The sequence below is a fragment of the Lepidochelys kempii genome, chromosome 2 (assembly GCF_965140285.1).
Source record: "Lepidochelys kempii isolate rLepKem1 chromosome 2, rLepKem1.hap1, whole genome shotgun sequence".
Taxonomy (NCBI): Eukaryota; Metazoa; Chordata; order Testudines; family Cheloniidae; genus Lepidochelys; species Lepidochelys kempii.
In genome coordinates, this window is record NC_136381.1 from 8,973,991 (window position 1) to 9,117,442 (window position 143,452).

General features: G+C 48.8%; 1 protein-coding gene across 5 annotated transcripts; it reads left to right on the forward strand.

Moving 5' to 3' along the window:
* The first annotated feature begins 3,361 nt into the window (after window positions 1-3,361).
* On the forward strand, window positions 3,362-80,737 carry LOC140906317 (uncharacterized). 5 transcript variants are annotated; one of them, XM_073330010.2, is made up of 29 exons: window positions 3,617-3,682; window positions 5,248-5,501; window positions 6,270-6,371; window positions 17,079-17,177; window positions 28,493-28,606; window positions 28,831-28,935; window positions 30,536-30,634; window positions 35,678-35,779; window positions 36,825-36,926; window positions 38,382-38,480; window positions 40,019-40,219; window positions 43,606-43,707; window positions 43,800-43,898; window positions 45,755-45,883; window positions 46,977-47,105; window positions 47,829-47,945; window positions 49,149-49,247; window positions 55,145-55,345; window positions 57,407-57,505; window positions 63,395-63,601; window positions 65,774-65,875; window positions 67,003-67,101; window positions 68,068-68,214; window positions 69,525-69,632; window positions 70,401-70,598; window positions 71,006-71,212; window positions 72,625-73,990; window positions 78,083-78,235; window positions 80,386-80,737. In XM_073330010.2, exons 3-29 carry the CDS (start codon window positions 6,291-6,293, stop codon window positions 80,592-80,594), a joined length of 4,773 nt encoding a protein of 1,590 aa, XP_073186111.1. In that variant the 5' UTR covers window positions 3,617-3,682; window positions 5,248-5,501; window positions 6,270-6,290; the 3' UTR covers window positions 80,595-80,737. The 5 variants fall into 5 exon arrangements, with proteins under 5 accessions (XP_073186113.1, XP_073186109.1, XP_073186110.1 ...); XM_073330008.2 differs by lacking the exon at window positions 5,248-5,501 and having other exon boundaries at window positions 3,370-3,682; XM_073330012.2 differs by lacking the exons at window positions 5,248-5,501; window positions 78,083-78,235; window positions 80,386-80,737 and adding an exon at window positions 76,077-76,176 and having other exon boundaries at window positions 3,362-3,682.
* The last annotated feature ends 62,715 nt before the right edge of the window (window positions 80,738-143,452 follow it).

Here is a 143,452-nt window from a genome sequence, read left to right on the forward strand (position 1 = left end):
ATATCATGGAAGGTGCACTGTGCGGCCGCTCTTTATCGCCGGGAGAGAGCTCTCCCAGTGACAAACTAAAACCACCTCAAACGAGGGCAGGAGCTTCGTCACCGAGAACACGACTCCTGCCGATGAAGCTCTGTCCACACCAGCACTTTTGTCGTGAAGCGGGGGGGTCACACCCCTAAGTGACAAAAGTTTTAGCGACGAAAGTGCCTGTGTAGACGTAGGCTGTGCGTCATGGACCCAAAACAACAAAAGGATCAGCCTTAAAATCCTCCTCTATAATCACAGTCACCTGTTCTGAACATCTCTTCAAACAAAGAAATTAAACAGAGCATCCTCTTGGCTCAGCCTTCTGCTCAGGCCAAGTCTGGGCCTGAGGCCTGGCCGGCACAGTTCAATAATCAATGGTATTGTCCACGAATTCCCAGGGATGCCACCAGAGGTCACTGGAACATTTTCTTTTTTAAGGCAATTATTGTAAATCATTGTTTTCAGCGGAGGAGAACCGACTTGGGAAATCAGTGTGTGACTAAGCTCTCCTGGGGCCTGGTCAGGAAAGAAGATAGTAAAAACCCTTTGGATAGGTGTGATGTATAGAAAATCAGCAATTTGGCTCACCAATAGGAGAGAAGTAGGATCAGGATATAGACTGATGACGTAGAAATATGTGCACCAGACGTAAGACCCCACTAACCTAGTTCCTGAACTGGCTCTCTGTTTACAGGAAATTTAACCTGGCCTCCCCTGCAGGCGAGGGGCGAGACACCTCCGCATTCGGTGCGAGTGCCATTATTGGGGTGAATGTACGTAAAGCTAGCACTCCACTCCTGATCAGCCCCCTCCCATCAGTCCCGCCTTTTGGGCCAGTCTCTCTGACCTCTCCTGCTTGATCACTTGCCTTCAGACTGAACTCATGGTGTATCAGAAGCCCTCTCCTGGCTCCTGCCACTGTCTGTGACTAGAGCTGGCAGGGGAACTAAGTTTCACTTCTGCAAACTGTTTCGATGTTTTGGAAATATTTTCCTTCCCAGTCAGGATGCAAAGCCGATGCCCCAGCATCTTTCTTGGAAGTGAAATCCTGCCCCATTTCATTTCAGAAACACCAAAACTGTCCCCCAGCTATAGTTTGGTGTTTCCAAAATCAGACGCGCTTCCTGGATGCCCTCTGATGGAAAAATGTTGCATCTGAAAATTTCTGACCAACTCTGTCTGTTACTATTGGCATCCTCCCTGCCACAGGCCGGATGCCATCTGCCTGCCTTGCCAAATGTTCTCGTGGGTTTAACCCATCCCTCCCCAAATCACTTTCCCAGCACATGAAGGTCAGGTTGCTTGCCCTCAATTTCAAAGACTGCCACAGCTCTGCTCTTCTCATGGTGCCCTCTGCCCAAGACGCCAGCCTTGATCCCTAGTTTTCCCATTTCTTGCAGCTGTGTTCATCCTCCTCCTACATAAAGCATCCTCCCTGAACTGACCTGTAAGGCCACACTCCTCTCCTCCTCAAGCCCCACCTTTGCTGTGACACGTACAAGAAGCCCAGCCAGCTCATTTGGTCTGGGTTCTATCTATCTGACTCAGGTACTTAGATAGCCCTCGTCACATTAGTGTCTGAGCCCCTCCCAGTCACTGCTGTACTTGTCCTCACAATGGCCCTGTGAGGCAGGGCCGTGCCATTATCCTCATTTTATAGACCGGGAACTGAGGCACAAAGAAGCAAGTGACTTGCCTCGGGTCACACAGGAAGTCTGTTGCAAAGCAGGGGCATGTACCCCAGTCTCCCGAGTCTCCAGGCTGTGCCCTAACCATTGGGCCAGCCTTCCTCTGGGTTGAGGCTCACTGGGGGATCCCTGATATTAATTTGTTATGTATCCATTTGGATTGGGTTTTTTTCCCCTCTCTCTCTTCCCGCCTTTCTGTGTGGCCTTTCTCATCTTACACTGAGCTCTTTGGGGCAGGATCTTGTCTGTGTGGGCAGCACCTATCACCGTGGGGGTGCAGCTTGTCTGCAAAGCCCCCCTAAAGGTGTGTAGCTATAGAATGCGCTAAGGCCCATTTGGAATCTGAGTCTAATGTTCAACCCCCTCCCTTCCCGCCAATGACTCGAAAGTTCAGGATGTGGGGAGCCCAGGGGTTTGCCCAGAAATTTGGGTGAGCAGTGAAATTGGATTGGGGATGGAGGTTCAGTGCCTGACACCCTTCCGCAGTTCAAGGTGGGTTGGTTCTAGGGTTTGGGGCTGGGCCCATCTCTAGTTTAAATTAAGGTGGGAGCTGGATATGTCTCGTGAAGCTCAAGATTGATTTATTTGTTAAAGCTCACTGTGCCTGGTTTATCTGTAATGCGGCCAGAGAGCTCGTGGTGCCTCTTGACTCGTACGGAAAAATTCTTTTTGTTCTTTCCCTTCCCAGATCTCCACGTCCTTAGACCATAAGCTCCTCCAGGCAGGGACCATCCCTTGTATGTCTGGAAAGCACCTGGCACATTGTGTCCAGACAGATAACTACTAATAGATACATGCTAACTGCCCAGAACCCTGCTGCTCATCATGGCAGGTCAGACCGCAGCTCCCGTCTCACTCAGCAGGGCTCTCTGTCTGCTCCTTTGGAGGGAGGTGAAGCGGGTCTACTTGCCATAAGCAAAGAAGGGAAGTGTGAAAAAGATATTGATCGAATGCAAACCGCACTCGGCTCTTTCTGCGTGCAACGGCTGTGAACGTGGATACGCTTTTCTAACTTGTTTTACAATGGAGCTTGATACAGTGATTAAGAAGTTTGTATGATGGGGTTGCCTGACACAGGATGTCCTTTCCAGTCCTATGGCTTGAATTCCTGCCTCCCACCCTCTCCTCCCCATTGAAATTATAAGCCCTGGGAGAATCTGCTGCTGTTAGATCACGTGGGATCCTGGCAGCTTTTTCATCAAAAAATGCCCAAGAAAATGGTTGGCGGGAAATGGCTTAAAACCCTTGACTCTGAACCCAAGTGCATGTGGGCAAATTCAGCTCTTGGAGGGTGACATCTTGGGCCTGTCTCGAGCAAGAAAGGCCAAGCCGCAGCAGTAACTCTTCGAATCCGGCTCACTGTAGGATGGTGATGAGACGCAATCCTCACGAGAATGAGTTGCGTTTTTCCTACCTCAGGCCCGTGAACTTGACTGAAATAAGCTCCTGTAGGAAAATTGATAAAGGCAGCTTTTTAACGGGCAGAAAACCCAACCCCCACCTCACCCCCCTGCAGGAGGCTGATGTCAAGGTAACCGGGACACAAAGGAGGAGTTAGAAAAGTTTAACCAGAGCCTGAGCTGAAAGGTCCCTCTGATTGGAAGAGTCTGAATCAATAGAGAATAGGGGGGAAAGAAAGGGGGGGGGCAATTACCTCCTACCAAGAGAGAGCAAAAGAAAAAGAGATTGACATCAGTCGCTGCCTAAGACGCCTTCTCCCAGCACAGCCGAGGAGAGCAGAAATATGATTCCCTACAAGGAGCCGTGCAAGGACTGACCTTGAAAAGAATCTGAGTTGGGGGAAGAGAAGGAAAATGTCCGAGAACAGTTCGTCTCTCAGCCCCCCAGGATCATTCGCCTCTGGCAGCAGGGTGCTGCAGCTGGCCACCAAAGGGGAGTGGATCACCCTGGAGCAGACCCTGAGAGGCATGGACAAGGGGGACCCAGCCATCTCCCAAACTGACCAAGTAAGTAGCCAACAGCCAAGAAGCTATTTCAGCGTTGGCTTGTGGTATGACAGATACAAAAGAATAAATGATGTTATGATGATTTTGGGGGGCGGTGGGAGGCAGGGAGGAAGGGGAAGGGCTGGAGTCACCGGAGCTAATCATGGTTCTTTCCAGTGTGTAAATGGTCAAGTGCCTTGGGAGCCAGGGGTTTGGCTCTGTCTGCGTCATCTAGTATTCACCCTTGCTGGAGGCAAAGTATTCCACTAGCTGGAATAGGCGGGTAAATCCTCTCTTACCTGCATGAACTGACGACTCTGCTCCCATTCTCCTTCCTGGTTGTGGTTCACGCTGAATGGCTTCTCCTTGTTAAGAACAGGGATATTTTAGCCAGTGGTTTCACTATTATTGTGTGCATGCAGGACCGCCACTGAGATCCCGGCCCCATTGTGCTAGGCGCTGTGCAAACGCATAGTGAGGCGGTCCCTGCCTTGAAGAGTTTCCCGTCTCAATAGACATGGCAGATAAAGGAAGCATTACCGTCCCCGTTTTAGAAATGGAGAGCGCAGGTGAAGGGAGCTTAGGTGACTTGCCCGAAGTCTCACACAATGTCTGAGGGAGAGCCAGGGATTGAACTTGGATTTACTGAGCCCTAACCCAGAGCCTCAGCCACAAAACCAGCCTTCAGTATGGACAGAGGAGCAGGAATCATTTAATTGGATAGCGTTTGTGACCCGTCCCGTCCAAAGGGGGCTGTCTGTTGGAGTGCTCCACGTGTGCTGAGCAGCGCTGTCTGAGCCACCCAGCATGGAACAGTCCTGGAGTCTTGAGCCCATGCTGCTAACCAGTGCCACTAGCTGTAGAGGGCATTTAGCCATTCAGGGTCGAGAGCTTTGGGCTTGGATTCAACCTTCATCTACCAAAGTAGGCCCTGATTTTCTGTGTGTCACTGCGGGCCCTGTAACCCTGGGTGCCTCACAATGCTTTGCTCTTGTAGCTCCCAACCTGGGCCACTCACAACCAGCCTACAAGCATGCAGGTCACACCCGGAGGGCCTGTGCGCTAGACAGCCCTGGTACAGCTGTTCTGACCCCAGCAGCCTGTCTGCAGCTTCCAGCAGCCTTGGATGCTACTTGCAGGGTGACCCCAATGCAATCCCAGTCCCGAATTGCCCCCAAACCTTGTGCTCTGTAATTTCCACCCTTCTACAGGACAGTTCAGAGAAATAATTTGATTTGTTTGCTCCTCTAACCAGACACAACACCCCAGCTGGCCACATTAACTGGAGTTGACACCCATTGGAGTACAAACCCAATGCTGTTGGTTTAGATGAACAGCAAGAACAAGTTTATGAACAAAAGAAGATAGGGTTTTAAGTGAATTCAAGTATGAGAGAGAAAATTAGAAATGGTCACCAGCAACTGAAAGTGAAAGCACGCCTCTAAAAGTCTCAAACTTAATCTAGCAAGTTTTGGTTCAGGGGTTTGGCAAGATGGCCTTCGACACCTGTAGTCTGCCAGCAAGATGGTGATGGATCCTCCTCCTCTTCCAGAGGCATAACAGCACAGGTGCCTTTGTCGTTTTAGGTGAAAGAGAAAACATGGGGTTTTCTGGCCCTTTCTTTGACAGTCTGGTGAACCTTGGAGTCTTCTGAAGGTTACGCCTCAAAGTAAAGTTTATTCAAGCAGTGAGGAAAGCAACATGGAGTCTGGTGATGAAGGAGGCTCTGCGCCCTTTCTTCCCCCATTTATGTTTGCTGAAATGCAAATTATTCTGTTTCCTGCCATCTCCTCCCCCTGCTGCCTTGATGATCCCGTTTGCTACATATATGTAAATTGGGGTAAACACGCATCCCTTTGTTTATTCTAGACCTGTTTTAAAATCTTTTGCCTAGGCAGGGCTGTCTGGTTTTGAACATGTGCTAACATAGTCATACAGGGGAATTCATAACTTTACGAATAATGTTGCTCCCTACTTTTCACCACTATATTATTCCCTAGCACGTTGTTAGTTTTCAGTTGATGTCTCTCAAGGCATATTTTGTATAAAGATTATTACAGTAGTGTGCAGCGTGTGAATAAAGGGGTGCTTTGGGTCACACTGGATTGCACAGGGTTTACAGACCTAGCTTAAGAAAAGAAAAGCCCCCAGAGACACGCCTGAGGCATGCCTGAGGCAGAGTGCTCCCTCAGGAGGGAACAGGATGGCCAAGCTGTTCCAGCCCTAAAACAGCTGCAATCTAATGAAACTCCAGGCCTGGGTAAAGACAAACCCAGCAGTTCTTACAGTCCTGATTGACTCGGCTCTAATCTCAAACTGGGCCGAATAGAATCATGCTTGAGTAGTTCCATTTTCACCTCTTGGAAAGATCTCGGAAAGTGGGTTTTGAGGGTAATTGTTCATGTTTAGACAGCACAGTGTGGGCTGGGACCCTTGCTACCCGAGATCTTAGCCTTCCTCCCCATGCACCAGCATGGCAGCTGGGGTCAGGTGCTGAAGTGGTGGTTGCCTGAAAGGTGACCTTTCTAGGAAGAAATGAGCAGCAATAGTCCGTGATGACTCAGACATCTAGGGACTCAGTCAGCAATGCCTGTCTTGTCTCCTCCAGGAGTCAGGCCTGACCCCCTTCATGATCGCGGTGAGAGAGAACAGGCTGTCCATTGTCGAGAGGTTGCTGGAGCTGGGAGTGAATCTTTCAGACCAAACTAAGGTAAGAGACCACTTACTATCTTGCTGTCCATAGCCCTGATGGGAATAAGTGGAGCAAGGAGAGAGAGACTCATGTTAAAGGACTCCGTACAGTATGGAGTTATGGGCTACGTGACCACTAGGAGGGGATCTGATAATTGTTTGCTGACAGTATTCTCATTCATTGTTTGTATTACGGTACCACCAAAGTGAGGTCAAGGTTCCATCATGCTGGGCGCTGTACAAACACCTAATGAGAGACCGTCCCTGCTCAGCGAGCTGAATAGCTACATAGGCATGACAAAGGAAGAATTGCGATCCCCATTTTAGAGGTGAGGAACTGAGACATGGAGAGATGAAGTGATTTGCCCAAGGGCACACAGCGTGCTTGTGGCAGAGTTGGGATTTGAACCCATGTTATCTGAGAACCTCCCCAGTGCCTTAACAACAAGCTGAGCCTTTCATCTGACAGCATGTGAATGAAATAGACATGGAGGAGGGAGAGGAATTGTTTATGGCAAAGAGCAAGGGACTGAACCTGAGCTTAGGAAAGCGTATGAGGAATATCAGGAAATGTTTCCTAGCGTTACGGTCTATTAGACATTGGAAGAGCCTCCTAAGGAAAACTCCATGGTATGAATCATCTAGGACTGGACTGAACTGAGCAGGGAGGAGTGTTTATGATGGGAATAATCCTGTAGTAGCAGAGATGTGAGTAAGCAATAGGTCATTTTCATCTCTAAAGCCTATGGTTAAAGGAGTCTGGCAGCTTGTGCCAGCTGGAGGTCGTCTGGTCCAAGGCACTGGCCTTTATTTGTTATGTATTTGTGCACAGAAATAAACATCTGTGTACATCTATTGACATGCTGAGGAGGAGAGAAGGTAAGGGTCCATGATAAATATTGTGTGGCTCTGCAATTTGTTACTTGGGACTCCCTTCCACAGCGGTGGGGTGTCTGTGTCTTTTTTAAGCCTAGATCATGTCTGGTAATGTTTTGGGTATTTAGTTTTTCAAATGTTTTTGCGAAAGGGCTGCAGTTCACCTGCTCAGCGGGAGAGGGCGCTATGGTCTGGAAGGCTGGTGGACAAAGAAACAAAGGGCCAGACTTTCAAAGGTATTTAGGCACCTAAAGATGCGGATGGGTGGTGTGACGCTTTGGGGGTTCACCCAGACCAGTAAGGGGTTGTGTCTCCATCTGCCCTGTGACCCTGGGTGCTTCTGTGCTGGGAAGTTTCGGCTCAGGGCCCTGCCACCAGCAGCCTGCTACTAGCACAGTGACCTCACCCTGTCTTCCACCAGCCTGGTGGCTCCTTGTAGGGTGATGCCTACAGCCCTTCCAGTCTGGAGTCTCTGTCAAGCCATGCCCTCTGTATTGTCCAGCCCCTCTCACTGGGCCCTCACAGAGGCTACCCAGTTCGCTGCCTCCAAAGAGCCAGATCTCACACCAACCTGATAGTTCGGCTGTGGATGTTACCCTTCACTTTCATACATAGCACTGAGATGGGCTTGTAAGAAAGCCACCCTACTTTTATTAGCACAGAACATAGGTTGAAGGGCTCCCACAGAAGAGGGAAACAGAGAGAACAGAGAGGAAAGGTTACAAATAAAAACAACAAAATGTGCTTTCTTGTGACTCAAACTTGAATTCTAGCAAGTTGCAACCATTGCCTAAGCAGTTTCCTTATCGATCACAATCCCTAGTCCCCAAACCGGGGCACCCGACTGTCCCATGGTTGGAAGCGTGCTGTAGCCTATTGTCCCCTCAGTGATGGAGGCCGAAATGGCTTTTTGCTTCTGCTCATGTTTCCCCAAACTCATTGTTTAGTCCCTAGAGTCAGGCTGATCTGCTGTTCTTCCCTTCCCATCCCCCTGCTGACTTGTATGTTAATTGGGCTTCCATTGTTTTGATTCCATAATGCTTAATTTCCATTGGGGGCTGGCAGATAGCTGCCTTCCCTCGTCTCTGGGTGAAAACCCGTTCCTCCCATCATTTGGTCCCAGAGTTTAAAGCATAATATCAGTGAGTGTCCAGAGTTCCTCATATCACATAAATACACTCACTTCCCAATTACATTAATCACCCCTGCATCACCGGCTTTCCTAAAAGACCTTACCCGATACACTTTCATAGTACAGGAATAGTGTGTACAGTCAGTTGATTCAATTGCATATTCTTTGGGGTTCAGCCCCCCTGTTCTCCCCCTGGCGTGTCTGGACCCTGATTGTCACAGATTTTCAAAAGTGCCTAGGCATCTTCCGCTAGGCATCTGTAGGCACCCAAATAGCTTTACCACTCTGGCCCAGGCCCATTGTCATGGTAGATTTTGCCCTAGTATGTGTCCTGCTGGACACGGAGTCTGATCCCCTGTAAACGGCCTTATCAGCACACACTACCAACAGCCACTGGCCAGGGGACCAGTCTGCATGTGAGGTAACTGCAAGGCCACCCTTTCCCATCCTTCCCTACCCCGGGCCAAGAGAGAGCTTTCCTGGAAGTGCTCTTGAAATGCCTTGAGGAGCTAATCTGGACCCATGCAGGGAATGCAAACCCAGCGGCTCTCCTCAGCCCTGAAAGGGGCCCCAGAAGCGAGGTGGCCAGCCACCTGCATCAGCTGCTGACCTTCCAAGCCTCCCCACTGAGATGCCTCCTGCTGCTTGGCAAGGACTCCAAGGACTTCCGAAGAGCAGTATCCTCCAGGGCACGGCTTTCAGTGCCAGTCCCTCTCTGCAGTGGCCGGGGGAGAGGGGAGCTGCCTCCAGCAGTGCACGTTCATACCTTGCACATGATGGAGCTGCACGCGTCTGCCCAGCCCTGCAGAAACCAGGCAAAGCCGGGAGCCTCTTCTGATTCAAACGGAGTCCCATAGACCTGCTTAGTGCTTCAGTGCCCCGTACAGTTAGCGGCTGTGGAAAGGACCCGTGGGGAAGCTCAGAGTCAGTGCAGCTGGAGCAGGGACTGCAGAAATTCCATGCATTAGAAACAAAGTCGCTGGTGAGCATCTCTGCTGCCCTCCAGGAGGTGATTTTCATGAAGATTACTGCTCCTCAGCTGTCCCTGGGAGGTAGAAAGAGCTAATTAATCCCTGGCGTAGGTTGTCTCATGTGCTTGTAGACCTGGCCAAAAACGAAGAGCCCTTTGAGGTGGGCTGGCTGCTGCAGTGGGAGCATTCTGAAGCTGCAACACGTACACAAGTCGTCTGAGCTCTAAAGCAACGTTGGGAGCGGATGAAATGCCATTGCGGGAATGACCAGCCCTCTGGGTGTGCGAGGCTAAGTATTGTTAACCTTCATCTTCACACTAGAACTGAGATGCTAAGTGACTTATCCCAGGTCACAACAGGAGTTGGGACTCGAGTCTGTTCTTGTGACGTTAACGTTACTCCTCTGGAGTTATGCTGGATTGACACCACCAGTCTAACTGAGATCAGAATCTGGCCCTCAGTTTCAGAATGAGGATTAGAAACAGGTCCTGGCTCCTAGTCCTGGTCTCTCACCACTAGGTCACCCCAGAGACACCCTCCAGAGAAGCCCCAGTAAGAACAGTGCAATTCCTCCACCTGCCAAGCCCCTCTCCTTTTTGGTGTGAAGATTCCTTTGGGGATCCAAGTGAAGGCAGGGTTTTAAAGCATTTACTAGTGAGGAAGGATTTTCCCATGTGGGTTTCAATGAGAGGTTTAAAAATCTCTTTTTTAACCCTTCCTTTGTCACGATTTAAGACAATCTCCTTCAACTCAGGCTCAACTGATGAGGAGCATGGTTTGGGGTAGATCTGAGTGGCTTTGGTGGTATCTCTCTTGTACGATTATACCCCCCCTACCACCTTTGACTTTGTCCTGGGACTGGGTCTGAGATTGAAGGGTTTGGTTTGCACCAGTAGCCCATGGAAGTGAGTCTGGGAGGAGAGACCTCAAAGAATATTCCAGCCGCAATGCTTTGATTTTGCTCTTTCCTGGAGACAAACTTTTCTGAAAGTGGGTTTTCCAAGTGTTAGTTTCTTACATAAGGAATCTTGAGTCCTCACTTCACCTCTCTTTGCTGGGGGACCTGGGGAGATTTGAATGGGACTTCTGAGTGAATTTGCGTCTACTAAACTCCGCATTGTGTATGTCTGTGGATTTCACCTATGAGTGTTCCCAGAAAGAGTCATTTAAGTTCATACGCCCTAGTATTCACACTAAAAGCACTCTTGCATTCTTCCAGTCATGGAGCAGAAACAATATCATGTGACTTTGTTGCCAAGTTGCAATTGGTCAGATACAGAGTAACTTTTGAATACTTGTGCAAACATAAATTATTATTTATCTTTTATAACATGGTGCTACCTAATGACCACAACCTCAGCTAGGACCTCAGTGTGCTTGGGGCTGTACAAGCATATATAGTCAGAGCCAGTTCCTGCCCCAAGAAGCTTATAACTGAAGAGCTTGTCCACATACAGTTACACCAGATTAACTTAAGTGTGATTTTTAAAGTGAGGTGCAAAAGGTTTCCTGGGCATTCCTATAGCAGTGCAACCAGGATCAGCTGAGTTCAATGACAATCCATTAGGAACAGGTTTAAGCAAAACTGAAATACAGTGTTCTTAATCTGAAATTCCTGCAAGTTTGTGTTGACAAGACAGACAAAGGGTGGGAAGGGGAAACCGAAGTGACTTGCAGAGGAATGCCTAGCAGGTCAGTAGCAGAGTGGGGACTAGAGAATCAGAACTCCTGACTCCCAGACCAGTGCTCCATTCACTGGACTACACAGCAGCCAATAAACAAGCTCAGAAATAAAAATGTCAGAGAAATGTGAGCGCATAATAAATAGGAGTCTCCCTGCCGTGAGCTATCCCAGAGACAGAGAGACGAGGGAAATGACATGCTGTGTCTCACTCAGGCAGATCTAGCACCAGGTTTAGGAATAACGGCAAGCGTTTACCAAGCTTGATCTCTGTGTAATAATGTCACAGCCTGTTGAGCAGAGAGCAGCTAGACAAATCCCCTCTCAGCTGACATTTGTCAGTATCAGCCTGAGTGATCTTTCAAAGCTGCTCCGGCGAGAGTCCTTCATGCCTAATGACGAGCTTCTTACTGCATCAGCACGGAGCTGTCGTCGGTCAGGAAGATGCGTTGGAGGCCTTTCTTCTGCCACGAGGACCTTCAATTGGCACCACGGGCCTGGGAGCTTTTGTAGCAACAGTAAATCTTGCAGTCCAGGCTTAAGTGCTGCCTTGGAAGGAGATTTCTCTTGAGGTTTGCACAGCCTTGATGGGGAAGAGGGGCAGCGAGAGCCATTTCTTGTAGTATGCGGGAACTAAGGGAGGGCTGGTGGTAACGGGCTACAGGAGCTGTCGTCTTGGATACAGTCCAGGTCAGAAGCCTTTCTCAGTCTCTGTGAGAAACACCCCCATCCTCGTCATCATTCAGGCCTGTAACCTGGACGTCCTCTTCAGCTCTTCTCTATCTGTGGGCTTGCATCCAGGCCATGTCCAATTCCTGATGCTTCTTTCTGCATCACATCTCTAGGATCCAGCTTTTCCTCTCTGTCCACATGACGAGAGCCATTGTCTAGGCCCTCCTCATCTTACGACTCGCCTACGGCAACTTCCTCCCCTCTGGCTGTCACAAAGCTCATGAGAGACGATGGGTAGGGTGGGGACAGACCAGGCAGGGCCTTGACCCTGAGAACACGCGAATGGCTGTCGCAAAGATCCTTTTCCTGGCTTGTTGCTTTGGCCATATTACCCCTTAGCCTGTGAGGTCTACAAAACACTTGACAGTTAGGCCGCTGCTGTGCTGAGATCACTGCCCATCATGCCAGCCACTGTGGTCTCATTGTGTCCCTCATCTGTCCACCTGTCTCCACCTGTTCTTTATAGTTGTACATTTAGATTGTAAGCTCTCTTGGGTGGGGAATAGCTATCTGTTCTATGTTTGTGCAGCCCCTAGCGCAAGGGGGCGCTGGTCCTTAGGTGCGATCATAATATACATAATAAATAATAGCAGCCAACATGTTTTTACAGCCCAGAGATGTACTAGTCCTTGACCACTCACCAGGAAACAACAAAATGCAGCCAGCCCTGTGGAGTAGGAAGCAGAGGCTCACTTCAGAGCCAAGGTTCCCCTGGGCCAGCCTGAGGATCTGGGCTCCCCCTACTGAGGGCCTCGTTACTGAGCCCAGCTTTGCCAGGTCCTTAGGCAACAACCTTAGCAGCTGTACTACGGTGGGGCACTGAACCGCTACCCCTCACCAACAGCCTTAGTGCTGAAGGCCTACAGACCACAGAAGCCATGACTGGATGGACGGGCAGTACTCTCGTTGGGTACCTGGACCATATAAAGGCTCCAACAGGAAGAGGAAGCTGTCTGAGCAACGGACCATTGCCTGCTGACTAAACTGCCTCCCCTGGCCCTACCTTGTTGCCCCTGCTGACTTGCCTGACCTCCCCTTCCCAATCCACCGATCCTGCCCCTCAGACTGGGTCTTCCAGCTACTGACCGCTGTAAGGACTCTGACCATTGCCCCAGACTCCTTCTGATACCAATCAACAGCCTAACTACCCCAGCACCCACGCACACTTGACTATTGCTCTGGGCCCTTCCCCTAGCCGTCCTCGGCCACCGGGCATTACACGAGGTTATTCTTGGAGTGTCTCCCTCAGTTTCTCCTTGCTTTCCCTGCTCTCCGTTTGCTCCCTCTCTCTCTGTCACCACCTTTGCTCTCTCCCACCCAGAACCACCCAACTTCCCATTGCCCTATTCCTGACATAGAATCAGAGAAATGACAAGCTGGAAGGGACCTCAAGAAGTCATCCAGTCCAGCCTCCTGCACTGAGGCAGGACCAAGGAAACCTAGACCGTCCCCGACTGGGGTCTGTCCAACATGTTCTTAAAACCCTCCAAAGACGGGGATTCCACAGCCTCCCTTGGAAGCCTCTTCCAGAGCTGAACTCCTTTTATAGGTAGAAAGTTTTTCTTCATATTTAACCTAAATCTCCCTTGCTGTAGCCTAAGCCCATTACTTCTTGTCCTACCTTCAATGGAGAGCAACTGATCACCGTCCTCTTTATAACAGCCCTTAACGTATTTGAAGACTGTTATCAAGTCCCCCCTCACTCTTCTTTTCTCAGAGGTCAGGTTTTATAAACTTTTTATCTTTTGTGTTGCTTTCCTCTGGGCTCTCCACTTTGTCCACATCTTTCCTAAAACGTGACACCCAGAACTGGGCACCATACTCCAGCTGAGACCTTATCAGTGCAGAGTGGAGCGGGGCAGCTACGGCCGCTGTCTTACACAAGGGAAACTCCCGCTGATACATTCCTGGAGTGATAGTCACCTTTTCTGCAATTACATCACATTCTTGGCTCATGTTCAATTTGTGATCCACTGTAACCCCCGGAGCCTTTTCAAGAGTACTACCGCCCAGCCAGATACACCCTGTGCTGCAGTTCTGAAGTCGATGTTTCCTGCCTCATATAGTACTTTGCATTTGTCTAGATTGAACGTCCTGTCTCAGGGCCGGGTCCTAACCTTCCCCTGGGTCTGGGAGCAGCAACATGCAGGCAGGGCATAGCTCCTGAGGGATGGGTTTGATGGTGGGAGCAGGCAAAGGGGCTGTGGCAGAGGAGGAGGCTAGAAGAAATGTGAAGCTCCCTCAGGGAAGATGAGCTTTTTCCAGTGCATGCTGGCACGGGGGAAAAGCACAGGATGAGAGTTAATAGCCCATTTTTCTGCCATACTCTGTCTTTGAGTATATAGAAAACGCCTTCTCGTGCCTGGGATATTGCTCAGAGCACTGAACTGGGAGCCAGACCTAGGTTCTAATCCCAGTTCTGCCACTGGTCTTCTGGGCCTCCGTTTCCCCATCTGTAAATGGGGGTAATGATACTGACCTCTTTAGTATAGCGCTTTGAGATCTAGGGATGAAACGCCCTGTGTAAGAGTTAGATGATGAAGTTGTTATTCAGTGCAGATCATCCCAAGGGCCTGCGCTTGCCCTGCAAATCTAATGCAGCAAAGTTGTCCTTTCCATTGAGGAGACCTAATGGTTCCATGGTCCCTCAAGCTGAGAGAGATCCTGACATCCCTGGCACTCGTATTGCAGCTGCAATTACAAAACATTACTATATTAAGGAGAGAAGAGTCAAGCTCCAGGCAGCCAGATGGCCAGCGGAGGGACAAAACGCTTAGTACAGAGGCCTTGTCTACACTAATCCTGTAAATTGATGTCAGTTATGCTAGTTAAGGTACGTAAACTAGATAACTTAAGTTGATGTAGCTTACGTCGACTTAAAGCGGTGCCTACACCGTGCTTTGTTGACGGGAGGCGCTTTCCCATTGACACAGCCTCTGCCTCTCATTGAGGTGGATTGATTAAGTCAGTGGGAGAGACTCTCCCATCTACTTATTGCATCTTCACCAGACTTGTTGAATCGATGAAGAAGCTATAGCTCAGTGGTTTCAGCCTTGGCCTAAACCCAGGGTTGTGAGCTCAATCCTTGAGGGGGCCATTTAGGGATCCGGGGCAAAAAAATTGGGGATTGGTCCTGGTTTGAGCAGGGTGTTGGATTGGATGACCTCCTGAGGTCCCTTCCAACCCTGATATTCTGTGATTTTAGGGGGAGGGATAGCTCGGTGGTTTGAGCATTGGCCTGCTAAACCCGGGGTTGTGAGTTCAATTCTTGAGGGGGCCATTTAGGGATCTGGGGCAAAAATTGGAGGATTGGTCCTGCTTTGAGCAGGGGGTTGGACTAGATGACCTCCTGAGGTCCCTTCGAACCCTGAGATTCTATGATTTTATGATGCCACTGTATGAATCGCAGAGGCGACGATTTAGCCCATAGTGAAGACATGCCCTATGTTTGGCACACACAGGGATTGGATGGCTCCCGTGGTTTGAGGATCTAGGAGATGCTCCAGTTGGATGATGAGATCTGAAACCCTTGAGCTTATGTAGACTGTTGGCCCAGACCCTTTACTTTGTAAGTAATTTAGTGACCTTAATAAGGTATTTTAATTTAGGGGTTGGCAATGGCAAAAAATAAAAAAGACCATCATCTCAGGATGTTAGGTAGATTTGGGAGGAGGAGCATTGATTTATTTGATATTCATGCGATGATTGTCTGATGAATTTATTTTCTCTTTGATTGTTCTGTTGTGCGTTAGACAGGGAATGTTACAGGAAGTTTAGCAGTAGTTATCTGATTATGTGTTTTGTGATCGTATTAGTTATTATCTATTGGAGGTAGTTAATAAAGCCCATACATTAGAAAAGTGATTTCAAATCCATTTTCTTTAGCTAAACGACAAGGAGGAGCTATCGGACTACCTAGAATCTTGGGTAGGATAGAACAGAAGAAATCATCTTTTATACTTGCAATCTTTGTATTCATTGTTCTCATAGGCTTAAGTCAGTGAATGTTTGAGTGCATAGGCCCCAATTCAGCAAAGCACTCAAGCGTGTGCTTCAATCTCACTGCCTTCAATGGGTCTTAATGTTAAGTGATTTGCTAAATTCAGGGGTCTTGGAGGTGCTTGGGTGACGGGTGCTATAAAAGGGTGACATGTTTTTATTATTTATTTATTGCAGTGTGGAGATTTGCCTGGATGATCTTTGTTTAGCAGCTCAGTTCCTGATATAGTTTTCCACCACAGAGATTTTTCCCTCTGTTAGCTGGTTGGCCACCAGCTGATTATTTTTAGTAGCAATAGCTGTGATTGGTGATTACTAAATCATCCCATGTGGAGAGATTGTGGGTTGGATCGCCTACTTACTGGGTCTTTGCTGTTTTGTTGTGGGGGGAGGGCATTGTATTCAGGACATTGATTGGCATCAACTCTATTGGTAGAATTGCCAATTATGGAACTAATATATCTGGGAGTCTGATATCAGTGTTAACAACTGAGATGCTTGGCTGGCTAAACCACTGTAGAGAGTTCCCGGACCTGTAACGTAGGGTTTTAATGCAGTTCTAGTGATGGCTGTGAAAACTGGAAGGCTCTCAGTAAGCATGCACGGCAGGTTGCTGTTTTGTAAGCAGGGCTCAGGGCTTCAGCCTCTAGGTGGTTGAAATCTGTCCCAGGTCAGAACTGACCCAAAGTAGTTTCCATCTGCCAACGGTTTGAGCTTGGAGCTCTCTGTCTTATTCCCTGTTGAGCTGTGTCCCCACCGCACAATTTGTGATCCTCCACTGGCCCCCTAATTGTTAGAGACGTCAATACTTGTCCTCCCAGCACAGGGGTGGAGACTAAATTACCCTTCCTTCCTTAGGTACAATGTCAGGTGCTCAGATAGCACAGTGATTACTATGGCATAAATGCCTAGAGAGACAGTCAAGGTGGGTGAGGGAATATCTGTGATTGGACCAACTTCGGTTGGTGAGAGGGACCAGCTTTCAAGCTACACAGAGCTCTTCTTCAGGTCTGGGGAAGGTTTCACAGCTAAACGCAAGGTGGAACAGACTTAAGCATAAGGAGTTAACATATGTTGCAAGAGACCATTCACAGCCTGACAGATGGTCCTTCCAGGCCAGTGTTGCTGCAGGTTAGCAGAGCTGGGTAGGAAAGATGTCTCTATCCTGGGCCTTCTCCATGGCTAAACAGAGCTCTTCATTCTGGTGGGCTGCCCATCTGGTCGAGAGAGGAAACCCATCCCTGCAGGACTGAGTAGTTGAAACTGTGCTGGCTATAGCTGCTGCTGAGGTTTTGAAGGCGTGTTGCTAACTGCTCTTTCTCTGACCCCTTCCAGAATGGCCGAAATGCTTTACATGTGGCTGCTGCCCACTCGAAGGAGGAGATCATCCGACTGCTGCTGGCTGGAAAGGCAGATCCCAATGTCCCCGGAGGGGTATGTGCACATATGGGGGCATGGTAGGGGGGAGCGTCATTGCCCTTGAAGTCTCCTCTTCCGTTTCTTCAGCCGAATGGCAATTCTGAACAGGGCCGCGCCTGGGACTGGCTCTTGCCCCACTGCCACCATTCGTTTAAAAGTTGATATTGGCAAAACAAAGTACCCATGGCACGTTAGACTTGGAGTGAGTCTGCTGCATTGCTACTATGCTGATCGCTGTTAATACACTGGAACCACTTTGCCCTTCTATAGCATCTCCCACTGTGGATCCCAGAGAAGCTGTGATCCACTCTGTGAAATACATGGGGAATTCCTGCTTTAGTCCACATTCTCTTCCGTCCAGGCTTCTTCCCTACAGGGTATTCTCCAGGCTGTTTCAACTGTCCCAAGCAACGGGGTTCCTGTCACTTCCCTAGCGGGGACCATTTCACAACCAAATAGACCTCAAGATTGAGAACTTCTTGCCCACCCCTTTTTCTCCCCAGTATTCAGTCCCCTCCCATCCCCAAGCATTCAGCCGTTGCTCAGTCGGAACCCATTAGTGCTCTCCTTTCGCCCAAGGCTGGCCTGGTGGGCCGAGCATCTGTCCACCTGAATGCAGGGGAATTTTTTCCACTCCAACAAGAGGGGAAACACATCTAAGAAAAATGACTCTTGTGTGCAGGCGGCTGTTTGCATGGATGGCATTCCAGCTTCCAGATGACGTGTGCTTTCCTCCTCGATTGCGTCTGCTGTCAGCTGTGAAGGCAGGGAAATGCTTTTCTGCTCTGTTACCTTCCCTTTGGCAGCGCGGTCAGGGGTGTTCCAGATGCAGCCCAGAGATGTTCTTTTCTACCATTCCTTTGTGCACTGTGCTGTTTCCAGGCAATCATTTCGTTGGCCCCCATAAAGCTCTGTGGTACTATATACATTAAAAAAGAAACCTGTAAAATTGGCTCAGGTCTTAAACAGCCCAGGGATGTTCTGCTCAACCTCTGATTTACAAGGTCTCTCTTGCCCTGTCTCTGGGTGAGCGTGGGATGACTCAGAGAAAAATACACCTACTAGATAATAGCCAGGGCCTCTCATAGAATCATAGAATATCAGGGTTGGAAGGGACCTCAGGGGGTCATCTAGTCCAACCCCCTGCTCAAAGCAGGACCAATCCCCAATTAAATCATCCCAGCCAGGGCTTTGTCAAGCCTGACCTTAAAAACTTCTAAGGAAGGAGATTCTACCACCTCCCTAGGTAACACATTCCAGTGTTTCACCACCCTCCTAGTGAAAAAGTTTTTCCTAATATCCAACCTAAACCTCCTCCACTGCAACTTGAGACCATTACTCCTTGTCCTGTCCTCTTCTACCACTGAGAATAGTCTAGAACCATCCTCTCTGGAACCACCTCTCAGGTAGTTGAAAGCAGCCATCAAATCCCCCCTCATTCTTCTCTTCTGCAGACTAAACAATCCCAGTTCCCTCAGCCTCTCCTCATAAGTCATGTGTTCCAGACCCCTAATTATTTTTGTTGCCCTAGTACTGACTGCTGTACTGGGAATTAATCTGATATCATGGCTCTTTAAGCCCTGAGCGCAGAGGCAAGAGAACTGGCCAGCCCTCCTTCCCTCCTCTGAAGACTGCCTTTCCCTCCTCAGCACTCATTCACTCCTTCTCCCAGCCTGCTTATCTCACCCTTCTGTCTGCTCTGGCTTCCTGGTGCTTCACTTGCTGCCCCTCCTCCTAGTTGCAGACTAGGCAAAAGACACAGGAGTACATTGCAGTTACTGGGCTGGGAGGCAGTTCCAGCCGTGGGGAATGGGATTTGCCTGGGGTCTGCATGCCAGGGGTTCTGGCAATGGGGAAACAGGAAGCACGGGGAGTACGTAGAGAGAAAAAAATGCAAGTGGAAATCAAGAGGTGTACTGGGAAGACAGACTCCATGTCTCTTGGTAACTGGCCTACAGACAAAATAAACTCAAGCACCACTCCCGCATCTCCTGTCAGACCTCCCTCTGGCCCAGTTTGTGTCTCTGTATTTGCCATATCTACCTGCAGCGAGTTGAAGTGCTTTAGAATTCATGCAACCAGGAGACCTATGGGAGTTTCCATAATACATGCATAAAGCCAGACCCAATGCATGCAGAAGGGTCCCAGAGGGAGGTCAGCCAGAAGTCCCTCTCTAGCACCTGTGCTCTCCTTAAAGAGACAGAAGTTCCCCCATTTCTTCAATGGACAACAAGTCCTAACCCCAGAGCACTGAGCTATTTATCAGGCACTCTTGGCACATGCTGGCCACTGGCTATAGCTATCTCGGTGAGTGTTTTCAGTGTCCAATAGATGGAAGAACATTGTGCCAACCCCACAGTTATCAGCTTCCGTCCTTCATGAAACTCCTTCAGGAACTGCCACCAGCTGCTCTTCTACTCACTGAGATGGTGGCTGCCCGCTGACGTTTACTCTTCCATCAGTCCTGATAATCCCGATCCTCATCCAGTAGTGAACATTGACTTCAGCCACTTCTTTTCTGCCCGCTGATTTCTGAGCCATCTGCCTCGTTTCCAAGTTTCCTTTCTCTGGCCCACCTAGTCTGTCCCGCCTCTTCTCTCCTCCGTGTTACAATCCACCTGCAGCGCTCTGGCTAGTTCAGTTTTCTCCAGGAGACTGGACACTTCTGTTGGCTCTGTTCAATGGTTCCTAGTGTTCTCCCTTTCATGTTAGTCCTGTGCTTAGGGCTGTCCCTGTGGATATGTCCCAAGGTTTGTCTACTCGGCAAACTGAAGTGTGAGTGCAGCACAGGTAGATGCCCTGGCGTTAGCTTCCCCTGGGCTAGTAATAGCAGTTAAAACACAGGCCCTGGGCTTCAGCACAGGTTAGCCACTCGAATCTGTGTCTGGGGTCCCCAAAGGGCTTGTACAGCCCACGCTGGATCCCGCGTCACCCCGCTGCTAGAGTGGGTATGTCTATCCAGGGCCGGCCCTAGACCAAATGGCACCTGAGGCAAGGAGTGTCTCCGGCGCCCCTCCTCCATTTGTTAAACTTCTGAACATCTTTCAGCACCCTGAGCCCAGGCCCCCCAAGTCTGGCACCCCAGGCGGTCACCTGGGTCGTCTGCCCCTAAATCCGGCCCTGTGTCTCTCCACGCTGCTATCACACCTCAGACTGCAGAGTGGGCCTAACCCCGAGTCGATGGTAGCCTGGGTTTCACGCACCGTGGAAAGAACTATTCTCCCTTTTGAGGACTCATCGGTGGGCTGGACATGAACAAAGAGAACTTCTGAAACCTCCAGAACCCTCGTCTAGAGCTGGTTGAAACATTTTTGATGGAAGAATTTTCTGTCAGAAAATGTAATTTTGTCAAAATCTCAACTTTTCATGGGAAGGTATCAATTTCCACTATGACTGAAAAATTGGAAATGATTCATTTGAACTTTGTTCTATTTTGATAATGTCAAAACATTTTATGCAGACTTCTATATTACGTTATATTTCAATGTTACATGTATAATATTTTGTATTGTTTTGACATTATTGAGATGAAATGTTTTGATGTTTGTGAACTGAAATTTTTTTGGCATTTTTTTTTTCTTCAAAATATTTGGAATTTTGACTTTTCATCCCCATTCTGGATGATTTTTTTTTTAATGTTGGAATTTTTTGTGGGACAGAAATTCTGCTTTCCAGCCAGCTCTTCCTTTCCCAGCCCTCCCTAAGGCTTCAGATACAAACTAGGATGGATTTTGCTTTCTCTTTCCACCTTGTGGTATCCCAGCTCTGTGTAGATTATGACAGTGATTGGCTCTCTGTAAATATCTGATGCATAGATTGGATTGCTAGTGAGTCTACCACAAAGGGTAAGGACAAAGGCTGTCTCTTGGACACTGCAACACCAGACAAATAGGTTTCAAACCTCCCTCGAGCATGTGTCCTTAAAGGAATTCATAAAACAGCATAACCTGAGGGCTGAATTCTGCATCTTTCCTGGCCACACATGGATCCTTCTTTCTTATCACTCCCTTTAATTGTAAACAACAAGAGCTCTTCTCTTCCTTGGGCTCACTTGGAGGGGGAGAGTTGATACATAAGGGGAGAAGGGAGCCCATACTTTTGGTTTGTTTAGGATGCTCAGCTGGGACTCTCTGGTTGAGGCTAGAAGGCCAAGAGCCACGTTTGTTGTTCTTCTTGAAGCCCCCCTGTAACTCCCAGTGGAGCAGAGGACTTTCTTCCTGCTCTCCAGCCGACACATGGCCGACAGCCCCCTGCTCTGTTGCCTTTGCTGAACGGGAGTGAGTTCAAAGCCTACACATCCCAGCTGTCTGTGATTAGAACAGTGATTAGCTCAATAACACAGAGGGTCCCAGGATGCTTCTCTCAAGTGGGACGGGGGAGGAGGACCCAGTTCCTAACACTGGAGAGAGCGTGAGAGATACCTAGTGCCTTTTCAGGAGGGTTCCTCCCTTCTCTGTAAAGCACAAAATGAGCTGCAGCCTGCTTTGTGCAGCCTGGATCCCAGAGCTGGCCACTTGCCTGCATTCCTGAGAGAGCTCCTCTGGTTTCCTACGTGAAGTCTGTTCTTACCCTGAACCTGCATTCCCCTGCTCGGTTTTGTGAGCTTAGCCAGCCAGCGAGGATGACAATAATGAAAGGGAAACAACTTTCCTGACCTTCAGCGGTGCAGCCCGAGAGACACCAGGGGTGGACCATTGCTGAGTTATTTATTCACAGCACAGAGAGAGCTGTAGGCTGGATGGGTTACCTGGTACAGGCAGTTTGCATTAGTTCATTGATGTCTACAAGCTGTTAGGCATTCATGTGCCTTGGTGCTGGGTGCATAAAAAAAGTCAATGAACACCTCAATATAATATGCTTTTATGCCCCCTGTGTGAGTAACAGTTAGCTTATTCCTAAAATCTCGTGCTGAGCACTGTTAGCCCTGGTCAGGATGCAGATGGAGGACCTTCCCGGCACTGCAGGAAGTGGGGCTGGTGATCCAGGAGGTGCTTTTCCCTGAGCCGAGGATCCATTGTGGCATTGGGTTACTACCACTGGAGGTGGGAAGGGGGGAAATGTGACTGGGGTCTCTGCCTCTCCCTCCATTTATTTGTGACCCTTACTTTTAGGGAAGGGAGTGGGAATGAAGGAGGGGGAGATGAGCGTCCAGCCCAGCCTTGAGCCATGCCTCACTCTGCTGTGCTGGGCTACGTCCCTTACATTTACAAACAACAGCCTTGCAGAGCTCAGAGACCTGAATCCAGATCACTAAGCCTGTGGGGACCAAAAGTTGTAACCAGCTGCTGTTTGTCCTCTCACTTGTGTTAATTGACCTGGGAGGTCCATCAATCTGTCTATTCATTCGTGTGTCGCAGTGTTTTATACTGCTGCCCATCACCACAGTATCCAAGCATCTTCCATGTAAAATCCATAGCAATAGCCATGTCCCTAGTGGACTTCATGGAGGCCTTAGTCCTCTTCCAAGCTACCACCGCTGGTTCCCTTGTTGGTGCTCTTAGCAAAGACCATGGAGGCTGACCTACCTTGCCCTCCAGGCCAGGGCTGAGGTATCTTGACTTAGAGAATCTGCACAGGCTCAAACCCATGTTGTGCCTATTCTGAAGAGAGAGACCCCATCCAGGGTCACCTCCAACCCGGTGCCAGTGAGATGGGAGAAACTGAATTCCTCTTCCATTGAGTGCTGTTCACTTCAGCCCAAGGTCCTAAGTTCTTACTCTGTGGGTGCCTGGGATGGTGTCAGCAGAGGAGAGAATGGGGAAGGTGAATCCCAGGCAGCCACGATGGTTGCAGTGGGGAACACAGACACATGCATGTGTTGTGGTCATGGGCAAGGAGGGATCTCAGTGGAACACCATGTGCCATTTTGTGTAGGGCCAGGTAATCGCTGGGAGAACCCTGCTTCAACATGGTCTGTGAATAGCCCCCAGTGTGGATCTTTGTGAGTGAAGTAGGTGCTGGGTTGGTAATCCTGCCAGCTGACATCATTTATCAACAGGACAGGGGCAGCAGCAAGGCCGGCTTCCCCGGCTCTGTCCTGCCTTGATCCACGGGCAGCGTTCGAGAGCCGTTCAGGCTCATTTCCTTTCAGTGCTTGGCTCCGGCTGCCCACTGGCAGTGCCAGTTGGGACCAAGACCTTTCCCCCTCAGGGACTGAGACCAACTTTCATTTCTCATGGGCCACCGCACAGGTACCCTTCCCCCCATATCCAAATGTGTCTTTAGGGAAACAAAACTCCTCTTTCTCTTATTAACAGCGCCTTTGTCCCCGAGCTGCCCATTCAGAGGGGTAGACAACTATGCATAATGGAGCCATTGTTTGGGCAGATTTCCCATCCTACCTCAGGAGAAAGAACTCCCCTGCTGCTTTCTCCCATGTCTAGTTAATCGGGCATTGCCACTGATGTTCGGCAGCGTGGTGGCCTGTGGCAGCCCTGTGAAAAGACAGCAGGCAGGTCTGGAGCAAGGGGCTGCTGTTTGGAACCTTGTGTCCCTCGTCCCAGGGCCAGCGTCTGAGGTTAACGCCGGGCATAAGCGAAGAATGGGCTCCCGATGAACTGGGCAGTGAGTGGGAGCAGGAGTTGTGGCGGTAACAGGCGGGATTCTTCTCCCCACTCCCAGGGAGTCCTTGTATCAATACCCTGGTTCTGGAAGGGTGCCAGCAGCAGGCCTTGCTCAGCCACTTCACACCGGCAGCCTGCCCTCGCTGAGCTGAATTCAGCCGTGCTCTTTGTCCCCTGAAGGACTGAAAAGAAATGAGGGATGGATTTGGCAAGGGCTTTGTGAGGGGAAGGAGCTTAAATACCAGACAGATGCCTTCGGGCTTGTCGACACTAGAAAGTCCTATTGCTTTAACTATAGCGGTACCATTAAAGATGCACAAACACCATACCCCAGTGTGGACAGTTATATCAGTATAAAACTGCTTAGATATATAGCTGTTCCTGTACAGGAAGGGAAATCACTGTCACCTTTATACTGGTATAACCTGGTCTATACTACAGCTTTTACCTGTATAAATCTATCAGTAAGATATCACACCTCTGACCAACAGAACTATACTGGGAAAACTTGTGTGTGTAGATGAAGCCTTAGCAATCTAGCTTCGCTCTTGTTAGATAAAGACAATGAACAGAGCACTCCCTAAGGGTGCATTGTCTGACCCTTCCCAATCCCAGGTCTGAATCGAAGTGTGTTTACGGGGCACCAAATGGAGTGAGGGTTAGCAACTTGGCTTAAAGAAATCATCGGGGCAAAGCATGACTGTACCTTAAACAACATCTCAGTGTGATGTTGATCCTTGGCTGAGGTCTGGGTTTTCCTTCATTTTTCTAGCTTCTTTTCCAACAGCTGGATGGGTGGGAGGATCTGGCCTAAAGGATGCTCATCAGTGGCTTTAGTACTGCCCTCCTTATGGGCGGCAGGAGTAATGGGCCCCACTGGTCCTGCCTCCCACACCTGTAGCCTCCTCACTAAGGGCTCTGTGAGAAGCAGGTGCCAGTGGTGTGGTGCAGCACTTCCAGGGGTATTTATTGTGCCCTGGGTCCCATTGGGTTAAATCCACTGAAAAGTTTTGGAGGGCATCACCTGCTCTTGTGCTGAGCCCAGGACACTGTGTGAGAGTGAGGGGCTCACTGAGAAAGAGGCCTCCATTCAGGACTCCAGCAGAGGTCCAGGCGGCTCTTTAGTAGGGACATCTCCTCATGCAGGGGTTAAATTCTGGCCCCTTTCCATGAACAAGAGCCAGCGAGGGGAGCAGGGAAAGCAGTCCAGCATGATAAAGGGCTGTGCTGAGTGTTGGCACCTGCCAGCTGGCACATCTGAATGGTGGCTGTGAATGACAGGAGGAAGGCAGGCTACCCACACAGCGCTAATCCTGTTCTATGGAGGTCACCCCCCACTGCCTTTCTGAGCCATTGTTGTTGGGCCCTCTGCCCTTACCCCACACTTGGAGCAGCAACAAAGGGAAGTGGGGAAACAGCATTCAAATTCCCAGGGAATGCAGGGGTGCCTTTAAGATTCAATTTGAGTGTTCACCTTTGTTCCATTTAGGATATCTCCTTGGGAAATGCTAATGCATAAGGCAGGGCCCAGCAAGCCATGCCTGAGAGAGGGCTGTAGTGGTAACTGAATGAGTTAAGTGAAAAACCTTGGGCCAAGACATTTGCATGGGCATCTTCTGTCCTATTCGCTGCGAAAGCAAATGATATCACTGGGTTGCCCGCGTTCTAGCTGGCTGCATTCTGTTAGAAATGAACATGGTCTATTGCAAATGAACAGTGGCTCCATCAATGAAGTTTGCAGTGATCATTTTGAAAGAATGATGGATGAGGAGAACTCAGTGGAGGAATTAAGACATGTCCACTAAACTCTGGGGCATGATAGATTGCATTCGAGAGGAAGAGATTGCAGAGGGAGAAGGTACATGGGCCAGATAAAGTACCGGGGAGATGCAGTGTCATCAGTGGGAAGGTATCAGGTATCTTACAGGTTGGTTTAATGTTATTCTGAAGAAAGGGAAAATGCCGGATGAATGACATAAAAGCTTTGTGGTGCTTATAGTTAAACATAAAGGCAATGTTACACTGAGTGCTAATTATGGCCCAATTAAGCTGAAGTCACGTGCTATGAAAGTATGGGAGATGATTACGAAAAGTGTCTCTGTTAAATGGTTGGAATTTGGCAGGGCCAGTATGGATTCATGCTGGGAAGGAGCACGACTGATGCCACTGATGCGATGAATCCTCATGGAGAAGTTCAGTGAAAAAAAGATGGTAACTGGACATGGTCTTTGTGGACCTGGAGAAGACGCAGGCTTACGTCCCAAGGTGTCTGTGGCAGAGAGGTGTGCCAGAAGGATATGTCCATCTTCTCCAGGATACGTATGATGGAGTGACTACTGTCGTCAAAACTACCTGGGGCTCCAGTCGAGAATTTCCAGTTGATGTCGGCCTACATCCGGGTTCAGCATTGAGCCCCTTTTTGTTTGCAGTTGTCGTGGCTGTGATAAGTGAAAGTGCATGGGGAGAGTTGCCTTGGAACACACGGTTGGCTGATGATTTAGTGATCTGTGCAGTAGATCGTGAGACCCTGCAAGCTGATTTTAAACTGCAGCAACATCGTTTGGAGTGGGCTTAGAGGAACATAAATACCGAGGCTCAGTGGTTGCTGATGATGGTGCCATTTTGAGTGATGTCCGGTATTGTACTAACCTTGCCAGGTGCAAATGGCGGGAGCATGACCCCGGTTGTCTGGGACAAAAAGATGCCAATAAAGATGAAAGGTAGAGTGTCTAAAACTGTAATTCAACCCATCTTAATGTATGGGACAGAATGAGGGCCAGCCACAGGGAAGCAAATCGGTATGGTCGCCACCATGGAAATGAAGATGTTGAGGTGGTAAAGTAGTTGGACACTCCTTGGTAGGTTGTAAGGGGCCTAATGTGGGTTGCTCCAGTTGCAGACAAGTGGAGGGAGGCTAGGCTACACTGCTGTGGGCATATCTAGCAGAGAGCTGAGAGCTGTATTGGTAGGATGGCTCTTGCAATGGTTGTGGACAGAAGGTGACCAAGAGGGGGAACCAAAGACTCGGTACATGGATCAGATATCAGCGGACCTCCAAGAGATCAATCAACACAGCAGCCTGGTGTATGATGATGAGTATTGAAAGAAGGCTATAAAAGTCACCGACCTCAAACAGGGAAGTGGCAAGGAAGAAGATGACGACCGCAGGGTGGCAGCTGGGACGGCATGGGAGGTTACTTGGCACCTAGATGCAGCGGAGGGCTTTGGCACTCTGGAGATGACACAGCTCTTCTTTCCCTCCCCGTGTGGAGAGTTGGAGGTGACTCAGATTTTTGTGGACTAGGGCTTGAATTTCGAATGTCCAACTTTGACCTCAGCCGTCTGCCCCACTCCAGTATTCAACCCAGCCTTTGGTCCTGCATCCAATACCGGTGCATAAATAAAACTAGTTTAATCATGTTGCTATTTGAATTGTCACTGGTAGGCTTCAGTGTCAGTCATATCAGATGAAGGGTCGCAATTCACACCCCTCCAATTATTGCTTCATGCACATTTGCAGGCTTGGGACAGGGCACTGCATCAGCTGACACATGAAGGGTTAATTCGGAGCCCGAAGGGCTAGAAATGCGGTTGTGTTGTAACTGAAAGCTTAGATTTTGCAGCAGCGAGCCGACTTTGCGACTGCAGAAAGCCAGACGCTCTGCCTGCAGCTTGCAGAGCGGCTGTGCATGTTGGAAGCATGCTGGAGCGTGTGCTTCTCTGTATAAAGCACCTGCATCTTGTGGGTGAGACCTAACACAGAGGTCCTGCCCCCTGGCCATCAAGGGGTCCCCTTGTGCTTTGTGTAGAGTTGTTAGCTCCAGTGTCCAGCTCAAGCATGGTATTCATGCTGCCTACAACTCCCCTGTAGTTTCCACTCTGCACGTATCTTCTCTTCCCCTCCACAGCTCCAGATTGGCGATACTGGGTGGTTCCAGCCTATAGGCAGCTGTCTAGCCCATATATACTCATACACGGGCTCTGATCAGTGTTTAGAGTGCTTTGAGACCCTTTGTCTGGAAGGCACTACTCCAAAGCCCATTGGAATCAATGGGAAGATGTCGGGCTGTGTATCAGGCTCCATGTGAATCACCAATCATGTGAATCATGATCTCTGGCCTATCTCCCGAGGTTGTTGTGTGGCTTAAGCACTTTGACATCCAGGGATGCTATAGGAGGCAAAGTGGTTTTCTTACATCCAACTGCCCCTCACTACAACGCACTGTGCTACCTCACTACCCTGAGCAGGGCATGTCCGTATAGTGGTTCTACACCTCAAACAACCCAAGAAAGCCAGAGCAGTAGGGGAGGGGGAACGACTCCATATCTAGCACTCACCTCCCTCCATAGCCCAGTGCCATGCTAGGATCGTAGCCGGCCAAGCATTCTTTACAACAGTCGCTATGGATCTGAAGCCCCTTGTGAGAACACCTTAGCAGCTCCCCTGGAAAGTGGCTCTGGCTGTTCACTGTTACCCCGATGACTCATTTCCTGGTGCGGTCTCTTGCTCGGTGAGTGAATTGCTCAGCTGCACCCAAGGCAGACTGCGTAACTGGAGTGCCGTCCCTAGGGAGAGGCAGCTTTGTTCTGCAATAAGAGAGCTGCCCCTCAGCCCCTTTCAGCACCAGCATCCGTTGTTATTTCTGTGGCCCCAGAGGTGTGCGTCAGGCTTTTCAGGTGAAGAAGAGATTAAAGGAGAAATCCGCAGCCTCTGCCCCCTAAGGATGTTAGTCTAAATCTGCCCCTTGCCTTCCTTCCCCATTGCAGCCCAAGGAGCAGTTGCCACTTCATTACGCAGCCCTCCGTCCCACTGGGGCTGTCGGTGTGATGCAGATGCTGCTGAAGGCTTCTCACAAAGATGCTAGACTGAGCCAAGACCAGGTGAGCAGGGCCCTTTCCCTATATGTGACGGGGGCAGTGAATTCTTGTAACACGGGCCCAGCTTGGAGGCCAGACTTGGCACTAAATGAACGCCATGGGCTACAGGGGCAACCTGAAACATGTGTCTCCATCTCCATGCCTGAGGCCCACGTTCCCCAGGGGCGCTGCATGAAAGGCGTCACCAGCCCCGCCAAGGCTTTGGTTTCTTTCTGCCCTCTCCGCAGGACGGCCGCTCTCCTCTCTTCCTTGCCGTGGAAGCTGGGAAGCTGGGAGTCTGTAAGGAACTGCTTTCCACGCACGCCGAGGCCCAGCTGAGCGCACGGGAAAAGGTACGGGACACACGCCCACCCCACCGCTGACACCGCAGCACATCCTCCGTTGGTTTTGTGTCTTCCCCACTGCTGCATCACCAGGGGCTGGCGAGATCAAACTCTATCTAAGAGCTAGCCTGAGTCCTACCCACTCACTCCCCATATGCCCCCCTCCAGCCTTCCGATGGACACACAGAGCCTCAGCTGGTGGAAATCGATGTAGCTCCATTGACATCAATAGAGCTATGCTGATTTACACCAGCTGGTGCTTACACTCTGTCAGAGGAATTAAACCCCTCTGCAGATTTGGTGCCTGTTTGTTTCCTGCTCTTGGGCTTCCTCTGCTGGCTCTGAAGAATCCGTTAACATCTATGCTGTGGGCAGACAGGCGAGCAGACAGGGAAAATAGCTTGTGTCCATTTCAGGCCCCATTCAGGCGGGCGGAGGGGAGGGGAGGAAATTGGTGTTTGCCGAATAGAAAATGTAGGGGGTTAATAGGGAAAAAAATAAATGTTCTTTTCTACTGTGCGTTAAAACAGTACAATGAAGAGCAGAAAGAAAACCGTTCAGAAAAGTCTCCCAACATAGCACCTCCATTAGCTGCCTTGGTGTCAGAGTTACCCCAGGCCTGGCATTGTAGGCCGGGCTTGATCCGCCTGGGTAGAGCTGTGATGGGGGGATGGAAATGGAACCGCAGATGACTTGCGGTCAGGCAGGGCTGTGTGAGGGGGCCCTCTGGAGTAGCTGGAGGCGGGGGTGTTGCAAGCTAGGAATGAGGTGCATTGGTAGAGCTGCGTCTACGTGAAGCTTGCGCAATGCCTGTCCTCTTGAGTCAGAGCTGGGCCCTTCGAACGCCCAGAACAAGGTAACCCTTCAGTATTCTGCAACGGGTACTAAGCAGTCCTCCAAAGGGAAACCCTGAACATCTGTGCAGTGGTGGCAGCAGTGGCAGATGAATAGGCCTGTGCCCAGGGGCTCCAGCCAATTTGGGGGCCCCAGGAGTGCCAGAACGTGTGTACAAGGGGGGAGGGCCACCATCACTGGGACTGTGGCCCCATCCGTGCTCCTCCTCTTCCCCCCGAGGCCCCACTCTCTGGCCGGGCTGGAAGCCAGAGCTGGGCTGTGGTAAGAGCCACCCAGGGAGCTTGGGCTGCCGTTGAGATCCCCAGAACTTCCCTGGGTGGGGTGCCCGAGAGCAGGCTGCAGCCCATGGGCCCCCCCCCCAGGGCAGGTGGAGGGGGCTCCCCACAGTGGCCCAGGCTTTCTGGGCATCTCTTACCATGGCCCAGCTCTGGCTTCCAGCCTGGCCAGAGGGGAGGCCCTTGGGGGGAATTGGAGGAGCAGAGGCCAGGGCCCCAGGGGAGGTGTGGCGAGCCATATGTTCTTTGTGCCCAGGGGGCCCCAATAAATCTTAATCTGTCCCTGGGTGACGGGAGCAATGTTAGGCACAGATAGTGGGTGACTAACAACAGAAAATACAAACGACAATGCCGGTATTCAATGAGCCAGAGTAATATGTTCTACAGCTCCCGAGATATCTGTGTTATTGGGGATCAGCCGCCATTTTCTGCATGATTGAAGATTGATTGATAGGCAAAGTGATGCTGGTTCATTACAGAGATATGGCGACACTGTGCTGCATGCAAGCTGCAGGAAAAGAGATGTGGAAGTTGCCAAAATCCTTGTGGAGTATGGAGCTGGGGTGGATTGCCAGAATGTGAGTATAACATACGCAAAGCTTGGTATTGTGAGCACAAGTTTGGCCTTTGCTATCATTAGAGCTGAGCAGACAGCTGGAAAAAGTCCCCTGATAGCCGATCAGTTGTAAAAACAAATCTTGCTTCTCTCTCTTTGTGACTCCTTCGTGTTTGCTTTGTACAAATACTGGAGTGATTAGGTTTCACAAGCATGAATCCTCACAAGAAGCAAGTTTTATGCTCAGTTCCTGAATATTTGCTAAAAATGAATTTCAAACTAGGACTGGTTTTAATTACAGCTGTGAGAATAACCGATTTTTCAGTTCACAGGCCATTCTGAAAAATCGGGGGAGGAAATCGTTTTGGGTCAACCCAAAAACTATTTTAATAAAATGTTTCAGCAAATGGAAAAGACAAAACAAAAAAAGTTTGTTTCAGGTCAAACAAAACATTTCATTTGGACAAAATGGAAACATTTAGTTTCCAGTTCAACCATTTTACATTTTTTTGATTCTTTAAGAATATTAAAGGAAATTTTTAAACACAAAGTAATTTCAAACCTCAGAATGGAAATTTCATTTTGAAAATGTCTAAATTAATTATTTTAGAATATTCTTGACCGAAACAATTCAGTAAAATCAATACGAATTCACAAAATGTTTCAATGTTGCCAAATCCACATTTTTCACTGAAAAGAGGTTTCAGGCAAAAAAAATTGTTTGCCCAGCTCTAGTTGTAATATCCAAAATCTGTGTAGTATTGGTTGGTTACATAAGTCATCCAATCACAGAACAGAAAGAATGTCATGTGATTTATGTAACAAACCAACAGTGTGTGAATTTCAAAGTTTAATATTGTGAATGATTCCTATGGGGGAAGTCAAAAGATAAATTCAAGGTTGTAATCTGATAATGAAAGCTCAAGAAGTCAATCATAGAATCATAGAATATCAGGGTTGGAAGGGACCTCAGGAGGTCATCTAGTCCAACCACCCTGCTCAAAGCAGGACCAATCCCCAACTAAATCGTCCCAGCCAGGGCTTTGTCAAGCCTGACCTTAAAAATATCTAAGGAAGCAGATTCCACCACCTCCCTAGGTAACGCATTCCAACATTTCACCAACCTCCTAGTGAAAAAGTTTTTCCTACTATCCAACCTAAACCTCCCCCACTGCAACTTGAGACCATTACTCCTTGCTCTGTCATCTGCTACCACTGAGATGAAATCATTACTTATGAATTATTTGCTCAGTTCTATAGCCTACAACCTTGGATAACTGAAGACTTTGGTGAAAGATTGGTAGTCATCTAATGAAAGGTCAAGATCAAAACGATATGCTGAGTATGATATACTGAATAGTCAGTCCTCACCATACCTCCCCCCACCACATGCTGTCCAAGTTGTAATATTACATTCAATTCAAAATTATGTTCTTTGATATTTAGGTAGAAATATGTTCCAAGGCAGGGCATTCCCAAGGCTAAGTGTGCTCCAGCAACATCATCTTGGTCACTGTGCACTTCCTTTGAATTGAACACAGTCAATAATACTTTAAAATTTACCTTCCAAAAAGAAAACTGGAATAGAAAATACTATTCGGCAGTGTGGTTGCTAGATATTTCAACCTTCATGTTGCACTAGCACTAGACGGCGGTGGTTTATATATAATTCTCTGAACCCAAAGCAATCCAGAGCTATTGCGTTTGGTGGGGGGGGGGGGGTTCACAAGCTCTATGTAGCTTCACCAGTGGAGTTTAAATTCCTGAATCCAAGGCATAAGCCAAAGGTTCTTCAATTTTTTGGCCTTCTCTCCTGAGGAGCTGTTAAACAGTGAAGGCTCCTGGACTTGCAGCTTAAACTTGAGGTTTCTTAAATCAAAAGTTCCTCTACATGGAAGTATTCAGCTAGCCGAGTTTACCAGCTCATTGATACACTACATTATCCTTTAAAAATCCACTCTTTAACTGCATGCATGCTGAAAATGAATTTAATAACGATGATAGAGATCATGTGCCTACATAAAATTAGTGACGTTAAATGTTTGCAGCTTTAAATACTCAACTAATTTGCTTCACGCTTATTTTCAAGTCTCCCTGGTTATGGCTGCACTAGGAACATTGGTGCAAGTTAATTAGCAACAGAGCAGTTGCAGCATCGCTTACCAACAGTGTAGGTGTGATGCCCGCCATGTTGGCAGATATACTGGTTGGTTGAACCAGTGACCTCCGGAGTTAAAAGCCTGAGTAGCTGTAGCTTGAGCTGAAGAGGCAAGGCTCCCTAGTGGGGGCTGTAACAGACTCTTATCCTCTGGATCGGGCACACAGGGGTAGGACATGGTTTTCCCGTCCTGCAAATATTTTCGAAAGTTCAAAATTTGTCCTGTCTCGAATTGGGATGAAAAGTCAAAATCTCAAAAATGTTCATGAACCAAAAAACTTGCTTTTTTTTATTTCCATTTTGGGTTATTCAAAACACTTCATTTCAAAACATTTCAATTTTGACTTCTTTCACCTTTTTCTCCAGTCTAATTAGCTTAAACTAGAAATCAAAAAGTCGTTTTCTCTCCAAAAGTTGTTTTGAAACAGAATTTTCCATTTAGAAAAATGTCAAAATGAAACATTTCAATAACTCGGAAACATTTTTCTTGACATTTTTCCAAGTCAGGAAATTTGTTGAACCCGACCCTGTTTCACAAACAGTTTTGGTTTTGACAAATCAGCATTTTTAGATGAAAAATTCCTGACCAGCTCTCCTCAGCAGAGGGTTACATCAGCACTAAGGTAGACAGGACTCTGGAGTTTTTGACCCTGGTTTCAAAGTTGTGGGACCCCTGTTTCATATGGCTTCCAGGGTCTGTAAGCAAATGGGGATGATTGAAGAGGTGGGGTTGTTGTTCTTCCGCTGTACAATCTTTGTGTGTGTGTCTCTCTCTAGCTACGCTATGGATTGAATCCTTCTAGCACCACCATTGTGAAAAGGGTCTAACTATGGTCGTTACCAGTAGTAACAGTAGCATACAGTAACAGTATGTCAGTTTCTCATAGCGGGGCTTAGAGTCACTGAGCAGAAATGAAAGAGGTCCATCGCTCTAGTCAGGTTCACAAAAGTCAGGGATTGAGGCAGGCTCTGTGGGTAAAAGAAGCGTGTAACCAGCTGGGGGCCAATAACCTTTCCCCAAATTATTTGTTCTCTTCCTTGTCTTCTTCTCTAATAAACCCAAAGGTGCAAAAAATAAGGAAAACACCTGTTACAAAGAGCTGCGCAATCCTTTGTGAGGTCCTTTCAGGGATCCCAGAAGAAAATGGTCTCTGACAAGAAGTTTATTTTCATTAAAACTTTCAGGACCAATTTAAACAGTCAAATAAACAAAGCAGTTTTGTAGAACTGCAAGGCCAAAAGGTCCTGGGTTATTTATAAAAGTCCCTTAAGTGAATTAGGCAAAATGCCAAGATAAATCTCGTCTGCTAGCATTCCAGAACCAGGACAGACTTAGCACTAGCACTTGTCAGCTTTGTGCTGAAATATATTGAAAGGCCCATGCGGGTTCAAATCCGCCTTCTCCTTCCAGCGTCTGGCAGAGTAAGGAGGCTGGTTTTAAAAGGAACACGTTGATTCGAAGGACAGGTTCCAATGTGCAATCACACGTTTACAAATGTACTAATCAGAAATGGTTCCAACCACCAGGCGACCAACTCCCATTGATCATGGTCTCTGGTTATGTTTCTCTTTGGCAGGAATGCAAGCACCATTTTCAGTTCTATATTTTCCCCAATAGTTGGCGCTAACAACTTTCACAAGAGTTACGTGGTTCGGTGGTTCTCAACTGTTCCATGCCAGCACCCCAGGTTAGCTAAGAAAGAGAGCGGACCAAATTCGGTGATGAGTCCTGGCCACGTGCCACCTGAGGCACATGGCACATACACTAAGACAACCCCAGGTTACAGCAGAATAGTTGTGGGGACCCCCTTTTATCTAGCCATAGAGAAGGGGAGGATGGACAAGACCCACTGAGACTTGTTCACATACCTCCCCACCGAGCTGAGGACTTGTGACCTAATTAAACACACTTCATTGGGGTGGCTTCTGAATAGATGTAACTGAGCGGAGAGGTCCATGGAAGTGTATGCTGGAAGCTCTAGCATGCCTACTGCTCAAGGAGAGTCTGCTTTAGCTGGAGTGGTTGGATCTGGGCTTTTGGAGCAGAAGGCTCCAAGTTCTATCTGTAATTATGACCCAGGAAGTCCTCAGCAGAGGGTCATAGATTCTTTACATAATACAATAAAAGGAAAACAATGGAAGGAATTAATAGGAACTGGTCTCTTGTCAGTGTCACAGTGTACTGGCTTTCGGGGCATTGAGAACATGGGAAATTGCCCAAGGGAAACCATGGGAGTTGGGTTGCATGGTAGGTTGGGTTTATTCAGGGACCATCTTCTTGTTCTGTGTTTGTACAGTGTGTAGCATAATGAGGTCCTGGTCCATGACTAGGGCTCCTAGGTGCTCCAGTAATACAAATGATGAGTAATAATTCAGAGTTGATCTGTCCCTCGTTGAAAGCCTGATCCAAAGCTCGTTGAAACCAATGTGTTTTTGCATAGGCTTCAGTAGGCCTTGGGTGAGAGACCCCCGCAAGAGACTCATGTCGGGCTGAGAGATTGTCCTGCCTGAGCTGCAAATACCTCCCATTTGCTAGAAACCTGTTCTCTGTTTGCAAACTGCAGGAGCTGGGCCTACCCAGTTCTGGAGCAGTGCTGCATCTCTGTAAGCTGATCTGGCTTTGTTTAGGCCAGACCCTGCTCTCCAGACAGCAGCAGCCCCAACGCTACAGGAAGCTGCCCCCTCACTATCTCCAGGCTTGGAACAGTGACATTGGTTAACCAGGTGATGTCATTCCAGGAGGTGAAACTTTCAGGGCAGAGGAGTGATGCTTTAGTGCAACACAAGGTGGCCGTCTCAGGTACCCAAATTCTCCTGCCCAGTAGGTTGTTTGCTTGGACTAATGGCGGAGCCGCTGGGCAGCTTGGTTACACTACAGCCAGGACTTTCTAACGCTCTTTGTTTTAGGATGAAGGTCAGACTCCTCTACATGTCGCTGCGTGGGAAGGCGATGAAGCCCTGTTGAAATTCTTCCATCACTGCAAGGCCAATCCTAACGTAGCAGACAAGGTGTGTAAAAGGGGGCGGGGAGTGGGAACTGGCTGACTTAGGGACTGCTTAATGGGATCTCGAGTCCTTTTCTTCTGCACTTCAATACCAAACGGAGAGGTGTAATAGATGGGTGGGTGGATGGGTCAATACCCTCAACCAACAGAGCATACAATGTGCAGCTCTGCACCATCAGAGTAAACTGCCATTGGCTCATCCTGAGACAGAGACACGGTTACTTAGACATGCCAGAGAGCTAATTAACTCTTTACAGAGCATCCCGAGAGTCCAGTTTGAGTCATTTTGGGACAGCTAGTGGAGTGATATACCTGTGAAACTGGCGGACACTACACGATTCCTTGAGGGGCACCTTTGATTACAGGGTTTCTGGTGTTAATGGCCTGGAAGCCCTCAAACCTGCATCTGCCTCAGCAGGCAGACAGTCCAAACCAGGAACTTCCCTCCCTTCATTAAACTTCATGGTGCTGGTGAAAGTGGTTCGACCTCCTCCCTTTCCCCATCCATCCAGGCAGGCAGCAGCCCTAGGCAAGGTAAGGGAGAAAAGTCTTTCAAGGGCCCATTCCAGTCAGCCTGGGGTAACAGCCTTTCCCCTCTTCAGTAAGGATCTGTCTTTTAACTGATTCAATTCAATGAAGACAAAGAGGCCCGAGCTGTTGAATGAACTGGTTGATCATTCATGCAGTTGACTCTGCAAATGTTGCTTGGTTTAGCTGTGTTGTGGTGGTTTAAACAAACGTTTGGGTGGGCGGTAGTGCTGGTAATAGGTTGACACCCTTGGCAGGTTGAAGTCATCTAGCCAATGAGCAAGTACCCCAAGAACAGCAGCCATGCCAGCTTCCCCACAACTTCCACAGCTTCAGATCCAGGCTTACCCTGGCTATACAAAGTGTAGTAGAGGCAGGTGTTGATCTGTTCCAACTGAGGGTATGTTCCGCTTAGGTTTGCACACAGGCTCTCTCCCTCCCAAGCACACATTACACTTGCATATAAATGCCGGCAGCTCCAGTTGCTTCCCTGGAAACACTGCTCTCTTTGATGGTTGCAGATGGACAGGTCCCCCTTGCACATCGCTGCAGAAAGAGGCCACACCAATGTGGTGGAGTTGCTGACGGAGAAGTTCCACTCCAATGTGCTAGCTCGCACTAAGGTGAGTGTGTGTGGGTGTGTCTACGTTCCTCTGAGTAGCAGCTTGGCATACAGGCCAGAGAGGACCACGACTTGTACCCACTGTTTGGTTGCTGCTCACAATCTTGAGCTAGACAAAACTGGCTTGGAAATTAGGTCCTTGTTGCCTTAGCTTGGCGCCACACCCTCAGCATGTCTATTCACACACAGTGCTGGGAAATGAAGTGTATAGCCAAGGAATAGGCGAGAATTAGCCAGCTTTCTCAGTCAGGGCAGTGCAAGTGCCTTTCTTTGTCAGGGAACTGGTTTGTTCAAAGACGTTTGGGTTGTGGGCACAAAGGTCGCAAGGCTCTAACTGGAATCCACACGGAAATGTGATGTGGGGACACTTCCACTGTAATACACTGGCTGCGCATGTTGCCATATGGTGGTGGCCCATTGAGAGGATAAAAGCCCTAGTGCAGGGGTGGGCAACTTTTTTGGCCCGAGGGCCACATCTGGGTATGGAAATTGTATTGCAGGCCATGAATGCTCACAAAATTGGGGGTTCGGGTGAGGGAGGGGGTGCGGGTCCTGGCTGGGGGTGCAGGCTCTGGGGTGGGGCTGGGGATGAGGGTTTGGGGGTGCAGGACAGTGCTCCAGGCTGGGACTGAGGGGTTCAGAGGGTGGGAGGGGGTTGGGGTGCGGAGGTGGCTCAGGGATGCAGGCTCCGGGCGGCGCTTACCTCAAGCAGCTCCCAGAAGCAGCAGCATGTCCCTTCTCCAGCTCCTATGTGGAGTCTTGGCCAGGCTGCTCTGCACACTGCCCTGTCCGCAGGTGCCACCCTGCAGCTCCCATTGGCCGCGGTTCCTGGGTGCGGAGCCCCCCTGGCTGCCCCTACACATAGGTGCCAGAGTGGGGACATGCCGCTGCTTCCAGGAGCCACGCGGAGTGGGCCAAGCCCCTGTCCCCGCTCCCTGGTGGGAGCTCGAGGGCCGGATTAAAATGTCTAGAGGTCCGGATGTGGTCCCTGCGCCGTAGTTAGCCCACCCCTACCCTAGTGCCAGCTGAGGAGGATTCACTGTTGTGTAATGTGGGAGAGGCCAGTGTTTGGGCTGATTTTCTGTTCTATCCTCAACATTGCCTGTGTCCACTGTAGCTGTGATGAGCATGTTGCCTGTAGGCGCCCAGCCCTCGTTGTAATGTCAGTCACAAGCAGCACAAGTGCTGGTGCATTGTGACAGCTGCCCAGAAGGGCCCGCGCACCAGAAAGAGCCTGTTTCCGGTGCACAGGTGAAAGCAGGAGACAGCTGTGGTACAGGAATACTATACTGATGAAATTGGAGGGACAGAGGGAGATGGGGCTGGGACATTAGGAGGGGAATGGGAGGCAGGGTCCTTATCTGACCCATTCCACCTGTGGAACCTTTGCCCAGCTTCTTGCCTAGCCCAGAGATTCTTGTCATTCTTACTTGCTGCCCATCCTTGCTCCCTGCAGGACGGTAGCACCCTCATGCATGTTGCCTCTGAGCATGGGCACCCTGACACCGCTCTGGCTTTCCTGAAGAAAGGAGTCCTGCTGCACATGCCCGATAAGGTAACCCAGCAAGGAGAGTCAGGCAGGGCCAATGTCAGCTGCTAGAGCTGCTCCAAAACATCCAGCCAACACTTGGGTTCGGGGGGACAGAAAACGCCTTTTCAGCCAAAACAAAAATGTTCATGAAGAAGATGGAGTGGTGTTGTAGCATGTCGGTCCCAGGATCTTAGAGAGACAAGGCGGGTGAGGTCATAGCTTTTACTGGACCAACTTCTGCTGGGCAAAGAGACACACTTTCAAGCCACACAGAGCTCTTCTTCGGGTCCTCGTCTCTTGAATATCCTTGGACCAACAGATCCTGAAGAAGAGCTGTGTGTGGCTCGAAAGCTGGTCTCTCTCCCCAACAGAAGCTGTCCAATAAAAGACATTACCTTGTGAAAAAATGTCACGTTGTTTGAAATTTATCAAAAGATTTTTTAAAAGCTTACTTTCTCCCCTTCATTTTTTTACTGGAAAAGTAAAAATTTAGACAAGAGAGGTTTATTTCCCACCACCCTAGCAACTTATGATCTTATAAACCATCCCAGACAGTAGCATGCCTGGGACAGACACCATATATCAGATATGTGAACTGTGTGGCAGGGCTCCACTCAGCTGTCACTGATTTAATTATGTGGCATCACATAAGTCATTTTAATAACGTTCTGCCTCGGTTTTCCTATCTGTGAAATGGGGATTTCTACCTTTCTCCTAGTGAATGGTATAAGACTCACTGTTTCCAAAACACACCGAGATCCTGAGTGCTAAGATGCTGTAGGAGTCCAACTTGTTTATTAAACTGTTTCCATTAGCCATACTGCTGCCCTTTACTGCTGCATCTTTCCTTCCCAGCTGTCGTCTTAGCCTGGAGTTGCATCTGCTTTATTGAAACTGCATTTCCAGTCCCAATAAACCTTGCATAGAACACACTAATGTTGGGGAAATATATTCACCTCTGGCTGTCCACCCCCTGCCCCCCCCCCCGCAAAACAAAGTGATATTTTTGGGGAGGGGAGAAAATTTCACTGAACATTTCAAACCCAATGAAAAATGTTCACTTCTTCGTACATTTTCCATACCTTTTTCTGACAAGCTCTGGAGGCTGCCAGGTGTCTCACATGCATAAGAAGGGTGCCAGGAGCAATATTTCGGTATCACCAGGACTTGATTTATGGAACTGGCAGAAGTCTTTCTCATTTCAACACAAACTTTCATCCAAATTTCGATGACGGTTACCCCCAAATTACTTTCATAATCCCCCACACACAATTGTTTCCCCACCTAGCTTTCTATATTTCCACTTTTCTTAGCCACAAAGAGCCAGTGTAACCCCCTGATCCATGCGTGTTGTGTCCCCCATCTCATGCCTGATCCACGGTGGATGTGAGTCTGCCACAGCCCCAGCTCCACAGAGTGGCCGTACCAGCTCCTCCGGCACAAGTGATGCCCCAGCCCTCTGGCAAATCGATCCGCCCCGCACACGTTAAGGTGTCAGAGTGGATGGAGGGAGTGAGTGTTGAAAATCCAAGCGCCCGTGGAACCAATTGCCTCTCTTTCAGAATGGGGCGGTCTGCTTGCACGCGGCAGCCAAGCGCGGTCATGCTGCCGTGGTGAAGGCCCTGCTGCAAAGGGGGGCAGAGGTGGACGCTCGAACCAAAGAAAACTACACGGCCCTGCACATTGCTGCCCAGCACTGCAAGCCGCTGGTGGTACAGACTCTTCTGGGCTTTGGGGCCCGGGTCCAACTCAAGGGAGGCAAGGTAGGGGCGAAACTTGGGGTGTGACTCTTCCTTGCAGGCGGTGTAACCTTAGTTCCTGCTTTCATAATCAGTGCTTCTTTCTTACTTCCTCTGCTGTAACAATACCATCTTATTCCCAATCCCCCCGGCACCCAAGCGGGTTGTGTTTTCGATGCCCTCCCTGTATCAGAGGGGTACAGACTGCCAAGTGATCAGGATCTTTGTGGGCTCTGCTGGGATTTCATTCACTGACACAGAGCTCTGCTGCATCCAATTCTAATTTGCCCCGATTGGTTTTAAAAAACCAGAAGGCTACTCCAGGCTCCCTCTGAACCCGGTTGTAGTGTTGTTGCAAACGTACACCAGGTGGCGTCACAGCACCACCCACCAGCAGCGTTTTCTGCACCAGGGAAGAACAGCTAGCCGTGTGCCTGAACCGCGGGGACTGGCTGACATCGTCTCTCGCCAGCTGGGGTGTGAGAGCCCTGAGCACACGCAGGGAAACCCTTCCGAAACGGGACACCCTGGGATGGATTGTAGCTGGCTGGGGTGAGGGAGTTATCAGTGTGTACCCCCAATAAAGCTAATGGGACCTGTACAGACAGCTCCTCTGGGCTGGAAATATTCCTCTTTATTTGTATGATGCTGGAACAAATAGAAAGACATTGTGCAGATCCGTTAAGCACCACTTCCGTGGGACACGAGCCGCTAGCCATGCTGTAAATGCTTCTGAGGGATGGAGGTTGTTAGGGATTTATAACAAGCAGTGATGGCAAAGCCCCTAATAGCGAGATCTAAAGGCTGTGGAATATTCTCCCAAGGGAAGTGTCAGAGGCTTTGTAGCCAAGAATAAAAGACAGTAAGTATATTTAGGATATAGAGGTGAAATATACGTATTCATGAGTATTATGACCCAGGGCCTAGAGGCCTGTAAAATATTCAGTTGAGCCACACAAGGCTTAGGCCTGAAACAGGTTAGCATGACTATACTGAAAGATAACCTGGTGCCGATAAAGTGTAAGATCACAGTAAAGGATGTGTTAAGTGCCGATGTTCGGGAAACCATGCAGCAATAGACTGGAAAATATGCCACAATGTTCCAGTTAGTACTGCAGGATACCTGAAACTAACATTTTGGGGAATTCTGTAATAGCCTCTAGTTTCTATGGTAACTCATTGATGTAGATGTTACTGACAATAAGGGGGTAGCCACTGAGAAATGGGACACCCCTAAATCAGTGGAATGTGGATACGGATAAGTATGGAACCCTTATGCATATGTATGAGCCTTAGCATGTGTAAGCATGACACAGGATAAAAGGTGTTGTCAGGCCTGTGTGCTGGCGGGGATGGGGATGGGGGAAGACACACAAGGAGATGCCAGGACACAGAGCCTGCACTAGGCATAAACAGACTGAGCAATTGCTCAGGGCCCCAAGCAGCTCAACGGGGCCCCCTGCTAATTATTAGTATGTGTTGGGGGCAGAGCAAAATATTCCTGCTTAGGGCCCCCAAAGGGGTGGCACCGGCACTGCCAGGAGGACAGCCACAAATGATGATGATGATGGGAAAGATAATGACTGGCACTCCGGGGCTCTTCAGCAGGAGATGTGAGTGATCAGTCATAAGGCTAAAAAACTTTATGCCCCCGTCTATCTGCCACTGGATTTCAGTGTTTTGTGCCATTGTTTATCTGCATAACAGAATTGTTGATAACGGCCATGTAATTACTTGTGAAGTTTCTGGGTGTCACTGGCCTCCGTGTGCTCCCGGGGTGTCTCATTCTGACGATACTGGGAATAATCAACATGGGAGACATTTAGAAGTAGCCTCTGCAAAGCACTGAAGAATGTGGAAGCCTACAAGTTTGAGATGGAAGGATCTCTTGGGTCATCTAGTCCACACGTGGTGTAGGCAGCAATCCTGCAATGGCCCACACAGAGCTTTGCCATCTCTGCCAGAGCTGGGACTGATTTTTTGGTTCAGTGGCCAAACCAAAAAATCAAAAATGATTCCATCTGGTTTTGTTTTCCAGTTTTTTACCTTTTAAAATGTGTCTTTACATTCCATTGAAGTAAAATTCAAAAGGGAAAGTTGTTCTGAATTGAAAAGTTAGAACTTTTCATTTCAAAAACAACCCAATGAAACATTTCAACTTTTTCAGAAAATTTTTGTCGTTGTTGTTTTTTGCGATCAAAACAATTAAGCAAATTCAACACAAATTTGCAAAATGTTTCAGTTGACCCAAATCTACATTATTTCACTTTTAAAAAAAAAATTTATTTGAAAAATTTTGCCCAGCTCTAACCTCTGTTTTGTTGTGATTCTCTTTGGTTTAATCCCTGCAGCTCTCAGAAATCAAACTATAAAAAGCAGGCTGAAACTAGCAGCATGGTGTGCTAGCAAGGTAGCCATGGGGATCTTGTAGGTAGGGAGATGGAGCTAACCTACCTCAGTCTGATCCTCACAATGACAGAAATCCCTGGTAGTTTGAGAGCCTGTCCGATACAATAGAATTGCAATTTATTTAATAGTTATGAGGTTTTATCTTGGAAAGAAAGTGCTAACTGGGTTGGGTTCCAGATGGTGTCATAGCTTTATACATTCACCTTTGACTTCTGGATAAATGAAATCATATAAATATGACCAAAGCCACCAGATCTGGGGTTTTAGAAGGGAAAAGGGAGAGCTCCTCCTCCTACCTTGATGATGACTCTCCCACTAGTCTTGAGGGGAGGGTAAGAAAGGGTTGACTGATTATTGTGGACTGGTTTGGATTTCAACATGGCAGTCCCATGCCCTGCAATTGACTGTGAACTCTGCACCAAAACACCTCCCGAACTGATATAATGTCATGAAGTGAGAGGTCCTACCATGGTGTGGTGATGAGGCTTTAATTCTTCAGTGACATCATCACAACAAGAGCTGGATAAAAAATGAGGGGGGAGCGGAATGTGAACATTTTCTCAAAACAAAATCAAAATTCAGAAAATTTCTGCCCATGGCTCAATGACCCTGTGCCATGGGATGAGGTTTGAAGGTGGCAGCCCTAGATCAGGGGCAGGACTGGCTGTCAGGCAGAAGGTGTTCATGCCACTCATTCTGGACACTGGAGCTCAGGGAGGCTAAGAAGACTCCAGGTGTCCCGGGGAGACTGAGATTGACAATCATGGGTTCTGAGAAGTGTATGAAATATACCAGGCCTGATTCCCCCCTGCTTTGCACCCTGTGTACTAGGTGGTTGTGAAACCTACCCAATCAGAAGGCCCTCATGCTGCTCCCCCTTGCACAGGGGTAAGTGATGACCCAGGGTGCCAGACACCAAGGAGGCTCAGGTTGAGTGGATGTAATAAGAGAAGCCGAGGCTGTTCCACAGGGCTCTAAATCTTCTTCTGTGTCTCCCCCAGGCCCAGGAGACGCCTCTGCACATCGCAGCCTGCATCCACGAGGGGGAGAAGGTGGCAGAGATGCTGCTGAAGAGCGGCGCCGACGTCAATGTGGAACAAGAGGTAAAGCACGCAGCCACGTTCCTGGGGGCAAAGAGGGAGGGGCTGGATCCTGCTGGCATGTCACTCATTTCAGTGCTGCGCTCTGGCTGCAGAACGGTGAGACGGCCATGCACATCGCAGCTCGCCATGGCAACCTGAGGATGATCAAGGCCCTGATCGAGGAAGGAGGGGAGCTCACCTCACAGTCCAAGGTAGGTGGCTCCCAAGGCAGCCGAGACCCACTCGGTCTCTGCCACATGTCCCAGGAACCTTCTGTGGGAAAGACCAGGAACACAAGACTTGCCAGAGCAGATCAGACCATTGACCCACCAAGTCCCATACGTTGCCCCTTCAGGAGTAGCCAGGACCTGCGTGTGTACTGAGCACTGGTTCCAGCGCACCCCCAGCAGCTGGGACCATCCAGCCCACGGTGGGCCAGTGATGATCATTTCTTCAACCTCAGTCTTATCCCATTGGGATTTATGTCAGAACTAAAATATGTCTTAACATTAACATGCACAAAGGGTTAGACCGATCTGTCAAACAAACCCGGATTGCTCATTATTTAGCAGTTATGAGGCCAAGTAAAATAACCAGGTGATGGAGTGAGCTGTGAATACATTGGCCTGTCTCTTCTGGACAGCTGGGCTCACACAGGAATTAGGTTTTAAGTGTTTCAATGAGCTCGCCGGTCTCCCAGTCCGCTCTGTAGCCCCCCTCCGCGCAGCTGGGTCGGCCTTGTTTCGATGAGCAGTGTCTGATCTGGGGAGACCCCAGGGCTGGGTGATGGAAATGCAAAGCTGGGTGGGCAGGAAGCTTGGTGCTGCTTGCCCTGCTAGGCTCAGCTTTTGCCAGTGTCCCCGTTCGCAGGAGCATTACAATTCACCCCAAAACCAAATGCACACAACTGCCTTCTGGTTCGTGGAGAAAGCCGACCTAAAAAGGCTTGTAGCCCTTGGGTTTGTGCCCTTTTGGCTTCTCTCTGGTTAGAAAGGCAGCCTGAGAGCGTTGGGCTTTTGCTTTTTAGTGTCTGTTTTTTGCTTTAGAAATATGAGTGTTGGTGCTGCCAGTCCTTGATTTTGCTGGAAAATCTCTTCCGCGTTTCAGAGCATGTGCCACTGAACAGGTGCGGGGAGGTGGGTAGTTAACGAAGACTTCCTTTCTCCGGACTAGTAATGAGCTATTGACTAGAAAGAGCTGCTGTCAAAAACAAGCCAGAAAAGACTTTGAAATGGTCTCTTCCACTCTCGATTGCTCAACTTTACTCTCTTGACTCTTGTGGCGGGATCATTTCTGTCGCTGTCCAGTCACCATAGAGTATTGAGGGGCAGACAAAACCTGGGGAAAAAATAAAGAAGGGAACTTGGGGGACTATTCAGGATTCCTTTTTCCATCACAAAGTTTTGTGTGTGTTTTTTAAAGGGGGCATTGGCCCAATATTTTGAGTTTGTTTGTTTTTACGGGTTGCTTTTACTGTCTCACAGCTAGAAAGGCTGATGTAGCAGGGATCAATCCTGCTTAGCGCTTGGGTGTGGAGTCAATAGAAAATCCCTTGTATAGACTCAGTAACCGTGTTCATACTAATGATTGCTCAGCCCGGTGGGGGAGAGTCATAGACAATGATCCTGAAACTCAAAGGACCTTAAATTTCAGGCAGAGCCCTTGGCACTTCTGTAGCGTGCAGGACACCATCCACAGAACAACCTCTATGATACACACTCAAGCCATGTGACTCTCTGCGCTGTCAGTGGATGTCTGAAGGGAACTGAGAGCCTAAAGGAATGGGGTGGTTTATCCCCCTTTAGCCTTATTCGGGTTACAGACCTAGAAGTGCGGAGGCTGAAGAGGGAGGAGTTTAGAGGCAGGCTTGAGGGATGGTTCTCCGCATGTGGCTGGGTCAGCTGCCACCATGCCTGGCAAGGTCATTCATTTCTGGGAGGAGAGAGGGAATGAGGATGAGATGGGAGGAGATTGTTTTATATCGTGGTGGGAGATGGCGTGTGCAGTACCAGAGACAGCCCTGTAAGCGAGGCAGCCGCCCATCTGAATGCCCCTTTCCTGCCGGCAGGCTGGAGAGTGCCCTCTACACATCGCCGTGCAGCACTCACACCTGCCCGTGGTGGAGGAGATCCTCAACTACCTGGCCACGGAGAAGAGCCACGCGGAGGCCTCCGCCTGCGTCAACCAGGAAAACAAGGTGACCAGGGGGAGAGGGAGGGGCCTGTACATGAGACGGGCCCAATGTCTGGGCATGTGAAACAGAGCATGCTATGTACATGTGTGGGGGGGGGAGGGATGACATGGCATGGGAGAATGAACCCCTCCTAGCCAAGTCACAGAAACACCTCTCAAACTTGTCACCCTCTCATGGGGACAGCTGGAGGTGCTCACATTCGATCAGTAACCCACTCCTATGGCGAGGAGGAGGGCTATGTGGCAGAGTCCCTATTTGTCTGAAGGGCACCGGGTGAGAATGGCAACAAGCACCCCAGGCCCACTCCCAGCATGATAGATAAGGCCACGGGACTAGGCCGATACACTGGGCATCAACTCAATTAGCAAGTGGTATTGTAAGATGGCTTTATTTGTAGGACCCTCCACTTCCTCTGAAGGCTCCCTTCCCACCGCTACCTTCCACCGGGATGTCCAGTCCCTTCCAAGGCTGGAAGGTGTGGCACAGAAAGCTGCTTTTCAGTGGTGGTACTAGGAACCACTTCTAGGGTCTGGGTCTGCCCAAACTGCCACTTTCTGCCCAGAAATCCTCCCACCCTTTCTTGTCCCCTCTCTCCACCTCACTCTGCTCTGGGTTCCTCTCTATGGTCCTGATCCTAAGTCAATGGAAAGACTCTCACTGACATCCGTGGGCTTTGGATCAGACCCTACAACAGCGGATGGGCTGCTGTTCAATCTCCACATTCATACTGAGTTCGTTGGAAGACTTGAGGCAGAAGGGCAAACTCCTGCTGAGTTGTAGCCCCTCTATGGCGAGATCAATGACCTAGCAAGGGAAAAGGCCGTTTTTGGCTACCACTTATGAGCATGGGAGAGCCTTGAACACAGGGTAGGATAAACTGAGAGTAGCCTCCATGCAGGGGAGCTGTAGATGAATAGGGAAGAATCGGAGGAAGTTGGCCAGATTCCCTTGTTTGCAGGGCGCAGTTTCCTGTGCTTGCCCAGGCTCTGTGCTAACCCCAGGTGGTTACAGAACAGCACTGCGTGATGGCACAATCAGAGGTGGTGGGTGCGTGTGCTGTTTTGCTTGTTGTGTTTTGGCTCGTACCCTTTCGCAGGCAGGGGAGACACCCCTCCACCTGGCTGCCGCAGTGAAGAAGGACATGGTTCACTTTGAGGGGGAGGAGACCAAGATCATTGCCATGCTCATGGAGTACAATGCCGACATCTCCCGTACCACGAGAGTGGTACGTACGAGCCTGGGGCCCCTGGGGGAAAAAGGCTCAGTGGATGTATGCCATCACTGTTTTTGTTATCAGCGTATGGGCCGTCTGCCGAGCTCCTTCCAACAGACTGAACGGAACTTCAAAGTTAGCAAAGTTGGGGGCATGGGTTTTCCCAGACCTATGAAGCTGGAGTTTATTCTGTGTCCTGTTTGTCCTGAAGACTCCTGGCAGAAGGGTCGTTTACTCAGTGGGCCACATGGGGAGTTATTGGCAAAAGTGCCATTGTCCTTGTTAAAGCAGCTTATGTGCTTAGCTCTTTTGAAAACAAGCCCCCACGCAGTCACTTGGATACGCAGTCACTTGGATACAGACTTTAGAAAATAATTACAAACAAAACTGTATGTTTATGACGCACATTGATATTTCTGTGCATCTTGATGGATCCCAAAGCACTTCCCCCATTCTAGATGCACCACACCAGCAAAGCGCAGCCCCCTCTGAGGTGGAGCCCACCACCTGGAGAAACAACCAGTGCAGAGCGTGTTGCACCATAGTGGAGAGGAAAGAGTTTTGGTTAAGGACCCCAGAGCAAACCCTTCCCTTCATGGTCTATGCATAACAGGCAGGACATTTGTTTTTAAGGTGTCCCCCACTCTTGCCCGGGTGGGTGGCAAAGTTGTTCAGGCTAACTGGGTGCACGGAGAGCAGTTTCTCAGAGTCCCTTTGGTTATTTCTGTGTTGCAGTCCCTTGAGACCCCTCTGCATTACTGCGCCCGTGTGGGCAATGCGGACGTCCTGCTGGAGATGCTTAAGCACATTAGCACCAGCCAAATGCAGCAGTCCATTAACAAGCAAGCCAAGGTATTTCTGTTCTGGGCTGGGACCTCACCCCTGCATCTCTGAGGGGAGCATTTCCCCAGCAGGAGCAATCAGCAGAATAAAGTTTAGCTCAGGAGAGTTCCATTGCAATGTAAGCGAGGTGAGGGAGTTCTGCTCCACACTGAGCAAACTGTGCAAAAATCTTGACCTTGTACCCTTCATCACCTTTGACTTTGAATAGCCAGGGAAATGGTAAATAGCCAGCATGCCTTGATGCTGCTAAACTGATATGGATGCTGAAGAAAAATCCTTCCCAACTAGGCAAGTGGCAGGCTATATTCAGTTGTCAGCAGAGAGAACAATACCCACTAACCATAGATAACTGCATGGTGCCTTGACTCAACTCTTTACGCTATAGTTCCATGGGTTGGTTCTTGGGGTACCCAGAGCATTGTGTCCCCTGGTTACCCCCTGCTTGCAGCATGCCGGAGTCTGGCTTGTAAGCTCCCTGACAACACTGGCCTGTCAGCCACCCAAGCACTCTCCTCCAGGCTATGCCAGTTCTGTTTTTGCCTGGCAGGTTAACAAGAGGTGAACCCCAGTCCCTGAGTCCCCTTGGAGCATTCCCCTGTGAGACTCAGCTCCTAACACTGGCTACTCAGAAATCCCAGATCCTCTTCACGCAAAGGAGCCATGTGTTCCAGTTCACCAGTTTTACCTTTAACCACTGAAATAAAGCAGTCTCTGGTGGTGTATTGGCTTGGAAAGGTCTAGGGGGGGCAGTTGTCCCAGGGGGATGGTGATGGGTCATTTCCCCTAGGCAGGGTGGGTAGTGGTGAGGAGTCATTGCCATCTGCCGGCTCTTTGGCTGACATGGAGTGAGCTGGTGGCCTCAGTCCCTTTCTGAGGAGATGGGTGGCCACGTCACAGAGCCACCAGCACAGCAGGTGTTAACTGACAACCACCCCAGAAGAGAGGGGGGAACTTACTGAGGTACCATATCAGTGCCAGAGGTGGGTCCCTCCAGAACGCATTGGCAAGGAAGGCGTGTGCGGAAACTGGTGCTGCCATCGTCTTGTGGCTACACGGAGCTTCCGTCACTGGGGCCGCTAGTCCAGCACCTTTCACCACCACTGAATTAACAGCATTTCTGAACCTCAGAGAGTGTTGACTCTCGAGGGCTGTGACAATAGCGGGGAAGGGACAAAGAGCTAAGCAGGCCCCGTTGCTCCCTCCCTTCTCTAGAATGACTGGTCCCCGTTGCTGGTGGCAGCAGAGCGAGGACACACCGCGATAGTGAAGATCCTGCTCCAGCACCACGCTCGTGTCGATGTCTTCGATGAGGTAGGGGACAGGCGCCTCCTTGGTGTCACCACAACCCGAGTTCTCAGAGGGGCGTGGCGGTCTGAGTGCGTGCAGGGGCTGTGGGAGAAGGAGGTACGGCTGAGGTGAGCTTAAATAAGGTATTTTACACACAGTATAATACAGTTTAGCATTCTATTACATCTCCCCCTTTAAGTTGTACATTCCTACCCCTTACAATATTTACACTATCATGCCATCTCTGAAGTTTGAGAAGTATCAGTCTGTTGTGTTTCTCTGAAATGTACTGGCTTTCTAACTACACAACTCGAACCCTGTAGTTGCAATGACTAGCTGTGGTCAGTCTAGAATCCTTGAGTCGTTGTCGTCTTGTTCTTCATCCTTCATGTGTAGAGTTTGCTCTGTTGATTGATCTTTCTGAGAAACAAACTGTAGCTGTTCATGGTTTCCATTGAGCTCTCCAGTCTTGGTCTCAAGCACATATGATCTGGGTGCTCAATTATTTTTCTTCACGGCAGCTGGAGTTGTCCATCCTTTCTCTCCATCCAGTGTGACACGAACACAGTCACCAGGCTCTAGACCAGCAGTTCTGTAAACTGAATGATGTCTATTGTAAAAGTGTTCACAAGCTCTTAGAACATAAGAACATATGAATAGTCAGACCAGTGGCCCATCTAGCCCAGTGTCCTGTCTTCCAACAGTGGCCAATAGCTTGAGAGGAAATGAACAGAACAGGGCAATTATCGAGTGATCCATCCACTGTCATCCAGTCCCAGCATCTGACAGTCAGAGACTTAGAGACACCCAGAGCATGGGGTTGCATCCTTGATCATCTTGGCTAATAGCCATAGATGGACCCTATCCTCCATGAACTTATCTGATTCTTTTTTGAACCCAGTTATACTGTTGGCCTTCACAACATCCCCTGGCAACAAACTCCACAGGTTGGCTGTGTGTTGTGTGAAGAAATACTTCCTTTTGTTTGAAACCTGCTACTTATTTCCATCCGGGTGACCCCTGGTTCTTGTGTTACGTAAAGGGATAAATGACACATCCTTATTCACTTTCTCCCCACCCGTCATGACGTTATAGACCTCGGTCATATCCGCCCTTGGTTGTTTCTTTTCCAAGTTGAACAGTCCCAGTCTTTCTACTCCTTTGGAAGCTGTTTCATACCCCTTGTCAAGGTTCCTCCCCCACTCTGAACTCTAGGGTACAGATGTGGGGACCTGCATGAAAAACCTCCTAAGCTTATCTTTACCAGCTTAGGTCAAAACTTCCCTAAGGTACAAAATATTCCACCCTTTGTCCTTGGATTGGCCGCTACCACCACCAAACTAATACTGGTTACTGGGGAAGAGTTGTTTGGACGCGTCTTTCCCCCCAAAATACTTCCCAAAACCTTGCACCCCACTTCCTGGACAAGGTTTGGTAAAAAGCCTCACCAATTTGCCTAGGTGACTACAGACCCAGACCCTTGGATCTTAAGAACAATGAACAATCCTCCCAACACTTGCACCCCCCCTTTCCTGGGAAATGTTGGATAAAAAGCCTCACCAATTTGCATAGGTGACCACAGACCCAAACCCTTGGATCTGAGAACAATGAAAAAGCATTCAGTTTTCTTACAAGAAGACTTTTAATAAAAATAGAAGTAAATAGAAATAAAGAAATCCCCCCTGTAAAATCAGGATGGTAGATACCTTACAGGGTAATTAGATTAATTAGATAAATTAGATAGAGAACCCCTCTAGGCAAAATCTTAAGTTACAAAAGAGATACACAGACAGAAATAGTTATTCTATTCAGCACAGTTCCTTTCTCAGCCATTTAAAGAAATCATAATCTAACACATACCTAGCTAGATTACTTACTTAAAGTTCTAAGACTCCATTCCTGGTCTATCCCCGGCCAAGACAGAATATAGACAGACACACAGACCCTTTGTTTCTCTCCCTCCTCCCAGCTTTTGAAAGTATCTTGTCTCCTCATTGGTCATTTTGGTCAGGTGCCAGCGAGGTTACCTTTAGCTTCTTAACCCTTTACAGGTGAGAGGAGCTTTCCCCTGGTGAGGAGGGATTTCAAAGGGGTTTACCCTTCCCTTTATATTTATGACACCCCTCATCATTTTTCTTGCCTTTCTCTATACTTTTTAAAATTCTAATATATATATTTTTGAGACGGGGTCACCAGAACTGCATGCAGTATTCAATGTGGGGGCATACTATGGATTTATGTAGTGGCACCATTATATTTTCTCTGTTATTATCTATCCATTTCCTAATGGCACCTAACTTCGTTAGCTTTTTTGACTGCTGCTGCACCAAGCTGAGGAGATGTTTTCAGAGAACGATCCACAATGACCCCAAGTCTCTTTCTTGAGTGGTAACAGCTAATTCAGACCCCATTATTGTGTTGGTATAATTGGGATTTTATGTTTTCCAACGTGCATTATTTTGCATTTACCAACATTGAATTTCATCTGCTGTTTTGTTGCCCAGTCACCCATTTTTGTGAGATCCTTTTGTAAATCTTTGCAGTCAGCTTTGGACTTAACTATTTTGAGTAATTTTGTTGTCATCTGCAAATTTTGCCACCTCAATGTTCACCCCTTTTTCCAGATCATTTATGAATACATTGAACAGTACAGGTCCCAGTACAGATCCTTGGGGGACACAGCTATTTATCTCTCTCCTTTTGTTTCCTGTCTTTTAACCAGTTACTGATCCATGAGAGGACCTTCCCTCTTATCCCATGACTGTTTCCTTTTAGCCTTTTTATCTGATTTGGCTACTCTCTTCATGTCTTGCCACTTTGGAGACAGATTTTTTTCCAAAGTTGGAGCAGCAGTTCTGAGTTGTCTTCCCACCAAGAGCTGTGCTGGACTATATCCAGTAGTTCCTACTGATGTTGATCTGTAAGTCAGAAGAGCAAGGAATGGATCTTCCTGCTATAGGATTTTCTTGGCTGTCTGTACTGCTCTCTCAGCCTCTTCTTCGCCTGTGAGTAATGTGGGCTGCCAGTAATAGGATCAAAATCATATTTCATTGGGAACGACTTATGTTCTGTGCAGTGAATTGTGGTTCGTTGTCTGTCACTAGTTGTTCTGGAATACCGAAATGAGCAAAAATGAACCTCATTTTCTCAATAACTCCACAACATGTTATGTCTTCCAACTACATTATTTCTACATACCAGGAAAAATTGTCCACAACTACTAGGTAATTCACATACATCTGCAGCTAGTCTCTTCCAAGGTCTCCCTGGCAGGGATGTTCTTGTTAAAGGTTCCATGTGTTGTGTTTGGTTGTTAGTTATGCAGTGTTCACATGCAGAGACTTTATTCTTTGTCCTTGCTAATGTCCAGCCAGTCCTTTTACCGAGCATAAAGTGACTGGAGGAGCATGGGGGTATCTCTGAGGTCAAATACACATAGCTTGTTGAAAGAAAAGGAGTACTTGTGGCACCTTAGAGACTAACCAATTTATTTGAGCATGAGCTTTCGTGAGCTACAGCTCACTTCATCAGATGTTTACCGTGGAAACTGCACGGAAACAAACAAACTACTTGTTGACTTGTTCATAACCTCCACCGTCTTAGAACTCCTTTCTCCCAAGAAGCCTTTCTAGAGTAGCCCACCAAGGGGAGAAATCTAAATCTCAAACCAGTCATGAAATAAACTTTATTCAAACGCAATGAACAAGAAACATGTGAAGCAAATGCCATAGATGATTTGCTCCGCCTGGAAAAACTATGTGCCATCTTTCCCGGCCACTATCTCCTCTACCCCTTACCAGCTAGCTGTGCTTTCAGATTAGTTAGTTTGTAAGCAACATGGGGCAGGGACATGGTTTGTAACACACAGGACACCTATGATACTATATACGTATTGTGACAGGGTCAGGCCAGACGGCTACAAAAGAGTGGTCGAAGGTTGATACATTAGTTCCAGGTTAAGCAGGTCCCTTTTCCCTGGGTAAAATAACAAGGACTATTCCAGAACACTCAGGAACTTTCTAGAACTAATTAAGACAGGCAGGCTAATTAGGACACCTGTAGCCAATTGGGAAGCTGCTAGAATTAATTAAGGCTAATCAGGAAACCTGGTTTAAAAAGGCTCTCACTCCAGTTAGTGAGGTGCATGCAAGGAGCCGAGAGTGAGAGGGCATGCTGCTGGAGGACTGAGGAGTAAAAACGCTATCTGGCATCAGGAGGAAGGTCCTGTGGTGAGGATACAGGTGTTGGGAGGAGGCCATGGGGAAGTAGCCCAGGGAGTTGTAGCTGTCACACAGGTGTTACACAAAACACTATAGACAGCTGTGATCCCCAGGGCCCTGGGCTGAAACCCGGAGTAGAGGGCGGGCCCGGGTTCCCACCCATCCCCCCAACTCCCTATTGGATATAGGAGGAGTTGACTTGGACTGTGGGTCCCACCAGAGGGGAAGGTCCCTGGCCTGTCCCCCGACCCACTAGGTGGACCAGCAGAGACTGTGGTAATTGTTCTCCTTCCTTTTCCCCATGCTGGCCAGTGATGAGGTTAGCTGAGTGAATGGCAGATCTCAGCCATGAAAGTGGCCAAACTGAGGGCTACTGTGAATCTCTGAGGAGAGCAAAGTCCGCCGATAAGCGCAGGACCCACCAAGGTAGAGGAGGAACTTTGCCACAATATATAGGGATTGTTACTCTGCAGGCAAATCTCTGTTGCATATTTGGCTTCATGCTGTTCTGGCCAGAGAGGCTATTAAAACTTTCTTGGTGCAGTAAAGCTACTACAATAATTTCATGTGCTGCAGACACTACACAGTGACCACACAAACTCCCACCCCTGGATAGCGGGGACTAGAACCCATATCCTGAAGCTCCAGAAGCACAGGCCTCTAGCATTTGATCTAAAAGAAAGTTCCTTTGGCTGCTATTGGTAGTAAGTTCTATGTGCTCTCTGGGGTCCAGCCATTGGAGGGCAGTATCTATCTAAGGGCTTGTCTACGTTAGCCGCTGGATCGACGGGCAGCGATCGATCCAGCGGGGGTCAATTTATCGCGTCTAGTCTAGACACGATAAATCGACTGCCGAGCACTCTCCCATCAACTCCGGTACTCCACCAGTGCGCGAGGTGCAGGCGGAGTCAACGGGAGAGCGTCAGCCATCGACTTACTGCAGTGAGGACACCACGGTAAGTAGATCTAAGTACGTCAACTTAGATCGATTCCCCCGCCCCCAGCGTAGACTAGGCCTTAGATACGTATGTGGTTCCCATCACACTCGTATCTGAGCACATCACAACCCCCTCTGAAGTAGGGCACTGCTATTATCCCCATTTTACAGGTGGGGAACTGAGATGCAAAGGGTATGTCTACCCTGCAAAACAAACCCAGGGGAGCAAGACTCAGTCTGGATCAACTGGCTCACTCTCAGGCTAAGAATAGCAATGGAGATGTTCAGGCCCAGGCTTTGAGACCCTCCCCAGGTGTCAGCCTGAGCTCAAAGCTCTGCACTGCTATTTTTAGCTCCACAGCATGAGCCCAAATCCACTGACCCAGGCTCTGAGACTCATTGCTGTGTAGACTTATCCAGAGAGGGTAAGCAATTTGCCTAATATCACACAGGAAGTTATTAGTGGAGCAGGGTCTTGAACCAAGGTCTCCTGAGTACTAGTCTATCACCCTAACCACTGGACTATTCTTCTTATCATTCATGCCTTTACACAGACACACACAACACTTGCTTGACTGCTTTGACTATGGCCAAAAATGGTCACGCAGCAATGGTTTCATGGCAGAGTATATAAAGTGTTTGGAGCACACAGGAAGGTCCTGTGAATGGGAGGTTATTAAAATCCATGGTTCCAGTGGCCCATCTCTCTGATTTTCTGGTTCCCTGTGTAACCACAGCAGCTAGCTTTGTGGCTTTGTTTGCAGCACGGGAAAGCAGCTTTGCACCTGGCCGCAGAGAATGGCCATGACCAGATTGCAGACGTCCTGCTGTGGCACAAGGCCTTCGTCAATGCCAAGACCAAGCTGGGCCTGACACCTCTTCACCTCAGCGCTCAGAACGGCTACAACCATTTAGTCAAGCTCCTCGTGGAGACTCACCTGGCCAGCATTGATGCTATGACCCTGGTAAGGAGTGGCTTATAGGCGCAGCCAACCTGCACATGGGTAGGAGCTTGGCTACTAAGGTGGCTTTCTGAGTGGAGGCAATTGCCGATTGAAATGTCGCACAGTGAGCAACCTTCAGAGTCAGAGGGGTCGGACCAGTATGCAGACAGGGTTTAGGCTGTATCAGATTAGGTTATATTAGATTGTAGCTACTTATGCTAACCGTTACTGACTTGCTGTTCACCCTGTTCTCTGCTCCTTTATGTGGTTTATTCCCTGTTGTGTCATGCCACATGCATAGACTGTTAAGCTCTTTGGGGCATGGAGCATCTCTTTGATATGTGCGTACAGCGCCTAGCACAATGGGACACCGATCTTTGATGGAGGCCTCTAGGTGTCACCATACTATACTATTAATAAATAACAATAGTGGCAAAGAAAGTCATAAGGGACCAGCTTTCTAGGTCCAAACTCTGTGACTGGCTGAACCCAGACAAAAAACTGCCAGATGTCAGGGCACTTTTAAAAGAAAAAGACAAATTATGAAGCAGTAGAAACCCAAAGGGCTGCTAATGCTGATTCAGAAACAGACATTCTCAGTCTGACCCAAACAGGTTTTGGGTACAAAAGATGCATGAATGGACATGAAACCCTTCTGTAAGACTTACGTTGTAAGGACAAAAATAAACCCACTTGTGAGCCTCTGAGGGATTCCAGTAAAAGCTATCCTCAGAGGGGTTCAGTTAGATACTAACAGCCCAAATTCTCTCCTTGTGCCCTTTGCCGACCCTACTTCAATCAGAGCTTACATCTCATTAAGAATATTTGTTCAAGTTTTCAGCTAGTAAATAAATGGCTCCAGGCCCAGAGGTGAGGAGGCACAGAGCTATGTAAAAACAGCAAAAAGGGCCTTGATCATACCACCAGCCAAGCCTGCTTCCTTCCAAAGGACAATCACTGGAGTGCTTGGGATAAGTTTAGAACTGCAATAATGTGAACCTCCGTCAAGGCTCCCCGCAGCTACCAAAATTAAGTCTGCGAAGATGTGGTTTCTGACCCCATCCCACCCTTCACTTAACCTCCAACTGTGTCCTTTCTACCACAGCACTGTGCTGTTTATTCAGGGCTGATACATGGTGTGAAGTTCATACATGGTAAAGTCCCTTATCTGGCTGGGGGAGCAGTCCCCTGGTGCAGGCACTGTGGAAGATGGTTGTAAGGCTGCCTTCCGAGGAGGACCCCCCTTTGAAAACCCTGCTGTAGGAGGTGTGCAAGAGGCAGGTCTGGGAGCCAGAGGGATGTATCAAGGGTGGGCCCACAGTACACAGTGCCCCCACTGCTTCCCTGGGCTCTCCACCCAGCCCCCTAGCCCCCCTGGTCCCAATGCCCCCGGGTCCTGCTGCCTCTCCCACCTTTGCCCCAAGCTCCCTTCTGCAGCCTCGCACCCCAGGCCTGCCCTACTCCTTGCCTCTTGACCATGACACCCCCCTGACCACAGAGCCGCAGGCAGTCGCCCATGTCACCCACCCATAACGTCGGCCCTGGCTTGAATCTGACTGAGTTAGCACATGTTAAAGGCAGGGGGCCTTGAATACACCAGGTTCTTCAAAGGTGTTTGTTAGCACGTGCTAACATCCCTCCATTAAATCCTAGACCTCGTCTTCACTGGGGAAAGAGATGTATTGTTAGGCAACACGAGGTAACGGACACAAGGTAAATCCTAGTGGAGACAAGGCAGTGTGTAGCTTTCACATGTGTTAGCTGGTTGAGGTACAAACCCTAGGCTCCTCCAGAGCCTTCACCTCAGTTTGCTAGTGGGTGGAAGCTACAAACTGCCTTGCCTTCAGTAGGACCTTACCGCGTGTCAGTTAACACGTGGTACGAAAACACCTCTTTCGCTAGTGAAGACGCACCTTGTAGGCCTTAAAAGGCCAAAAGCAGTCTCTGCCCCAGAGCAGGCGTCCACGTGCACTCGGATACCTACAGGCCTGCCCTCTCTCCTGGTCTTGTGTTGCCTCCTTGGGGGAAGCCGGCGGGACAGCACCACGTGCTGAAGTGTGTTTGGCTTTTCTTCTGGGGCAGACCAAGCGAACCCCTCTGCACCTCGCTGCGCTGACCGGCCAGCTGGACGTGTGCACCAGCCTGCTGAGCATGAGCGCGGACGTCAATGCCACCGACATGGTAAGTGTCTCGCGCGTGGATGCCAGCACGCTGTCCTGGCCCCGCAGCAAGGCACTGCAGCCTGCACCGGGAATCGTGTTTCACGAGCTCTGTTGAAACAAGCACATATCTCGGAGCAAAACATCCTGCAGCTGCTGCCGCCAAAGACAAAATAGTTTCCTTTCTCCTTGAGCTCCTCAGGCTCTTTCTGTCTGGATAGGACCCAGTGTCTCATCATTACCCACAAGCCTTCTCTCCCCATCCCTGTTTGATTACTGTTTTCCTTTGCTGATGCCATTAAGGTAGGGGGAACCCATGCCATGGTGGCTGGGTGCTTGATGCCCCTTCACCAGTTACTGCTAGTCTGTCAGCAGAACACCAGCTCCAAAGCTCCTAGCCCCTGGGCCTAGAAATCTTTTAACTCCCCCAGATCATTACACTTTACTCTCCTATAGCTTGTGCCTTCCAAGGATTTACAGGCATTGAGTTGAGGTGGTATTATCCCCATTTGGAAGCAATGAGATGAAAGTTGTCTAAGGATTGGGATTATAGCCCATGTCTCCTGAATCTCCACTCTGTGCCGTAGTCATTAGATTGTCCTTCCTCCCCAAAGGAAGCCTCACCACTGGGCACTGCATACTGCCATCCAGCTAGCTCTCCGTAGGTGTATAAAGGGCAGGGCATCCCATGGGTTGTAACTTTCAGGAACCCTGCTCTGTTTCTAATCTATTGCTGAATTGAATTTGATCAGCTGCTTGCAACTGGTCCCTGTCAGATGGCAGAAGTACCACGTGAACCACTCTGCCACAAGAGCCACCTTCTGACTCCTCTGGGGGAGAGTGGAGTTGTTTCTGCCACTGACTCGCTTTGTGACCTTGGGCAAGTCACTTGACTGCTCTGTGCCTCAGTTTTCATAGACATTAAGTTCAGAAGGGACCATTATGATCATCTAGTCCAACCTCCTGCACAATGCAGGCCATAGAATCTCACCCACCCACTCCTGTGATAAACCTCTCACATATGTCTGAGCTACTGAAGTCCTCAAATCATGATTTAAAGACTTCAAGGAGCAGAGAATCCTCCAGCAAGTGACCCATGCCCCATGCTACAGAAGAAGGCGAAAAACCTCCAGGGCCTCTTCCAATCTGCCCTGGAGGAAAATTCCTTCCCGACCCCAAATATGGTGATCAGCTAAACCCTGAGCATGTGAGCAAGATTCACCAGCCAGATACCCAGGAAAGAATTCTCTGTAGTAACTCAGATCCCACCCCATCTAACATCCCATCACAGGCCATTGGGCCTATTTACCATGAATAGTTAAAGATCAATTAATTGCCAAAATCATGTTATCCCATCATATTATCTCCTCCATAAACTGGGGTCAGGGATCATTCAAAGGGCTCCTATGGGGCTTAATTCATTGGAGTGTGTGAGCTCCTTCAGTGGAAGATGAGCTAGAAATGCCACGGCTTGTTATTGAACTGAGGGGAGTGCTTATACCTCCCCACGCCAGATGTCACTTTTCATTGCTCACTGCTCTGCTTTGTGTCCCATGCTGCTTTTCCCCCTACATACAGATATTTTATTGCAAACATTCTGTGCTGGCTTTTACGACCGGATACTTCACTTGCTGGCCTCTTTCCATTGCTGATTCTTGTCATTCTCGCTATCAGTTCCTCCGCTAAAAATAACAATCAGGAGCATGCTGGAGGAGCTCTTTTACCTCTTGGGGAGCAGGAACGACCAGGGGGACCATGTGGAAAACAAGAGGGAAAAATAAAACGTAAAAGACAAAGGCCACCGATCGGTATAAACTGCTGTTGTTAATAGCGCCTTAGCTTAAGAGCATGTTCAATTGTTACTTTATCTTTTAAAAAGAGATTGTTTTGTCCTTCACAGAGATCTTCTTGGCATAGGGAAATTGGGGGAATTTTTGGGAGCTGATTCCAGTTCTCTGATTCAATGGCCTGGTCTGTGCCTGCCCTGGCATGAATTAGAGCAGACTGGGGGCTGCATGGGCTTACACCAATGGCACAAAGTTCTTAAGGGATCACCTGCTAGCTGAGGATGGGGGAATGGCATAGTGCTCTGCCCTGCCCTCACCTGACATGCCCACTTTGTTCCTCAGCATAACCTCTTAGCTGGCGGGGGCGGGTGATACTGGAGTGGAACTGGTTCTGCCAGCTGAGACCTCTCTCCTGCTGGAGGAATTCTGGCCAGAATTTGGAGACTGTTATCGAAAGAGGCTGGCTGGAGAGCCCTGGAGACTCAACTCCTGCGTATTGATGCAGAACTGGTACAGCAGGGTCAGCCAGCATGCACACTGCCCCATGCCACTGTGCCTTGACTGTAACCTGGAGGAACTTCCTTCATTGGGGAGAGGTTACATTGCTCTCCATGGCCCATTTTGTCCGGGAAGCCTCTGCGGAGACCCTCAAAAAAAGGCCAGTCAGCGCTAATCATATAGGAATGGTAACTGCTGATCCGCTGCTAGTCCTGAGATCCTGAGGGCCCCCACTGTGAACTACCCTGGGAGTCTGTGTGTAAGAAATATAAGAGATTATCCAACAGCAGCCCAGCTTGCAGGACACTTAGAGGGGCCTGCACTGATACTGAGCTTCGCAGCACAGCCTCGTGATGCATTGATATTACATGCGTTGCCCCTTTGGCCCAAGCAGTTAGCCAGAATTCAGGGCCTTACCTGACTGCTGCTGTTAGGATGAGAAATAATCAGGTTCATGTACACGGAAAGTCCACCAACATCCCGTTTCCCTGCATGCAGTGGAAACAAACAGCAGGCAGTTTCCTTGCTCTGAAATCCCCCAGCCTGTCTCTCCAGCAAGCTCTGTGCCCAAGAAACTCTACCTCCACTTCCTCTCAGGGCCCCACTCAGAGCTGCTTCCCGCCTCCCATAAAAACAGTCTGCAGCTGTTACCCTCCCAGATCCGGGACCGTTTTAAAACTGGAGTTTTATTAAATTTAGTATCAAAAAACAAACACGCACACTTCGACGAATCCCCAGTGCTGCTGAGTCCTCCTGGAGCACACCAAAAACTCTCCTGCTGTCATCTAGGTGGGCCCCTTTGACCTTCTCAGCAGACCTTCGATCCTTAAAGGGACAGGGTGCAGATGCACCGAACCCTGACATGCCCTGACGAGTGCTTACACGACCAATATCCTAGCCCCAGCATTCGCAACCAAAGGAAACCCCTCAGTCCACTGAGCCCAGCACCACTGTGCACCATGACATTGCCGTGCTGAGCCCCGTCACTGTGTGTTGGCGCGAAGTTGGAGGAGGCGGACACCCCATTTTAAAGAAGCAGCAGCCCCCTTGCTTAAAGTCAGGGGGAGGGGAGGTCACAAGGGGTCACAGAACCAGCAAACGATATATATTTAAGTCGACCTGGAACAAGGAAGGGTGCACATTAGGCACTGTTTTACCAAAGTTGCTGCTCCCAAATCTTGACATACCCCCCCCCCGACCCCGCACACACACACGTTTTCTTCAGACCTCTTTAAGCACTGGCCGACCCAGTTATTCCCATTAAAATCTAGCTCCAAACTCACCCAATGTCCTGGGCTATGCAGAACCCGGCCCATCTCCAGGAACGTCAGGTAGGATGCCATGCAAGGTTGGGAATAGATGCCCTGGCAAGGCTCATAAGCACTGTTAGCCACCGTCCTGCTTGGTAATTAGCAAAGGCTGGAGCGTAGCCTGTCTAGTGAAGATGCACTGATTGCAGAAACTCACACAGGTACTGTCACGGCCGTGCAGGCTTCCTTCTCCGCCTTCATGCACACACAAGGCCACCCGTGTCTCTCACTGAGCGGCCGGTGTTTTAGCTGCTTTCTAAACCCCTGCCCCTAGCCCGCCTTCACCAGCAAGTCCTGCTGTCGGCTAGCAGCCTAGAGACGGCCCACAGGGGAGTCAGGCCAGGCAGCTTCTATGGTACCGTAGTTCTATGCTGCAGGCAGTACCGGGTTTACCATAGTGCCTCTGGCTCCATGGTACCAGGCCCACACTCAGAAAGGGCCCAGGTGTCCGGACGGTGGCCCTGCCTCCCCTCCCTGCACTACCTGCGCTCTGCCCCAAGGCCCCACCCACTGCTCGCTCTCTCCTCTTCACCCCCTCCCTGCTGCCTGAACCGGGCAGACTCTCTGGGGCCACCAGGGGTCTGCCCCATTCCCCAGCACAGCTCCAGCTCTGGGCAGTCTCTGATTCCTGCCACCTGTGGGGCCCCGCACAACACCCCGGCCGAGCCACCTGTGGGCCCCCCACCACCACCACAGGGGCCGGGCCAGTCTTGGACAGGTGTGGAGGGGAATGTGTGGGGGGCTTGGCTGGGCCCCTCCAGGGAGGCAGGTGGGTCCTGCGGGAGCCTGGCACGCAGGCCCCGCTCCTGCTCTGGCCTGGCCGATTGCACCGCTTCTGAGTAGGGTTGCCAACTTTTTAATCACACAAAACCAAACACCCTAGCCCTGCCCCTTCCCCAAGACCACGCCCCCCTGCCATGCCCCTTCTCCGAGGCCCTGCCCCCCACTCATTACATTCCTCCTCCCTTGGTGGCTCACTCTCCCCAACCCTCACTCACTTTCAGTGGGCTGGGGCAGGGGGCTAAGGAAGGTTCCCTGCCTGTCCTGGCTCCGCACTGTGCCCTGGAAGCAGCCAGCAGGTCCGGCTCCTAGGCAGAGGGGCCAGGAGGCTCTGTGCGCTGCTCTTGCCTACAGGCACGGCCTCCACAGCTCCCATTCGCCAATGTTTAATATATTGTGCACAGAATTTCAAAATTTTTGAGGCACAATTCCCTCAGGAATATGGAGTGGTGTGCGACAGTGATGGTGGGACTGTGAGGAGGGTGCTTGGCAGTGAGGGGGGGAGGTCTGTGGGGGGGCGCTGGTCAGGCAGTGTGGTGTGCAGGGAGCTGTGTAGTTGTGGTGGGAGGCCAGTATGGGGGTCTCTGGGGGGGGGTGCACTGGGGATAGCGAGTCCAGGGCGGCGCTGGACATAGGGATCTGTAGGAGAGGTCTCTGGGCAAGGGGGCACTGGGCATAAAAGGGGGGCACTGTACAAAGGGGTGGTGTGCTTCAGCGTGGGCCTGCCCCTGAGGGGAAGGGGCACACTGGCAGCGCAGGGCTGGGTGGACCAGTGTGCGTCTGGTGTTTGCCGGTTTGTAAACAGTCCCCTCGCTCTGGGCGGAGCAGGGCCACCCCCGGCGCACCATGCCCCATTGCCCCTGGCCGGTCCCTCGCTCCGGGGACCAACTCCCCCATCCCCCTGCGCTGTGCCCCACTGCCCCCATGGGGCCCCACAAATATGTTCGGCGCTGGGCCCACAAAAGTTTAATCTGGCCCTGGCTGCAGGTTCACAGGTATCTTAGGGAGCAGTGTCAGGAGCCAGAGAACACAGGTAAAATTCCCCTCGTGTTTTTGATTTTGCTAATGCCAAAAGCAGAGAAGGGACTTTGTGCCCCACAGCCCCATGCCCTGCTTTGGCCGCTGAATGAATGCTGCCATCAGATGATGCAGCAGGTACACAGGATCTTGGACAAGAGTCTTGACAGGTGAAAATGCTTTTCCAATCAACCCTCACAGCTGTGTGATTGATTTTGTTTTCAGTCTCCAGCTGCCTGACCAAAAAATGGCAGCTCTACCCCCAAAAAAACATGACCCTTTAGGTACAGTCCAGGTGGCCCAGGGCTGAATTTCCAGTCTTTCTTAGAGAAGCCTTTAATTTGGGGAAATTTTTGCCCTTCAGATCTGAACTTGTGAATTTGAAAAATGTCCCCCCTTTTGCCCTGGCCTCTAACCTCTGACCAGGCCCACCCCAAAGGAATCGAGACACAACTAAGCCCTGAAGCGGTTCGCTGACAGGCTGGGGTCTCACGAAGCCTGACTCTGTTTTCCCCTCAGCAAGGACAGACACCATTGCACCTGGCTGCTGAAAATGACCATTCGGAGGTGGTTCAGTTCTTTCTGAAGCACAAGCCGGAACTGGTGACCTCTGCCAACGTGGAAGGTTCGACCTGTGCCCACATAGCTGCCTCCAAAGGCAGTGTCGCTGTGATCAAGGAGCTGCTGAAGTTCAACAAGGTGGGGGTGACCACGGCACGCAACAAGGTGAGTCCCTGCGGCGGTGTCCCCTTGCTATGGTCCTGTCCAGCTGGGCAGTGTCACACACACACAGCTGACCCGAGAGTCTAGATCTATGCCTGTTCTGGTATCCCTGAGGGATTAGGACGCTGGGAGTTAAATGTTAATGCAGGAGTGAGAGTGGAAAAGGGAGAACTCTCCACGGGCAGTCTGTGGGGTGATTGTGAAGCTGGTGCTGGACCTGTATAGAGAGAGAGGATTACACCTCCTCTCTCCTCTGTGTATGAGAGCTCAAGCAGTGCCCAGCTGGGACCCAGAGGATCATTCTCAGTGCCCCAATTACGCATGCTTAAGGCTAAGATTGTATTACAGTTATTTTTAGTAAAAGTCAGGAACAGGTCACAGGCAATAAACAAAAATTAACGGAGTCTGTGACGGGGGAGGGGGCAGGGCTAGATGGGGGGAGGAAGGGAGTCCTATGGGGAGGGGGGCCCGACAAGCCGAGCGCTCACCATGGTTGGGAGAACAGCCCCAGCTCCAGCGGCAACAGCGGGGGGGGAGAGGACATAGCCATGGGGGGCACACAGCCCCCGTTCTGGAGCTGGCCGCAGCTGTGGGACGGGGTGTGCAGCCCTGACTGCAGCCCCTGCCAAGCCCCGGAGGGGAGGCACACAGCCCTGGGAAGCCGCAAGGGGGGCACACAGACCCACCTGTAGCTCCTGCCGAGCCTGGGACACTGCAGGGCTAGGGCACGCAGCCCCCGCTGCAGCCTCCGCCAAGCCCGGGATGCTGCGGGCCTGGGGCGCGCGGCCCCAGCTGCAGCCTCTGGCGAGCCCGGGACACCGTGGGGCTGGGGTGTGCGGCCCTGGCTACAGCCCCCAGCAGAAGCCACGGGGCTGGGGCTGCAGGGTCCTGGTTCCAGCCAGCCCCAGTTGCTGAGCAGGGACACACAGTCCCATCTCCTCCTCCTCCTGAAGTCCTAGAAGTCACGGAGGTCTGTTAAAGTGACGGAATCCACGTCTGCCGTGACCTCCGTGACTAAATCCTAGCCTTACGCCTGCTGCATGGCCATGCTGTCAGAGTCTTTGCTCCACGGACAGCGGGCATCCCAGGAATAGTCATCCCAAAATATGAGATGGCAGCAAAATATGAGAACACCATTACCTTACTCACTGTGCTGCCTCCGAAACGCAGAGAGCTTGTATCCGCCAAAGAAAATGGGGGACAGCTGGCAGCTTCTGGAATAAGCTCTCCCCTAGGGCGGGTGCAAAGAGGCAGACATTGCGTTAGTTGCCTCTTCCAGCGTCACCATCCAGACACGAAGGAGGTGAATAACCCCAGTCATTGCGCACAACGTGATACTTCACCACTTTGCTTTGATAACACGGGCCTGAACCATAAATTTTGGATCCAAATCTAACCTTCCCCAAACTTCATGAGCATTGGGGCCTGGCTTTTTGGTTTGGCCCATTATGGAGATAGGAACCAGCTGGGAAGTTCAGATCCAGCATCCCCAAAAGCATAAATAGGGGAACCCCTCTGACTTCCTGCCAGCCTCCAGGAGACACGGGGGCCTACACAAGATCCTAAAGGGAATGTGTCTGTAGGTTTTAGTAAGCACGGTTTCCCCTTCCCCTGTCTGCTGGCATTGCTACAACTGTCAGCTGGTTTTCAGTAATGCATTAGTTGCATCTGCCCCCTTTTATTTATTTAGTATGTAGCTAATGTACACAGGGCTTTGCTTGCATGGGAGGGAATTTGCAGTGTGTCCTTTGCAGTGAGGTCGCCGGCAGATCTCTTTGAGCCCTGTTTGTCACGCCAAACAGGAGAGTGCTGAGACTTCAGTCACAGTTCCCAAGAACTTCCTCACTCCCCCAGTTTAAACACACCTGTCTGCCCCTCTACACTCTCTCTGTGGCCTGCACGAAGAATCGTAGGTTGCATCCTCAGGGCAAATTAGAGCTGAGAAGACCCAGGCTTGAGGCATTTGGAGGAGAAGCCTGTGAGAGAGTCCCACACCGTCCTGATGCTCTGTGCCGTTGTGGTGTTATAGGCAGGGAGCTCTGGTACCTCCCTTGGCCCTTGCCTCACAATCTTACATGCTGTGATCCCTGCAAGGCGAGCCCCACTGCCAGCTTGCTCTGAAGCTCAGACACTGCACATGGTTAGTTACCCACCCGGTCTGTCTTTGTGTTGCAGACAAACTACTCCACTCCTCTGCACCTGGCAGCTGCTGGGGGGCACCATGAGGTGGTGAAGGTCTTGCTGCAGATGGGAGCCTCGGCAGCGGATGAGGATGGTGTACGTACCAAGGGCTTGGCTGGGCGGCTCCCAGTTCAAAATGCAGATGGTGTGAACGCAACGGGTGCTGGCTGCTCTCTTTGGCCGACAGCTTGGGCCCTCTAGAGTCAAAAGCATGAGCTGCTGGGGGCTGTAACAACCCATCCTCCGTAATCAGCACAGAGGGGACTGGTAACACCCACTTGCCCCCGAGTCCAAATGCCCCTCCTTCATTTCAGGCTGCATGCTCAGAAGGGCATCTCTCTTTGGCAGGGAAAGGCGCATCTACAAAATTTACATTCACATCCTTGTGCCTCTCCTTGATGTGCGCCTCTGTGAATGGGGGCAGGGGTCTGAGCCCTTTCCCCTTTGGGAAAGGCACTAACATTTCGCTGAGATGCTGAAGTAAAAGCATCCCTATTGTTCTTTCCATCTCCCCCCATGTCCCCCAGTTTGTCTCTTGTAGACTAGTCCCAGGATGGTGCCATGCTGTGATTGTAGTGTGGTGAGTTGTTTTTTTTAATTCAGGGATGAAGGGTTAAATTTCTCTGCCCCTCGCAGCAAAAGGGTAGTGATGTTTCATTTATAAAGAACCAGCCTCCTCTTTCTTCATGACTCCTCGAACAGTTCCAGGCTAAGGTAGCTCTCCATTCGGTGGCCCGTTGTCCTGAATGCCCAGCCAGCCTGTGACACCTTGAATTATACCAGCGGTTCTAAAACTGTGGGTCGCGATCCCCTTTGAATGGGGTCAGCAGGGCTGGCTTAGACTTTCTTGGGCCCTGGGCTGAAGCCTGAGGCCCAGTGCCGAAGCCAAAGCCTAAGCCTGAGGGCTTCAGCCCTGGGTGGCGGGGATCAAGTTGGGGCAGTGGGGTGGTGGGCAGGCTCAGGTTTTGGTCCCCCTTCCTGGGATCGTGAAGTAATTTTTGTTGTCAGAAGCGGGTTGTGAAGTTTGAGAACCCCTGAATTATACCATCATATCATGGAGCTAGGCCGTGCTGGGAGTGTCAGAACCTCAAAGAATACGAGTAGACCCCAGGAGGCCTTTCAAAGGCTCTGTCCCTCACCCAGACTTTCTCCATTGCTGTGACAACACTCTGCGATTTGCACCCGGCCTTGCCTTCTGATGCTTTTTCTCTGCTCCTTATTAGGAAGGAATGACGACAATTCACCTGGCGGCCAAACATGGGCACATCAGTGTCCTGGAGGCCTTAAAGGGCAGCATCTCCTTGAGAATCACCAGCACCAAGGTGAGTGCGTGGCTGCTGGCTTTGCACAGCAGGGGCCTTGTTGCCTATGGCATGGGTGTGGCTATGTTGTGAAAACAGCCGCTGTTTGGACACAACTCAGGTGGTGTTTGTTGTAACTGGGTCAGAGGTGAGGGTCAGGACCTAGTTGCGTGTCCAGCGGAGATAGGGCCACACAGCAAAGCAGGGAAGTGCATGGGACACATAGTTATTGGTAATGGTTAGTCCCCACTGTGCTGGACACTGTGTGTACACCTAGTGAGAGACAGTCCCTGCCCCAACGATCTTGCAAAGAGCCCAGGCAGACAGAAGGTGGGAGAAAGGAAGAATTAGTATCCCCATTGTACAGATGGGAAATTGAGGCCCAGCGAGTGTGAGTCGAGGTTTCCAAAGGTGACTAGTGATTTTGAGGGCCTCCATTTTTGGATGCCCTACAGGGGCCTAATTTTCAGAGGGTGGGTGCTCAGCACTTCCACAATATCAGGCTTGTTTTAGGGCTCTCAAGTTGAGCACCCACTAATAGAGTGACCCAAAATTGTTAGTCCTTTTTGAAACTTCGGCCAATGGCAGAGAAGGGACTAGAACCCCATGCTCCTGGCACCCAGTCACATCCCTTAACACAGGCCCTGCCTTCTACTGCTTTGTCAGGAGTCGTCTTTTCCTGATGCTGCCCAGAGCCTTGCGGCATCAACTGTGGATGCCAAATGCAGAGGATGCTTCCTGAAACATGTATCCCCAAAAGCTCCTTCTCCTCTTCCAACTCTCTCATTCTTTCACCCCTTTCTTTGTTTTCGTTCCTGTCATTCTCATGTCTTCTGTGACCTCTCCCTTTTAACCTTCTTCCTTCCAGCTGTCAGGCATGTACTGTGCTTTGATCGGATGCTAAATGAGAGTGCTCTGGCTCATTTAAAAGAGCAAACTTGGTTTGTTTTCCATGAACTGTGGATGTGTTTTTCTTTCCCTTCCAAGACAGGATTTACTGCCCTTCATGTGGCAGCTCATTACGGCCAGCTGGACTTCGTCCGAGACATGCTCGCCAGGGGATTGGCCACCATGCGCAGCGAGCCTCCCAAATTCACCTCCGAAGGACAGCAGGTCAAGGAGCAAGGCAGTGAGGTAATACAGCAGCCAGCCCCAGGGAGGGATAAGGGACAAGCCGACAAATGGCATCCCGAACCCACTTGTCTATTTCCGTGGAGCCAAATAACATGGGGGCTCGTGTTACTGAGCCATTTAATTTCACTGTGTGGTAGGCCCAAGTCTTCTCCTCTGTAAACAAGCTTGGCAGAGGAGTGCTCTGCTGCAGACTGAGTCCCCCTCCTGGCTGCTGCTGCTGTATCTCAGAGCTGCCCGAGTAGTTTCCACGTCAACTGGACTCTTACTCCCTTCTGTGCTGTGGCTTTAGCCAGTGAACCTTCTTAGTTGCAGATCCTTGCACCCTGCACGCACTCCTGGGTGGCCATGCACCTCTCTTCCATGTTATTCTGGATGGACCCCAGCCCTGGGGCAGACAGGCTGGGGAGAGCCCCCCTCCCTGCCCCCAACTCCCTGCGTCATGTCACTGCACTCTGTGTAACACAGCTGCCCTGGTTCTTCTCTCCCTTGGGCCTGTGGAGCGGGGAGAAGGGTTTACCCCTGTATTCACCCTGGGAAATCTGCCTTTGCCTCTTCCAATCTCTGCTCTCCTTGGTTAGGATTTGGCTCCACAGGGAGGCTTTTCAAAGGGTCAGAAACGGGAGGCCTGGATGACAAATGGCTCCAAGGCCCTGACTGAAAGGGATGGGCTGTGCGTGGAACTTGCATGGCGTAGAGACCCTGACACTGCAGCCCTCGGTCCCACGGCACCACTTGTTCCAGAACTGGGGGGCGGGTAGATCTGATTGGAACGTTCTTGCCGAAATATGCTGTTTCGGGGAAGCTGAAACATTTTGGTTTCCACACATTTTCACCAGGAGGGTTTTGGGCTGGAGGCCAGATCGCGGGCCTGGAATTTGGGAGATCCAGATTCAAGACCCCACTCTGTCTGATTTGGTGTTACCTGGGATGAAATTCTCTGCTCGGAATCAGGCACAGCAGGGGTGGTGCCTGGGTCTCCCACAGCAGTGTCCCAGCCACCGGGCTATACAGTCTCATGAAAACCTTTGAAAGGTTTCAGAGTTGTTCCAATGCGTAACCCAGCGTGATGGTGCATGTGGGGGAGGCTTCAGCCAGGTTGCTGACTCTCCAGGGCCTCAGGGAGGGAGGAAGGTAGATCATTATGGCCCGCCTGCAGGCGTGAGTCGCAGAAAATGGGGGAACAGCTGCTCTGGCTTCTGACTTGTACGCACTGCGGGGGGAAGTGTCTGGGAACTGTATTACCCTCGCAGTATGCCCAGGAGTCTGGGGCATCAGAGGGGCCCTGCTGCCGTCTGTGTGATTTATCGCAGTCAGGATTCACGCCACTGCACCTGGCTGCCCAGTCGGGACACGAGAGCCTGGTCCGGCTGCTGCTCAACTACCCCGGCGTACAGGTGGATTGTCAGACCAGCCTGCAGGTAAGAGGCTAGCCATGCTCTGTGTGTTCTACTCACATGGGAGCCACCGTGCTCTGAGCTGGCTCAGCCCAGGAGAAGGCTGCAGCCTGTCATGGGGGCGGGCAGCTTTGATTTTGCAGCATCATATCTGGGGTAACAGGCTATCTGGGAAGCTTCCATCTCCCCCAAAGCTGACACCAGCCAAGCCCTTTTGGGCAACTTTCAGGTCCTAGCTTCTCTGAGGCCAGCACTCCGGGGGCCTCGAGTGGCCGTTCTGGCTAGCATTGTACCACCACTCTGCACTGATGTGTATGATGACAACAGAGCAAGGCCACCATGAAGCATCAGCCTCTTGGGACAGTCCAAGGCCAATTCCACGACCTAACATTTGGGCTGCTCTCCAGCTCAGGCCAGTCCAAACCATCCGGCCACGTCATGGCCAACCTTGGTTGTTTCTACATGAATTTAGTGCTACTACTGACCAGTGCCGGGTTGACAACCATAGAGACAGCCCTTCCCTCTGCAGAAGAGGCTGCTGCAATGCAAGCTTCGTCCACGTAGCCCTCAGACAGTGGACCCCAGCCCTCTGCTGGAGGGGTCACCTCTAGCTGTGGAGGGTAGTTCAGTCTCCCTGACCCTCAGCCTCTCTCCTTGCTGTAAGAGTGATGCCTCTTGTGCCAAGTCTGACAGTGTCTTTAGGTGACATTTTTAGGTCCCATTAGTGACCTTGGAGCCATCCCGTCCCTGTGCCAAATGCTGTACAATGCTAACCAGCCCACTTGTGCTTAGGGCTCCACCCCTCTCCACCTGGCGGCCCAGCATGGTCACACCGCCGTCGTTGGGCTTCTTCTGAGCAAATCCACCTCCCAGCTGCATCTTCGAGACAAGAGAGGGCGGACATGCCTCCACCTGGCTGCAGCCAATGGCCACGTTGAGATGGTGCGGGCATTGCTGGGCCAGGGAGCGGAGATCAACGTCACCGACAAGGTACAGCAGCAGCTCGCACGGTTGGTGTTAGCCTGCTGGAACAGTGAGGGGCGGTCACACTTTCTGTGCAACCTTTTCATGGAGAGTCTCGCACCAAGCCTTGATCGTGGGCCTGTGCCATGAACAATATATGATACCATAGAAGGTGCTACACAGTATCTCCAAACCCTACGTCCTGAATTCCATGGTTCCGAACAGCAGCATGGCTGTCTATTGACAAAAGCTGCCAGCCAAGTCAGCTGCCCATGGATTTCCAGTTTGCCCATCACCTGAAAGTTATGAAAGTTTCATGCAATTCTGGTTAAAGGTGATTCCATCCCCTCCTGCACCATTCCCTATTATGTGACTGCCTGATGCCTGTGGTCAATGAATGCTGCGTTTTCACTGTACGTCCTTTAATTCCACAGCAAGGCTGGGGCCCATTGCACTTTGCTGCCAAATCGGGTTTCCTGGATAGTGTCCGGCTGCTAGTGGAAAGCGGTGCCACGCCCACTCTCGAGTCCAAAGAGGGGAGGATACCTATCCAGTATGCAGCTGCTGAGAACCACCAAGAAGTAGTGAGCTTCCTGATGAAAAGGAACTCCACCACCTTGAAACTGATTGAGGACAGGAAGGTAGGGGAGACCCTGAGCCAAGATGAGGTAGGGGAGGTGACGTGGGCAAGCCCTGAGCCATATGTCCTACTCTTGTTTGCAAAATCCTACCCCCAGCACCTACATTATGCCCTTATGGTGCAATAGCATGACTAGGATCCCAGTAATCTAGGTCATTGGTCGTTATAGTTATTGGTCACATCAGTGGTAGCAATGGCTATGCGGTTCCTGGAGCTCGGAGCCATATGTTGCTGGAGACTAGAGCTAGAAAAAAATTTTCAGCCAAAACTTTTTTTTTTTTGGTGAAAAATGCAGATTTGGCAATACCAAACTGTTTCATGAATTGGTGACTCTTTCACCTAATTGTTTGGTTTTGGGGGGAGCGGATTCTGAAAATATCAAAATGTTTCGTGTTCAAAATGAAACATTTCAATTTTTCAGTTGGAAATGACTTTTTGTTTCAAAATTTCCTTCCATTTTATTTTAAAACATTCAGAAGTGTTAAAAAAAAAAGAGTCAAAATTGAAATGAAACATTTTGATTTTGTTGGAATGAAACATTTTGTTCAACCAAAATGAAAATGTTCTGGACATCTCAATGTGCAAAAATTGTCTTTTTTGGTCTGACCTGAAACTATTTGTTTTTTTAACTTTGTCAAAATTGCCAACAAACCTAAAAATCTATTATTCACCCAGCTGTAATAGAACCAGCTTGACCAGGGAGTTGATCTGGTCAGAGACACCTCTCCTCTGTTTCTAGAAGCTGAAAAAAACATCACTGAACATTAATTCTACACATCTAGCATTTATATGATGAGCCTTCTCCAGCCCCAGTGAAAATATGTGAATGTCCCTGGCATTTTGGAAATATTCCTCTCAAATTGGATTGTTTTTTTTCCACGTTGCTATTTACTAAATCCAGAGTTTAAAGGTGTGGCCTCTGAGCACAGAATTTGGAGTTCTAATCGCAGCTCAGATGATGAATCCTTTTGTGACCTTAGCAGGTCACCTGATCTGTGCCTCAGTTTCACCATATGTAAAGCGGTGGTGATAATGCTGCCCTACCCATGGATGTGTTGTGGTCAGTCAGTGTTTGTAAAGCATTATGCATTGTTGTTGTTACTTGCATTACAGTAGCACCTAGAAGTTCCTCATGCCAGGTGCTGTACACACATATAGGAAAAGATGGTCCCTGCACCGAAGAGCTTACATTGTAAATAGACAAAACAAAGAGTGGGGAAAAGACCGTATTGTTATACCCATTTTACAGAAGGCTTGAGACACCAGAGAGATTCAATGATTTGACCGAGGTTGTACAGCAAGCTTGTAGCAGAAGTGAGAATTGAATCCGATCTCCTGAGTACCATCCAATGCCTTAAGCACAAGACTATCCTTCCTCTTTGTGATATTAACTAAGGGTGTTTGTTTTTCCAGTTTATCTTTGACCTTATGGTCTGTGGGAAGCTGAACAACAACAAGGCAATTGAGGAATTTGTCCTTCACTCTTCTGCTCCCCTGGACACTGCTGTCAAGCTTTCCCGGGCCTTCAACATTGCTGCCCTGAAGGAGAAGGAACGTGCCAAAGACTTGCTAACTGCTGCCAAGTACACTGAGAGCATGGCCACTGAGCTCCTGACGCTGGCTTCTGGAGGTAGAAGTGCTGGCTACCTTCTCCGCGCAGTGGATCACAGAGGCACTACCATGCTGGACTCGCTAATTGAGTGTGAACAGAAGGACGTAGTAGCGCATCCAGCAGTGCAAAAATACCTGACAGAAGTCTGGTATGGCAGCCTGAAGTGGGCCCCATGGAAGATTGCCCTCTTGTTCGTCTGCTTCCTAGCGTGCCCCCCCATGTGGCTGGTTTTCTCCCTACCCCTGAAACATAGGTTCAATAAAATTCCTATTATGAAGTTCATGAGCCACTTGGCATCTCATATCTTCCTGCTCATCCTGTTCATCCTAACCATAGTGTATCCCCCCATTAGCCCCATCTATGAAGGTCACATGGTGCCATACTGGAACGAGTGGTTGCTCTTAGCTTGGCTGCTGGGGACACTGGTCACCGAGCTCACCCATTTTGGAGAAAGGGCTGGCCTGGCTTGGATCAGAGTGTTCGTCTTGGGCTTCTCTGCCATTGCTTTCCTTTGCCATTTGCTGGCCTTGATGTTTGCTGGCACCGATCGCTTGCACTGCCTGTTTGCCAGGAACATCTTCCTAGGGGTGGCCATGACGCTCTCCTTTGTGCAGTTCCTGGAGTTCCTCACCTTCCACCACCTCTTTGGCCCTTGGGCCGTCATAATCAGGAACCTCATGAAGGATCTCACCAGGTTCGCAGTCATCCTGGGCTTGTTTCACATAGCCTTCACCATGCAGCTGTCATCTGTCTACCAGCCAGTCTACCCTGAACCAAAGACCAACCTCTCAGCTGCTGGTGGTAACGCGACTGTGAGCACCGCTATCCAGGACCCCGTTGTCATTATGGTCACATTATTCTTCTCCGTGTTTGGCCTTGTTGACCCCGAGTCCCTGCCCTCACTCACCAGAACTCCCCAGTTCACTTTTGTCATCATCCGCTTTGTGTTTGGGGTCTACCTGATCGTGACCTTGATTGTGCTGATCAACCTGCTGATCGCCATGATGAGTGACACCTACCAGAGGATACAAGCCCAGTCTGACACAGAGTGGAAGTTTGGCAGGGCCATGCTCATTAGGGACATGACTAGGAAGTCTGGAACACCTTCCCCCTTTAACCTCTTCACAAATCTTCTCTATTACATCAAAATACTTTGCAAACACAAAGGTACAACTGCTAATTTATATGTAGATTTGTGTGTCAGAATGTTTTTATTTTGCAGTCCTGGAAATGTTCCCAAAGCCGATTGAAGAAATGAAATGAAATGGTTGAATGTCGGCAGCTGTAAGAGTTTTTAGGGAGACCTTGGAAAGTGGGAGCATGTCAGATGCCTGGATTTATTTAAGGTCCTCACCAGGGGGCAGTATGTGCTGCATCACGCACCACACTCATGGCTTCATTCTGCACTCACTTACAGTCAAGCAACTCTATTGAGGCAGAAAGTAGAACATGAGCCCATGGTTCTCTCTGTTGCTTACATTACAGACTAGAGTTGGGAGGGAACTCGATTTTTCAATATGTGGGAAATTCTGTGAGTTTGAAAAAAAATTCCATTCCAAAATGGGAACAAAAACGAAATAATTCAAAAATTTCCGGAAAACAAAATTCTGGAAAAAGAAATTCATTTCAGGTGAATCAAAGCGTTTCATTCCAATTTTGACATTTCTTACACTATAAAATAAATTTCTAAATGAAAAGTCATTTCAAAACAAAAAATGTAAGCGTTCCATTAAGCAGTGTCAGAATGGAATATTTCAACCTAAACCCAAATCCTTTTTTGTTTCTTCCCCAAAACTAAACTGCATCAAAATTGATACGCTTAGGGTGAAATATTTCACTTTCAGCAAATCGATATTTTCCAGCCGAAAAAGGTTGCATCAGAAAATTTCCAACCAGTTTATTACAGACCAAATACCCTCCATATGAACCAACAGTGGACATCTAGGCTGGAGGCCACAGAACCTCGATATTTCTGATCCAGCTCACAGTATTGTGCATAAATGTGGGCTAGTAGTGTGCAATATAGAGGTTTTGGGTACATAGGCAATGATCGCCTCCAACAAAAAGATCTTGCCAATGAAGACAGATGGCCCTCTCTGTTAGACCCAGGCAACCCCTGGTCATTTGCAAGGTGGCAAGGTGGGCAGTTAGTCCCTCAGACCTTGGTTCGCCTCTCCTCCCAAATTCACGGGTCTATCTGCTCCTCTCGCCCAGCCCAGCCCATATTATCATAGATAATGTTCTATGTGCTGACACAACTTTGCCCTCCGCCCCCAAATTTTTCTGAAATGACACCCCTGCCCTGGACATCAGCGGGCTAGACGGGTGGTAGGGTAAGTGCAGGAAGAATGTCTCCAAGTCAAATGGAAACTTACTTTCCAGGAAAGGAGGATGAAACTTGGGCCTAAGAGTTTTCTGAAGTATGTCCTCTTAAAGAGACACTGCTCCATTCCTTCTCACAGACATACAAGAGAATGGGGTAGAAGTGCCATCACATTGGGAATGTTTCAGAAAACATGGTGTAATTACAGTGGTGGGTTTTTCATATACATAGCCCTTTCCTACATGAATGTTACATGGACAGCTGCAACTCCCCCTTATCCCCAAACCAGAACCAAGCATGCATCATTTAACCAAGTAGCTAATAAACATAATAGTATTTTATTTCCCAAGTTGCTCTGGAAACAGGATATATAACTGTAATCCCAGATAAAAAGGATATCAAATTGGAGTTAAGGTTGAGCACGTGTTAGTAACTTAAGGGGAATTACAGGGAATTACAGGGGGAAAAACCAAGCATTACCGATCCAGGAAATTCAGTTAAGGTTAAATTTAAAAGAAATCCAGTCATGTTAAGGAATGCCAATGCACAGTTAAGGCACCCAGACAATGTTAACTCCACCCTGTAGTGACACGGTGGAATAACCATACAATTAGGATTAGTGCATAATAGTGTCATAGAACAAATTAAACTGATTTCTAAGGCTACATTGGACTCTTCCCCTTTTTTTCCTCATGATACCACTAGAAGGCAGAACTAAGAAACTAACAGCTATAGTAAATACAAACAAAAAAGCCTTAGAAAAAGAACATGTAGGCTGTGGATTTGTTTTGCAGTAAGAAGTTATATTGCTTGACACATTAAAATCTAAACTGGTATAGGCACTTGAAAATGAACAGTTAGAGACAATCCTGCACTGCTCCTGCAGAGGTACGTGAATAAAATGAGCTAATAAATCTTTCCCATCTCCAGTTTCTGTGGTTCTATGAGAAATGTAATCCCGGGAGACTGAGGGCCTGATCCTGAGAAGTGAAGTCAATGGACAAGACTTCACCCTAAGCAGACCTACTATAAATAGGTTTGTGTCAGGGCCGTTTACTGGCATTGGCTCTGTTCTGAGTCATTTCAGACCCTCTTGGCATTTGAAGTTGTGATTTTCCAGCGAATTATGGATTGCATTCCCTTCCATGTTTTCCCCAGTTGTCTGGTTCAGATATGTGGCTCAATGCATAGTACCTCGGGACTGGCAGAGGAACAATGTCCTACAGAGAGGAGCAAACATCTGAAGAAATATTCTGCTCAAATGAAAATCAAACTTCTTGTGTTCACTCGCTCGCTATGTTTAAATTGAGTGAGTGTACCCAGAGAGTGTATTCATGGCGGGAAAGGTGGTGTGACAACAAATGTTAAGTGAATATGAGAAAATATTTCTGGAGAGTGAATTTTGCAACCACAATTCTGTGTTACACTCATCCTGCCAGAGATCAGAAGCATTGCTGTGTGACCTATCTAAGCTAACCAGATATCAAACTGCTGCAGGCCAAGAATTATTCACCAAAACTAATTGACAAATAATATCTAATAATTTAATTCAAGAAAATCGTAAGCTGCTAGTGGGCAACTTGCAAATGGAAAAGGAGGCTAAAATCAGTGAATGTATTATTTGCTATGCATTTGTCAGCTCTTACTTCGGGGTGTTAGCACAGGGCTTGCTAAATTGGGAAAGATGTTGGACAATTTTTTTATTTTTTCATTAAAAATGGCTTTTTGTCAATCTGGAAATTTCTATAACAAATCAGAGAATCCTAGAGTATCAGGGTTGGAAGGGACCTCAGGAGGTCATCTAGTCCAACCCCCTGCTCAAAGCAAAAAACAAATTTTTTTTTGACAAAAAAAAACAAAACAGGTTCTTTTTAATGAAAAGCCAAAATCCCCCAAATTTAAAAAAATCAAGGGATTTGGTAATTGAGAACCAAAAAAATTTCAAGTCAGTCAGATGAAAATTTTCAGTAAAACCAACTATTTTTCCCTGCCTCCCTGAAATTTTTCAGTTTTTGAAAACTGTAAATGTTGAGGAGTTTTAACAAACAAAAAAGCCCAACCAACCCAAAACACTGACAAAAATTGTTTTTTCTTTAAATTTCATCCAAAACAATTTTTTTTCTGAGGGGGCATTTCCCAAAAAGCTCTGTGAAATTCACAAACTTGGGTCCCTAAAAGTGGCCTCCTAAAAATCCACATTTGGAGACCCAAATATAAGCTTCTCTTTAGGAGCCTAAATGCGTATTCATGAGCTGAACTGTTGGCACTATGGCATGCAAATGTTGTCCAATGATTACGGTAATCCTCAGGTGTTATCTGACTGTTTTTCAGGGCCAAAAATTAAAGATGCATAATGATTTTCTGTTTTGGGGTCAAGGAGAGGGGTAAACCAATCATTCTACTCCTGAGTGTTGGCGATCTTTCCAGTATGACCCAGTATGCCAACGCCGCAGCTGGGGACATACAGTGAAAAAATAAGTTGAAAATAATCAGTAATAACTATTTGGATCCAATAATTAATATTACTCAAGATAACTTGAACAACCCTCTGCCCAAATTGACCTGAGGCCCTGCCATTGCTGAGATATTTCCAATCTCATCTAAACCAAGCAGCACAGAAATCTCATTGGAGACCCTAGTCTTTGGAGATGTCCACACTCAGAAAACTCATGTAAGCCTTGAATGAATATCCAAACTTTCGGACTCTTACCTGACCCTCTGATATGTCCAAGGATTGTCTGTCACTAATTTCTAAAGATGGGAGGGGGGGTTTATTGGTATAAACCATCTGTATCTTATGCACCAGCTAGCACAATTGTGTCAAAAACAGAATAATAAGACAAGCATGGGAAAAAGTGAAGATAAATCCCCATTGTAGAGGTTAAGGTCATGTTTGTATACAATCCTATTCATCTGAGCTTCTGTGCTCCTCCAAGGTAAGCTGTGCTCCACTGAACGAAGGGACCTGATAAACGAAGAGGAAGACCTGGACAGCACTTCCGACACACGATCCATCAATATGCTGGCTCACACGTCCATGGGTTGGATTAGGGTTGCTGCCAAGAGGATGACACAAGTATCACCCGAAGGTACTGACCCTTTGCTGAGCCATACGCTGGAAATCCACAATAGACCGCCAGAAGGGGACCAAATTACATAGGGTGCCCCAGTAGGGTGCACTTCTGAGACTGAGCAAAGGAAAACATAGGATGAATGTCAGGGGAAGGGGAGTCCTAATCAGGAGAGCTATTTGATAGTGGAATGGAACGAAGACCCCATTGCTGGAGGGTACAATGCAGGGAACAATCCTCCACTGGATGATTTAGACACCCTAATGGGTCTTTTCCATCTCCTTGATTCTAAACCTTTCCCTAGGAAAGGTGAAGAGTTGATCTTTAATGTAGCTGTTGTTTTTTCTCTGTACTGCTGGGATCCTCAGACTGTGTGGTTGGGCTGTTGCCATATGTCTCACTTCTGTTATTTCTGTACAGAGTCAGTACTGTCGGTGCAAATAGCCTTTTCCTCTGCAGCTCTTGCTTTCCGGTATCCTGCAATTGCCTTCCTATATCTCTCCACCACACTGATTCTCGGTATTGGTTCTTGTAGCTGGAAGAGTGTCTCTTCCTCCCTTATCTACACATCTGAATTTTTTTGTCCCCCTTTGCTGTCCTTTGTTGTTCCACTTCCTAAGAGTATTATCCATTTTGGGAAATATCGTGGCTGAAAGGTGCTCTGCAGAATGAACTTCTGCATGTGCTACCATATCTAGGCACAACAGAGCGCACGAGGGATGGAGTCATTACTCTGCCTGTCTTTGCTTTAATGCTGTTGGTTCAGACACTTAGGAGTCAGTTTTCAAAGCAGTGGGAGGGAGGGGGGCTTCAGCCAGCGCTGGTTATGTTTTGTCTGGAGAGGCCAAACTGTACATCAGTGTAACACAACATTCCACTAACACGACTCTCCACGAAGATTCCTCCTCCCACTTCGCTGTTATCTAGCTTGCTTGGAACTTACGGTGCTGTTGGAGGCAGCTGGAAGGGAGGTTCCTTTTCGGTAGGTTAGGCCGGCCCTGTGAGTTTGAAGAGAGGAAACCAGATACTGGCAAATCGGATAAACGCAGTGGAATTCCCTGGCACAGTCAGAATGAATTCTGAGGGGCAGAAGGGGGCGCATCATTGGTGAAAGGGAGCCGCCTCCTCTTTCATTGCCTTAGCAGTAGAAGAGTAGAGGATGGGGTGGTTCCATCACTCCCTCCTGCCTCTCTCAATGTGCACTCGCCAGGAACGGGTTCAGTATGAGCGATTGCCTCCTACCTCAGCTGCAGGGCCACTCTGAGCCTGCTCAGTCACCAAGCCAGAGGTGGGATGGGACGGATTCTGCATTGCAGCAAGAGCATGCTTCACAGAGGAAGATTAGAAACTCATTTATTCTTGATTCATATTTGTTTCCTATGAGCTGCTGCCTCTGCCTCACCAGACTGGACTGAGACCAACTTAATTTGCATAGCCACTGACAGCTTTCATACAGAAGCTTTCAGTCTGATACAAGCTGGATTTGAACCCATCAACTAGTGGTGAAAGGCTCTATCTCCCTTTACCAAGCCACTGCTCCCTCAGTAGTGCACGTCTGAAGGCAGAATCTTTTCCATAAGCAATCCCATTAAATCAGATGCAATCATTGCATTAACTACAGAAAATTAATATCAAATCTATAATACAACACATCACCCAACTAACCCTAAGTAACATATTTCATTGGGTAATTTAGTAATTTATATAGGTTTCTTTCCTTAATCAGGAGAAACTAAGAGTTTAAGAACTCAGTAATCTCAGCAGCTCCAAATAATATCAGACAATATATTTTAAGACACTGCGTTTGTGAGGGTCCGTAAACAAACACGTGCAGACACCACAATTGCCAACTAATCTGCAAAGCCCCAGGCTCGAACTCCACATCTTTGCTCCAAAAGCAGACCTCCACCACCTGAACAAAATGGGAATTCCCATTACCTTTACAGCAGTATTGTGAGATAGACTCTTTTTAGTCCTCCAACCACCAGGAGGCAATATAATCACAAACACTTGAGCAGGTCTGATTTCATCCAGGAGAGGGCAATGGGGTCTGACACTTACACTGAACCAACTTCGCCTGTTAGAGGGACTCCAAAAAAAGGAGCCTTGGTGCATGGATGGGGACCTTCTCCTCTTGACTTCTTAGCCATCTCTTGTTCTCTCCTTAGGTGGGCACATTCGAAGCACTCTGCCAGCAAGGCCGCTGCACATTGAGGGGGCAATAGACTGGCACAGCGTGGCTCTCCGCTATTACTCCTTGAAAGGGCGGATGGACAGAGCACGGTTCGAGAGGGAATTGTCCATGCACCATGGGGAGAAGAGAGGTGTGCAGCCCATCCATCTGCTCATGAACGGCCAGGATGTGTGCAGGGTCTAGCCTGTTTGCACCCAGCTCCCCAGTACCAGCGATTGTCGTGACGTGGGTCTCCTTTGGGCTGCCTGAATGCAGTAGGGCGTGAACGGCGACGTGTTGTATGGCCAAACGGAATGCAATAAAGATAATTTTCTGTGTTCCCTCCATGTCCAAGTCCGTTGGCTTTTTTGTACTCATGGATCCTCCCTCTGGGGCCTGCTCCTGAGAGGTGCTGAGCATCTCCGGCAAGATACATCTGGCTGGAGCCCAGCACCGAGGGACTCAGCACTTCGGAGGATTGGAACCTAATATGGGAATTCTGTCTGGTCAGGCATGACCTCCTCCAGCACCCATAGGAGGTGCTGGTCATGCTACATGCCCTCGAGAAGGGAGTTTCCCCTGAAGGTTCGGATTTGGCTTTTGGTTTCTCCCTGTCTCAGTGGTTGAGTCGGTTTTACTGTATCTATTCCAGAGGTGGTGGAGGGAATCACTGGGCTATGGAGACAGCAATCGGACTGGCAGGACAGCTTAGGCTAGAGAAACGCTCTCCTGTGTAAAACCAGTCCTAGTTTCGCTGCCAGCTGCCGCACAGTGAAGAATTGCATTGTCCTCCCATGATGCAATGGGCTAAACTGCTTTCACACACACCCCCGGTGGGCAGAGGTGTGAGGGCTATAAATCCCCATCTCCAGCCTCGACACCTTTGCTCAGGGGTTAGGCACAGCAGCAAACCACGGTCATTCTTGAGGGCAAGGACAATTGGAGGCTAATGGCAACAGAAGAGCTAGGCCAGCTAGGAGGATGGTCCACACAACTCGGCCTTGGAAAGGGTGTAGCTCTGGCCTGCTCTCCCCTGGTGCTCCCAAAGGCATGGGACCCAAGTCAGCTTCCTGTGCAGCCGTGCTTCTCTGCAGCCTTGCTGCCACGGGGCTCTGGCTTTATGGTTGCAGTGTAGCCCAAAGAAAAGAGACAATAGTACAGTGAAGAGAAATTGAAGGTGCAGACCCCCCTCACCAAGCAGAGATGGAGACCGGCTGCCCAGGGGTTGTGCCACCTGGAACCTGCATTTCATCAAAATCCATTCAGTGACTGGGGCTTACCAGTGTGAGCAGCTACCACGGGGAGAAGTGACATGAATTTAGCTGGTAAAATAGGGGCCCTGAGGCTCGTAGGGACTACTGGTTAGCACAAGGGGGTGGGGAATCAGGACTCCTGTGCTCTGGTCCAGAATCTTGATGCTTAATCCCTGCTCTTAGGCTGGTCAGTTAATCGTTCTGTGCTTCAGTTTCCCTGTCTGTAAATGGAGATAAGAATCACACCTCCCGCATGGGAACGCTGCAGAGCGCTGATGTCCTGAGAGGGCTGGCACTTTGGGACAGACCTGCGCTCTCACTGAAATCAATGGCCAAAAATCCATTGATTTCAGCGGCAGCAGGGCTAAGCCTTATATAAGAGCAAATAAAGGTTGCGAGTTTTTGGCTTCCATAAATCTGCGTTCTTTCATTGGTGGTCTGTCTGAACAGGCTCTTTGTGAGCTAACCTCCTCTCCCATCCCCACAAGCAGCCAGGCTGCCTATCTGTGTGTGGTCGGGACAGCGCCTGCATACCACCGAGAATGGATGCTGAGGAGACGCTCAGTGTGCGAGATCGCCGTGCTGTGCAGGAGGAGGAGTTCCAATGTGCTGAAGTCTCCGGGCTGAGGCAACGCTGCGGGGGCAGCACGTGGCTTGCTCAGAACTGAGGTATTGGAAGTATTCAGGAGTTGGAGCAGAAGCAGGAAAGTGTGCTTAGGCCTGCCACCTCCCCGCAGTGCTCCTGGTGAGTATCTGGGTGTGTTGTGGGTCTGCACTTCACAGCCCGCAGGACTTCAGGAACACAGTAAGACAGCACTGCAGGGGTGCCCCAGTAGCTGGGATGGTTGAGTGGTTGAGGCACAGCAGGGGGACTCAGGAGCCCTGGGTTTAATTCCTGGCTCTGCAACAGACTTCCTCTGTGAACTTGGGCAACTCACTTACTCCCTGCATTTCCCATCAGCAGCATGGGGATAATACTGCTGCATTTAACCGACTTGTCCACATATGGTATGTGTGCACTGCAGAAAAACAACAGCCCTGTGGCAGCGCATCTCAGTGCCCGTGGCAGCAGACTCGGGCTCACGCTACGATGCCAAAAATAGCAATGCCGGTGTTTGCACTTGGGCTGGAGCCCTGTCTTTCAAACCCAGCCGCGGGGAGGGTCTCAGAGCCTGGCTCCAGCCTGAGGGGGAACATTGGCACTGCTATTTTTAGCCCCGTCGAGCAAGCCCAAGTCAGTTGAGCTGGGATCTGAGACTTGCTGCCGCAGGTTTTGTTGGGGGAGTTTTTGCAGTGTGGACGTACCCATCAAGCGGGGTGACCTGTTGCTATATACCCAGACCGCACCGAACAGGCTGAGCTGGTTCTAGGGTTGCCTGGTGTCCGGTTTTCAACTGGAAAGCTCACTCGAAAGGGGACCTGTGCACTGTCCGGTCAGCACTGCTGACTGGACCCCAAAAGTCCCGTTATCGAAGTAACCGTGATCGGCCTCTGCCACCGGGAGGGCGGGAAGAGCAGCTGCTGCTGGAGGAGGAGGGATCCTGACAGTGCAGTGCACTTGAGGAGTGGGGCCAGGCGCACTGCCCACCTTCTCAGCCTCCCAGGGCCCTGGCTTTCTCCGGCCCCTCGCTCCAGGAGACAGACACACCTCGCCATGCCCCAGTTGGACAGGCAGGCAGGCTTCATGTCAGCGCCTCCCACCAGGTCTTCAGGTGGCAGGTGAGTCCCGGGAGAGGGGGAAGTAAGTGACGAGGGCCTGTAGGGTTTGGTTATGAAAAAATGGAAAGTCGGCAACACTACCTGCTTCCCTAAGTGTTGCTATAATACAAAGCAGCAGCACCCACCCCATTATGGGGGCGCACACAACTATGATCAATGAGGAGACATTTTCATTCCAAGCCCATTTTTCTGGGGTGCTTTAACTTTCTGGGGAGAAACATTATCTTCTGAGCTGGAAGAGGGAGAACTTAGGGACGTAGAATGGGCAATGACCTCCTGGCTTATCGAGTCCATCCCCTGCTATCACAGGCTACCCCGTCATATAACCCCATTCATAAATATATCCAGCTCCACCGTCAAACTGGTTAGGTTGTTGCCCCCGCACCCATCCCCACTCCTGTTGGGAGGCTGTCACAGACCCTCTCTCCTCTGATGGTTAGAAACCGTCTTTTAATTTCCAGCCACAATTTATTCATGGCCAGCAGTAGCTGACCAATAGAAAATCCACCATCTGTTTGAAGAGCCATTCCCCTGTGATTGCTGGCAGTTGATGGAAGCATTAGTGCCCAGTTAAATCTCTATCATTAATCAAGAAGCCTCTTGAATAACTAGACGTTTGAAAGGTTAAGAAAACTGCCCTTTTTTTTTCCCACCAGAGGCTAAATTGTTTCTGAAGAGCAGCCTAGCCTCAGTGTTAACGTCTTATTTCAGGCCAGCATCCCTGCTAACGCTAGGAGCAGATAAGCTAAGCAATTCTTTGGGTATTATTCCATATAGGGTCAGGTCCTGCCACACTTAGGTTGAGCCGTATGCATTGATGCTGATTTCTGTTCTGAAAGGGGATGTGTTTAGTAACAATCCTGTTACCCTCTCATGCCACGTTTACCCCAGTGTAACACCATTATCTTGAATGGTGTCAAAATGGGCCTGCCCTCTCCCTTCCACAACACTTCCCTGTGGGGGGTTGGGGTGGAAATGGGATCAGTTGGCATTGGAGTGGCACAAATGGCACTTAGTCGGGGCCAAGGAGCCGGCCTATTTTTAATATTGGAAGACAGATGGCAATTGTACTGAAGTAACATCTGTTAATCTTTAAGATGCCACCAGACTCCTTGTTGTTTCTGTGGATGCAGACTAACACCACTGCCTCCTGATAACTGTACTGTATGTTGCCTTCCTGAAATCCTTAGGGATGAAATATCAGTGGTCTTATCATCAGTCCCTTTTTTGCTCTCTGCTACTCACTGCCATGACTCAGTCTGTGACAATACTGGTCTCAGATGGGCCAGAGGGACAGTCTGTGTCAGTCCACAATAGGCTGCAAAAGCTGCCGCCACGTGGTAAAATGCATCCTCTCCTACTCTGTCTAATCGCCAGCAGGAGTCTGTTAACAAGTAGCCAGATGATCCTGTTGTGCTCACCAAAAAGGAGCGGGTACCCTCAATAGCTCAGACATAGGTGAGAGGTTTATTGCAGGAGTGGGTGGGTGAGATTCTGTGGCCTACGTTGTGCAGGAGGTCAGACTAGATGATCATAATGGTCCCTTCTGACCTTACTATCTATGAATCTATGCCATTTTAATGTGTTTGGTTTTTTTAATGTGGTTTGTATTGTTGCCCCTTTTGCTGAGCTGCAGCAGACATTGGGTCCTTGTAGCCAGTCAGTTTCCTATTGGAGAAGAAATTGGTGATGCACCGTCAAGGTATTTCTTAGTGTGATGTTTGCTTACAACATGTGCCCAAGTCCTATTTACCTGGAATAGAGGTGGACACAAACTGCCCACGGGAGAGCGATTTCATTTAGCAGTAACCTCAGTGAAGGCACCACTACCCAGTCACCAAGAAGTTCTATGAGGGTATTGTAACAGGGCAATTTCCTGCAATATCCTTGGAAAAAACCTTATTAAATTAAGTTTCAGTATCTTTGGAGTCCATTGTATTAAAAATGCAAAGGTTATGTATTATTGTGGGATTGTATTAATGTCTCTACGGGGAGACGTGGCCAATGTAAACCTTGGGGACTGTTCTTACCATCAAAGGACTATATTGAACAATGAGACAAACAAAGTTAAGTGGGAATCTCAAGGGGAAGATGAACACAAAGGTATCCCTGTCTAGCTATGCAAAAACCCAGCCTTTTGAAGTTATACACTTAGGAGTGGGCTCTTTGTCTGCTGATTACCTGTTTTATGACCAAGCAGTACAAAGGAAAGACTGAACTATTCATGAGGGTGCTTGTTCTGAGCAAAAGCTATTATGAACTGGTAACCAGGGAAAATCCCCATGGTGGGATTTGAAGGACTGGCACCTACCGGAGCCCTTGTTGGAGTTGGGGTGATCTCTAGTAAGCTTGTTAGCATGTGTGTAGGTTCTTTTATTGCTTTTAATGTTTTCTCTCTAATGCTTTCCTCTTAAGAATAAATGTGCTTGCCGCTTTCACAGATCCAGACTAACCCAGCTACCCCTCTATGCTTGCGCAGAAAGAGCTGTGCGCTAACCTATAACTGTGGGCAACTACACTGTTCATAGCCTCTGCAAAGCACAGACGCTGGCCATGTTGGTCATCTGACTTGCAGGGAATGGTGCAGGCTTGAAAAAACCCTGGTCATCAGGGCGAGAATTGCAGGTCTCTGTCCAAGCTGGGATCTGAGAGTGAGTTCAGTCGCTGGACCATGGAGGGTAAATACAGATGCAGGTGCCCTAAACTGTGACGGGTACGTTTACATTGCGATCACAGGGTGTGGCTGCAGCTTTGTGGCCCCACTGAGGTAGCTTTAATCTAGCTCGCTTGGGTCCCAAAGCAGTAACAGAGGTGACGCGAACTAGCCAGCTGAGGGCTCCAGGTGGATTGTACAGCCGGTGCTGCCATGCATGAGCTGTTCTCGGCCTCTGTCTGCTTAACACACATGGAGCTTTTCCTGCCTCAAGCCCTCGGGCTTTTCACCAGGCTCCCTCTGGTCCAGCACTGCTCCCCCAGGGCTGCATGGTCTTGCCCGGTGAACATTAACCTTGCCTTTGTGTAGCTGCTGGATCACTCAAGGAACCCTCTCAAAGATCTGACTGCCCATCCAGACCAAGGGGAGCATTTTGACCCACGCAGTTCCCTGAACAGCTGGCTGGGTGCAGCCACTGCATGGGGTCCCACCCTCTGCGTTTAACTCGTTCTCTGCAGAGTTTCGTGCTCGGTGCTTGTGTTCCTGCGGACGCTCACCACGTATGACATCAGCACCATTGGCCATGGCTGTATTTCTGTGCACTCAAGCCTTTTACTGAACACAGTTAACTTATGAAAATAGCTTCCTTTCCCCTGACCCCCACTTGCTGCAGAGTTAAACCTCTGTGCTCATTTTATTTCAAACTGTGTAAATCACGTCAATTTGCAAACAGCCCCAAATTCAGCCCTGCTGGGTGGTATCTGCCAGCTCCTTTCCTGGGCAGCCTGATGATTTCTCCTGGCTCAAATAAGCTGGCAGAGATATTCCCCCCTTTGGAGGTCAGTAGAGGATGCTCCGAGGTTGAATCCCGCCAACAGTAAACATGCACACACGTCTCTGTGCATCTGTCAGCTTCTCACATTCACGTTAAATGTGTAACACTCCCAATCACCAGTTGCTCATCCCTGCTGCTCGTGTCCTTGGGCTTCAATGACATATAATAAAGCCACCAATTAAGGCAATACACTTCAGGAGTATAACAACCTCTGTAGTTGTTTGGGAGGTGATGACGTGCTTTATCCTGACCTAACGCAGGTCTTAGGGCCTTTCCTAGATCACAGTCTAGCACAGACACACAACAATGCAGATTGATCTAGTTAGTTTTTTTACAAGTTACCTGTCACCATGTTGTCTAAAGCCACAGCTATACCATGAATCTGGGGCGTGGGTCTAAATAGCGGTGTAGCCATGGTAGCCTGGGGAGTGGTAGCTGAGCCACGGTGAGGACATACCAACAGGTTTCAGGCGGGTTTGTATTCAGCATGGCTCGGCCATGCTTTTACTGCTGCTATCTGTGTTCCTGTGGTGATGTTACTATTCGTACACGCACTAGCTGGGTGAGAGCTGGCCTGAGTGCGTGTACTTGAGCAGGGAACTCGCACCTCGAGCTCGTAGTGTAGACGGAGCCTGAGTACAACAGGCCCAGTATGAGTTTGCTTGTGGGGCTCTGGCAAGAACCGTTTTTAAAGCCTTCATGGAAGGAATCATAGAAGTGTAGGATGGGAAGGGACCTCCATCGGTCATCTAGTCCAGGTCCCTGCACTCAAGGCAGGACAACGTAATAACAAACCACCCCTGACGGGGTGTTTGTCTAACCTGTGCTTGAAAACCTTCCAGTGACAGAGATTCTACAACCTCCCTAGGCAATTCATACCAGCGCTTAATCACGCTGACAGGAAGCTTTTCCTAATATCCAACCTAAACCTCCCTTGCTGCAATTTAAGCCCATTGCTTCTTGTCCTATCGTCAAAGGTTAACGAGAACAATTTTTCACCCTCCTTCTTGTGCCCTCTCAGTCTTCTCTTCTCCAGACTAAACAAACCCAGTTTTTTCAGTCGTTCCTCAGAGGTCATGTTTTCTAGACCTTTCATCATTATTGTTGCTCTCCTCTGGACTTTCTCCAATTTGTCCACATCTTTCCTGAAATGTGGCCTGCAGAACTGGACACAGTACTCCAGTTGAGGCCATATCAGTTTACAAGACTCCTGCTAATACAGCCCAGAATAAGGTTTGCATTTTTTGGCAACAATGTTACACTGTTGACTCATATGTGCACTTAAAAGGGATCTGAAGGATTAAATTAAAAACAGAATTGCTTTAAAGGCCCAATCCTGTATGCAAGCAAAGCTGCCACTGAAATCAGACCTGATGTGGGTAATTGTGACAGGATCCCCGGGGTACACTCTGAAACTGTGAGACTGTTATGCCCCCTTAACTCTCCAGCCTGGGATGTCCCTCACAATGTTTTGCCAGTGACAAGCCGCAAACCCCTCCAGGCGCTGTGATCACTCAGCCATCAGTATGTGGAAATGCACACCCAGCTACATTGCACCAAGGTGCTCTAAGCCACTCATGAATTATACAGAGAGACACACCAGCAAATCCCACCAGCCCATAGCCTTGCACCCCAGAAATATACCATCTTACATGGCCCAAGACTTCCTTGGACAGTGCAAGCTCATTAATTAGTTCGCCACTCCAACAAAGGGTAGTGGACATGCAATAGCTCTTGTTAACCGGAGCTGAGATTCTCCAGGCACTTCAACCAAAAACACACTGTGTTCGATAAAACAGATTTATTAACCACAGAGAGAGAGAGATTTTAAGTGGCAGGCATAGAGATCAAAGTTGGTTACATAAGAAATAAAAATCACAGTCTAAATTCTAAAGACTAAGCAAGATTTGAATCAAGCAATTTCTCACCCCCACTGGATTTTTCAGGCAGATTACAGTTCTTATTACGCAAGCGGAATTTCCTTCTCAGTCTGAGACGCATCTCCCCAGTTCAAAGTCTTTGTCTTCCAGACAAACTTCTAGATGCGGGAGGAGAGAGGCCTAGAGATGATGTCAGTGTCCCTCTTTTATACTTTCTTCTAGCTGTGACATGGGAGTTAGGTAGCCCCATTGTGATTAAGGCACTGGACGGGGATTCTGGAGAACTGGGCTCTGTCTGGCCTCATCTGCAAACTCCCTTGTGCCTTTGGGCAAGAGACACAACCTCTCCTAGCCTCAGACCCTTCTCTTCTGTTTGTATCCCTTTCTCCTGTCTTGTCTATTTGGATTGGAGGCTTCTCAGGGCAAAGACTGCCTCTCACTGTGTTTACACAATGCCTAGGGCAATGGTGCTCTGGTTTCACTCGGGGCCTCTCGGCACTATTATACACAAATAATAATCATTAGTAATGTCACTGGCTCATCCGTGGCCCTAGCATTCCCTAAAGGATGTAGACCTTGGCTGAGTTGAGTCTGATGCCGAAAGGAAAGCAGCCTCGCTGCCAGTTCTGGCAGCTGGATTCCACCACTGGCTAGTTCTGTGGCTACCCTGTTTAAATCAAGTTAACGTCTTTACAAATTCACTTTCAAACGAGCCCTCAGAGCCTGAAGTGTGAGTCCAGCGCAGCTGAAGACGCATACTGGGGCTCAGGAGTGTTTAGACAGGAGTGGGCGTGGTAAAGCTATCCAGATGCAACCCATGTGTTCTTCCAAAGCCGGGAAGGAGGTGGCGTTTGCCGGGTCCCTAGATCTCCTGCATTGCCCTGGGGTGGCTGTTTACCACTGCCCTGTAAAGGGCAGAAAGCTATCGCCCTAAGAAAACGATCTGTGTGATTTCTTTTATTCCTTGGCACCACCTTGCCTTCTGGCAGCTGCTGCTGCTGAAGAAAAATGCATAGTGCAATTCCCGGGGGTAAAGGCTGCAGTAAAAAGGATTAATGAAGGGTGCTAATGCAAACAGGATCTTAACACAGCACAACCAGGATTGTCCCTCAGCCAAAAAAACATGGAACAGGGTCCTGCCCCTGATTTTTAGCGGCAATCTGGCCCTGACTCAACTAACAAGGCATATTTATAAAGTGATCCAGATACTTGAGGTTGCCAGGTGAGTGGACAGGAATCAGCAGGGTGAATCCAGGAGAACAGAAACTTGTGTGAGGATGATCCCAAGAGCCTGAGATAGGAGCCAAATGATGTCGTCTCCAGCACTCTTTACACCCCAAAGTCCTGGGTTCTAGGAATCTACAACCACCCGTGTGTGTGTGTGAGAGAGAGAGAGAGACAAATACACGAACATACCCCACCTCCTGATTCATGATGGGCTGGCTCCTGGCTGGCCTTGGGGAAGCCAGACACCCTTCTCTCCAGCTCCTGTGTAGTCAGCTCTCCTGACTGTGCGCACACTGTGGTCTAGGCATGGGGATCCAGAAAAGCTGACTACAGTGGCAGAGCCGTCGTGCTGAGCCCTGAATTACACCAAGGTTTCCAGAGGGTCTCCGAAGGGCATTACAGATTCAGAGCAGTGATGTATGATTCCTCTCAGCCAGCACGAAGACAGACTAAGGGCCCAACGCTGCTCTCATTGACGCGAGTGTAAAGCGAGAGTAACTTTCGCTGTCGTTAATGGAGTAACACCAGAGTAAAACGCGTGGGAGGTCAGAACCGGGCCCTTGTAATTGGCTGCAGGCAAGTAATAAAAAGAAATGCAGTTGAGATCTGACAACCGTTCAATACAGCGCCTGTTCCTGCTCCCATTCATGTCTGTGGAATAACGCCTGTCGATTTCAGTGGGAGAAGGATCGGGTCAGAATGGTGTCGTAGTAATGGGTACATGTCCCATCCCCCCCATGTATCTTTTGGTACAAGACAGAGTGACTGCCACATGGATCAGGCTCCAAACTGTACTTACCCCAAAGGCAGCTCATCTTTCCCAACAACCTGGGAAGAAATGATATAAAGGCTCAAAGTCTCTGCTGGTGCAACTGCGATGATGCTGTGTCGGCAGGGGAGTTGCTCCAAAGCCAGTATGGTGCTCAGAAATCTGAGTCAAGCCACATAGAATCATAGAATATCAGGGTTGGAAGGGACCTCAGGAGGTCATCTAGTCCAACCCCCTGCTCAAAGCAGGACCAATCCCCAATTTTTGCCCCCCCGATCCCAAATGGCCCCCTCAAGGATTGAACTCACAACCCTGGGTTTAGCAGGCCAATGCTCAAACCACTGAGCTATCCCTCCCCCCATTGCAGGAAGGAACTGCGTCAACTTTCCCCACGCAGCTGGGCCACTGCTCCAGCACCCTGACCTGCAGCACTCCCGGCTTTGCCAGCCCTTGAGAGCAGAGACATGTGGTGGGGTTCTGTGATGTAGAGAGGAAGTGTTGTCCAGTGGTTAGGGCACTGGGACGAGGTGTTCGTGCCACACTTGCCCTGAAAGGGTTAGTGCAGATTGTTAAGGGGGCTAATTAACCTGACTGGCCACAGGGGAGAGGAATCAGGTGGCCAAGCAATCCCCTGACTGAGGGTGGGAGCCCAGCTGAGGAGGAAGAAGCTGGGATGGGACTATAAAGGCAGGAAATTGGCAGCAGAAAGGGCTGCTGGGAAAGTCTGCAGTCACTCCCTGGGAGAAGGGAGGTGCAGCAGGTGTGGCAAACCCGGAGGAGGGGAGTGCCAGGTGGTGGGACAGGGCTCAGGGAAAGGCAGTGAGCTTTAAGAGGGACTTCTGGCTAGAGGGTCCCTGAGCCAGAACCTGGAGCAGAAGGTGGTCCTGGGTTCCCCTGCCAGCTGCTGAGGGAGCAGCACTATGAGGCAGTGAATGGGAAGACTGCTTGAGCCTGTTTGTGGGAAGAGGCTTTCCAGCCGCAGAAGGGAAAACCATTTGGTATCCTGGCCGGAGGGCCGAGTCACCAAGAGGCAGCAGCCACTCATGGAGCTGCAGACCCAGAGAGAGAAAGGCGGAGAGAGAGCATGCAACCACAGAAAGGGGCATTGAGCTCACAAACTATTCCCCAGAGTGACCAGAAGGAGGCGCCATCCCTGCGGTGAGTGGAACACCACATCACAGGCACTAACCTAGGACCTGGGAGACGTGGGTTCAATTCCCTGCTCTAGAGAAGATTCCCTGTGTGACCTTGGGCCTCAGTCTCTGGGCTGTGAAATGGGAGCGTTAGCTGTTCCTTACCTCACAGGGGTGTTGTGAGGATAAATACTGTTATGGTTGGGGTTGGGTTGAAGCTGGTGGGTTGTAACAGTCACCCCTCATTCAGGATAAATGTAAGCCCCAATCAAGCTCCTTTATGGAACCAGATAGCTCAAACAATAGAAGCCACCACCCAAAACGCAGGTCATGCTGGGCTGGCCAGAAACTGGGCTATATGTACTCCTGAGGGCATTCTCTGCCAAAAAACTAAAATTCTGTGCACAATATTTTAAAATTCTGCAAGTTTTATTTGTCAATAAATAAATGCACAGGCTCCAGCACGGCAGTAGGGAACACAGGCCACTGGCTGCACGAAGGAGAGAAATCACCCTGCAGCCTCCTCTCCTCTCCACCCCTGGGACACGGACTCAGTGGTGAGGCTGCACCCGACCCTGACACAGCACAAGGCCTGGGCCTGCCCCAGAAACACCCTAGGACCCTGCCCCTCTGCACCAGGTGTGGGGCAGGCAGGCTCAACCAGACAGGATCCAAGTGTGGATGGGCTCAGTGTGGGGGGATCCAAGTGTGGGGTGAGAGGATTCTGTGTGAGACAATCTGGGTGCAGGCAGCTCAGTGGGAGATCTAGGTGTGGTGGGATCTGGGTGCAGAGAGACTTCTTGTGGGGGTTCCAGGTGCAGGGGCAATGGGATTCTTCAGGGGCTTCCAGGTGAAGGTGGTTGGGACTCAGCGATCTCAGGGTGGTGCAGGGGGGGGGCTCATCAGGGTGGGGGGTTGAGTACAGGGAGCTCAGTGGGAGGTGGTCTGGGTGCAGGGGCGGGGGGTCTGAAGGCAGGGAGTCTGGGTGCAGGAGGCTCCAGATGCAGGGGTTGAGGGTCAATGGGTTGGGGTTAGGGCTAGGGGGTTCTGGGTGTACGGGGTGAGGCTTGGTGGGGGTGTCTGGGTATGGGAAGTCCAGATGCACAGGGGTTAGACAGATGGGGGAGCAGTTCCCAGTACAGTGACCCCTCCCCCCCACAGCTGAGGAGCAATGAGGGCAGGAAGCAGGGGAGGATGCTGAGCTTCCTGCTGCTGGGGGAGGTTTATGAGGGTGGGTCTGACCCAGACCCAGCCACTCCATGCAGGGGAAGAGGAAGTCCCATCCTCTCCTGCCTCCAGCCCAGCTGGAACTAGCAGCTGATCTAGGCTCTGGGTAGCAGCCACTGACTGGGGTGTCCCCAGCTCTGTGGTGATTTCCCTCTCAGCCACCTGCTCCGAGTGCCCTGAAACGATGTACCTGCGCATCTAGGAAGTGGTACATGACTGCTCTTGCAGTTTCCCTTTGCTTCGCTGTCAGAAAGTCATTGTTCTGCCGGGAAGCAAAGAAATCTGCAGGGGACATGAATTCTGCACACGTGCAGTGGTGTAGAATTTCCCCAGGAGTATATGTGGCAGAGGGGTTTTGCTGGGTGTTGTCTGATGGAGTTGTGTGTGTGTGTGAAGACAGAGCCAGAAACATCTGAGAAGTAGGAAGGAAACACCAGGCACAGCCACAGAAGAACTGGCAGCATGAGCCTGAGGAAAAGTGAAGAGAGTGAGATTTTTGGGAAAAGGTCTGGCTGAAAAAGTGGCTTGGAACTGTAAGCAAAGGAACTGTCTCCTGCTGTTTGATTCCTGGAGCATTCAAGGAAACAGGACTCCGTACAGTCTCTGTAAATAAACAAGACTGCATCAAAGAAATACCTGACGCCAGCATTAACGTCTCCTCCTGCCAGAAACAGCCCCAATTTTGGCTAAGCACTTGTGTCATAAGAGGTAACAATACATTGTGATGTGCTTAGATACTATGGCAGTGGGGCCATATAAGTACCTAAGGTAGGTATGAGATGGACAGTATGTGGTGATTAGCCTTTGTGATTTCAAAATAAAAAATTCCTTCCTGGTGCCTGAGTCGTCTGTTACTTTGTGATTCAAACATGAAAATACGTTATGGGGCTCAGCTCGACATCAGGAACAAAGGCATTTGCATCACAGCAGAAAGGTCAGATAACAGGGAAAGACAATGGGAGTTTGGCACCGGATGAACATAAGTGCAGCCCGGGGTGGGGGAAGAACCGAGTGAAGTTTCACTGTCTTTGTAAATGTCTCCCCATCCAGCTCCCCGATGGAGAAGGTCAGTCACGGAGAGCCATCCACACCCTGGGGAGAAGACGCACAGCTGTCTCAATCCAAGCAAGCCCCAGATTTCAAGGTCTCAGGTATGATCAATGCCTTCTGATTCAGGGCACAGATTCTCAACCTCTCTTGGGCTATGACCCACAAAATGGCTGACAAGATCTTCCTATGTCCAGCCATCTCACAGTGGGGGGTGGGGGTTAGGTCCCAGGATGATTTCTCCACCATTTTGTGGGTGCCAGGTCAAATAGAGGTGGGGCACGGGTGGGGAGCAGGGGGCTGATTCTGCTGAGTGATTGGGCCCCTTGTTCTCCTTTGTCCCACCCATTGGCTGCTTAAATCCAAAGCTGGGGATGTACTATTCCTAGGAACAGCAAAGCCTGCTCCACAGACACTCAAAGGGCTGTTTCTCCTGCCCCAGAACTGAGCCCGGTGTGGGTGGGGAAAAGCCTGGTGAGGAGTTACTCTGGGGTCTGCGGTGTTGGAGGCAGAGCAGGGCACCAAAATCCATATTTAGGTATCTACACAAGTGCCCTGTCTTTTAGAGGTGCTGAGCACCCACCAGTATCACTGACTTGCTCGTGAGTTGTGAGCACTCAGTGCCTCTAAACATCAGGTCACTCAGGCTGAATACAGCTGCTGACTCTCAGCAGCCAGGGGCCTTACCCCCCTTGTGTTTCAGTTACAATAATACAACAACCTCCCCTCCCGCCCCCCGGCCTTAGGTCATCAGTATCTGCAAAGCATTCTGCGAGCTTCCAATGAAGAGAGCTATGAAACCACAGATAATTAGGGGGCTTAAATCCAAGGCATTTACTCTGAATCCGGCTTCTGCAAATCATCTGGCCCTCTTCAGAACCTATGAAACCAAACACCGACTACCTGAGATAGATACACCTGCTATGGTCACAGGCCCCTCGACTGAAAATGAGATTGTGTTTGAACCTCTCGGGGTCAGAATAACTAACATGGCAGTAAAGACCTGAATCTTAATGTTTCTCGTGGTGTCAGCTGGGAAAGGGGATGCCCTACTGCGAGCACAGGTGTAATGCTGACCAGCTGAACTGATGTTGATTTGAGCCTGTCCTTATCTGCATGGCTGCAAAGAGGTGTCCATTAACATGACTCCTCAAAGTCCTGTTTTAGTGTGCCCTCGCTTTCACTGAAGACTCTCTCTCTGTCAACCTGGTTCTCCACTGCCTTGCCTAGGCATTTGTGCACAGTGTGTGTACAATGCTACCCCATCAGAACAGTTGTGTGGTGTTGGTTTTTTTTTAAACCCATCTTGCATATATATACATGACAGCACAAGGTGCAGATCAGGCCTGGTACCTCAATAGGAAATATACAGTGTACAGGACCGATCCTGTACACTCTATAGACCTTTTGCATGAGGCATTCCAGTTGGCTAAGCATCCAGGCTCAGGCCCTGTGCTGATGGAACACATGACTTATGAGGAGAGGCTGAGGGAACTGGGATTGTTTAGTCTGCGGAAGAGAAGAATGAGGGGGGATTTGTTAGCTGCTTTCAACTACCTGAAAGGGGGTTCCAAAAAGGATGGATCTAGACTGTTCTCAGTGGTAGCAGATGACAGAACAAGGAGTAATGGTCTCAAGTTGCAGTGGGGGAGGTTTAGGTTGGATATTAGGAAAAACTTTTTCACTCGGAGGGTGGTGAAACACTGGAATGCGTTATCTAGGGAGGTGATGGAATCTCCTTCCTTAGAAGTTTTAAGGTCAGGCTTGACAAAGCCCTGGCTGGGAGGATTTAGTTGGGGTTGGTCCTGCTTTGAGTAGGGGGTTGGACTAGATGACCTCCTGAGGTCCCTTCCAACCCTGGTGTTCTAGGATTCCAGTACATTCACGTAGACCAGGGCACTGTGCAGCCAGGTATGCTATTTCCACATCCTAAAGGTTCTCTCTCACACATTCATCGCCCTCGAATGGCACTGCTGATGCACATTTCTCTGTTTCTTCCTCCCCCCCCCCCCAAAAAAAAAATGCATGTGGCTTCCCAGACAGCTGTGCAGTGGAGCAGAAAAGCTTGGGAAAGAAATGCTAATATGTGCCATAGAGACAAACTCATGCCACGTTTCTGAAGGTTAAATTTATATACAGTGTCTCTTTCAGTGAGAATGTCAAGTGAATAGCACGTGAAATTACTGCCCAGAAAGGGGTGGGGGGGGTTGTAAACTGTGGGAAATTTAACTGTAGATTTCTTCTCTTTGCTGATCTTGCATCTGATTCTTAAGTTTACTTCCTTGTATGTCTTGTTTCTCTTGTTCAGATATATGTCGTTGTGAATATATGCAGAGTCGCTAACTGGTGGTGAGCCCTTTTTGGCATTCTTCCAAAAGTGCTTTACAGAGCAAGTGGGCAAAATCCTGACTGCACTGAAGTCAATGGGAGTTTTGCCAGTGACTTCAGCGGAGCCAGGATTTCACCCCTGGTCCCTGCCCTACGTGAGTGGCTGAGGGGAGAGCAAACAGTAGAGAGGGCCTGGGGCGAGAGAGACGCGCTGTAGTGATCAGGTCCTGTGCTCGCTCACATTAGGAATGATGGGTACACCGTGGTGCCTCGGCTAACGTAGGTCGTAAGTAGTATTATTGCCTCGTGTCTCGCAGGTGTTGTAATAGCTGGTTTAGGGAGGGATTGAATGGCGAGAGGACGGGGTTGGCAGAGCAGAGTGCAGAAGGCATTTCCTGCATAAAGAACAGGGTGGAAAAAGACCTGGCCGTGGGGCAGGTGAGCACTAAAGCCGCGTCCACGGCAAACCCCACGTCTTGGGCTGCTGACTCCTGCTGGCTCATTTGAACTACCCCAACAGTGACATGCGGGCTTACGCAGCTGAGCAGCACCCACAGTCTACCCCCAAATATCCATGAAGAGCCTACTCTAAAGCCCATTGAACTCCCTGGGAAGCTGTCTACAGACTTCAGTGGGCTTTGGATCAGGCATTTCATTCACAGCTTCACTACAAACCTTCCCTGACACTCGCTGTGAACTGCAAAGTGCTGGTTTCTAAAATCCTCCGCTCCTGGCCATGGCTTACATTCCTACAGCGAGAACCTCTCCTGCCCGTGCAACTCCGCATGCTAGGTGAGATTTAGCATACATATTTATGAACGTGCAGCGTGCCACCTACAATCACCATTGGGCTTAACTGAGACCACATGGAGAAACAGCATTCTCCAGGAGAGAAGGAAGGGTTTCATTTAGACTTAGAAGCTGAGTCTGCCAAATCAGATCTCTTTGGGGAAAGAATTCTATGGGGGAAAGGGGGTCAGAAAGCCCAGTGGCCTGATTCTCCATTGCCTTGCACTTTGGGTAGTCATTTACTTCTGCAAAGTGGGTGTCAAAGGCTCCATGATGCAGAGGCTCCTAGGCAAAGGGTCCACTGTTCTTTTGCAAACAACTCTCACCTCAGGCCTGCCAAACTCACTACACCTAACATACATTTTACAGGATATTTATCTATACAGATTAACATATAAGGTATCTACGGAAGGCATGTAACTTGTCAGAATTCATAATTATTCTGAGAGGCATGTATGGGTGTAAGCAGAGTCAGGATGAGCTCCACCCTGACATCTGGTGGTGAGGTGTGGCAAGTTGTGGAAAAGAACTTCAGGAGCTGATCTCATTTGCATAGGCACACCCACCCCACCTAGAATGAGGCCATAGCTGCCCAAATGGTCACTTTGGCTGCTGTGGGATCCCCAGTGTCTCTGTTATTGGGGCAGGAAGAATAAATTGTTATTACCGGGATTATGGGAATCAAGGATAGTGGAACTGTACTTGGCCTTTTGTTATGATGGAGGGACTCGCCATCAACTAAGTAGCTCTCGCTAGGCAAGGGACATGGGTTCCAAAATGCTTTGAATTGAGAGAGGCTGGAGACAGTTATTAGTACCTGGGGGTGTGGGCCCCCTTGTGAGGGCCTGAAACATCAATTGCACCTCTGTCTCTCTCCGCTGTGGAATGTCAGAGCTAATTTTGGGTCTATTAAGAGTCTAGCTGCAGGTGCTGAGCGGCTTGTGGTGTGGATCAGAGTGAAGCCCTGTGGGGCAGTCAGCTTCAGATCACGTAAGGTGCCCCTTACCTCCTCCCCCCCACACATGCACATTTTAACTCAGAATGGGGAGTAACACTCTGCAGATGAACTTTGAACTTTGGGGTTGTTGGACTTTTTGGACTTTGGGTGATTTTTGGATTGCTGGACTCAAGAGACATTTGGGTTGTGGGACTCAAGAACCCGAGGGAAAGGACATGGCCCAATTTGCTGGGGTGGGTCTTTGCTCATGGTTTGGTTGATGAACTCTAATTGTGGTGTTTTCCCAATTTAATGCTGATGTCGTTTACCTCGTGTTATTAAAGATTCTCTGCTACATGAGACTCTGTGCTTGCGAGAGGGGAAGTATTGCCTCTTTGAGGCGCCCAGGGATGTGTGTAAGATTTTCCCAGGTCACTGGGTGGGGGCTCGAGCCAGTTTTCATTTGCTTTGATGAGAGGGAACCCCTGCGTACTGAACCCGACCTTTGCTGCTATCAACTCGGCCTGGCAGAAGGCTGACATGGGAAATATATAAGGAATAATGTATTTGTACTGAAACCCTGCTTTATGGATTTAGAATAAAAGTTAGTCATGGGGCTGCAGGGGAGAGGAGGAATATATCTCGATGATGGCCTATTCAAGCAGGTGGGAGTTGTCACCCTGCCCTGGTCAGTTGGTGATGTAATGCAGGGTTCGATTGTCTAGCCACGTATTTCTTACAAACCTAGAAGAGCTTCCCTGCTGTACCCGGAGTCTCTGGGAACAGCTCCCTGCAGCTTTTTCTCTGCCATGATTCACTGCTTCTCTCTCCCTGCTCTTCCATATATGGGAACCTTCAATTTCCTGTCCTGGAAAAAGCAAAAGTTTAACAGTGGCTTGTTAGCTCCATAGGTCTCCTGCACACTCCTACATGCTCCCATGCGTACACTCATACCTACATAAGCACACACTCGTGCAAGGACGTGTAATTGAATGCATGCATATATACATGCGCACGCTCACGCACGTTGTCACGTGCCCCAGGCCCTGTCTTTCTCTTTGCTCTCATTTCCAAATACACAAATGGTCCAACACACACACACTTGCACATAGATAAACGTTGTTGCAAAACACACACTCAGCAACAGAACACACGAAGCCCAGCAGACACCCTGAGCTCAGCGGCTTATATATTTTTCCTCTTAACTTTGTGGCCGATTTCTTCATTTGTCTCCCTTAATTTCACTGGAAGCCGCCTTTGTATGATGAGAAACACCCGGCTAACTCCTCCTTTCCCCTCCAACAGTAGACAGCAGTCAACTTTCTTTCTGCTCTTTATTTTTGGCAAACACCCAGTGACGCTGGTGATCTTATCAAGCATAGGGCTGAATAGAAAGTCAGACTAGATGATCCCAGAGGTCCCCTCTGGCCTTGTACTCTATGATTCTCCCCCTCAGATAAGCAGAGGAAACCCATTAATTTCAATAGTGTGCACCTGTGTACAGTAATGGAACGCACTAAGCTCTGGCCTAGCTCTGCTCCCATTCCGGTAGTTAGGCTAATGCTAAGTGCTTTGGACAATCTCATCCAGTATGTCTAGCCTCCTTGGAAATGGATGTCAGGCCACCAACAGGTGGGATTAACACTCGGGGTCTCTCTCCATCCTCCTCTGAGTGATGAACCTCTTCTGGGTCTGTGACAATCTACAGCTTTGTCCCTCCAGCCGCTGGCATGGGGATTCCAGAACTCCAGCTTCTGCAAGCCTCACTCAGCGGCTTACACCTCCAGCTGAGCTGGCATGAAAATGACATGTAAAGACACGTTAGTCCAGTACTTAGTGCCCAAGGTGGCCAGTCAAGAATCAGGGCTCCACCGTGCTAAGCACTGTAGGGACACTTATTAAAAAGACAGGCCAGGCCCCACAGATTTTACAATCTAGATTACAACAGTGCCCAAAAGGTGGATGAAATAATCCAATGGGAGGGAATAATTGAAGGACAAGGTAACAGAAGTAGGGGAAACGTGGAGGACAAGATAATGTTGGGGTTGGGGGAGGCAGAGGGAAAACTTCTGATGTCCTGAGACCATTGCCTATCATGCTGATCAATATTGTCTCATTGTACTCCACCATGTGTTGTCATTTGTCTGTAGATTGCAAGCACTTTGGGGCAAGAACTACCTTTTTGTTCTGTGTTTGTACAGCCCCTAGCACCATGGGGTCCATGACGAGGGCTCCTAGGCTCTACAGTAATACAAATAAATACTAAGAAGTAGTGGAGGACAAGGTCACAGTAAAACAAGCCTACCTTACACAGTGAGCATTAGTTATGGCTCACCACTTGTCAGTTGCCAGTGTCTTGTAGGCCTGGGGGCAGAAATGAGTGTGAAGGATGGGTTGGACTGGAGATGGGGTTCGATGGGTTTTTGTGGGGGAGCGCTTCCTTTACGTTTCTTTTAAATTTTGAATTGCTCTCAACCAATCCTGAGCTGGAACCTCATCCTTCACAGAGTAAACCGATCATGGGGAATGTCAGGCCGAGGACATTTTGCCTGCTGCTCATCATGCTGTTGAAGGTACTGGAGTATGTTGCAGACACACCTTCTCCTCACTCCTCTGTGATACACAATATTGCCTAGCTAGGACTAACAGCCATTTCCTGGGTGCAGTGTACTGAAAACTCTGTTAAAATTACAAGCTATCGCTTTAAATTCTAAGGGATTTCCTATGCCTGCTTGCAGGGTAGAGGGCTCTGAGGGAAGGCTGCAAACTGGGTCCTCAGAAGCCAGTCTGTAAAAAGAGCCAGTCTGATACAAGGTGGGGGGAGTTGGGCCTCTTGCTGCCTTAGGGAGCAGCCTGCTTTTTTTCTCTCTGGTTTTGGCTGGTGTGTATTAGGGTTCTGGATTCTAAGACATAAAGTAGTGTTACCCCCTTCCAGGAAGAGTTTTTAGATTTTGTTTCTAACTGTGTGTAGGCCATGAACGTAATACTGGGTGACCCCACTGATCTCTTCGTGGTCTCTTCCCATAGTCAACTATGGAAGCAAGAGCCTTCTCCTCTGCAGCTCCTGCTATTAGGAATGGCCTTCCTGGATCTGTCCAGCTAACTGACCCCCAGTCTGATTTAAAATCTCACATGAAAATAAACATTTGCTCCTTTGTCTTTAACTCTGACATTCCCTCCCTCTAAACTGTTATGGATTATTCATCTCCTGCAGCTGTGGTGTTTAATTCAGATTAGGAAACATGCTATACACAGTAAAATTGCGGTGAAGTCAGGATTTTTTTCCCCTGTGCTTTCTGACTTTGGAGGGTACTTTTACCATCTTCTTGCACATGGAGTTTGGGGTGGTTGTTTTGTTTCAAGCTTAGTAAAGTAAATTTTAAAAAAAGTAAATTTAAAAAAAAGTTTTAAAATACAGAAAGGAGAGAAACAGCAGAGTCACCCGCAAACTGGCCTATGCAGGAACTACCTAAGGCCCGTGTCTTGCACGCAATGACTATGGCACATAATAGCAACATGCCTTCGCTATATCACCTTCTGTGCAAGGATCTCAGTGCTTTACAAACAACAACATCTGGACAAGAGTTGGGAGGTTGGTAGAATCCCCATTTTGCAGATGGAGAAATTGAAGCATGGCACGATTAAGTGATAAATCCAAGGTCACTCCGGGAGCCTGGGAGATTTGAGGGAAGGGAGCACAGATTTCCTCTGAGTCTTGTGTTTTAACCACAGGGCCATCTTTCCACCCAGAGGGGAAAGTGTGAAAGAGAAGAACCCCGAGAGGTAGAAGAGACTGAAGAATGAAAGAGGGGATGTAGTAACTCTCTGGCTGGACAGGTTGCAAGACACTTGCCAAGGTTTCTCCTCACCTGCTGTGTATGGGAAGGATCTCGACGGGTGTCAGACTTTCCAGCTTGCCCAAAACAATTTACATTCCCCAGAATAACTCAGTAAAACGCAGGGAGAAAGAAGGGTTGGAAAAAGCTGGCCTGGCAAAAGATTCAGGAAGAGGAAACAGGAAAATCGTCCTTTACAAACATACTGGATGGGTGATGAAGATCCAACAAACCAGCCCCTGCAGGAAAGGAGGCCAACCCGCCATATTAAATTCAGTGAGTAACTTTCCGCCCCCAGTTCCCAGCACAGGTTCCCCACACCTCACAAAGGGCTCAAGACAGATTGCGAGGCAGGGAGCGGGAGGGGGGGGGCGGGGGGCAATAGGTAGGAAAGGAAAATGTGCTTCTGCAACATACCCAGCTGTTCCACCCGAAACGTCCCTTCTTGGGCTAAGCACCAAGCCTCGTTCGGTGGGGCTGGCGTGTCAGTAACTCATGTTTTGTCTGACCCCGAATGCCTTCTCCTTTCTGTTCTGTGTCTGTGTGACAACCTATGTAAGCAGGAAACAGGATTAGGTGCAGCAGTCTAACAAGTCAGGGAGATATGGGCCTGATCTTGGCAGGGGATGAGCACCCTTGCCTTCCATTCAAGCCGACAGAGGTGCTCGGCTTGTGGCAGGATCAGGCCCCTGATGAGCCGTTAATAGAATCTGCGGAAAGATGGGAAGATAAAGAACAGGCCAGGCTGACAGCAAAATTGACACTGGTGTTTTCCGATCCAAGGAGTGAAACAGGCCGAGATGAAAATTTGTCATTTTAAACTTTTTCTTCTTTGCTCAGCCGGAGAGATTTCTTCCCCTTTCCGCCTCGGGCATGTCCCTCCATGCCTCTGCTAGGAGGTTTGAGCTCAGTTAGCCCTGCATGCTTTCAAGGCGGATAAGCCAGGCACTCTGCTGGGATGCCCTGGCTGGGATGATTTAACTGGGAATTGGTCCTGCTTTGAGCAGGGGGTTGGACTAGATGACCTTCTGGGATCCCTTCCAACCCTGATATTCTATGATTCTATGATTCTGCATTCTGGGCATCCCGTCCATACCATGCCCACAGCATCCCCAGTCCTCTCCCCTCCCTCTGCATGGATCCCACCTGTCAAGAACTCACTCCCCAGGTGGGGTCCTGGAAAGGGAGGGATGATGCTGCAGAGGCAGATGACCCCTCTCCTCCAACACACACATTTCTGCATGAGATGGGGGGATACCCATGCATGGACAATCCCCTCTGAGCATGAATCTGGTGCACATGGCTGGGCCCCACGTAAAACCCTTGGGATTTGGTCCATTACCGTTATCTCTGAAACTTGGGAATGGGCTTTTTAGCCCAGAGACTGGTGGTGAATTGAAAGCTGTTAAAATGATGAGAGGTCACTTTACTTTCTCCGGAGGGTTCCTGGACCTGCTTGCAGGCTAAGGGGCTCTGTAGGGAAGCTCGTGATCTGGGTCATTCATCAGTCAGTCTGCAAAGAGCCAGCCTACAGCAAAGGGGGATTGCCCCTCCACCTTAGGGAGCAGTCTGCTTTGTCTCTCCCTGGTTTTGGTTCTTGTGTGTTAAGGTTTTGGATTTTAAGAAATGAAGTCGTGTTACATTACAACATTCCAGAAAGAGTATTTTATGTTTTGATCTAATGTCTCTGTTTGTTTGCCATGAACATAACATGACCCAGGCTATTTCATGACGCTTTCCTGCTCTTTATATTCCAAGTCGCCAGCAGATGTGTGTGACAGTGGGACGTAATGCCAGTAATCCTGAGGATGAAAGGATCTTTTTGCCTTTCACATTTTACCAGATACATAGTCCCTCTTGACTGTTTTTTTCAGATTTTTGAAAGGGGCTGTAATCACTTCATAAAATAATCACACTCCTCTGTGTATAGAGAGCTAGGGTTCCATGAGCAGCAAACTGTGCTGTTGTTTCCACATGGGATGGAGCCAAATATCCTGAATTATTCCTCAAAACATGGGTTAAAAGCAGCCTGGATTGCTCAGGGGCTTGTTGAAGGGCCAGAGAGCCTTTCAGCTCTCGGCCACCATTTCAAATGGAGCCTAGGCTGGTCCGGATTGAAAGTTGTTACCCCGCGGCTGTTCAGTGGCCTGTGAGACATAAGTGTGGTAGCCTCATTCTGGTTCCCAGGGGTCACATCTCAAGATCACCACGACTGGAAGCCTTGTGGGCAGCCGCACCTCGGAGAGCAAGCACTGAATGCGCTGTACAGAGGTGCCAACTTTCCAGTTTTCCCAAGCGTGCTCGACCCCCGCCCCGCCCCTGCTCCACCCCCACCCCGCCTCTTCCTGCCCCGTTCCGCCCCCTCCCTTAAGTGCGCCCCACCCTCGCTCCACCTCCTCCCTCTCCCCCCAGCACCTCCTGCACACCGCTGAACAGCTGATCGCTGGTGGTTGGGAGGCGCTGGGGGGGTGGGCGGGGAAGGAGCTGATCGGTGGCGCCCACTGGTGGGTGCTGAGCACCCACTATTTTTTTTCCCGTGGGTGCTCCAGCCCCGGAGCACCCACGGAGTCCGCGCCGATGCCTACGGAAATTGAACTCTCCAGCACCGAGAGGCAGGGCAGGATCCAGACGCCATTGTGTAAGAGCACGGGGGGAAGCTCGCACAGCCCCTAGCCATGCTACCTGTGTAAGGTGAATACGTGACAAACACCATGCTCTAGGCCCATTATTCCTTCTCCTTTTACTAACATTAATTCACACCGTGGTTTTTTTAAATTCAAAAGTAGCCTCCTCCAATAACAACCAGGAAGAATGAAGGGGAAACCAATCACTCTGATTAAATAATCACAGCTACCTAAGTCTCCATTCCCACTCTGGTGTGACATACCCAGCTGGGCACATTTCCCCTGTGATCGCCATCTTCACAATATTTCCCCGAAGGGGGCCATGTGGTGTCTGCCGAAAGCTAAGAACTCACTGGTTGTCATGGTTATTGCAGGAGATACGTATGGAAAATATCTGAAGCGTTGTGTAACATGTAGAATGGTGCGTTGCAAAGTTGCTGGGGGTGAAACGGGTCACTGGGGGCAGGGTGGTTCTCTGAGCTAAGGCGGTCCAGAGTGAGAACAGTTGACATCTTTCGGCCCGGCCCAGCCAAGTGTTGACAGTCTAGACAAGGTGCAGGCTTTACAAAGAAGCCCAAGAAAAAGACCAGACTATGATGGGTGAACTGAAGTTCCTGGAATGCTCTGGTTATGAAATGAGACAAAACGTCTGGAACTGTAAAATAGGAGAAAGAAGAAACAATATGAGATCCATTATGGGAGCGACACTGCCAGTGTGAACGTCTCATGCTGGACCAAGGGCTGGACAGACGGACCTTTGGGTGAGAAATACCTTGTTAGACAGGAAAGGATCATGTTAATAAGTCCAGGGCTCAAATGGCATTTTATATTTTTCTTTTATCTGTAGCCATGTTTTCGATCCTCATCCTGGCTTCTATTTGACTCTTTATCTTAAGCTCTGTCAGGTAGACATCTATTTGGTTTTACTATAGACACGACTACATGCCGTGTGCTAAGGAGGGTGTTGAACTGAGGTGAAGCTAGTGAACTGGGGGTATTGCTTCCACAGAGGCAGCGAACATATGTGCATTGCGGTGTCCAGAGTTCAAGGGAGTGGGCATTTGAGTATAATAAAGTGGGGTGTACAGACAGGTTGGCAGGACCTGCACCCCTGGGCCAGAACAGAACTCTGGGGGCTCGCAATCTCTATAGATTTATCCACAGTTCTCTGCTCTGCCCCAAAGACTCACTTAGGGAGCCTAAGGGCTGGGGTGTGCAAATTGCTAGCCTGCAGAGGGGAAGAGCGGAGCCTAAGGACCCTGGAGTGGGGTGCTTGTGTTGCCAGCAACTGACAATTTTGGGCGAGTTCCCCCATGGTGGGCACAGACAAGGATCCCCGACACTGTAAGCAGACGGTAGTAATTTACCCTGCACTCCTTGGGGAACTCCGAAAGTGTTGCAGTTGTCAAGGGACTAGCGGCTGCATTTGAAGCATGACATTTGGGGCCAGAGTCATCCCTTCATGAAACTCCAGTGGAGGCAGGGGAGTCGAGCTGACCCCAGGCTCCTCATTCAGCAATTGTTGGCCAACTCATCTTTACACTGCCCCATCGGCTCTGTGGAGATTAGACCACTTTATCTAATGTTCGCTGTCCTGCTTAGCCAGTTGGCCTTGAAGAAGCCAGCCCACTATCCTGTCACCAGCAATGCCCGGTGCCACTTGCACCCAAGAAAGGTGATGAAGACATAAGGAATAACCTGCCCACAGGGGAAATTTCCTCCTGACCCCCAAGAGTTGACTTATCCCTGAAGCCTGAGACTTTCTATCCCTGGCAAACCTCTCATGGTTTTTTTTCCCCCTCAATGTTGTTGCCTTTTTTATTCTTGCTATTGTAACCCTGGATGTTCCAAGCCCCCATTTCTAATCCTCATCCCTTCCACTCTCTGTAATGCTCATGCTCAGAGCGCTATCAGGAGAACATTGCCTTGTTTCAGACACCAGGAGATTTGACTGGTGTGGTTCAGCTAGTCCAGAGTGAGCCAAAGTGGCAGTCTCACAATGGAGGGCAATTTGATGGCATCCCCAGCCTGATTCACAGATCAAAGCCATTTGGAGATACTGGGATAAAACTGGACAGTGCTGCTAATGCTTTGGAGATTTGCCCATCGCTAGTCATCAGTTATCCCCTCTATCTCTTCTCAGTGAGCTTTTTTACCTCTTTGTGCATGAGAATTCAATCTCTAGGCTCAGGGGACCAGCAGCAAATCTCTATTTTAACCAAAATAAACTGGGCTGGCACAAATCCCCATTTTTCAAGATAGATCATGAAAATAAAGAGTTCTTTCCACCCCTCCTCTAGTCAGCATGGGTTTTGTTGGGAAAGCATCAAACACTGGCACCTTCAACACCATTGCGACCCGAGAGTATTCTCCATTTATTTCCTCATGAGAGACATTTATGTAGTTGATGGAGATTTATAGGTTGAAAACAGCTGAGATTTTCCATGGTTTAGCAGCATAAGGACAAAGAGAGCATGGGGGTTCGACGTTGTAAAACAGGACTCGGCCCATGTGAGTTAAGAACATTTGGGACTTTAAATCAATATTATTTTTCCGTGGGGTGGGGGAGACTCTGCAACCACAACAGCAGGAGGAATCCACTGTTTGGACTTTCAGGAATAACAATAAAGCCCCAGCCCTCGATAAGCTCTGTTAATGAAAAGAAAGCTTCGGTTCACATTGTATTTACAAGTTGGACTTTATTCCTGTCAAACACTAAGAAGCCAAGAAATATCAAAGTGGCTCATTTAAGCATTTTGGAAACTTGCCAAAAGGTTTCTCTCCCCCCTCCCTCCCCCGCCCTCTTAATTTGGAGTAAAAGCACCAATTACAATAATCCCATTGAAACGCCCCTCTCTGTCCTTCTGGTTATTTTAACTTTGAACACAGCACCACTCTGCAAAGCTGCTACGTTCCCACTGCCCGAGAGTTATGGGAAAAAGCTATCTTGGTCCTATTAGGAATGCGCCTTGCATCTCTCCCTTGTTGCCATGCTGCCTTTGGAGATGTCAGTGGGTTTGAACAGAGTTGCATAGCCCTGCTGAAGAATATACAGCAGACAGGGCTAAAGAGAACCTGCCAAGGGGGAAAAAATGTTCGGGTTGTGCCATGTTCTTGCTTCTTCGTGATGGATGTCAGAGGCAGGAAAGGGATTTATTCTGCCTGTTTTTTTACCTTTTGAAATTCAGATCTCATCTCACCTGGAAGATTCTATGGTCTGGTCTGCGATAGATACAGAAATTCTCCATCAATATGAACCCCAGTTGAGCAACACCTGGAAAAAAAGGGGGAGAGTGAATTAGTGGTAAGGGGCTTGGTCACTTCTCTGAGGTGAAGGAATAAGCCACCACGGTACGGCAGCAAGCCACAGGGCACAGGAACCAGAGCAAAGGGCATAGAGATTATCTCCATTGACTGGCTGGTGTCAGAGCTATGTACAGGAGTCTCAATAATGCTTGATTGTTGAACAGTTCTACTGAGGGGTAAAGACTGAGGTGGCAAAATTTGCAGATGGTACAAACCACTCAAGATAGTTAAGTCCCAGGAAGACTGCAAAGAGCTACAAAAGGATCTCTCAAAACTGGGTGACTGGGCAACAAAATGGCAGATGAAATTCAGTGTTGATAAATGTAAAGTAATGCACATTGGAAACCATAATCCCAACTATACCTATACAGTGATGGAGTCTAAATTAGCTGTTACCACTCAAGAAATAGACTTTGGAGTCATTGTGGATAGTTCTCTGAAAACATCTGCTCAGTGTGTAGCAGCAGCAGTCAAAAAAGCTAACGATATTAGGTACCATTTGGAAATGAATAGATAATAACAGAGAAAATATCAAAGTGCCACTGTATAAATCCATAGTATGCCCCCACCTTGAATACTGCATGCAGTTCTGGTGACCCCGTCTCAAAAAAGATATATTGGAACTGGAAAAGCTTCAGAAAAGGAAAAAAAAAAAAGAAAATGATTAGGGATATGGAACAGCTTCCATATGAGGAGAGATTAATAAGACTGGGACTTTTCAGTTTGGAAAAGAGACAAATAAGAGGGGATATGATTGAGATCTATAAAAATCATGACCGGTGTGGAGAAAGTAAATGAGGACGTGTTATTTGCTCCTTCTTATAACCAAGAACTAGGGGTCACCAAATGAAATGAATAGGCAGCCAGTTTAAAACAAACAAAAGGAAGTATTTCTTCACAAAACGCACAGTCAACCTGTGGAACTCCTTGCCAGAGGATGTTATGAAGGTCAAGGCTATAACAGGGTTCAAAAAAGAACTAGATAAATTCATGGAGGGTAGATCCATCAATGGCTATTAGCCAGGATGGGCAGGGATGGTGTCCCTAGCCTCTGTTTGCCAGAAGCTGGGAATGAGCGACAGGGGATGGATCACTTGATGATTCCCTGTTCTGTTCATTCCCTCTGGGGCACCTGACATTGGCCACTGTCGGAAGACAGGATACTGGGATAGAAGGACCTTTGGTCTGACCCAGTATGGCCGTTCTTATGAGCTCTATGCAGAGCTGTATGCCTCTGATCTCCAGGTGTGATCTGAATACATCTTTTAGGATGGTAGGGGTGAGTGAGGGCTAACTTGGGTTCCCCATCACAATCATGCTTTTGCATAGGAGCCTCAGTGGATGATGGAATTGTGGGCAGCGCCCAGGGAACTTTCCCTGCCCTGCTAGTCTGCCTACTCCAGTGTCTGCCTTGAAGATTCCTCCCATCACTGCCATGAATTGCTGCCACTGTGGGTATCAGGCAGGGTCTCCGAGGTCCCATGTGAGGATGGCACAACCATTCAGTGTTCACAATGGCTGCAGCCCATTGGGGTGACAGCCACAGCACACAGGGTCTTTGAGAAGATGGGCCTTTGTACCCGTGCAGCATCCTCCAGGGCTCCTACGCCCTGCACTTTGACATGTGCAAAAACTGCTTGCCGTGAAAAATACCAGAGCTCCCCGGCGTGGTGTAGCAAACCCCGGTTGTGTCCTTTCACTCACCTCCGCTGACTCTTTCTGCCTGTCAAGCAGCTGTAGCACACTTGGTTACGTCCCAGCTCATGGTGTCCATGGTCCATTCAGATTGCTTCCCAGTCGAACATCTCTGTATCTAGGCATGTTGCCGATTCAGCAGCAACCGCACATGGTGCCCACGTCAGGTGGAAGCTAAAGTGTATAAGCTCCAGCATGGGGGGATAGCTCAGTGGTTTGAGCTTTGGCCTGCTAAACCCAGGGTTGTGAGTTCAATCCTTGAGGGGGCCATTTGGGATCGGGGGCAAAAATTGGGGATTCGTCCTGCTCTGAGCAGGGGGCTGGACTAGATGACCTCCTGAGGTCCCTTCCAACCATCGTATTCTATGATTCTATGAGCATACAAGGCCCGACCTTCCTCCCACTGAAGGCAACAGCAGAAGGCCCATTGTCTTCAACAGAAGCAGAATGGGGCCACCAGGATCCTACTTCAGAATTTTCGAACACCTGGGTAGCTGATGAGAAGGGAAAGTGCAGCATCGCAGATGAAAAAGGAGAATAAATCAGAGGAAAGCTGTAACTCAGACTCCTGGTACTTAGAACTCCGATGTAGGGCTTTCTGCTCCTGCGAGACATCTTGGTTCCAGTGCTGCATCCATGGGGCGTGTGTCCTGGTGGTGTGAGCTAGGGTTCCTGGGCTACTTCCCAATGCTTGGAGTCGGCGTTAATATAAATCCAGCTGTGTTTTCTGAGTTATTTCCCTTTCCCAGACAGGAGAAGCCACCTCTGGTCAGCATCATCAGTCACTTCAATTTACAATTGTGAAAGACCTCAACACTGATGTCACGAGCACCTAAGACAAATGACTGGAGTTGCTTACTCCAAGCTCACAAGAGAGGAGCAGCATTTGGCATAGCCACTCTTGGACTTAATCTTTCTCAAGTACCCAGAACCCCATCTATTAATCAAAGTGCCTGACGCATACAAATTCAGCTGGCTACGTGATGATTGCAGTCAAACCCCTTAAATATTTCCTGTTTAAGAAGTCCTCATCTTTGAAGACATGAGCTTTTCAGGAGGGAGCTTTTCGTCAGCTACATGAGAGAGACTCTAGCTGCTTAATGCTTTTACAGGGTGGTTCAGATTAACTGGGGGCACAGCGCGGGGAGTTTATTCAAACCTGACTCACAGCAACAGAGTCAGATTTTCCTTTCAGTGGAAACTGACTCTAAGTTCGTATGCGATCAGATCTCACACTTCAGAGCACAAACAGATCATGGAATGGGATCAGAATATTTTCCCTCCATGGTAAAATAATATCTTTATGCTGACATAGCTCCTTTCACACGGGACTTTTCCAAACAGCTTTACAAGCTAGGTAATGATCGTTACTGTGTAGTCTATAAACTCTTTGGAGCAGCAGAGACATTGTCATCATACTTGTCTATGAAGCATCCTGCACATGAGCAGTACTGTATAAATAACAATGGATTAAAGTAATTAATAACACAGAAATGCAGCCACCTCTGAGGTGGAATGTGGCAGCTGTTTAATAGCGCATCACCACACTACACAATAAGACTTGAAGAATACCATCGAGTTAAAACTGCAGAGGGAATTTAAGCAAGGTGGAAGGCAGTTGTCCAGCCCAGAATTTGTCTGGGGCATTGAGGCTAACACTTCTACTCTAGTGAAAGGTGTCCTGGAGTCCATGATCAGGGTAAATGCTCAGTTTTCCATCTCATTGAAAACTTGTACCTTCAACATCATACTGCCCGCTACCATCTGGCTGGGACGTTGGCTCAATAGTGATTCAGAGGGAAGATAGCAGGGACTGAATCCCCATCTTCTCTTCCTGCAGTGCCTTGAGCAGAGCCTTGGGCAGCTGGGTGCCTTAGGGAGAGCTCACACACACTTCTTGGGTACCCAGCATTTAACCAGACATTAGAAATAAGTCTAATTCCAAGACAGAGAGCCACACCCACTTCTCCCTTTTTTCAGCCAGAGCCACTGGGAATGGGACCAGATGGTGGCCAAGCAGGGGGGAAATGGCTGGGGTGCTCTGCAAATACCAGTAGGTCAGAGCCTGTTGGCTGAGGTGGGCCTTGCGGGATCCCCTCCAACCTAAGTGAGGTTCAGGCTCAGGTGGACATTATGGAGAGTGAATTGTGCCCTCCAGGAAAATGGCTCTGCCCTGGGATCTTGCTAGCTCCACCCTGGGAGTCTATCACCTGAATTATCCCTTCACTATTAGCTGTTGCCGCAGGTGTGGAGAGGGGCCGGCCCTGAGATGTATTTTCACGTACAACAAATTCACAGGCCACGACCTCTATTTTAAAGCCATGACAAAGTGCTGAAAAGCAGCCCGGGCTGGGAGAACAAGCTCAGGATGGGAGATGGCAGATCCCTGCACTCTAATCCCAGTTCCTGCCCCTCATGTGTTGTGTGACCATGGGCAAGTCAACTCCCCTCCCTCTGCCTTGGTTTCCCCTTTGATAACATGGAGATCACGGCTGATTCGTGTGCTGAACAGGGCTGCCGTGCGGATGAATTACTTATGGTCTGATTCACCACTACCTTCAGAGCTGGTATAGCTCCCATTAGCACAGCATGTGAACTGCCTCCCAGGCTTAACGTACACACAACAGCCTTGTAAGATAGAGACATGCTACTGTCCCCACGTCACAGGTAACCCTGTAACAGGCTACACAACAAAGTAAAACCCATGGCTGGCTTGTGCCAGCTGACTAGGGCTCTGGCTGTGGAGCTGTTTCATTGTAGTATAGACTTCCAGGCTGCAGCCCGGGCTCTAGGACCCTGCAGGGTGGGAGGGTGTCTTGTTGCTGTGTAGATATACCCAGTGAGGCTATGTGATTCGCCTAAGGTCTCACACAGAAAGTCAGTGGCAGAACGGGGAATCAACCTGGCTCTCCTGAGTCTTGAGCTAGCCCCCTGCCCACTAGTGCATTGTTCCAGTTTTAGCTAGTGTAACGTGCTAGTAGGAGCATGGCCAGCAGATCGAGGGACGTGATTATTCCCCTCTATTCGGCACTGGTGAGGCCACACCTGGAATATTGTGTCCAGTTTTGGTCCCCCCACTACAGGAGGGATGTGGACAAATTGGAGAGAGTCCAGCGGAGGGCAACAAAAATGACCAGGAGGCTGGGGCACATGACTTAAGAGGAGAGGTTGAGGGAACTGGGGTTATTTAGTCTGCAGACGAGAAGAGTGAGGGGGGATTTGACAGCAGCCTTCAGTTACCTGAAGGGGGGTTCCAAAGAGGATGGAGCTCGGCTGCTGTCAGTGGTGGCAGATGACAGAACAAGGAGCAATGGTTTCAAGTTGCAGTAGGGGAGGTCTAGGTTGGATATTAGGAAACACTATTTCACTAGGAGGATGGTGAAGCACTGGAAGGGGTTACCTAGGGAGGTGGTGGAATCTCCATCTTTAGAGGTTTTTAAGGCCTGGCTTGACAAAGCCCTGGCTGGGATGATTTAGTTGGGGTTGGTCCTGCTTTGAGCAGGGGGTTGGACTGGATGACCTCCTGAGAGCTCTTCCAGCCCTCATCTTCTATGATTCTATGACATGAAGGCATTTGGACATTGGCATAAAATTGGAATAACACGGTGGCCAGGCCAGCTCTTGGCACATGTGTAGGGGCCGAGTGTGATTGCTTAAAATGAGGAAGGGAAGAAATCAATCCATTGATGCAACAATCAGTGACCCAATGTGACCTGTCTCCCTGCCCCCCCCCCGCACTTCACTCCCCCACACCACCGTGTTGCAACTCGGTGGGTTATTGGCACTTGTAGGCTCCACTGATACTGCTCCCTGGAAACTGGCCATATCGGGCTCACCTTGTTAGCTGAGCCCTTGCCTGAGCTCCTGGAGCCCGGAGAAGTCTGAATCATTCCCTTTCTTCTCAACTGCCACTGTTCTGAAATGGTTCCAGCAGCTTTCTCAACAGTTCTCCAGCAAGTGCTTGGTCGTTACCATTCCAGCCCAGCCCCAAGACAACGTATTCCAGGGCCGATCAGCGAGAGTATACCAACCATTTACATGAACCCTATAAAATATTATGTTTGTGGGGGCCTACAGTGCTGAGAAGCATCATCTTGTTTTCATTTCACATCTCGGCTGGGACGGGGCACCGAGAGAAATCCCAGAAAATGGCAGCAGCACAGTCTGAAGGCAGAAATCTGTGTACAGCTCCGTACGCTGCGCAGTGCCCACAGGAGCTGACGGGGCCTGGCCATGGCATAGCAATGCAGCTTCCTGCTCTGGAGCCCCTCTCCGCACAAAGGGTGTGCTTCACCCTTCCGTTTGTAATCCACGTTCCAAGAGGCTGGGCTGGGTTGGCTTTGCTGCCCATCTGTGGTCCCTTCTCCATCCTGGTCACCTGCGTGGGAGCCTATGTGCTGTGCCATGTTGCTGGCTCCCCATGGTTCTGTCCCAGCTGCTCTGGGAAGGCCGTTGCTGTTGCTACCAGGACCTGGCACTCTTCATGGGTTTAGGGCTGTCATTTTGGCATCCTTTGGAGAAACCTGGTGCCCTCTGCTAGCTCCCCAGCCCACTCCAGCACTGGGGAGGGGAACGGTAATTTCCACTCTGTGGGGGATGAATGTTTTCTGATTCATCTCATCTGCATCTACATGGCTTTGTACTGAATGGGATGATGAAGTGTGCTTAGGTCCATCTTTAATGACTGTCCCATTGTTTGAGAGCTCAGGACCCAAGATTCCAAGGCCAGATGATTATGAATGGTCCCTTCTGGCCTTGGGATCTATGAGCCTATGAATCTAGGGCCCTGGAGCACCATGTTGCACCAGTCCTCACTAGTGTACCAGCGGCACCACTCCTAAGCAAGCACTGTAGGCATTTCATCCACACGGGCTCTAGCACCTGGTAGGTCCCAATTAGTCTCCCTGCCTACCACCACCACACTCCTTCCACAGTAACCCAGACACCCTCCCTCTGTCCCCAGCCACCTGGAGAGCAATATCCCTCCTGAGCTGGACAGAAAGGGTCAGCAGCTGATTCTCCCAAAGCAGATTCATCACATGTGTCCTGCTGACTGACCCATCGTCACTCAGCTGAGTCGTACGGAATGACTCTCCTGGAACCTATGGAGTTATTCCGGATTTACACGGGTGTAACTGACTGAGTCCAATCTCTTGTTTTCTGTGTGTCTCTTTTCCCATGCTCTGCCCCGACTCACTTCATCTCCCTCATCATTGCTCTCCATCTTCCTCACTCTCATGTATGTAGAAAACAGGCTACTCTGATTTCTGCAAAATCAACTTAAAAATAACCTTTGAAGCTTCTATGTACAACAAAGAGCTGAGCAGGTGCATTTTAGCATCATCTGCATTCCTTTCCAGCCAGAGACATAACCAGAAGGAAACCTGTCTTGCCCTTTGGGAAGCTCAAGTGAGGGCTGTCACTGCAGAGCACGCTGAGAAGTGGTTCACTCTGTCAGGGGCTCATGCATCCTTGTTCCCTTTCCCTCCACACACACACAGCTTCCGGACCTGAAGCTAAACTTCTTTTAGGAGCCCAAAGGCCAGCTGCCTGTTTCTGAAGCTGGCATGGTTGGTAAGGAGAGAGACGTGATCTGATTTCACATCAGTCATTCACAGCGACCATACCAAAGTACCACTCTGTCCAACTGGGAATGGCACTTGAAAGTTTTCCTGACAGAAGCATTAGTGATATTGTAGACAGACAACCGTGGGGATTGTTTCACAGACTCCAGCGAGAGACTGCTGAATTGGAATTAATTTGCAAACTGGACACCATTAAATTAGGCTTGAATAAAGACTGGGAGTGGATGTGTTATTACACAAAGTAAAACTATTTCCCCTTGTTTATTTTTCCCCCTCACTGTTCCTCACACGTTCTTGTCAACTGCTGGAAATGGCCCATCTTGATTATCACTACAAAAGGTTTTTTTTTCTCTCCTGCTGGTAATAGCTCACCTTAACTGATCACTCTCATTATAGTGTGTATGATAGCACCCATTGTTTCATGTTCTCTGTGTGTGTATATATCTTCCTACTGTATTTTCCACTGCACGCATCCGACAAAGTGGGTTTTAACCGACGAAAGCTTATGCTCAAATCAATTTGTTAGTCTCTAAGGTGCCACAAGTACTCCTTTACTTTTTTGTGGGGATTGTGTATGGCTTCTGTAACGTTAAGAACCTGCAACTGCACCTTTCAGACCTGGAACACGCTGGATGCCAATTTAGGAGTTGGAAGCAGTTGCATTTGGAATTTGAAGTTAAAGTCTGCATCAAAGAATGATACGGAGCTGAATGTCGCTTGCAAATAATGGTCCTCCTTGCTCTACTAACCTCATGGTGGTGGGGAAGGTGACACTGTTCTGAGCCACTCTAGCTATAAGATACAACTGACTGACTGGATTGTGGGAGACATAAAAATGAGCACAGGGGAAATTAATCTACATGGGATGCAATCAGGCTATTCTTACAGTGGGAAAAACCTTGTCTGAACTAGGAAGTAGAGGAGAGAAGCTGGTCCATGCTTATATATTTTTCCAGACCAAAGAGATTGAGAATGACCTTGAATAAGCCTTATCAGCACTGCAGCGAACCACCAAATGGTTGGACGTTTGCCCATCACGGCTCGATATGCCTTTGCCTTAGAGAGATGCTGCCAGCCGAAGATAATTAATTACAACATCACGCTCCAGTTAGGCAGCAGCTTGTGTAGATATCAGTGTACGTGGGAGCAAAGCAACAAAGTGCCGCGGGTTTGGTGGTTGTTTTTTTGCGTCCAATGTAATTTACAAAACAGTTCTCCCAGTGATCAATAGGAACGAGCCAACAGCAGATCTGTAGTCTCTTCCTGGAACGATATGTGTCCGTTTCTAGTAAACTCCTGGAGAACGTGCTGGCCAAGCGGTTGAAGCACAGAGAAAAGCCTTATAGAGTGTAAATTTACAAGCTATAAAATATATCAACAAAGCGGCTATTTTGTAGGTGATTTACTGCCTCCCCATGAGTTCATAGATCTGCTTTATAGGCTGGGGGTGAAGATAGATGCTGGGAATCACTGATGTACAATGAGGCATTCTCAGCATCTTCCTTTCAAAGGGCTTCTTCCCTGCTGCTGGAATTACAAGGGCTTTGGTACAGCCTGGCAAAGCATGTCCCATTGATGGCCTGCCCCTTTACTGATTAAACAAGGCTGGTGGAATGATTTGAACTCCCTCTCCTGCTCTTTGGCTTTCCCTATCCAGTGCATGCGGCAGCTCTTTTACTCTGACTAGCTGTTTTAGGTGTTGGCGTTGCTCATTGGGTAGGGTTAAGGTAGTCGACAGATCTGGAGTCATAAAGGAATGGTCTTCCAGAGCATATTGGCCAGAACCCTATATAGGGGGAGAGGGAGGGGTGACTTTTTTATTGGGCACTGACCTTTAGTGGAGTAACACTAATTCCCAGTTACACTCAGGCCACTTCATACTGTGAGGCCTTAGGGTGAACACAAATTACATTTGCACCTCCCTTGAGGTCCCGGAGCAGTGAAAAGTGGACTTAGAGGAATGGAATGGCAGTGGAATCAGGCCCCAGTGGTGGCTTTGACTCAAGATGTATATTACACTTTCTGTAACAGGTGTCAAAAACACTTTGGGTCTATCTATGCTAGATGCTAAACCATTTCCACCCTAGTTGTGGGATGGCCAGGAGGAACACCATCTCATTCCCCAAGTATGGGCGCACCCTTAAAGGTCAGAATTATACACATTATTTTGGTTCTGTGGCGAGCTACAGAATTTGCTCCTCTTCCCCACTTTGATCACTCAGGGGACCTATATGATGTAGCCTCTTATACACCCTCATATCTGCTCAGGTGCTGAAGACGATAATTCTTGCTATGATGGAGCTGGTCTTTCTCATTGAGACTGTCTGGTTTAGTCGGAGATGGTCCGTGCTTCCTTGTAATTACTAGTTTTCCCTTGACAACCTCAGGCTGAGTCAGAAAAAAGCAGTCTGAGGAGGTGTGGTGGGCATGAATTCACAGTTCATGGAGATCTACTGGAAGACAAGAGTGATGGAAATAGTTTTGATTCTGGTTTTTAGGTCTGATAACACAAGGTGCTTTATAGGCTGTATTTTACCCAAATAGGCTGTACTATGCTAGCCAAGGAAAAGCCATTCCCTCTCATGCAAGCCCACGGAAAGTCTCATGATGGCTCCCATAACCAGGTCTCTATGCCTTCTATGCGTGTCATTAAAGCCCCTGTCTAACAGCCATGGAAGTCAATGGCAAAAGTACCACCAACATCAATGAGCGCAGGATTAGGCCTGAAAAATTTACTTCTCCAGTTACATCGTTCACATTGACAGTGTTTACATTCCTGCTCCTCAGCAAGGTGAGATTTATACTGGCCACGCTCTGCCACAAAGCAATGGACCCTTACCTCACTCGGTTTGCCTGAATAAAGCCCCACCTACTCCTCTGAGGACTCCATCACTTCACATGAAACAAACATGCTCTTTTCTTTTCAAACAATGCATCTCCTTCCAGCTGCAAAGCATCGGCGTTCAGGTCACCCTGCAAGCTACCTAGTTAGGTGAGTGACAGCAAGATACCTTTTAATGAGTATAACATTGGAGAGGCCTTGGGCCTGAGTTAATGGAAACATCTGGGAACTTGTTTTCTGCTGTACCAGGTTGAGAGTACTGTGAATTCCCACCTTGGGTTGAGAAAAGGAGGAGAAGATAGAAAAGGCAAAGAAGCTTTGAGCAGAAAGGTCATGGAAGTAAAGTAGAGACAAGCTCATGTTTACACACAGCACTAGCGTGAACCTTAGGCTTGCGCTTCTCCAGCCCTTACTCATCTGAACAGTCCTTGTCTACAGCCCCAGCTTGAGCAAAGTAATTAAATCCCATTGACTTCGAAGGGGCTATTCACATATCTAATTAAGCATGAGCTTAAGTGCCTTGTTGAACTGGGGCCCATGTGAGCTGGCCCATGGACTAATGGAGAGCCCTTAAAACTGCTTGGCTTTGGTGCAGTACAAACGTGGGGGAATTTTTTTAAAATTGTAGCTGGCATGAAAGAGGTGAAGGGATGGGGAAATGTAGCAATAATACTGGAAATAGGCCTGAGGTTTTATAGCACAGAGCTCCCAGAAATAGCTCCAAAATGGGATCCTTTAAAAAAAAATGCTTTATTGGTGTAATTAAGGTGATGTCGCAGGGCTCTGTTTGCCAAGACAAGCAAAGAAGAGAAAGTGTGAGAGAACTAGAGATGGAAATATGGAGAGATGCATGATGCTTGATCAGACCTGGCCCAGCAATCCATGAAGTGTACTGTCACTGCCTGACCTTACATACCTATGACTAAAGGTGCATAGGTCTAAAGGCCAGTCATATTTCCAAGGCCAGAAGGGACCAATGGGATGATCTAGTCTGACCTCCTGTACTACAGAGGCCGTAGAACTTCCCCAAAACAATTCCCATGGCAGATCCTTTAGAAAAACATCCAATCTTGATTTTAAAATTGCCAGTGTTGGAGAATCCGCCATGAGTTCTTCCAGTGGTTAATTACCCTCACTGTTAAAAATGTATGCCTTATTTACAATCTGAATTTGTCTAGCTTTGACTTCCAGCCATTAGATCGTGTTATACTTTTCTCTGCTTGACTGAAGAGCCATTTATCATATATTTGTTCCCCAGGTAGGTACTTATAGACTATAATTGACTCCCACTGGATAAAAAGCCTAGCTTAAAACAGGCTCAGTGGTCTTTGGATCTGGTCTTGAATTAGTTGCCAAGTTTGGATAAGAGAGGGCTGTTGCTTATTCACAGTAAAGAAATTAAAGGTGGCTGCTGACTTCCCTTAATTTTGTAGGCAGACTGTTAGGGCTCGATTCTCCACTGCCCTGCACCTTGTGTTATCACTTACACCTCTGAAAATAAGTCACCAATACTTCCCCCTCAGTTGTCCAGCAAGGGCCACCCACTCTCAGGTTTTCATCTCCCTTGGCCATTGCCTTTCTTGGGTGGAGCCCTGCATCTGACTCATTTCTGACTAGGGTAACCAGATGTCCCGATTTTGGGGTATTTTTCTTATATAAGCTCCTATTATCCTCCACCTGCTGTCCTGATTTTTCACATTTACTGTCTGACCGGGGTATTTCCAGGCTCCACCATTCCCTGCTTTCACTGTGTTATTCCCAGTCCAGACAGGCTGCGCAACCGGCCTGCTTGCTTTCTCGTGAGAGTCGGTTAACAACGTGACTGCCAGCAGTTACAGAGTTACCACACGGCTCTCTTGACTCAAGCCCATTTTATTCGGAAGGTGAAAGCACCACAGAGAAAACATATCAAAACCACCCCAAGAACCTACACACATGCTACTAAGCATCCCTGAGATCACCCCAAGCCTGCCTTGGGCTCTGGCAGGAACAGTCCTTCAACACCCCAGCCAAGGGTTTCCTTGTGGTTTCAAGGGCATCACAGCTTCAGCTCAGAACAAGTACACAGTCTTGTGGGGCCTCAGTAGGTCCAGTCTATTTATCCAAAACTCTTGTCTTTGCCTGTTGGTCCCCGGAAAATGCAGCTTGAACTAGTATATGCGAACCTCTCCAGGGGTGTGGTCTCAAAAGGCTGATAATGGAGGAAGCATCCCCCTCCTCACAGAAGATTTACACACAATTGCACAGCTACACATACCCAATTGCATTTTAAAAACAATGAACCCAAAAGGTATTCAACCTCATTCAATAAGGTTTACATTTATTTTAACTCCATAAGGTTTGTCCAGGATATTGTCAGTCTGTCACAAGTTATACCTATGGAAAATGGGGCACAGTGTTACTGTCGATGTACCTAAGTGCCGATATCTGACTTGGTAGCCTTTTACGCCTACCCCTCACTGCCTTTGCACAGGATTGGTTCCATTAGGGGCAAAGCATCAGAGAATCAAATCCATAAGGTAGATGTGGCCACCTAGGGAAAGCCACACAAATGCTCAAAACATAACATTAGTTTCAAGTTCATATAAACTGGAAGCAAGGATAATCCCAGAACAACTCATCGGGGCCAAAACAGCATTACACATAATTTCCATCCATTATGAGATCTACAATCAACTGCTTACCTTACGGATAGGTCCAGGCTCTGAGATCTAAGATCAAGTGTAAGTAGTCTCTCAGCCTAGCAAAGGATGTGATCAAGTGTCTTGATGTTTTTGGTCTTTTGGCCCCAAAATGAAAACCTTGTCTGTATCTCTTGGACCATGAAGTACAAACATTCTAAGTTATATCTGTTCTTATCAGTTTAATATCTGATATGTCCTTAATTTAACAAACTACTTTTAAAAAGTAAAGGGAAAAAACACATTAAACAACAAAGAAATAAAGGGATGTGTAGTAATTACACCATGAGTATGTTCAGGGAGTCCGTCTGCTCTTCACCTAGTACAGCTGGGTGGATAGTGTCAAAATGTCTTCACAAGCAGATTGCCTCACAGTTGGATTCCTCCACACTTGTAAGTGTTTCGTTCTTTTTCACTGAGAATCTTGGGGTCCCCGTAGCTAAAGAACCACAGTAACCACCAGGTACTCAAACTCTCCTTCTCTCTTGTAGCATCTGTGACACAAACAAGCTGCTTTTCAAATTTTTTAACAAGGTTAAAGGCGTGAAATAGGAGCTGATCTCCCATCAGAGAGGAAAGATGGTCTAATGGCTAGGGCACTGCATTGGGCAACCTGGGTTCAATTTCCTATGTGCCTTGGGCAAATCGCTGAGTGCCTTCATTACCCATCTGTAAGATGGGGAAAATAGCACTTCCCTACCTCACAGGGGTGTTGTGAGAACAAATACATTAAAGATTTTGAGGTGCTCAGATACTTCAGGGGGCCTTAATAGTATGTTAGTAAGCTAGATAGATAGTACTCAGATAATAGGAGGCTGTAGAGGTGCGGGACTCACCCCTGCAGCGCCTCACGCTGGTCGTCCAGGGAATTAGCATTCCAGCCTCCAGAGCGCCCTCTGCAGGCCGGTGTCCCGCTTGTCACTGGGCCCAAGTCCCTCCTGGACCCCGGTGCCCCCTTTCACACCGGGGTGCTGCCACCTGCAGTACCCCTCACAGATCTGGGTCTCCCCTCCCTGGGGAACCCCCAACCTTCTACCCCCACCTCGCCTCGGTCTATGGCCACTGCCAGTCATCACCTGTTCCCTGGGGCCGACTGCAGCGTAAGTACCACTCATCATAGGCAAGGGGGGTTTGGACCAGCTGCCTCCGCCTACCCATGGGCTGCCCCCTGCAACCTCGGTACCTATCTTAGGCCGTCTGCCAGGCCTGTAGCCTGGGGTTTGTCCAGTCTGGAGCCTCCCAGCTCCTCTGGCCTTCCCCAGCCTGCTTCACCTTAGGTACCCAGGTGTGCTCCCCAGCAGCCAGGCCCATCTCCCTCTACAGCTAGAGGAGACTCTGTCTGCTCCTGGCCCACTGCCCTCTTATAAGGGCCAGCTGAGCCCTGACTGGGGTGTGGCCACAGCTGAGTCTGCTTCCGCAACCAGCCTGGCAGCTTCCTGCCCCCAGCCACAGCCCTCTCCTGGGCTGTTTTAAGCCCTTTAAGGCCGGAGCGGGTGACCACCCTGCTACAGGGGCCTTAGGAGTATGTTAACAATCTAGATAGATCTAAACTGTCTCTTTCTATCTCTGCCTAGGTTCATCCACCACCGTGGTACCTTAGTGCCTGATGACAATATCAGCGTAACTCCTGGAAAGGAAGATGATGTAAATGAAAATTCTACTGCAGAGGATGCCACCTTGGGTGCTCAGGAAGAATCAGCGGAAGATCACATCCCAGTGCCCTTCCTTAGAGGTGCCTTCACCCAGTGTAAGTGCAGACCTCCTAGGAGACTCAGTGTTTTTGTCTGATTTCACCACCCTCAGGTGATAAATGGCTCTGTTCGCTGACATTGAAGTTTGCTTGCCTGGCTGTGAGGGGATCTGAGGTGAAGATGGACTGAGGCTCTTAGAGGGACATGCTCTGCTCTGCTCTCACTCTTCACTCTTGTTTCTTTAATCTAAAGTCAGACTGGTGGAGTGAAAGTGCCGCATTTTGCAGCTTGTCTACGGAGATCATAACAGAGATGAGACTCCTTTCTTCATGGGGATCTTGGGAGATGTGTGATCCCTGACTCCCTCTGCTTTGTGCCACTCTGCAGTGCAAGGCAGCTGGAAATTCAGCTTAACCGGCTACCTACCAATTCCTCTTTCACAAGAAGATCCCCCGGTAGCATAAAGCCAGTGTAGCCGGATGACATCCCCTCAGCTTCCAGACCATGGGGCATGCTTGGAGCAAAAAGGGCCTAGTCAGACAGCCACTGCATTTCGGCTATTCGCAGCTGCCAGAATTGTCCCTTTAGGCCATGGGACATAAGTCAAAGAAGCCTGAAGGCAGGGACCCAACTAGTCCCCAGAATACCCTAGAATCTGGGGTCTACAAAGTTAGCATTCAGCTTCAAAGAGAGACAGAAAAAAGCCCCAGACACTGCAGCTCAGATGCATCTCAGAGTCTGGGCACTTTGATACCCTCCAATTGTGAGTTCTCCCAGGACAACCCTGTGAGCTCTCTGCAAAGCTGTGAAAGGCCCTTGGGGATGGCAAGGACTCCTGCTGGGGAAATGGAGCGTCAACGCTGTGTCTGGGACTCCTACCCAGGGCACTATCACTCCGGCTGGGGAGGGGTGGGTTACCAAACATTCTACGGCTATAACGTTGCTGAGATGTTTTTTCTGATGTCGCTGGTCTGACTTTAGAGCCTTAACTCCGCCCTCTGAGCTCAGGCTTTCGCCCACTGCTATTAGAATCCTCTAAATGTTGCTGTCGGTCACCGAGCAGGGCAGCTGCAGGGCCATTCCTTGTATAGAAAATATGCCGAACTTCATCCTTTCCTTGATGCATTCCATCTCTTTGTGTTTCGTGGCATAAACCTCAAATATTCAAGTTTCTTATTCACTGCCAAAAATGCTGTTACAGCAGCTTTAGATTTCAAAGACAGTTTTATTCCTGTTTCAGAGTGACCTTTGGATGAGTTTTTAGAGTTGGGGAAAAAAAATAGATCCTTTCCCTTTACATGCGCCAGTATTCAAAGCTCCTGAAATGGAGCCTGCAATGGTAGAACAGCATTTCTAAGAATAAATATAGACCTTTCCGGGGTCTGCATTTCTGTGAGCCCCTGCCTTCCCGGAACGATGAGAAATCACTGGTTAGAGCAACGACACCAGGCATTTTAGAAGCTTTATTATAATTAATAATGAGTGCGAGCGGAGATGGAAGTCTGGCTTGCTCGGATGCTGGAGTGGGACTCGACAGATTTGGGTTCAAGTCCTGGCTGTGCCATTCACCTGCCAGGTGACCTTAGGGTTTCACGTCTCTGCATCATCTTTGTTCAGATGGTAAATTCTCTGGGGCAGAAACTGTTTCTCACTATGCATTTGCACAGCACCTGATCTCTCTCGAGTGGGGCCCTGATCTCTTTTGAGACCTCTCAGTAGCTCTGTAATACTTACAATAAGCCGTACTTAGCTTTGGGCTAGTGCCCATCACCATGACGCAGGAGTGCCTTTCAGGCTAATTATATTAGCATAGCAAAGTCCACAGTGGACTTCATGGAGTCATACAGTGGCTGGAGCGGCTAGGCCCTTGACAGATATAGACTAAATTAGGTGCCTGCTCCAGATACAATACAATAAAAGGGTCTTCTACTTCCATGATCCCACACTATCGAGCTTACCTCTTACTAGGGTTTTCAGTGGGGATACAACCAGTAGTAAGCCCTGGTTAATTAAGGGTAACCAATTGCTTGACTACACTCTTGCTTTGATATTAAAAGTATTCAGGAGATCAAACAGCCAAGCTGAGTCAGTTTATGAGGCAAGGATAAAGCAGTGGACGAAAGGAGACATATGTGCCACCCTTTTGGGAAGCCATCTAACTGCCTTCACCTTACACAGTAGGTCTGCTTTGAAAATATGCATCTAAGACTACTTGCATTTCTAGCCCAGTTGTTTACAAGGTAGAGAGTGTCAGGCAGCAGGGTGTTCAGCAAAGCCAGGCTTCAGGCACCCTAACGAGCACAGCTGGCCTGTAGTAGGCTGCCTAATTGGCTACACCGCCGGCTTGATTGGAAGAGTGAGCACACCAGTTCTTAAGCCCAGCAGCAGCTACAGATCAGTGGTTGCTCCGAGTGTTTGCCTGTGGCTGTGATCATGTCTGTGCCTGCTTGCTGCAGCTTAACTCCTACCTTGCCTCCTTCCAGATAACCCAGTTCTGAGCCTCGACTCTGATTCCTGACTCCAGCTCTGACCCTTGGTTCTGGCATCCGGCCTCTGCTTCTGGCTCTGGGCTTTGACTCCTGGCCACTGATGCCTGCTCTGACCACTAGGCATGACCGGTCACTGACCACGAGGAGTCTATACGTCACGCAAGATTCAACCCCTCCACTATGTACCAGTTTCTCTTCTTGTTTCCTGTCCTGTGCCTTCCTTATCTTTGCTTTGGACATCACATTCCAGGTGCCAGTGGGCCATGAAAGCACCCCCAACTGCTCTAGGCCAACCATTCATCCATCTTGTTCCTGACAGAGTTTTGTAATTGCCTGTGCCAAGAGCCAGGTTTACCTGTTGCAAAGTGTTACGGGATGGCACGAGTGAACAGCATGCTGGGAAAAGCATAACACAATTCATAGTTATAGAACGTAGCATAACTACACAGCATTGACATCTGATCTAAAATAACACACCGCAATGTGGTGTGTAATGTGTCATATTCATCACATATGTCTTGGCGAAGACTCTCCACTCAGTGTAATTGCTGTAACTCCTGCTCCAGGGGTCACTGCAGGTGGGATACAAACACAGCGGCTGGTGATAATTTCACATATTATTTGTACTGTTGTAGAGCCCAAGGGCTCCAGTCACGCAACAAAAAGACCGCCCATGCCCCAAAGAGCTTGCAGTCTTCGTAACTTTACCGTTATGTTGTAGGTTCCATTCCAGCTTCATCGTACCAGAGTCCGTAAGGGTATGTCTACACTGCATACTAAGCCCAGGCTCTGACTCAGGCTTGAGCCCAAGCCCCCTTTCCATCCACACACAAAGCAGTCTGACTTGGGTCAGCAAGCACTCAGGACCCAGATCCTAGGACCCTGCCAGGGCGTAGGGTCAGTGTTCAAGTTCCGATATGACTCCGGTCCAAGCCCCATCATGGACACTGCTCAAGCCACAGACCCAAGTCACAAGGTCTGCATAGGGCAATGTGGGCATGGTAGCACAGTTGTGAGACCTGGGTCCAGCAATTGTAAACCCAGGTTCACAATGCAGTGTGGTTGCTAAGCACAGGTTTGGAAATACCGAGTCCACAAGCTTGGAGGCCCCAGACCAGGGCTTAGTGTGCAGTGTAGCCAGACTCAGTGTTTGCAGGATCATGCCTGAAAAGAAATCTAACATTGTTTGGGGGCATAATGTCATAACATATACTTGAGTCCCTGAAAATTAATGTCCAAGCAGAACAACCTGGATCTATTCACAAGCAGAAAGAAGTGCTAAATTCGCCACACTGAACAATTCAACCAGCTTTAATCATAATTCTTAGCACTCGCCCGGTGCTCCCAGCTTCTGCATGTAGATCTCAAAGCTCTCCACAAATGTTAATCCGTTATACTGCGTGTATGCACATTGTATACACAGCTATCTTGTGCATACACACACGTCCTGTACACATAGTGTATGTGCATACCATATTGCAAAACACACACACACGCACAGTCACACTGCACAAACATATACACGACATGGGCAGATATTCTGGGGTAGTGTCTGCTGCTCCCACTGACTTTAAAAAGATTGGCTGAGTGCTGAACCCTTTTGAAAGTCCGGCCACTTATTTGGGTCCTTAAATATAGACTTAGGGTCCTAACTGTAGGCACACGTTTTTTAAAAATTGGCCTGCCCGTGCATGCCCACATATCCTGCACATGCACCAGACCTGATTTTTCTACTGCCAGGCATAGGCGCTTACAGCAGTGGGGGTAAAACACAACCAGATCGGAATGGGAGCATTTTACACTCGTAGTGGTGTCGATAAGGAGCAACTCCTCTGGGTGGTGGAACACCAGTGTAGAACTGGGGTGAGAGTAGAATCCAGCTTTGAATGACCATCCATAAAAGTCTGCACCGCTCTATATGCGGTGTTCATCTTTGTTCAATACACACACCCTTGGATATTACACTTGCCCACACACCATCCCACAGCTGCCTGGTTCCCTCCTAAAGACAGTTATAAAACTAGCCCACTTACTCCTCTTTCTCCCCCCCCCCCCCCCGCCTAAAATGGCCTGTTACCAAAATGAGCCGGGGATGCTAGAAAAAGGCACTGACGTCAATGTAAAAGTAAACCAAAGAGGTCTGGTTCCTGTATTACTCTGCAGGGCTCCGCGCTGGGGAGTAACTGCACTGTCATTCGATTCGAGGATCTGGGAGCAGCCTTCAAGACCCGCAGCTGATCTTTCTCAGTCAAACTGTGTAAGTACTGTGCTCTCCTCTGCACTGACCTCCCTGAGCAGACAGTCGGTCTGATGTTCCCTCAGGGAGTTTTAGCAATTGCAGTTTAGAAATGAAGCATGTTCGGTCCTGGCGGTTGGTTTATACATGTGTTGGAGGGCATTTGTTAAATGTACGGGAGAGGCAGCAGAATACAAGTAGCAATGGTCCTTAAATTACAGAAAGTCTCAGTCATTGATGGCTTTCTAGACAGCAGGGTCATTCTGGAGTTTAACAGTCAAGTATCTGGTTCAAAAATGTCAATATCATTCTTCAGTTTAGCAAGGGAAAAATCCAGTGTTTTCCATGTTGTTCAATTATATCAGAACTGATCTGTATATAGAAATAAACACGTTATTTATATCTGTCTGCTATATGTGCGTGTGTGTCAATACTTACACACCCGCACAAGCACAGGTGTATATACAAACATCCTGTGGATAGATGTCTGTTAGCATTTGGTATAATATATATAGCTTTACTTGATAGAAGATACCCGTAGATTGTACATGTGTGTATATATAAATCCAGAACTAGGAGTAATGAGTTTAAATTAAGATAATGAAAACTGAGTCTGAAATCTATCAGGATGAATGAACTTCCTAGTGATGGAAGCAGTTGGGGTGTGGGAAGGTCTCCCCAGGGTAGAAGCCCCATCACCTGAGACATTCAGAAGCGGACTGGTGAAAGCACTGGGAAATGTACTATCAGGACCAATCCTGGTCTAGTTGTGGGATGGGTTGAATGGCCTCGTAGGTCTCCGCAATGTCTATGATTTGGCTTTTCTGTATCGGTGCACACCCAGTGTGCTCACAGCATAGTTAGTGGGTGGGTGTGTTTAATTGAAAACTCAGTTATCTTTTGGCTCACTTCACACAATGGTGTTAGCAATCAATGCAAGGCACCTTTTCTTTAAACATTTCTTAAAGGCAGACTCCCATTTCTTTCCTTAGCTAAAATCTGGTATCTTCCTGGAGCTATAGCTGCATTATTAAAGCAACAAAACCTGCTGTATCAGAAAGCGAAGACAGGATGGCAATGTGTATATGAAATGTGGCATCCCTACTTATATACTAAAGGCAGAGTCCCTGATGAAAACCCAGGTGCAAACACCCTGGTTTCTGGGTTTAGATCTAAACTTTGTGCCTTGGGCTCATCGCTAATAAACACATAGCTGTGCAGGACGAGACGGCAGCCATGCACCAATCACGTTTGCAACCGGTCACGTGAAAAATCTGTCCCCTCCAACACTACCCTCTGTGCAACGGTACTGACATAAGGGGGTCACACCGGGAATAAGTGAGGGGAAAAGCGCTGGCCGTAGTCTGGTCAACTTTTAAAATGAGAATGTTTTAAACTTCTTCTGCCAGAAAATAAACCCCTCAGCCAATCCAGGAGAAAAACCAGAGAGACAAATTGCCCCCAAGTCCCAGCACAATGTTAACACCTAATCCTTCAAGTGAGTCTCAGGGACTCATTGATATGAAGGTCCGAAGGGACCATTATGATCGTCTAGTCTGACCTCCTGCACAATGCAGGCTACGGAATCTCACACACCCACTCCTGCGATAAACCTCTCACCTATGTCTAAGATCCCACTGACTCCACCAACTTTTGCTTTGGTCCATTTCTGCCACTTGACCGCCTCCATCTCAGCTGGAAAGCCAGGTGTAACACTGACAGACCCCAGTTGTTGGCAGGAGGGAGATCGAACCTGGGACCTCTGGAGCTTAGTGTGCATGAGCTAAAAGCGATATGGTTGTTAGCTAAGGCTGTGGAGCAGACTCAGTCTCTCTCTCTGGGTGGTCTCGGTCCCACTAGATGGGACAGAACACCACACCGAGGCGGGGTGTGGGTTACGCAGGCACTCGCTTTGTATAAAATAACCCGTCCGTAAGCTCTTCAGACACATACTGAGCCACAGTCTACCTTCCACTCTGCAGAGTGTAATGGAACCAAAAGCCCCCAGAAAGCCTTCAGTCACTGAGGGGGCAGGAGGAGGCAGAGGGATGAGACCGCTCACAGCTGCCCTCTGCAGCACGCTCTCCTTGTGTCAAGGCTGAGTTCCACGCAAAACTCCACCTGGGAGTTGCAGTGGGTCAGACCAGCAATAACACCCCCGATGTGATTGCAGCACCACATACACGTAAAGAAGGGCCACGGCGACAACGCCGCTCCCCACAGCGTGCACTTCAGCACCGCTGTTCTCTAAAATCCCATTGCAGTCAATGGCGGGTGTGGGGCGAGGTCTGGTACGCTGATCAGCACGGCAGCGGCATTCTACCTGCAGCTCCATCTAACAGTCAGCAGCTGTATCCCCTGTCCAGAGGGAAGAACAAATATCGTGGCCCGAGTGGGCAGAAATGAATAGTGATTCTGAGCGTCTCAGTGTTTAGGTGCCCAGCTGGAAGGGGCCTGGTTTTTAGATGGTGGATGCTCAGCGCTTGCTGAAAATCCGAGGTGACTCATGTAGTGCACCCAAAATCTCTGAGCACTTTTGAAAATTTAGGCCAGTGATTCTGCATTCTTTTAGCTCGCTTACAAAACTTGAAAAGACACGTTATTTTTATACATTGTTTGCTCCATGGAGTATTATAAGGCGTTGTTGTAAATGCCGAGGTGTTTACCAGTTTACTACGCAATTCTCCATGTGGGTGAACATCCTGTGACATTTCTACAGACGTTTCTTACAAATGTCCTCCTCCAAAGGCCCCTTTGCAAATATTTTAAGGACCTGCCCCCCCCCCTTCTCCCTCCATATACTTTAGTTTTCCCTGTGAGTTTTAGCGGCAGCTCTTTATCACTTCTAGCAGGGCCACAATGAATCGGCCAGTGGGTTAGGGACTCCAGGCCACACAGCAAATCCTATTGACTCTCCTTGTAGGTAGGGGAGGGACTTCTGATCCAGTTGGCCATAGAGAATGGAGGCAGAAGCTGGATGGGATCTGGCAAGGTCCAGAAATGGAAGAGATTGGGTTGAGGTCAGGGGCCAAAGACAGAAGTGGGAGAGGTGAGGCCAGAAGGGGAGGAGCCAGAAGACAAGGAATCATAGGCCAGAAGGGGCTAGGTTTAGCTAGGCACTGACATCAATGGGTGTGATGTCACCAGATGAGGTGGTGCCCCTTAGCTACATGATATCTGTTCCATCTCCTATCTGTGCATCAATCCCAAGGAGACGTTTACTGTGGTATACGAATGCTGCCAAGATCCATTCTTTTTTATTCACTGCTTGTTTATTTAGATCTATAAAAGCCTCGCTACGTGCCCATTCCATCAGTTAGAAATACGCGACCCAAAGGGCTGCTCCTCGCACGTTGACAGATATCTATTTACCAGCAAACATGATGGGGGCAATAAAATAAAGCCTGAGGATAAACCTCAGCCCGCCTTGTCCATAAAGACTGGTGACAAGGTGGGCTTGGCAGCATGTCCCCGAGGTTAAAAGATCTGGGCTCTGGCAGTGTGCCCGAAGCCAAATCCCACGCATAGAGCATGCCCGACAGGGAGCTTCCCAGCCATTTGCACACTGATGTTGCTAGCCTCTGCAATGGATGTGCTGCGAGGGACAGAGAAAGGAAGTTTAAGTGATACACTGAGTGAATGATCAACAAATGGTTTTGTTTGGTGCATGGTTCCAGATCTAAGTCATCATGAGGGAATTAAGCTTTGATCTGCCAGCTAACATTGATGAGCATCGATCTTAAGTGTCAATGAATCATTCTAAGAACCGTGTGGGATGTTTGCTGAAAATCTCCATTTTATCCAGCAGCAAAATGGCAGTGAAACCAAACTGGTCTTAAAGTACGAGGCTGTGTTTCTCCTGTGTCGTCATTAGTCATCCAGGCCCTAAGCTCACCATGAACTCTGTGTGAGTGGAGCTCTGCACCCCTGCTCACTGTGAGATTCCCTAGCCCAAGCACGGAGCAGCCGAGTGGGTATTGGTGTGGCTCGGGGAGCTGTTCATGGGGTAAGAGGGCATTTATTCATTCACCTTTCATTCAGAAAGATCTCAAAGGTCATCCCAAAACTACACTCAAGGCACAACAGTGATGTACTAAAGCAGGTTACCTGCATGCAACAGGAGGAAAATTATGGCCAAAGACACCAGGGCAAACAGCTTCTCATATGAAAAGTATGGCAGCTCTCTAATGGCCATGCACAGAAGACAGGATCTTGGTATTTAAAATATTCTGTAAAAGACCCGACCCCTCCTCCCCCCCAGACACACACAGAGAGAGCTCAGTTTGGACTTTCATCTTTCTGGGATTCAGTCCTGCAGCTCTAGGAAACCTACAAACCCCAGCCTTGCTGCTCTGAGCGCTATGGCTGTGCCATCCCCTACATCCGGATTAAGAGACTCCTTTGCCTCGAGATCACCTATTTGAATCCAGCTAAGGGGTCTGGCTAGAAGCAGACTGCTGGGGTGGGGGGAGCTGCTGCTATCGCTACCCAGGGCTGTACCTGTTCTGTTGATACAGAGAGAACTTCAGTCTCCCAGAGGCTTCAGTCTGGCACTTTCCCTGGTCATTCATATTGCATGAGCCTGCCACGGAATGAGTATCTGAGATCACTCCAGGCTGCTGAGCGGTATTACACAGGCTCCAGTGCTCAATCATGCCTGTAAATCAGCTGTAGTGAGAAGGACACGGTAGCTCAGCAAATGTGCTTTGAAAAATGAAACACCCTGTTTTGCAGGTGTCAGACTCAAGGATCTGGGCTCCTTTTACCAAATATAAAGACAAAGGTCTCGTGGCTGCAGACGTGTGACAGACACAACACAGGTTTCAGAGTAACAGCCGTGTTAGTCTGTATTCGCAAAAAGAAAAGGAGTACTTGTGGCACCTTAGAGACTAACCAATTTATTTGAGCATGAGCTTTCGTGAGCTACAGCTCACTTCATCGGATGCATACCGTGGAAACTGCAGCAGACTTCATATATACACAGAGAATGTGAAACAATACCTCCTCCCACCCCACTGTCCTGCTGGTAATAGCTTATCTAAAGTGATCATCAGGTGGGCCATTTCCAGAACAAATCCAGGTTTTCTCACCCTCCACCCCCCCACACAAATTCACTCTCCTGCTGGTGATAGCCCATCCAAAGTGACAACTCTTTACACAATGTGCATGACAATCAAGTTGGGCTATTTCCTGCAACAATCCAGGTTTTCTCACATCCCCCCACCCCCATACACACACAAACTCACTCTCCTGCTGGTAATAGCTCATCCAAACTGACCACTCTCCAAGTTTAAATCCAAGTTAAACCAAAACATCTTGGGGGGGGGGGTAGGAAAAAACAAGAGGACACAGGCTAGCTTGCAAGGTTTAACTTGGATTTAAACTTGGAGAGTGGTCAGTTTGGATGAGCTATGACCAGCAGGAGAGTGAGTTTGTGTGTGTATGGGGGTGGGGGGGATGTGAGAAAACCTGGATTTGTGCAGGAAATAGCCCACCTGATGATCACTTTAGATAAGCTATTACCAGCAGGACAGTGGGGTGGGAGGAGGTATTGTTTCATATTCTCTGTGTATATATGAAGTCTGCTGCAGTTTCCACAGTATGCATCCGATGAAGTGAGCTGTAGCTCACGAAAGCTTATGCTCAAATAAATTGGTTAGTCTCTAAGGTGCCACAAGTCCTCCTTTTCTTTAGACACAACACAGGGGTTCGTGCTGGCTGTAGAAAGTGTGTTAGCTGCAGAGGAAGCTGTCACTGTTTTGGTTTATCATACAGCACTGCTTGGCATCTGCCAGCAGTTTCCACACACAGATGAAACGTGGTATTATCTGCATTTTACAGATGGGGAAACTGAGACTCAGAGAGGCAAAATGACTGGCCCAAGGTCACACAGTGAGTCAATGGTAGAGCTGAAAACTAGAACCCATTCCAACTGACTCCTCTGCTCCTGTCCCTGAGCCACCAAGCCCACTACCTTCCCTATCAATCACTTACTACCTTGACACACAGCTGGGGTAGAGCGGTGGGTGGGAGGGGAAGAGAAATTAAGTGATATCAGTGAGTTAATGGACCAGCTTTCAATTTTGGAATATTTGAGTTCAAATGCTGGCTTAGGTCACAGGCACATGAGAGGTTGATTGTCCCGTCCTATTCTCCATTAATACTTAAATCGCCCAATTGGCAGCCTCTTCTCAGAAGGGACTCAGGATGGAAATACTAGTTGTTACTGGAGGTCAGAACAAAGATTCACTAGCACGGGTGTAAGAGGAAGCTTGCACAATCCTTGTCTGTGTCTGGTCTGGTTCATACTGCTGCTATGAGTCCCTCACTTTCATGAGTATTAGATGTACTGAGAAAAAGCCAGCTACTAATGCCCCAGCCATGATAAATCCCTTTGGTATGATTACACACCTAAGAATATGCATGATCATTTTAAAAGCATTGATTTATTAAATGCACTTGAGGCGGTTTAGTCACTGGTCCTTGCCCAAGAGAGGTTAACAGTAGATGATGATTTACAATATTGGGACTGATCTATACTTGGCTACGATGAGATGGCAAAATTTTAAAATAAAAAATGTGTAGTTTATTTGTCCTGGAAAAGGAAAGGAGACAAGAGGAAGCACAATCTATTTTAAGAATCCTTGTGTGATCCGAAAGATTTTTGCAAAGGAGGAACCAAATTTGTCCAAATGAGAAACTTGTCAACCTGAGGGCATCACCTAAGTTGCATTATAGTAAAAGGAGTGAATTGCAGCTGCAAAACTGCTTAGGTAAAAGTGGAGCAATGCATGCTAGGACCTGTAGTTTCTGCAGGCTGTACCTGTCATACAGATTAAGGTGGACACACTCCGCTTTGAAGGCACAAAATATTTGGGCCCCACGCCAGACTCGACTTGATAAACTGAAAAGATTGATTTCCTTCTCTTTCCTGCTGATGATGTCTCCAATTTTACTGCTGCCGAAGCCAACACATCACCATAAAGAGAACGTGCCCCAACAGCAGAAGCCATGCCAAGGGCTAATTCGGTGCTACGTCCTTTCAGTTTCAGACAGAAATGTAAACCCAATTCATGATTAAGTCATATCGAGTTTGGACGCCTCAAATATATGTGTGTCTATGTGTATGATGGATATGCGTGGGTGTGTACAGACAGAAAATAGGTATGTTAAAACTGCTGTATATGCAAACCAAGTGCAAATTGTAAACTGGACTCTATTGTGTCCATTTAGCTAACTAGGTTTTGTAACAGATTTGTGGGTCTACTGGTTCTTGGGACCACTCGACCTCCAGTTAAAGCCAACAGCCACCAATGGAACCCAACAGAGGGAGGTCAGCTGATTTTGTTTGAATGAAGTGGACTATCATTTCCATTAGGGAGCTCCAAGATGATAGTGTTCAAGCCTTAGGAGGGCAAGAAACAGGATCTGGTTTGGGTTGATTCAGGGCACAGCCCGAGACAAAATAATGAAACATAATGTAACAAAATAATGAGAGAAAGCTGCAGAAGTGAATCAAGATTTTACAACACAGGCAGTTTGTACTTAAGTCCCTGCCAAGGAACTCGTCGTGTGTCTATAAAAAATGAGGGTTGATTGAGGGGCCTGAGTCTTCCAAGAAGATGAATTATGGATGACCTTATGATTTAGTTCTGGCCCTCCCCAAATATTGCCTTTAGTTGCCTGCTCTGCAGCAAGTTCAAGGCTTCCTGTCAGGAGTTACTCTCTGCTGCTACATCCCCGAGGGGGGAAAAATTCTCTTGGACTTTTCGTTAACCAGAGCTACCTCTGAGATAGCAGAATGCAGCAGGGTCACTCCATTCAGCCAGTCCCTAGGAAACAGGAAAGACAAAACTGGAATAATTCATAATGTGTTATTCTAGAGAGAAATCTTTCTGAAGACGTAACAATTGAAGGTACTGTCATCTTACAAACAAAACCCTCCAATCTGATTATCAGGGCCTGTAGAATTCTGCTGCACTGTTTTTAGAATTTAAGAGAAACTGTATATTTTGAATTTTTAACAGTTTTTTTATTCCAATTTCTGATAAAACCCCCTTAAATAAGATCTCCTAATTCTCTCCCCCAAAAAAATCCCTTTTAAATATCAGTGTTTCTGTACCTCTGGTATTTATAAGGGTTTTTTCAGCCGGGGGAAACTGAGACACCAGCCCTACAATGAGCCAGGAGCAGAGGTCCACTCACCCAGAGCTCACTGTCAGATTGGTGCCTGGCTGACTGAAGAACCAAATTACTATAAAGTAAAACTATCCTGGGGAACTGCCAGTGCAAAGGAAACAAACTTGGCAATTAATAGAGAGAAAAAAATCAGTTCTTTTACCAGGTTCTTTCACATACTGCGATTTTACACACCCCTTGTGGAGATAGCAGCCACAGAATTTGCAGGGAGAAGCATGATTTTTGAAGATGACAGGGGCCCTGTATTTTATGTACTTGGTTGCAGGCTTTCAGCATGGTATTTATTATTATCCATTCCAATCATGCCTAACGGCTCCAACTGAGATCAGAACCCATTGTCCTGTACCCACCCCCCAGGAGGGACAATCCCTGCCCTGGAGATCTGACCATCTAAATTGACAAGACAAAGGGTTTGCTGAAAAAGGAAGCATCCCTGTTGTACAGATGAGGCACTGTCTGAATGATACAAGGCCGCAAAGGCATTTTGGGGTAGAGCCAGCAACTGAAGCCCCCTCTTCTGAATGTTAAGTCAGTGCTTTAACCCTAAGGCTCTGACATCACTGGGGCGACTCACCTTCCTACGTGCTTTGCTGACTCAGGCCCTGTCACGGTTCCTCCCCCACTCTGAACTCTAGGGTACAGATGTGGGGACCTGCATGAAAAACCTCCTAAGCTTATCTTTACCAGCTTAGGTCAAAACTTCCCCAAGGTACAAAATATTACACCTTGGACTGGCCGCTACCACCACCAAACTAATACTGGTTACTGGGGAAGAGCTGTTTGGACGCGTCCTTCCCCCCAAAATACTTCCCAAAACCTTGCACCCCACTTCCTGGACAAGGTTTGGTAAAAAGCCTCACCAATTTGCCTAGGTGACTACAGACCCAGACCCTTGGATCTTAAGAACAATGAACAATCCTCCCAACACTTGCACCCCCCCTTTCCTGGGAAATGTTGGATAAAAAGCCTCACCAATTTGCATAGGTGACCACAGACCCAAACCCTTGGATCTGAGAACAATGAAAAAGCATTCAGTGTTTTACAAGAAGACTTTTAATAAAAAATAGAAGTAAATAGAAATAAAGAAATCCCCCCTGTAAAATCAGGATGGTAGATATCTTACAGGGTAATTAGATTTAAAAACATAGAGAACTCCTCTAGGCAAAACCTTAAGTTACAAAAAAGATACACAGACAGAAATAGTTATTCTATTCAGCACAATTCTTTTCTCAGCCATTTAAAGAAATCATAATCTAACACATACCTAGCTAGATTACTTACTAAAAGTTCTAAGACTCCATTCCTGTTCTGTCCCCGGCCAAGACGACTACAGACAGACACAGACCCTTTGTTTCTCTCCCTCCTCCCAGCTTTTGAAAGTATCTTGTCTCCTCATTGGTCATTTTGGTCAGGTGCCAGCGAGGTTACCTTTAGCTTCTTAACCCTTTACAGGTGAGAGGAGCTTTCCCCTGGCCAGGAGGGATTTCAAAGGGGTTTACCCTTCCCTTTATATTTATGACACGCCCCCCAAATCTCAGCTAGGGTGAAACACTGGCTGGGATTTCTTCCTGGAGCTCTAGGAAAACAGAGTTAATAAGACACATGCATCTCTAAATATACTACCAAGTACATAAAGACTAACAATATTTTCCACATCTCAAGGACGATTTTAACCAGTTGATTCTGGGAAACTTTCACGGGAGAGTGCATCAGCCACTTTGTTAGAAGCTCCTGAGATGTGTTGGATGTCGAAATCAAAATCTTGGAGAGCTAAACTCCACCGAAGAAGTTTTTTGTTAGTTTCCTTGACGGTGTGAAGCCACTTTAGTGCAGCATGGTCGGTTTGCAGGTGGAAACACCGTCCCCAAACATATGGGCGTAGCTTTTCCAGAGCGTAGACAATGGCATAACATTCTTTTTCAGTGACTGACCAGTTGCTTTCCCTCTCAGACAGTTTTTTGCTGAGAAACACTACAGGGTGGAATTCTTGATCAGGTCCTTTCTGCATTAAAACTGCTCCCACACCACGCTCGGATGCATCTGTGGTTACTAGGAACGGTTTGTCAAAGTCTGGGGCCCTTAGTACAGGGTCAGACATGAGTGTCGCTTTAAGCTTGTTAAAGGCCTTCTGACACTTTCCGGTCCACTGAACAGCATTTGGCTGTTTCTTTTTGGTTAGGTCTGTCAGTGGGGCAGCGATTTGGCTGTAGTGGGGTACAAATCGTCTGTAATAACCGGCCAAGCCTAAGAAGGATTGAACCTGTTTCTTTGACTTTGGGACAGGCCACTTTTGGATAGCATCCACTTTGGCCTGTAGGGGGCTGATAGTTCCTTGACCCACCTGGTGTCCAAGGTAAGTCACTCTGTTTAGGCCTATTTGACACTTCTTAGCCTTAACAGTTAGTCCTGCCTCCCTTATGCGCTCAAGGACTTTTTGTAGATGTTCCAGGTGGTCTGCCCAGGAATCCGAAAATATGGCCACATCGTCAAGGTAGGCGACTGCATATTCTCCTAATCCCGCTAGGAGACCATCTACAAGTCTTTGGAAAGTGGCGGGTGCATTTCGCAGCCCGAAAGGGAGTACATTAAATTCATACAGCCCGAGATGTGTGATGAAGGCTGACCTTTCCTTGGCAGATTCATCTAGCGGTACCTGCCAGTACCCCTTGGTTAAGTCCAAGGTAGAGATGAACTGGGCCCGTCCCAGTTTCTCTAATAGTTCATCAGTGCATGGCATTGGATAGTTGTCTGGGTGAGTTACAGCATTTAGCTTACGGTAGTCCACGCAAAAACGTATTTCCCCATCTGGTTTGGGAACTAGAACCACTGGAGATGCCCATGCACTTTCAGAGGGGCGGATTACACCCATCTGTAACATATCCTGGATCTCCCGTTCTATAGCAGTTTTAGCTTGAGGAGACACCCGGTAAGGGTGGACTCTAATTGGGTGAGCATTACCTGTGTCAATGGAGTGGTATGCCCATTCAGTCAGTCCTGGGGTGGCTGAGAACGTTGGCGTGTAGCTAGTGCACAGCTCCTGGATCTGCTGTCGCTGCATACGCCCAAGGGTCATGGAGAGGTTCACCTCTTCCACACCACCAGCACATTTCCCTTCGTAGTAAACACCTTCAGGCCACTCAGCGTCGTCTCCTCCCTGGGCTGTAAACTGACAAACCTTTAATTCTCTGGATCGATTAGAAGAGCTGAGAGGCGGTGGGTTGCTCCGTGCCGCCGTCCACGCTCTCTGGAGGCTTTCATCTGCTTCCTGTTCGGTCTGGAACTGTTCCCTTGATGCTGGAGACATCAGCTCCTCATTGGATTGGGGACATAGGCTTGGTCCCTCTGGAAGCGATATAGGGGATGGAGCTGTTTCTGTTGACTGTGAACCGCTCTCCGCTGGTGCACTATGTTGGGATTCAGGCTCCGGCTGAGCCTCTTGTGTAGGGTTATCGGCTGCTGCCAGTTCAGGTTCGGTGGGGCCCTCTGGTGTTGAGGTTGCAAGTACTGGATTCAGTGCTGGCACGGGGTCTGGTGTTGGTTGTTTGGCTGGTTCCGGTTCTGGGACTGGTTCCGTCTGGGTCTCCGGGACTGGATCCACTACTGCTGTTGCAGACATTGGCCTGGGGTCCGGGTCCATCACCTCTGGCCGGGCCCTGATAGAAGTTTCCGGAACAGAGCTAGGCCTCACGGCTTGTTTAGCCTGGCTGCGGGTGACCGTTCCCACCCTCTTGGCCTGCTTCACGTGATTGGCCAAGTCTTCCCCCAACAGCATGGGGATGGGATAATCATCATAGACTGCAAAAGTCCACATTCCTGACCAGCCCTTGTACTGGACAGGCAACTTGGCTGTAGGCAAATTGAAAGAGTTGGACTTGAAGGGTTGAATCGTCACTTGGATCTCTGGGTTGATTAAATTGGGGTCCACTAAGGAAGCATGGATAGCTGACACTTGTGCTCCGGTGTCCCTCCACGCGGTGACCTTCTTCCCGCCCACACTCACGGTTTCCCTCCGCTCCAAGGGTATCTGGGAGGTATCTGGGCCTGTGGACCTCTGGTGTGATTCCGGTGCAATGAACTGTAATCTGTTGGGGTTCTTGGGGCAGTTGGCCTTTACATGCCCCAGCTCGTTACATTTAAAACATCGTCCAGCTGACGGGTCACCAGGGCGAGGTGGGTTGCTGGAGAATGGGGTGGTGGGACGATAAGGGGTCTGGAGGGTTCTTTGGGAGGTAGGTGGGGTTTTGGGCGGCCCCCGGTAATAGGGTGTGGTCTGGGGTGGTCCCTTCTGGTCTCCGCTCCAACTGCGACCAGTTTTCTTCTTCTCTGCCACCTCCACCCATCTGGCTCCAATCTCTCCTGCCTCGATTACAGTTTTGGGTTTCCCATCTAGGATGTATCTTTCTATTTCCTCAGGAACACCCTCTAAGAATTGTTCCATTTGCATTAGGAAGGGCAAATTTACTGGAGATTCAACACTTGCTCCTGATATCCAGGCATCCCAATGTTTCACAATGTGGTAGGCATGTCGGGTAAATGACATGTCTGGTTTCCACCTTAGGGCTCGGAACCTCCGACGAGACTGCTCGGGTGTTATCCCCATTCTGACTCTCGCCTTGGATTTAAACAGTTCATACTTGTTCATGTGTTCTTTAGGCATTTCAGTTGCCACCTCAGCTAAGGGTCCACTGAGCTGCGGCCTCAGCTCTACCATGTATTGGTCAGTAGAGATGTTGTACCCAAGGCAGGCCCTTTCGAAGTTTTCTAAGAAGGCCTCAGTATCATCACCTGCCTTGTAGGTGGGGAACTTTCTGGGATGGGAAGTGGTACCTGGAGAAGGATTGCTAGGGTTTGTTGGTATATTCTGCTGGGCCTTTATCCTCTCCATCTCCTCCACATGCTTCCTTGCCTCCATTTCCCTCTTGTGGGCAGCCTCCTGTACCTCCTTCTCCAGCCGCATGAGTTCTATCTGTCTTTCATGTTCCCTTTGTTTTTCCTCAGCCTGAAATTTGGCTAATTCCAGCTGTAGTCGAGCCGAGGATTTGGCCATTCTAACCTCTCTGTTTTTAACTAACTTTACACCCGAGGTTTAGAAATAAACAAACAAAACTTGGCTGTAAAATTTTGCTGTGCTGGAATAGAATACCTATTCTCTGATAGTGATTGTCAGCCTACAGAAAAAGACCATTCCCTTGTCTCTGCTCTGGGCCCAAATTAAAGCAAAAAACCTCCAACTACTTGGAAACCTGCTTACCCAGCCCAAAGAAAAAAAAAATTTCTTTTCAAACCTGTGCTCCTTGTAAAACAAAAAAAAAATCAAAATCCTAAAAAAAAACCCTGCCACTTTTGTCTCCAGGCAAATGGGTAGAGCACACACCCCCTATTTACTTTTAGGAAGAAAAGAAAAAAAAAAACCTCTGGGTTGGAAGACTGTGAATTTCCCTGCAGGAGTTAAGTACCCTGCCTCCAGGCAAAGAAAACCTGCAATTCACAAGATAATCCCCTTTTGTCTCTGCTTGGCCACAAAGCAGAGAGAAACCAAGCTGCTTTCAGTTTCAAAGCTGCTTCCTGGACTTCCTAAAAATTCCTTTTTAAAATCTGTATTTCTAGTTCAAAAAATCTCAACTGGATCTCAAAATGATTTCAGGTTAATCCCACCGCTGTGCCACCATGTCACGGTTCCTCCCCCACTCTGAACTCTAGGGTACAGATGTGGGGACCTGCATGAAAAACCTCCTAAGCTTATCTTTACCAGCTTAGGTCAAAACTTCCCCAAGGTACAAAATATTACACCTTGGACTGGCTGCTACCACCACCAAACTAATACTGGTTACTGGGGAAGAGCTGTTTGGACGCGTCCTTCCCCCCAAAATACCTCCCAAAACCTTGCCCCCCACTTCCTGGACAAGGTTTGGTAAAAAGCCTCACCAATTTGCCTAGGTGACTACAGACCCAGACCCTTGGATCTTAAGAACAATGAACAATCCTCCCAACACTTGCACCCCCCCTTTCCTGGGAAATGTTGGATAAAAAGCCTCACCAATTTGCATAGGTGACCACAGACCCAAACCCTTGGATCTGAGAACAATGAAAAAGCATTCAGTGTTTTACAAGAAGACTTTTAATAAAAAATAGAAGTAAATAGAAATAAAGAAATCCCCCCTGTAAAATCAGGATGGTAGATATCTTACAGGGTAATTAGATTCAAAAACATAGAGAACTCCTCTAGGCAAAACCTTAAGTTACAAAAAAGATACACAGACAGAAATAGTTATTCTATTCAGCACAATTCTTTTCTCAGCCATTTAAAGAAATCATAATCTAACACATACCTAGCTAGATTACTTACTAAAGTTCTAAGACTCCATTCCTGGTCTATCCCTGGCCAAGACCCAGCAACAGACAGACACAGACCCTTTGTTTCTCTCCCTCCTCCCAGCTTTTGAAAGTATCTTGTCTCCTCATTAGTCATTTTGGTCAGGTGCCAGCGAGGTTACCTTTAGCTTCTTAACCCTTTACAGGTGAGAGGAGCTTTCCCCTGGCCAGGAGGGATTTCAAAGGGGTTTACCCTTCCCTTTATATTTATGACAGGCCCTAAGGCGGTTGTCCTGCTACCCACTGCACAGTCACACACACAAGTTGCACGATCGGGGCCTAGGTGTGTATCTGATTACCTCCCCGGTACTGGTGAAGTTATATTGACAACACCCCTTCGAGACAGGGCATATCCACCGCGTGACCCCCTTCTAGGGCAGGGGCAATCAAATTCTGCACTGGTAATCTGCAAGTGCCGTAGCTCTTTTTTTCTCGTTTTTCTTTCTGTCGGTCAAAACACAGAGATCGGCGACTGCATCCTGCTGAAATCTGAGCCAGTTCAGCACCGCTAGTTTAACGCTGCCTACCATGTGTAAACACAGATGGGCTCAATCCAAAGCTCTGGATCCAAACAACCCTGGTTTTATGGGTGGGGTGTCTGAAATCCAAACCCTGATCCTGACCGAATTCTGTAGTTCAAACCCATCCGTGCATTTGCCCCACAGCCCCATCCTGTGAACATCTTTGAGTCAGGCAGGACATTTGTCTCTGGAGCAAGGGCAGGAATTCAGGGCTGGCCCCTCTGTGACTGGTAGAGGTCCCCAGTGACGAAGGAGGTCACTTCAGCTCAGTTGCACCCTTCTCTCCTGTGGGTGCCCAGGGGATGCGTGGAAGGTGTAAGGAGCAAATGGGTTTAGGAAGGCTGGGCTTCCCATCACAGGACTCAGCTGAAACCCAGGTGGTTACATTAACGTAATTTTTTTGCTATTTGCTGGAGGGAAGGGCCTTACCGACTGAGACTGTGTTTCCCTGCAGAGTCATTTCAGCAGCCCCCAGTGTCTTCAACTCATCTGCCGAACCCACAATTCGCCAGGTTTCCCCACTCTCACCATAAAGCCGCCCTCCACTCTTCTGGCTGACCCTGGGCATGCCCAGCTCTAGCCACTGCACCTTCCCACTTACTCCAGCTGAGCGAATTACCCCACCGGGCGCTGACCTGCCAACAAGCTGGGACCTGGGCAGGAGCAGTTTATAAGGGGGGCCTGTGCTGAATTCACAAGTGCATCTGTTACGCAAGAGTGATCGCCTTCCCCCCACACACACACATCCTCCTGCTCAAAATGCAAATGTCCCTCTGCGTCTCCCTGACAAACAAGCCCAGCAGGAAATCCTTTGCTGGGAACTAAAGAAAGATCCACGTGACACTGCAAAACTGGATGTAGCATTCTTGGCAGAAAGCTTCTTAAGCTTAAAAAAAGAAACAGCTTCTAGTGAGAGCAATGGCGCAGTGATATCACATGGAGCGGTGCCAGAGGAGGGACCTGAGTTCAGACCTGGACCATCAGGGCAGTTCAAAGGCAATGTGGTCCCTTCAGAGCAGGAGAGCCGCTCTCACTGAGATGTGTTGAGCACAGCTCCCTTTGGAGCTCACAAAGAGAGGTCAATCGGGAACGTATTAGACTAAAGGATAGTCTCCTTAGGAGTAGTATCCTGATTGTCCGCATCACTTAAAGTTGGCATGGACAGACTGTACTGTAGGGAAGAACCCT

Coding starts and splice junctions, on each gene's coding strand:
- LOC140906317 (XM_073330008.2), top strand. CDS start 3,530: ATGTCCGAGAACAGTTCGTCTCTCAGCCCCCCAGGATCATTCGCCTCT. Junction 28,936..30,535: donor AGCTGAGCGCACGGGAAAAG/GTACGGGACACA, acceptor GGTTCATTACAG/AGATATGGCGACACTGTGCT. Junction 35,780..36,824: donor ATCCTAACGTAGCAGACAAG/GTGTGTAAAAGG, acceptor TGATGGTTGCAG/ATGGACAGGTCCCCCTTGCA.